The sequence below is a fragment of the Lemur catta genome, chromosome 6, assembly GCF_020740605.2.
Source record: "Lemur catta isolate mLemCat1 chromosome 6, mLemCat1.pri, whole genome shotgun sequence".
NCBI classification, from domain to species: Eukaryota; Metazoa; Chordata; class Mammalia; order Primates; family Lemuridae; genus Lemur; species Lemur catta.
The window spans coordinates 6,626,674-6,768,890 of NC_059133.1; the positions used below are offsets into that span (position 1 = coordinate 6,626,674).

At 45.0% G+C, this 142,217-nt stretch overlaps 6 protein-coding genes, 1 long non-coding RNA gene, 2 other non-coding genes and 1 pseudogene across 13 annotated transcripts in view; 3 read left to right on the forward strand and 7 right to left on the reverse strand.

The window, feature by feature from the left end:
* Window positions 1-316: 316 nt before the first annotated feature.
* On the reverse strand, window positions 317-19,254 carry CCDC134 (coiled-coil domain containing 134). 4 transcript variants are annotated; one of them, XM_045554799.1, is made up of 8 exons: window positions 19,108-19,254; window positions 16,450-16,536; window positions 12,548-12,660; window positions 11,392-11,513; window positions 11,102-11,186; window positions 8,744-8,925; window positions 8,367-8,438; window positions 317-920 (listed from the first exon to the last, which is right to left on the reverse strand). In XM_045554799.1, the coding sequence occupies exons 3-8, from the start codon at window positions 12,648-12,650 to the stop codon at window positions 795-797; spliced, it is 690 nt and encodes a 229-aa protein (XP_045410755.1). In that variant the 5' UTR covers window positions 12,651-12,660; window positions 16,450-16,536; window positions 19,108-19,254; the 3' UTR covers window positions 317-794. The 4 variants fall into 4 exon arrangements, with proteins under 4 accessions (XP_045410755.1, XP_045410754.1, XP_045410753.1 ...); XM_045554798.1 differs by having other exon boundaries at window positions 16,450-16,541; XM_045554797.1 differs by lacking the exon at window positions 16,450-16,536.
* Window positions 19,255-20,398: 1,144 nt separating this feature from the next.
* Window positions 20,399-79,354, reverse strand: MEI1 (meiotic double-stranded break formation protein 1). The gene is made up of 31 exons (XM_045554796.1): window positions 79,153-79,354; window positions 75,820-75,943; window positions 74,924-74,974; window positions 74,301-74,374; window positions 72,832-72,937; window positions 72,116-72,319; window positions 70,113-70,243; window positions 67,107-67,221; window positions 66,020-66,136; window positions 64,950-65,049; window positions 64,691-64,825; window positions 61,107-61,221; window positions 60,167-60,258; window positions 59,229-59,370; window positions 57,119-57,230; window positions 53,174-53,234; window positions 52,032-52,129; window positions 48,550-48,718; window positions 45,199-45,346; window positions 41,892-42,167; window positions 35,830-35,995; window positions 33,945-34,049; window positions 31,965-32,075; window positions 31,495-31,655; window positions 29,143-29,224; window positions 28,776-28,951; window positions 23,753-23,834; window positions 23,183-23,289; window positions 22,132-22,263; window positions 21,825-21,937; window positions 20,399-20,587 (listed from the first exon to the last, which is right to left on the reverse strand). Exons 1-31 carry the CDS (start codon window positions 79,318-79,320, stop codon window positions 20,542-20,544), a joined length of 3,819 nt encoding a protein of 1,272 aa, XP_045410752.1. The 5' UTR covers window positions 79,321-79,354; the 3' UTR covers window positions 20,399-20,541.
* Window positions 79,355-85,787: 6,433 nt separating this feature from the next.
* On the reverse strand, window positions 85,788-88,828 carry LOC123640504. The gene is given in 2 exon segments (XM_045555132.1): window positions 85,788-85,879; window positions 85,882-88,828. Coding segments are annotated over 2 exon segments (3,039 nt in total).
* A 3,682-nt stretch (window positions 88,829-92,510) lies between these two features.
* LOC123640821 lies at window positions 92,511-92,617 on the forward strand. Its single transcript, XR_006736065.1, has one exon. It is a non-coding gene; the product is annotated as a U6 spliceosomal RNA (small nuclear RNA).
* Window positions 92,618-95,677: 3,060 nt separating this feature from the next.
* Window positions 95,678-96,994, reverse strand: LOC123640297. The gene is made up of 2 exons (XR_006735937.1): window positions 96,804-96,994; window positions 95,678-96,228 (listed from the first exon to the last, which is right to left on the reverse strand). It is a non-coding gene; the product is annotated as an uncharacterized LOC123640297 (long non-coding RNA).
* Window positions 95,847-105,857, forward strand: SNU13 (small nuclear ribonucleoprotein 13). The gene is made up of 3 exons (XM_045554801.1): window positions 95,847-95,959; window positions 102,769-102,889; window positions 105,473-105,857. Exons 1-3 carry the CDS (start codon window positions 95,957-95,959, stop codon window positions 105,733-105,735), a joined length of 387 nt encoding a protein of 128 aa, XP_045410757.1. The 5' UTR covers window positions 95,847-95,956; the 3' UTR covers window positions 105,736-105,857.
* Window positions 105,858-109,937: 4,080 nt separating this feature from the next.
* Window positions 109,938-133,730, reverse strand: XRCC6 (X-ray repair cross complementing 6). 2 transcript variants are annotated; one of them, XM_045554802.1, is made up of 13 exons: window positions 133,547-133,730; window positions 132,855-132,945; window positions 129,802-129,914; window positions 126,710-126,848; window positions 126,195-126,449; window positions 125,090-125,273; window positions 123,371-123,557; window positions 121,750-121,918; window positions 120,353-120,514; window positions 118,098-118,227; window positions 115,913-116,013; window positions 111,744-111,857; window positions 109,938-110,356 (listed from the first exon to the last, which is right to left on the reverse strand). In XM_045554802.1, exons 2-13 carry the CDS (start codon window positions 132,928-132,930, stop codon window positions 110,163-110,165), a joined length of 1,824 nt encoding a protein of 607 aa, XP_045410758.1. In that variant the 5' UTR covers window positions 132,931-132,945; window positions 133,547-133,730; the 3' UTR covers window positions 109,938-110,162. The 2 variants fall into 2 exon arrangements, with proteins under 2 accessions (XP_045410758.1, XP_045410759.1); XM_045554803.1 differs by lacking the exons at window positions 129,802-129,914; window positions 132,855-132,945; window positions 133,547-133,730 and having other exon boundaries at window positions 126,195-126,319; window positions 126,710-126,780.
* Window positions 120,611-120,763, reverse strand: LOC123640965 (annotated as a pseudogene).
* Window positions 133,731-133,808: 78 nt separating the features above from the next.
* Window positions 133,809-142,217, forward strand: part of DESI1 (desumoylating isopeptidase 1) — a 23,786-nt gene continuing 15,377 nt past the window's right edge. The window contains exon 1 of the mRNA XM_045554804.1: window positions 133,809-134,146. Coding sequence (XP_045410760.1) covers window positions 134,059-134,146 — 88 coding nt within the window. The 5' untranslated portion in view covers window positions 133,809-134,058. The remainder of the gene's footprint in view (window positions 134,147-142,217) is intronic.
* On the reverse strand, window positions 141,360-141,466 carry LOC123640851. Its single transcript, XR_006736095.1, has one exon. It is a non-coding gene; the product is annotated as a U6 spliceosomal RNA (small nuclear RNA).

Sequence of the window (142,217 nt, forward strand, 5' to 3'; positions counted from 1 at the left end):
CTACCACTGCCAGAGAGGACAAGGTGACTCTTTCCTTTGCCTGCTCAATGACTGTCCCCAGATACCTGAGGACAGAGATCACGTTGCTCCAAGGTCTTCTTGGGCTAAACACCCTCCCAGGACACCTCCAAGTCCCTTCTCAACACTGATCGTTTGTCAAGGGCAGTGCTGAGGTAGGAACAGGAGGCCTAAGCCAAGCCCTGCTTCTCTGCCTTGCTGGGGCCTGAGGCTTCTCCTGATGAGGCAGAAACATCCTCTAAACTGGTTTCTGAGTCCCTAAGGGACCCTGGTCCCCTCAGTACCTCACCCAGCCTCGGTCAGTCCAAAGGGTTTGCTGGCTTTTATTGTGTCTCCATAGAGGGACTGGGACATGTGCTGGGCAGCTCAGTGACACAGTGGGGCCAGCAGCAGGGGTGGCACCTTCACCCATGGCTCAGAACCTGGTTCTGCTGCTTTCCCACAAAGGGTGGCAGCCAGCCAGCCAATGGTCCTAACCCACCAGAAAGGTTCAGGCCAGGACGTCCCCACCGCCCCCAGCAGTCTCCACAGGGCCGTGTCTGCAGCACAGTGTCCTCTGAAGGCCCCTAGGAAGAAATCCAGCTCTCTTAGGTTCAGTCCCTTCAGCTGGGGCTCAGACCTGGCTCCAGGGGGCTGAGAAAATATGGCCTCCATGTCTGGACGTGGCTGGTGCTCACCACCACAGCCGATGCTGCTACACCACGGCCACACCGCCACCTCCTCTTCCTCTTGACTGGCCTCCTCCTGGTGCCCTTGAGCCCTGAGCTGCTCCAAGGCTACAACTCAGACTGGGATCTCGAGATCCTCGGGCCTTTTCGGATCTCTTTCCGCCTCTCCTCTTTCTTCCGACGTTTCTCTTCTTCTCTCAGGGCCTTCTGGAAAGGGTCGGTGCTGGAGATGAACTGAGGGGAAGAAAAGAACAATCTGATTTGGTCTGCGAGCAGCAAAGAGTCTGTTCTGAGCTAGGCTGCTGGTGGAGTGTGGGGACACCAAGGTTGCTTGGACACAGGCATCTGAGAAATGACAGAGGCAGCCCTGCAGTTGGGAAGCACGGCCTCCTGCAGGGCTGCAGCCTGCCCGCTACAGGTCAAGCGTCCTCCAGACTCCTCCAGGGTGAGGGGGCAGAGGGGCTGAGACCATCACAGACCCCAGGAGCCCCACCTGCCACACCCTGTGTCGCAGTCTTGGGGGAGGCCAGGGACAGTCACAGACAATAGGCAGGCTGCCACTTGTGAACAATTCGCAGTCTCTAGGAGGAGCCCAGGCGGGCATAGGTGTATCAGAGGTCAAACTGGCAGGCCTGAGCAAGAGGAGGGACAAAAAGATGGGAACACAGGGTGAGCAGGGGTGGCGGGGGTGAGGATTCTGGGGGGGTGGCATTCTCCAGCTGCAGTCCCAGGCCTTTTGCTCTCCCAACCCATAGCTTGTTAGCCTATGTGGCCAGTTACCCCTCAAACTGGCACCTCCATATCTAAACAACTGACACCTCCTTTAGGATGTCCCAAATGCACCCCAAACGGCATGGTTCAATCTCCCCAAACCCCAGTTCCCCTCTGGAGTCTCCATCTTGAGCAGCGGTGCCCATACTCCTGTCTAGGCGAGAAGGGCAGAGGGAGGAGCCCCCAGCCCCAGCTGGCACGCCCTCTCCCTCCACATGGAGTCCGTCACCAAAGCCTGGCTCATTTCAAATCCTAAGTCTCTCTCAAATCCACCTACTTCTCTCTGTCTCTACCCCCATCACCACCTCTCCTCTCTGCTTGCATGACTCTAGGAGCCTCCCAAGGTCTCTCCACATCCACTTTGGTCCCTCTCAAGCCATTCTCCTTACTGCAGTTAAAACTTTTCAAAACGCAAATCTGGTCATGTCACCCTCCAGCTTCCAACCCTTCCATGGTTCTCCATGACTCTCAGGACAAAGTTCCACCCAATGCATCTGGAGGCCCACCCTGCCCACCTCTCCGTTCCTGCCTCGCACTCCCCACCTTTCTGCTTTTGGATTCCCAGTTCCCTCCCACTTCCAGGCCTTTGCACATGCTGTGGCCTAGGTCCAGAATGCACTTTCCAGCCCCGCCCCTCTGCCACACATTAGCTACGGCTCAGCTGTCACTGCTCTGACTCCCAGCCAGCCGGCTCCTCTGTGGGGGGCTCTCTCTCTCTCTCTCAACTTTGTGCTAATTCCTTCTCAGTGCTTCACCCTGTGATCACCCCCAAGACAGCACCTGTGACAGGAGGATCGTGTCATCAGGTGTTGCTCACCACAAGCCCTTAGCTTAGTCCACCTGACTTCTCAAGAGCACCCAATATGTTTTTATAAATGACTGAGTGAGCCATGTTAGAATATGAAATACAGTAGTACAGCAGGTCCTCCAACAACATCGCTTCATTCAAGGTCGTGTCACTGTCATGTTGATGAGAAAAAAAAAATCAATTCCTGGCTGCAGCCACTATCTGTGGGGAGTTTGCGCGTTCTCCGGTCTGTGCGGGTTTTCTCTGGGTGCTCTTGTTTCCTCCCATATCCCAAAGATGTGTTTATAGATTCACTGGCACGTCCACGCCGTCCCAGTCTGAGTGTCTGTGTGTGCGTGTGCGTGTGCTGTGTGAATGCGCCCTGCGATGGGATGGCGTCCTGTCCAGGGTTGGTTCCCACCTCGTGCTCTCAGCTGCTGGGAGAAGCTCTGGCCACTGGTGACCCTGAACTGGAATAATTTGGTAAATAATTATCTTAATTTGCTTTTATTAATCTTCTTAAATGGATGTACAGTTCACATTTATTTCAGTGTTTAATATTATACATGTTTTGGTTTTTATTTAGAAGTTTTTATGACCAGAAATTATGCTGTAGGAACTTAACTCTTGTTTACATCAATTAGCCTACAGAAAAATTGGTTTTATTATACATTGTTTTGCTTAAAGGCACAGTTTCCGAGAACCTGTGAACAACATTAAATTAGGACTTACTGTGCCCAAAACTCAGATAGTTATGTTGCAAACATGCTTTCATTTGTTCTTAGGGCAAATGTGACAAATGTTTGATCAAGGTAGACATTAAAAACAAACCAAGAGCTCCACCTTGTGGAGTAATCTACCTGCCAGGTTAGACTGAGTCATGCCTCTATAAGATGGGAGAAATCCCAGATGTGTGGCCCAGAGAGGGTCACACAGCATTAGACCCAACTAGGACCCCTGCCCCCAGGCCCCCCACTTCCCTGCCCAGTGCTTCCCCCACCACACTCTGCTCCTGTCTCCATGAGTAAATCCTGATCCACTGAAGAAGGGGAACTGGGAGACCCCTCAGGCCACAGAGGACACCACTCTCTGACGCTGGCTAGGGAAGGGCAGGTCAAGAGATCTCAGCCCCTCCAGCCTCAGCTGGCTCAGCGCAAACCTAGCTGGGTCAGAAGAGAAACATGCCCGTTATTTCCCTGCTCCCTTCCCCACTTAGGCCTGGCAACACCTATTCATCCCTCAAGTCTAGCTTAGATGTCTCCTCCAGGAAGTCTTCCCTGGCCATCTCCAATCGTACCTGACTGGCCTGGGTCAGGTCGTCATGCTGACGGTCAACACAGCACCGAGGTCAAGAGCATGGCTCAGGAGGCAGACCGCCTGCATTTGCATCCTGACTCCATCACTCACCAGCTCTGCTGTTGCCACCCTGGTTCAAGCCACCATCCACTCCCAAAGAGATGAGCACAGCAGCGTCCCCACCTGTGCCCCTGCTTCCACCCTGGCCCCACCATGCTCCTCATGGCAGCCAGGTGATCCTTTTAAAGTGCCAGACCAGAGCCCCTCATCCTGCTCTCCTGGTCTCTCACAGCAAACACCAAAGCCCTTGCAAAGACCTCTGAGGATCTCAGGATCTGGCCTACAACTCTGCCCTCTTCTTCTCACCACCCCCTCCACCCTGCGCCATTTGCGCCCAATTCAGAGCCTTTGTACTTGCTGCTCCTTCAGCCTCGAATGTTCTTCCCTGGGATACACAGCTAGCTCCCTCGTTTCCTTCAGATGTTTTCAGTAAGACTGTGTCTAAGCCACGTCAAGCAGCAACTGCACTCCCACCTTACTGGGCATTCCTTAACCACATTCTCTTGCTTTTTTTCTCCACAGCCCATGTCACCGCCTACCATACTGTTTTTTAATTGACCCTCTGTCTTCCCCAATTAGAATGCCACTCCCAGGAGAGCACGGCAAGACTGCTCCCCCAGGGGCTGGGATTCAACAGATGCTCACTAAATGCTGAGTAAACGCACGTGCTATGTATCTCAGCCTTTGCACAAGCTCATCCCTCTGCCTGAAAGGCCCTCCCTCTGCTAGTCCACCAGCGACTTACTCATCCCACAGCCTCCACCGCCTACCTGCAGGGGCCCCACAGCTCACTATGCTTCTCTCCTCCACTGGGACAGTGATCGCGCTGGATTGGGACTGTATTTTCCTGCTGCCTCCCCTATCAGACTGAGAGCATCTGAAAAGCAGGGACACAGGCCCCAGGACACAGCCTGATTACGAGTTGGCTCTTGTGGTGGCTCCTACAGAAGTAGGAGAGGACTCCCAGAACACTCACCAGCATGGACAGAGTGTATGAGGGGAGCTGAACAAACCTGGGGCCACTGCTACTAGACAGGTCCCCACTGGATATCAAAAAGTCACTAAATCTCAGAACTGGCCCCAGCCAATGAGAGGTAAAGAAAGTATACTGCTGCTATGAGTATGTCCAAGTAGAACATTATGATGAAACTAGATTCAATTTGTCCTGGCACCCATTCTCTCTGTGGCCCATGTTCTCAGCTTCCTCCTGTGTAAGTGAGGCATGCATGACCTGCAGGGTGAGAAGAGCCAGCATCAGAGAAAAAAAAACCTTCTCCATGGGCGACCCTTCTTGGGAAAGGCAACCTGCCATGGCCTTGAGTGTGCCCCATGTTGTCTTGCTGTGTATACCAAGAATGCAAGGCCTTGACTGTTCTTGACCTGGGTCATTTATTAGGGTTATGATTGAAGCAGGCAAACTTGAAGGATGTGTCATCTCAGTTCTGCATGAAGCGGTGGCAGCTACCCCAGTGGGAAAAACTATATCCCCCATTCAGCCACATAAAGCAAAGCCACTGGCTCAACATGGCCCTTGATTCAGAGGTTTCCCTAAATATTCAGGTCTGGACCACTGTAGTTTAGCTAAGTTAAAGCTAATGTTGTAGAGAAGAGTTAACATAGTCAGCCTACCAGCTATCCTTTGAAAGGCCAGCTTCCAAGGTTAGCCCTAGCCTGGTGTCTGGGAGCTTGCATTTCAGAAGGGCTCCCACCACCCTAACCAAGAAGAGTGGTTCACTGTGCCTAACTGTGCAAACAGTATGGTTATGCTGAATAGCTGCTTTCATTCTGCAAGTTTGCAGAATGAGGGTGAGAAGAGCCAGCATCAGAGAAAAAAAACCTTCTCCATGGGCGACCCTTCTTGGGAAAGGCAACCTGCCATGGCCTTGAGTGTGCCCCATGTTGTCTTGCTGTGTATACCAAGAATGCAAGGCCTTGACTGTTCTTGACCTGGGTCGTTTATCAGGGTTATGATTGAAGCAGGCAAACAGTATGGTTATGCTGAATAACTGCTTTCATTCTGCAAGTTTGCAATTTTGGTACAAGTTAGGTAGAAAGTGCCACGTGACCAGCTCCCAGTGAAATCCAGGGTATTAGGTCTCTAAAGAACTTGGCTGGTATACAACATTTTACATATGTTGTCTCAACTAGATCCTGGGGGGATTAAGCACACACCATGTGACTCTATTGGAGAGGACTCTAGAAGCTGTGCCTGGTTTCCCCAGACTTTGTCCTCTGCACCTTTTCCCTTGGCTGATTTTGCTTTGTATCCTTTCTCTGTAGTAAATCACAGCCACGAATGCGACTGTATACTGAGTCCTGTGAATCCTCCTAGTGAGACATGAAACCTGGCAGTGGTCTTGGGAACACAGGTATCTATGGGCAGCAGCAGCCATCCAGCCCCCGTGACAATGCTGGAAGACTAACTAACATAAAGGCCAGTTAGATAATGACCTGAATTAAACACCACCACACTCCTAACAACCAGGCATGTTATATTCCTCCTGCTCACTGTTGTCAGTGTCCTAGCTACCCGAAGACTACAAACCGGCAGATCAAAGACACCCAACCCTCTTTGGGGCCACAGACAGTGGAAACAAATTGTGGCTGCAAACCAGACAGTCCAGTCACTCATTTAGATGCCCGTAAGGCTCATTCTCTGATGAGACCGACTGGAATCAAAGTGCTGATCAAGCCTACGCCATCCGCATCACCGCCATTGCCACCTGAGTGTATCATTGCACTAGACATGGCAACACACCCACCACAGAGGGTATCATTGCACTAGACATGGCAACACACCCACCACCGAGGGCTGGCACAGAGCAGAGGACTCAGTACTTCTGGTTCCACTACCCGAGCCTCTGGGTGGAGTGGCATGGCCTGAGATCATGAGGATCGCAACCACTTGGTCGAGTATACTGCTGGTTGATCCCCTTGCAGTGGCCCGTGTGGGCAAAGACAGGAGACACAACAGGTCTCTATAAATCCATAAAAATGCCCTGGTCCCACTCACACTTGACACTTCTGAATGACAGGTCCAGGTGAGAGTAGGAAATGACTGGAGAAAAAGTGAAATTATTGGTAATGGGATGGAACACACAGATTTTGTAGCAATAATCCTGGCACCTGGACAGGGGAACGCCTTAGATCCCAGAAAGTGTGGAGAACAATTAGTGTTCTCTTTGTCCTTAGATCCAGCACCAACACTTGGCAAAATAATCCTGGGGTCTGCCTAAGCCTCACGGCAGCTGCGGCTATCAATGTGGCCAGCTGCTGGGTGTGTCAATCCCGTTCACATGATAGGAAAACTCACAAGGACGCGTCAGTAGTGAACTATTCTGCTGTGCCTAACAACATCAAAGGTGGTTCCCGACAGTGACCCTGTGCACACAGGCCAGCACAACTTGTTTCAATCTGACTGATATAAATTCATCAGCTTCTCCTGATGCCTGAGTAGCTTTGGATTATCCCATGTAGGGCAACGGAGGCTGAAGCTCAGGGCTCAGTGAAAAATTGTTAATTTGGTGACCTAAATCAAGCGCAACACGTGGGAGAGAATGGGCCACGGAATGTCTCCCTGTGGGGGATGAGGGCTGCTTGGGCCCATCTATTCCCTCCCATAATTAGTGACAATAACATCAAAGATCAGCAGGTCAATCAAAACTTTCTTATGTAGGCGGTAACAGATAACAGATTGGTAGTCAGATTAACCAGACTGAATAGCATATTCATGTGAAAATTTGAGTTAAACCAAGTAGACTGTTGGGGTAGGCAATCTGCCACGGCCCTGAGCATCCCTGCATGTTCTTGCTGGGTAAACCGAAAAGGCAAACCCCACTCTTTACCTGGGCCGTATCTCAGGACTGTGTTTATAGCAAGCCACCTTGAAGGCTGAGGTAATGTCTCCCCCCAAATAAAGGGCAAGTTTGCTTCTGTTCACTATAAAAATGGTGAATTTCCCAAGCTCAGTGGATTCCGGCTGTGATGCAGACAAACCCACTGCACGCATAGCATCCACCTGGGCCCCTCTGTGTTGCCCCCGTGGGACTCGGGCAGCAAGGTAAACCCACACAAGTGGCCAACAGTCTGGCTACCACTTTTGTTGTAATAAAGTCTGATGTGTCTGACCTGTGTCAGTGTCTATGAAACAGTAGCAGGATGGCTTGAGGGCCTGTAAGCATTGTAAAATCCTAGACCCCTCACAGACCAAACACTCCCCATTCCCCAACACACACACCAGGGGCCAGCCTGTGATTTGACAAGGCCAGTCCTCCAGCCACCATGCAGCCCTTTCTCCCTGCCCCACCACCTCTGATCCCTTCCTCCCTCTACTGTATGTGTCCCCATCTTTCGTCCCAAACTGCAGCCTCTAGCCCTCAGAACTCACTTCAGCCTCCTAGAATGACAGTGTATACAAGAGTGCAGGATAGAAGCCCAGAAGGTGCTCAGATGCTCAAAGGCAGGGAAGAGAGTGACTGACCTCCCCTGGCTGTCCTGATACTCCCTTGAAGTGGGGTGCCTATTCTGTGCTGGGATGGGTGTGTTCACAGCCTCGTGACTGCTGGGGTCTACACCCCTTGTATAGACAGGGAACCTGAGACTAAGTCAAGGAGCAGACTTGCCCCAAAGGCTCCAGTGAATAAGTGATGGTTTATGGACCCAGACACAGGCATGTCTGGCTCCAAGCCCAAAGCCACCCAAGGCCTCCAGCCTCCTATGGCCCAGCAGAGACAAAGCAGACACAGGCATAGGCTCCGGTAGCTCACCTCTGTGCGGTCTATTTTAAATGGGTTCTGGAAGTCGGAATCTTTCTCACTGATCCCCAGCTCCTGGGACATCTGTAGATGAGGAAAAGCTGGTCATCCCCTGCCTTCTCCTGCCTCCTGCTCACCAGAGAGCCACTCCCCCCATGCTGGGCCCCAGGCCCCAGGCTTGGGCAGATGTGGGCCAGCAGATGACCCCAAGGGACCCAGGACAGCACAGAGCCCCTTGAAATGGGGCCTCTATAGTCCAAGGTGCCCTGAAGCTCAACAAAGAAAACACAAGCAAGCACTGACGTTCAGGCCCAAATGAAGGCAGATGTGAGGCTCCCGGCCCACCACCAGACAGAGGGCTCCGGGACCTCCTATGCCCTGGTCCTTACCAGGCTGAGGATGGGCGAGTGGGGTCCCTGGTCGAAGACACCCGTCTGGTTGCAGAAGCTGATGCCCCAGCGGATAAGGAGGTTCCAGTTGGAGTTGTGGTCAAAGTAGTGGTGCACAATCCTCGGGAAGCGCAGCACCACGTCGCCGAAGAAGGCTGTGTTCTCCACCACGTGGGAGAAAGCTGGTGAGAGGACCCTGATGAGTGGCCAGGGCAGATGCCCGGCCCCTGGCCTCCTCCAGGGAATAGAGGCATCCCCCAAACCCACTAAACAGAAGGGAACAGCACCCACTGACCACAGGCTGCCGAGTGCAGCGTGAGCTAAGGGCCTGATGTCTGCCAGCTCACTGAATCCTCAAAACTACTTTTAGAGGCAGATGTGGCTGCTGTTCCCATTTCACAGATGGGAAACTGAGACTCCAGTGAGTGGCAAATCTGAGCTGCAAACCCAGGTCTGCCTGTCCAAAGGCACATTTTGCTACTGAGCTTCCTTTGCTGGGGGATCAGAGAGCTGCGTGTTGTTTTGCACCCGGATGCTGATGCATCACATGAGCCTTCGTTGGCCTCCCCAGACCTGGTATCCAAATGTGCAGACCGGGCTCAACACAGCCAGAGTGTCTGTCAGGGGTCAGGTCTGTTAGAAAACCAGGCTAGGGTTTTTCTTTGATATTTTTTCCATTTTATTTCATTTTAAGTGCTTCTTAAGTTCTTATTTTGAAATTATTTTATACCTACAGCATACAACACCAAATTCCTTGACTCAGCTTCCTCTAATGTTATCATTTTATACAACCAAACTGGGAAATTAACAGCAATATAATACTATTAACTAATCTACAGACCTTATTGGAACTTCTTCGATTTTCCCACTAATGTGTTTCTGCTGGTCAACAGGTCAGTGTAGACTGAGCTTTGTCGGTGTGTTGCAGGAAAGCAGCCTGTTGTATGGCAAGAGTGATGCCATCGAGAAGCAAAAACGCCATGATGACTAATGTCTGACCCCTGCATAACAAGGTATTCTGCAGCAAGGTCTTAAGACAATGCTTATAACATAGATAACGCCTCATAAAGATGTTCATCTAACCTTCCCAGTGGTCACAAGCTTCACAAGAAAGTCTGAGGTGTGACCAGCTACACATTTTACCACAAAAGCTTGCTATATAAAGGATATTTTCTGTAGAGTGGGTGTGGAGATCCACTGCTTTATGGCTGCCTGAGATATTGCTTCTGTTCATAAGTCCCTATTAAATATTTCTTTCTGAGAAACTAGATTTGTCAGCCTCTTTCTTTGGCCTCTCAGCTCCCTCAGACTTTGGGGGTAGGTTTGCAAATACCTGCTCACCATGGAACAGGTACCCATCATGGTAGCAAGTCCCCAAGACCCAGGTTAACACAAAGATGTAACTATACACACTAACTGTATACACAGCTCCAGAGACAGCCCCTACTGGAGCCAGCCCTTCAGATGGCCCAGGCAGCCCTCACCAGCACTGGCCAGGCCACCGAGAGAGATTAGCAGACTCCAGAGATATGTCAGGTTGGGTCTGAGACATGTCAGGAAGGGCCCCTGGGCTTCAGAATAATCTTGAACCTCAAAGAAATCAGGAGTCAGCTTGGTTCAGAAGGAAGAGCCAGGGCAAATCACTTGTCCTTTTTCATCTGGAAAATGGAGGAAACAGCGCCTTCCCCACAGTTGTAGTGGAGATTAGAGTTGATATGTATAAAGTATCCGCCATTCAATATATGAGAGCTGCTGCCATCCTCTCTCAGTGTAATCTAAGAAATGTTAATGTTAAAATGTAGCCAGGTAATGGGAGCAGGATTATCATCTCTGAAGAGAAATTCTTGGAAGAGAATGGAGAGACACAAAACATTCTTTCATATTATTTATATATGTTATTCCCACCTTGTCTAAAAAAGGACTTAAGACATTAGAACAGTAGCAAAGAGTGCCAGCAACTGCCCCACTGGTTCAACCACTCTGATAAGCCTCAGGTTTTTTTTTTTTCTTTACATGGGAACAACTCTTGCCTTCCCTACCAGAAGGGTCAGAGTGGTGACCAACTGACCCTGTCCCGGCCTCTGGAGTGGTAGTGCGCAGACGCTCCTCCTGGTTCCCCTGCCCCAAGCACAGGACAGCACAAGGGAACAACTGTGTCAGAGGCACAGAAACTGGATCTGACGCCCAGAAAAGCTTGGAGAACCACAGACTAAACGCCCATCCATCTGAGGGGACCACCTGGAAGGTGCCACAAGAGGGTACTTCCAGGGAGAAAAAAAGAGTGACAAAAACAGGAGAGAATGAGCAGCTAAAGATAAGGGTGGTGGAGGGGAGAAGATGGGGTGGGGAAGACCATACCATCCTTCAGCTTCTCATCCTGGGGGAAGGGCCCATCTGGGAGCACATTGGCAGCAATGAGCACTGTCCGGGAGTCCTCCAGCACCTGGGGGAACCCCACCTGGGCTGAGTGGCTTTGCGAAGCCCATCATAGACTGGTCCCAACCCCATTTACTTAAACCCCACTTCACCTCTTTTGTGCATGCAGCAACCCCTTCATTGAACACCATCCTCTTAGGGAACTCCTCCTCATCCATCAGTGCCCAGATCAAGGACTAGGACTGCTGTTAGCTGCCCCTGCCTGCACACACCTTAAAGAGCCCCTTGAGCATGACATCAAGGATCTTGTACTGCTGGTGGACATCATTCAGCTGTGCCAGGTTCTTCATTGCCAACAGCTGCTCCCGCCGCTTCACCGCAAACATCTTCTTATCTGGGCAGCGTTAAGTTAAGGGGCTGGCACCAATAGCCCCGCCTGGACAACCCAGTGGTCTTGATCAGCAAGAACCTGCAAGGGCCATGGATGCCCATGGCTGGGACCTCCCAGCAAAGGAACAAACTGTCTGAGAAGTATATTGCCCCTGCAAGGCATCATTCGTCCAGTTCACACAGAATGCCACACCTCCAGAACCTGGCTCCTGCCTTTCCTTTGCTGTGGTTTTCTGCCATCTCTCACAAACATTCACTGTTCCAGAACCTCCACCTGTCTGCTCACGCTGCACCCTCTGCCTGGTATGTCCCACACCTACTCCAGGAGTTTCTACTCTTTCAAGACCTGGTTCAAAATCCCCAGCACAGTGCTTCCCCCGACCCCTCCTGAGTCCATCAGAGCACTGATCAGAGTACAACCAGCATTTGTTTGGAGACTTTTCCCCCCAAGGCCTGTAGACTGCTCAAAGCCAGGGACTAGTCCTGACTCATTTTTGCATCCTCAAGGCCTGACCCAGAGGAGTTGGCCCAGTCCAACAGGTAGAGGTGAGCCAGTCATCCAGAATTCTTGAGTCTCTGTCCAGGGTCTTGGCCACAAGGTGCTGGCACATGTACAGTCCTCACCAAGCCTTTGCAGCCCTGGAGATGTGCCTTGCCAGCTCCATTTAACATATGGGGAAATTGAGGCTCAGGAGAACTGACATGTTCAAGGTCTGACTAGAAAACCTCACCTTTTCTCCCCTTTTCTCACCAGGTAGGCCAGCCCATCCCTGGAATCCCTCCAGGCACCAGGGACTGTTCTCATGGAAGACAATTTTTCCATGGACTGGTGAGGGAGAGGATGGTTTTGGGATGATTCAAGTGCATTACATTTATTGTGCACTTTATTTTTATTATTATTACATTGTAATTTATAATGAAATAACTATACAACTCACCATAGGTTGGGGACCCCTGCCTCAAGGGGTTTTGGGTATGGACAGACATCATTTATAGACCCCCTCAGAGAAAGCTCATTAACCCCAACCCAAAGGATACAGATCTCCAGGCTTGGGTCCAGGGAGGTCCTCAGGGTGCCTGTGGCTCCCGTCCCAGAGAGCAGCAGGACAAAGAGGAAGGCCAGGAAGTGAAGAAGGTCCATATCCAAGACCCTGGAGCAAAAGGAGTAACCCAAAGAAAAGGAGTGAGACCCAGAGGTTGGTGTGACATAAAATGGAGAGTGAAGGTGAACGGCAACTTCCCCTGGCACGGCAGTCTCCAAATACCAAGAACCCAGCTTTGGGAAGCCCTACAGCTCCAGCCCCTAGGCCAGGGCTGTGACCAGCAGGAATACAATAAAGACCCATGGGATGGTAGGAGGGAGGAAGGAAGATAAATGTTTGCAACACAGGGATGCTTAGAGCACAGGGGTCAGCATCCAGAACTCTGGGCTGAAACCCTGTCCCTGCCCCCGACTGTGGGACCTTGGGCAAATTGCTCAGTCTCTCTGAGCCTCAGCTTCCTCACCTATAAAACCAGGATAAGGAGGTCACCTCCCTGCTGCAAGGAGGGAGGTCTGGGTGAGGCACTGTGCCTGGGGAAGGAGGGGAACCCCCTATTCTGGCTTCCCAGGAAGGTATTCAGTCAAGGAAGCCCAAGCAGACAGAGGGGATGTGAAACTTCTGGAGTTTTCTCCTTCCTGACTTCTGTCATCAGAAAGGAAGAAGGGACGAAGGGTGGGAAGGGAAGCAGGGCCGTCTTGGGGTAGGAGGGATGCTACGCACTCACTTTGGAACCACAGGCACCACATGCAATACCTGTTCCTACTCAGGCAACACTGCACAATTATTTATTGGGTACTGTGAAAGTGCACTTTCCTGTATCTCTAAGCATGTGATTTGAAGGTCATACATCATTGCCTTCTACTCTTCCTCTTTCTCTCCTTGAGAACATACATTTTTTTTGCTTGGCTGGAGTATAATTCTTTTAATTTTTCCATCAGCTCCTGTAACATTTTCCCTCTGGTTTTAACTCTGCTGTTATAGCCTGACACTGAAATGTTCTGTCTTGAAGGCCTAGAAAAGCAATGCTTTCCTCTAGTGTAATTTGATTCTGCACTTTTTTTTTAATCTCTTTTTTGAGACAGGGTCTCACTCTGTTGCCTAGGTTGGAGTACAGTGGCATGATCATAGCTCACTGCAGCCTCGAATGCCTGGGCTCAAGTGATCCTCCTGCCTCAGCTTCCTGAGTAGCTGAAACTACAGGCATCCACCAGCACATACTCGGCTACATTTTTTATTTTTGTAGAGACAGGGTCTTGCTTTGTTGCACAGGCTGGTCTCGAACTCCCAACCTCAAGCAATCCTCCCTCCTCGGCCTCCTAAAATGCAAGGGACTACAGGTGTGAGACACCACCCTGGCTAACTTTCATTGATGTGTCTGAATTGTTCCATGTAACCAGGAAATTTCTCATGCTTTTACTAAGAGCCATGTATTCCCCTGCTCAAGATACTAGTTTTCTTGTTTATATTCCTCTATAATATAGTGTACACTCATAACCTTGGACATACTCTTCCTGTGTCTGATTAAATTCATGTACCTATTAATCAGGTTCAGCTTCCAGGTTATCTAAATGAGCTTCCCATAAAGGGAAGCAATCACACTGCAGGAGATTGCTTTGTTTGTTTGGTTGGTTTTTAACCTTTTTGGTAGGTGACTGGTCTAAGAAACAAAGATTTTACATTTTATCAAGATAATTTCCTGTGTTGTCATTATTAGGTTTTTTTGATTACTTAGGAGACCTGAGCTTTGAAAGGGTTAAATTTTTTTTTTTGTTTATTTTTTTAAAAATGGGGTCTTGTTGTCACCCAGGCTGCCCTCAAGGAATCCTCCCGAACCTTGGCATCCCAAGTAGCTGGGACACCTGGCTTTTTGGTTTTTTTTTTGTCATCCATGAAAACTCCTGTGTTGCTTTTGAAGTCTTTGATTATTACTCTGGCTAAATGAATGTTATTTCACAGTACCTGCAATTCTGTTTTGATCAACTGTTTTAAGTCTTTTGGCATCTTTGATGAGCTTCCCCAGTAATGAAATTCTAAATTAAGTTTTTTTGACCTAGAATTAACTTTGGGACTTTCCAGTCAGGTCACTGGAGAGACTCAAAGGCTATATCTCTCATACTGTAGAGATTAAATGATTAGGCTTATTTGGTACATTGTATGGGAAACATTATCAAATGAAAAGTGATGCAAGATCTTCTTTCAATTACATTTATGGGTATATTATTGATATAAATAGTCCAAAATTGTCATCAGTCATAATTCTTATGTTGTTAAAAATAACAAATTGATACATTTTCTTGTCAATTGCTGATTATAGTGAATTTCCATCAGGTTTTTAACCATGGCTATTCTAAGTCTCTGTCATCCACAGTTTGTTTGTTTGTTTTTTAGCCTCTAGAAGTATGGAGAAAATGTAATCCGCAGTTTTGATTCTTCTCTAAAAGCATTTGCAATCAGATTCATGAAAAAGACTCTAACAAGTAATGCTAAATGCAGGTTTCTAATAACTTTAAGATCAATGGACTATACTTGGTCTTAGCCAAAAGGCCAAGAAGTGATGGGATCAATGGACTAAATAAAATTTTTTCAGAACTCTAATGAAGAAACTGATGAATTTGTGAAACCTCTAATCTAGATCAAACAGAATAAAAATTAATTACATGAATTTGAACAACTGATAAAGATACTGTTTTTAAGGGCCAGGCGTGGTGGCTCACGCCTGTAATCCTAGCACTCTGGGAGGACGAAGTGGGAGGATTGATTGCTCGAGGTCAGGAGTTCGAGACCAGCCTGAGCAAGAGCGAGATCCCGTCTCTACTAAAAAATAGAAAGAAATGATTTGGATAGCTAAAATATATATATAGAAAAAATTAGCTGGGCATGGTGGCGGATGTCTGTAGTCCCAGCTACTCAGAAGGCTGAGGCAGGAGGATTGCTTCAGCCCAGGAGTTTGAGGTTGCTGTGAGCTAGGCTGACGCCACAGCACTCTAGCCCGGGCAACAGAGGGAAACTCTGTCTCAAAAAAAAAAAAAAAAAAGATACTGTTTTTATTTGAAATATGGTTCTTTACTTAAATGTTTTGTTTTCCACATTTAAGGAAACTTTTTAAGCTATCTATAGTTTACAGCAATTTGGTAAAATATACTTTTGTGAACAAAGGTGGAAACATTTACTTTTTCTTCCTACTTCATCTCTCCAAAATTGATGAGTATTCTTATGGCAATATAATTATTTGCATAAATTCAATAAGGATTTGCTCTCTCTTTATAACAGGATACAACTAGAAACATTGGTTGTATTACCGTGGCTTTGACTGATTGAATATGTATTTGAGAATGTGCATAGAAAGCCTGGCTTCAAGGGTTCCCAGCCTTACAGTGAGTAAAAATTGTCACTTCCTGGCAGACCCAGGAACCTTAAGATTACATAAGTAAAATCTAAAGTCTGCCTTCATTTTGCTTCCTAGCCTTAAGAGGTTTTTAAATCTGATATTCCTGTGATCAATGTAAAGAGAAAATATTACATTCCTAAAGAAAAGCTCTAATACACCTGTTATTAGATTGTAGCTCTGTGCACTGTTTTTGAGTTCTTATTATCTACCTGTAGACTGGAGTAGATCTTGAATTATTCTAGACTTCTCCAATCCAACTTTCTTCCATAGAATTATTAAAAATGGGAACTGCTCTGTTCCTGAAGCCCTATAAGCTGAAACTAGATTAATTTTGAGGGATAAGCCTAGAGTCTAACGTATGGGTCACACAGAAAGTTCACCAAACTTCCCAATTGCACAACCAGAGATATTCAAACTGCAAACCAGGAAAAGAAGTTGATGGCTTCTCACTGTAGACAGCTTTTTCCAAGATGTCAAAACAAGATTCCATATCATTATGAGACTCTTACCCCTCTCACTGCCTTTCTTCACTTGGCAGGATAATGGTGTAATTGAAATTTCACCATCAGTAGCTTCTGCTGGTAACTTGACAGAATCTGACCTAAGAAAAAGATCCTTTAGTCCACCTAGTGGGTGACTTTGGCAACATCCCTAATACCACTTGTGCTCACTCTGCTTTAATTCAACTCAGTCATGGGATACTAGATGATAAATTTGCTCTCTATTATCTATTGGTTAAATAAGGAAATGTCTGTGCTATTGCTATTATTATATGCTGTACCTGATTAAGTTCCTCTGAAAACGTTGGGACCCACATACATAAAATAAGGAAACAGACCTCAGGGTTACAACAGGTCTCACCTAATTCCCCATGGACATTTGATTTATTCAACTGGTTTCCTTTAAGTCTAGGTTTATGGCTCAAAACTATTATACAAACTGAGACTATCATATTACTACTAATTTTACTTCGTATTTTCCTTTTAAAATTTTGCATCTGTCACTTGTTAAATTTCTGCAGAAGTACAACTCCCAACAGAATAATGCCAACCTGGCACTTTGAGATGATAGTGAATGCCTATGGAACAGATAAAACTTGAACTTAACAGACTCGAGGTAGACTTAGCCTGAGAGCTATTCCTTCCAAACCTCCCTTGTTGCTCAAATGTGGCTAAATGATTTTTGACAATGACTCCTAGTCACCAATCACTTCCTCCAACATGGGACCAGACTGACAACCCAGCATAGGTTTATCCCAGTACCGAGGGACACTCAAAATCTAACTATAGGATGATAGCTCAGTGATGCTTTTGGAGAAAGATATTGACCAGAAGGGAGAAAGGGAGAAATGTGAAAGTTGTCAAGAGTCAAAACAGAGTCACTTGTGTTAAAACCCTGACAAATAAAGCCAGGGAAGGTTATGAAGGAGGGTTCTCATGCATAAATAAGAACTTATAAGAACTATAAGAATAGATAAGAACTATCACAAAAACTGCAAAAGCTACAACCACAAAGGCCACTGCAACCTTACAGTAAAAAAAAAAAAAAAATGCTTCTGCATGGACATCTTCCCAGTAACTGCCTGTCCAACCTTACATTGTACCACTCTTGTTATTGATCCGTGTAACTATCTCAAAATAATTATGTAATCCTCCTCACTTTTCCTTTTAAAATCTTTGTTTTCCTTTACCTCCCCAAATACATATGTAGCTTACTATGGCACACATATTCCCATTGCAATGTCTACTCCCCAAAAACGTTATATTCTTTTAGTGAGTCTGCCTCTCTGTTGGTTTAGGTTGACAGTGCCTATCTACCATGTTCTAGGCACTGCTCTAGAGGTGGGAATACAGCCATAAATAAGACAAACAAAAATCCCTGCACTCCTGGTACTTATGTCTGTAGTAGAGATAAGAGACAATCAATAAACTTGTAAAGCAAGCACAGAAGGATGCGAGGGAGTCGGTCAGGTGCAACATTACATAAAGCAGTCAGAGGAAGCCTCACACTCACATGACAGCTGATCAATTTTAACAACGTGGAAACTAAGGCACAGAAAAGTGAGGTGACTGCCCAAAGTCATACAGCTATTCCCAGGCTGAACCAAGAGTCTGGCTGTAAGTCCAGTACTCTGTCTCCTGTCTCCTTTTTTTTTAAAGACAGTGTCTCTCTCTGTTGCCCTGGCTAGAGTGCAGTGGCCTCATCATATCTCACTGCAACCTCAGACTCCTGGGCTCAAGCGACCCTCCTGTCTCAGCCTCCACTGCAGCTGGAACTACAGGCCTGCGCCACCACACCCAGATAATTTTTTCTATTTTTAGTAGAGATGTGGTCTCGATTTTGTTCAGGCTGGTCTCAAACTCCTGAATTCAAGCGATCCTCCCACCTCGGCCTCCCAGAGTTCTAGGATTACGAGTGAGCCACCGCGCCCGGCCCCCAGTCTCTTTCTAAATGTGCACAGGCTACCTCAGATCAGGGATGGCCTGATCTCTGTCCCAGGAGAGAGTTGCTCAGTTATAGACAGTTAGAGACTAGGACAGCTGTCCCAGGAGAGAGTTGCTCAGTTATAGACTATGACAGGACACAGAGGTCATCTGGAAAACGCTCCACTCCGCACAGATGAGACAACTGAAGCCTAGAGAAAAAGTAGTTCAAGTTCACCCAGAACTCCCCACTTTCCACCATCCTGCTCCAGACTCAAGGGAACCAGAACCTAGTGCAAAACTTGGGAGGCAAAGGAGAGTATCAGACAGCCAGCAATGAGTGCAGTAGGGAAGAAGTGGGAAACGAAAGCTGAAAAAGCAGACTTCGGGGTGGGGGTGGGTCCTGTTTTCTCTACTGTTAACACCCAGTTGTTCAGCCTCTCAATCCCGCTCCCGCCCTGCGCGTCCCCAGAGCTCTTCCGGCTCAGCATGAAACTCAGAACTTATTCTGCAAAGGTGACCTGGTGGTGACGGGCCCCAAGCCGGCTACCCCGAGTCGCAGGCCTAAGGTTGTTGCCCCGAGCCTTCGGGGCTCCAGGAAGAAGGAGCAAGTCTTTTCAAGGAAGAGAGGCGTTCACGTCCACGAAACTCCTCTCCACACACTGCAGCAGGCTGGAGACCCTCGGTCCCCGCACCTACCTCCCCAGGAGGGACCTGCAGCCCGGCACCTCCGCCACCACCTACCTGGCCCGGCAGTGCGGGAAAGCGTGGACCGGCGGGCCCTCTAGCACCGCGGCTCGAGGGTCGACCACCAGGCGAACAGCAAAGTCAGCGAACTCGGGAGCGCGGGACGGGCAGCAGCCTAGTGACTACCGAACGCCGCCCCGCCCACCGCGCGCTTCCGGCCAATGAGCGAGGGCCGCGACCACCGGGCTCATAGCTCATTTCCGGCCCCGCCCCACGGGGCCCAGGCGCGTGTCCCAGGAGCGGTCAGCGGAGCCTCACCCCGCCCGCTCTGCGCCGCGGCTAGCGCGGGTGCCGGGGGCGTGGCCCGCCACGCAGGTGGGGCTGGAGGAAGCTCAGCCTGCCCGCGGGGTCTGCGCCTCACTTCACTGGCGCGTCAGCCCACCGGGGCCCTAGCTCCTGCTGGCCGACCCGGCAACCTTCCACGCGCCCTCCCCGGAATTGTGTCGTCATCCATGACCGTGTTTTTAAAACTTAAGTTGGCAAGATCAGTTTAGTGGGTGGTAACTAGCACTTTTTCTTCTTCTTTAAGGACCTAGCAGAGCCTGCAGTGCGGAGTTCGGGCACCCCCTGCTCACCCCTCCGACCTACCAACTTCTAAACCAAGTTCGTCGGTTGGTTAGGACCGAGTTCAGCCCCAGTTTTGCGCAGGGTCAGGACAGCCCGACCCGAGGAGGCGGACGGCGTGTCCAGTTCGGGGCACGGGAACCCTGCCAGGCGGGAAGGGAGCTGGAGGCCCAGGCTGGGCTGAGCTCGGAACCCAGCAGGCACAGATGTGGAGCGCAGACTGCGTGCCAGGCGCCGAGCGGAGACGGACGTTAAATAAGAACTGCTCCCGTGGGCATTTAAATGCAGGCTCTGAGGAGGGCGGTGAGGGAAAGGAACAGAGGGGACCTACTGTAGCCTGGGAAGGGCTGAGGCCGGTTTCGCTCAGCCGAAAGGGCTGAGAAGAATTTGACCTTCCTTGCCTGGGACTATACCTCTCTCCACCTCCACGTGAGGTGAGGCAGCAGAAGTGCCTCCCAGAGCATTTGGATCATAGCGGCCCCCGCCGCGGGCCCTTTCTCTGCCCCTCCAGCCCTGAGGACGGCCTGACTGGTGTTCTCAGGTACAACTGAGGCACCCAGCTGGTACTCCTCCAGTGCTGCCAGAACAAACGCCTCCCCCTCTCTCCCTGAGGAGGCTGTCAATCCCTTGCTGAAACAATCCGTTATCCAACTGGCTGAGAAACCAGCGCGAGGGAGACAAGATGAATCCAGAGTGAAATGTTTTTGGAAAGCCCACGCTGGCATGTGAGTGTACCATTTTATTTCCTGATTGCATTTCAACAATGGAGAGTAAATGGCTCCAGATGAATGGCTTCAATTGTCATCCATTTCCCAACTTTGTCTCCACGTCTCAGTTCTCCATTTCTGGACTTTCAAGTTCTGAGGGTCAGTCTCTGATGTGGGACAGGGATACAGCCACCCCTCCCAGGCAGCTGGCAGCAAAATATGAGAGGAGAACAGCAGAGAGGTGGGGCCAACCTTGGGGGAATCACACTTCCAGAGCCCCAAAAAGGCAAGAATGATCAGACAAGCTCATTCTAAGTGTTCCTAAGAATAGTGGGATGAATTCTAAAGTGGCACCTGAACAACTGAGTTAGTTGATATACAATGGGGTACTGTCCCATAGAAGGGGCAAGGAGGAGAGCCAGGGAGGCAGCCCCCGTGGGTGGGGAGGAAGCACCCTATCCCACAAGCAGGCCTCTTGACTGCAATGACTCTGGAGCATCACAACAGCCCCCAAGGGGGCCTCTGAACACTGCTACAGCCTCACACACACCCCGTGTTGAGCTGAGGAACACTTGTGCCAACGGGGCTTGGTCAACTTTCTCCAAAGGTCTTGGGGAAGGACTAGCTCCTTCCTGAGTTTGGTGATGGGGCTTTGTAGACAGGCAAATCTGAGGTCAAATCCTGATGCTATCACTAGCTGTGTGATCCTGGGCATGCCGTTTAACCTCTCTGATCTAAATTTCCTTATGTAGGAAAGAGAATAGGAATAATAACAAACACTAATATAGCACTCATACCTCCCCAGGTGCTGTTTTCAGCACTTTACACATATTAATTCATTAAGCCCTGCAACAACCCTAGGAGTTAGGTACCAGTTGATTATCCCTTATCCAAAATGCTTGGGACCAGAAGTGTTTCAGATTTTTTCAGATTTTGTAATATTTGCATATACATAATGAGATATATTGGGGTTAGGACCCAAGTCTAGGTGTGAAATTCATTTGTTTCATATATACCTTATACACATAGCCTGAAGGTAATTTATACAATATTTTTTAAAAATTTGTGCATGAAACAAAGTTTGACTGTGACCCATCACATGAGGTCAGGTGTGAAATTTCGACTTGTCATGTCAGTGCTCAAAAAGTCTCAAATTTTGGAGCTTTTTGGATTAGGGATGCTCAACCTGTACTACAGCTACCTTAACGCTCCTAACTGCCATGAGGATTAAATACAATGCATATAATTTGCCTGGCCCTCTGTAGGAACTTAATAAACAGAAAAAGTCATTGTCACTAACACTGTTAATTCTTCTCACTGACCCCTGCTTACTTTAGAGGGCTGTAGACAGTGCACCTCTCTATCCTAAAGCATGATGCCACAGCCTTCCATGACCTGTGTGACCTTGCCCAGGCCAAGGCTCCCATATGCAAGAAAGGATACAGCATGTCCTGGAGGGGTGGCTGGCCCAAGGAGACACTAGGGGAAAGGCCCTCCAAGGACGCCTGCAGGGTCTGGGCCATGCTGTGGTCAGCCAGAAGGCCCATGCTCTGGACCTGAGGGGAGAAGAAGGCAGGGAAGGCAGGCTTTATCAGTGCCTCTTCCACACAGGCCCTCTCTAACTGCCTTCCACCCTCTGCACTCCCGACCTCCCATTGGCTGCTGTAGCCAGAGCTCCCACCCTTCACAGAGAAGACGGTCTTGAGGGTCTATCCTCACAGTGGCTGCATGGCATCCCCTTCCCACCCACCTGTAGGAAGAAGCTGCGCAGAGCCTGGATTGTGGTGTTTGAGAGGGTAGACAGGTCAGTCAAAGACACACCTTGCAGAACGTGACCCACCTCTTCATGAGACAGGATGCTGCTGCTCTGGTACCGTACAAACTGGCTCAGGAAGAGAAGCCCCAAATACCCAGTAATTTGGCATTTCCTTCATTCATAGACATCTCCTGTGCCCCTACTATGCGCAGCACTGCTCTCGGGACACTATTCTAAAGCCCACAGAACCCTACCTTCAAGGAGCTCAGAGTTGGTAGGAAAGGTGGGGTTGTGTCATGGGGAAGTAGGGCAATCAGGGAAACTGTGAGACCCTGAGAGAGTTGGCTCTACTGACCCCTTGGCCTTGTATCCCTCCGCTCCCAGCCTTGCACTGCACACTCATAGCCAAAATGAACTGTGTGGTTCCCCTAACACACCACCATGTGCCCTGTACCTGCTGTTCCCACCACACTACCTGGAATACCTTTCCTCCTCTCTATTAATCCTTCAAGCCTCAGCTAAAATATTACCTTCACTGCTGAGGAGCAATTACTCTTCTCTGTGATCCCCCATCAACCACTGATTTATTGTTGATCCCCTTCACTATCATTCATAGGCTCACTGCTTATTCAGTGGGCACTTACTGTGTGCCAGGCAGTTAGCATCTCCTCTACTCTACTGCTCCTAACATATTTTAACTATTAATTTACTTGCGTATCTCCTTCTTTAGACTGAGGGACCTATAGGCAGAGTATTTGGCTTATTGACATCCTCAGGACCTAGCAGATCTGGCATGTAGTGGGCAGGCCTTGGTCAACATTTCATGAGAGAAATAAGAGAAAAGGTGTCAGGGTCTCCTAAGGTGAGGATATGGGGGCATTTAGAGGAATCCTCTGAGCAGGCCTCTTGTAGGATGAAGGCCCATTCAGCCCCTCTACCTTCTTTGAGGATTAGGGTTACCTAAAGTAAGGTGTCCCTGGCCTCTTCAGCAACCACCCAGCTCATGACATTGTTCAGAGCACAAGATTATCCTTTCTGTACTTACCAGGGTCATAAGCCTCAAGATCTCGGGTCTAAGGAAGGAATTCTCTCCAGCATCCAAGAGGGTAAACAGCAAAAACCGATTCCAGGGCTGGGAGGCCACGTGGAGTGCTGCAGGAAATGCCAGTCACCCTGGGTTTTTAATGCTTTTCCAAAGGCCTTGAAACATTGCTAAAGAGGACCTTCTCCTCTTGGCTTAAAAAGGGGCTGCTCAGCTGGGGGCAGTGCACTGAACAAGCTGACCCCAGAAGGTTTCTTTCTTCCCTGGGCTTCTATCCACAATGCTGACTTGCTCAGTGAAACTATATACCCCATGATTGTGGGAGGCAGGCAGTAGGAAGGGCTCTGCCACTTAAGAGCATTGTGACCCTGGTTGGGCATATCTTTTGACCTCTCTGAACCTCAGTGCCCTCATCTGTATAATGGACATGACAGTACCCTTGCAATATTGTTAAAAGAATTAAACAAAATGAATATGCATCACACAACAGGATGGAAGCCTGGGGTAGGAGGGTGGCAGGAACTGGCTTCAACCTCCCCCATGGGAACATCAGAGAATGAGGAGAGTTTCTACCGATATCTGGGCTGCGGGCATGCAGGTAGTCAAGCAAGGCCTCCAGGCAGCCAACACAGGCATGGGACAATAGAGGGTCCTTCTGCAGAAAAAACAGAAATTCTGGTCAGGTTTTGCTAACAATGGGTTGTGGTGCCAACCAAGAAAAGACATTTGGTTTTCAGAGTTACTTGGATTTCAGAATTTCAGATTTGGGACTGTAGCCCTGTAGATAATCAAGAAATGTTTGTTGGCCTCATCTCTCACTCACATACAAAACACAGTGCTTATATTGGGTGGTTTACCTACATTCAAGAGTGTTTTGTTTCATCAAAGGAGATGGGCCCTGGGCCTCTCTAAATACTCATGGATTACAGACCCTAGAAGAGTCTCACAGTTTATCTGAGCCAGTGGGCTTCAACCTTTTCTTTTCTTTTCTGTTTTAGAAACACAGTCTCACTCTGTCACTTAGGCTGGAGTACCATGTCACAGTCATAGCTCACTGTAGCCTCCAACTCCTGGGCCCAAGCAATCCTTCCACCTCAGCCTCCCAAGTAGCTAGGATGAGAGGCACATGCCACCACACCCGGCCAGTTTTTAAATTTTTTGTAGAGTTGGAGTCTCGCTATGTTCCCCAGGCTGGTCTTGAACTCCTGGCCTCAAGCGATCCTCCCTCTTCAGCCTCTCAGTTCGCTGAGATTACAGGTGTGAACCACTGTACCTAGGCCCATTTCAACCTTCTTTTTAAAAGCAGCAGAACCGGCCAGGCGTGGTGGCTCATGCCTGTAATCCTAGCACTCTGGGAGGCCGAGGCGGGTGGATCCTTTGAGCTCAGGAGTTCAAGACCAGCCTGAGCAAGAGTGAGACCCCATCTCTACTAAAAAATAGAAAGAAATTAGCCGGACAACTAAAAATATATATATAAAAAAAAATTAGCCAGGCACAGTGGTGCATGCCTGTAGTCCCAGCTACTCGGGAGGTTGAGGCAGAAGGACTGCTTGAGCCTAGGAGTTTGAGGTTGCCGTGAGCTAGGCTGATGCCACGGCACTCTAGCCCAGGCAACAGAGCGAGACTCTGTCTCCAAAAAAAAAAAAAAAAAAAATTAAAAATGTAAAAACAAACTACCAAAAATCCTGTGCTTTCCTCATGTTATTCTTTGGAAAGCAGTGCAGCTGGTTAAGGGTATGGGGCAGACGTGGGTCTGAATCCTTGCTTAGTCATTTACTCTGTGTGACTCTGGGCAACTTACTTAACCTTGCTGAGTGGGGATAAAAAGATTACCTAGGTTACAGAGAGGGTCAGACCAGATGGATACTTAAATACTCTGTCCAGAGTATTTAACAGTGCTTGGCAGAAAGTAAACAAAAATGGTGAATATCCTAGTGAAATGCATAAAAGGAGAAACACTCTCCCCTCTTCAGCAACTCCCAAATCTCCCCCACAGAACTCCTAAGGCCTTCAAGGCACAGGGTTTGAAATGGTTGAGGTAATCCACCCATGTCATTTTACAGCTGAGAAAACTGAAGCCCAGAGAGAAAATACTTAACCTGAGGTTACCTGGCTGGCAGGACTAGAACCTATACTGAAGTCTCCTGATTCCTGGTCCAATGCCCTTTCTCTGTCTCTAATCTAAAATGAATTCTTAACCAGTGGGCACTTGCAGCCTCTTCCCAGGTACCCAAGACCAAACAGCCATGGGCCAGCTATACTACAGCTTCCCCACCTGGTGAGGAACTGTGGGGTCTACTGCCACTCTCTGGCCCTGTCTCCATATTACCCCATATACCAGCAAGGGCCCCCTGGATGGTGGGTGAGGAGCTGGGGCCATTGGGTCTCAGATAACAGTGGCTCCAGGAAGTTCACAGATGCACGCTGAAAGAACATGTATTTTGTAGCCAAAAAGACTGGGGTTTGAATCCTGACCTAAAAGCATGTGACCTTAGGCACATTACTTAACATCTCTAGGACTCTGTTTCCTTGTCTATAAACTGAGATGATAATTTCTACTTTAAGAGGAGAACATAATAACATGACTAAATAACATGTCAAGTGCTTTGCACATGGTAGGCACTCAGAAGGTTTTGTTTTCTCTTTCCTTCCTCCCCACCTACTCTCACAGAACCTTAACCTGACATCAATACCTACTCTTGTAAGAATGATCCTTGAAATCAAAGCCTCAAGTCTGTAAAACTAAGTAGCTACCTGATTTCCAATCTTATAACAACACATTCCACTCCCATCCCAATTAGAAAGCCAAGTCTGAGCACAAAGGATATCTGTCTCTTCCCTGCTAAGGCCCACCCTTTCCCTTCCCCAGGGGTCCTCAGGGATGTAGCAGCTGGGCTTGAAGCGGATAAGTAAGTCTGAAAGAGCAGCACCAAGACCATCTGTCCCTGGTGAGCAAATTATGGAAAGCAAAACCAACCAGCCCAGAAAGCCTCATTCTGAACCTCCAGGTGCGGGGCCAGATGAAGACATGTGACCATGCTCAGCAGGCTAATCCACTGTACTCCTTCAAACCTAAGGCTTGTCAACACCTGTTTAATGCATACTTACAGGTGTGGCTGAGCACTGGGGTAGGGGCGCAGAGGAAGCAGCTGGTGGAAGTACCCATCTCCCCTCACTCAGCACACTCCACTGGACCAGTCCAAAACCCTGCAATCCCACCCTTTCCACAGACAGGGGCCACCTGCTGTCACTCCAGAGCATCCCCTTGGACTCAATTTCCACAGGGAGCCCTCTCCAGAGTAACACCCACCTCTCCCCCATCAACTCCTCCCCATGGATGGAGGAGTGACTAGTCCAACTGATGACTTTGTGAGAAGACACACTCAGTTCAGGCTCTATAGCAGACTCACCTGAATCCACTTCTGCAGAGAGGACTGTTTGGGTCTACTCTTGGACAAAGGGTAGGCTCACCAGTACAGGCTCTGTGGGGTCAAGAGGTAGGGCAAGGAGTCCTGGGGTTGTCCATCTCTGCCTGTGACTGGGTGAATACATTTCATTCTGGGGTGAGGTTATGGGAAGGCCACTGTGGCCATATATAACAGCCATTTCTCCCATCAGCCTTACCAATAAAATGGAAGTTTAGACTTTTGTCTGGTTCCCGTGTCTACTATCAAATAGTTTCAAACTGGGAGGTGGTGGGATACGGGACAGGAGCACTCCTCATTGGCCTTCTAATCACAACCAGGGGTCTCACCTTCTGCCCCAAATAGTTTATCCAGTATTTCCTTCTAACCAAACATGATTCCTGGAGTTCTAGTCAGTACAATGTTTATTTTCATCATATCTTTAGGGCACAGACATGATGTTCAAAGGAAATGCTCGTTGGAGTACTTCGGATTTCAGACTTTCAGATTAGGAATGCTCAATTGCTAATCGGTCATTTTGGCATTAGTGGTAAATATTTGTATTTCCTACAATCTGTGAGTGCCTAAATGGCTGGAATCATGTCATATTAATATTTGTGTCCTCATTCATTCATTCAACAAACATTTCTGGATGCCAATTTTGTGCCAAACTCTACACTGAGTATTGCATATAAGGGAATCATTCCCCTGTTTCCTATGTTCTGAATGTTATTAATAAAACAGGAACTTCAGCTCTTTCAGAAACATTAGCGAAAAAGCATTTCTCTCACGGGCTCTCCTCACCCAAGGAGGGTTTTACCTAAGAAGCAAGACACTAGCTTAACATCTACTGTGCCACCAGGGCAGGATTAAGGTATTGGAGGTCATGCTCCTATAAGCTTAAGCTCTTAAGATCTTGGCCAGCTGGCTAAGTAGCCACAATGCAAACACAAATTTTCCCACCTGTGGGCCCCCTGGTCTGGCTGGGGGAAGAAGAGTTGTTAAAAAGCACATTTTGGATAGATATGATAAATAAAGTATGTTAAGTTTTTATTGGTAGAATCTAGGTGGTGAGTATGTGAGTATTCACTATAAAATTCTTTCATGTTTTCTGTATGTTTGAAAATTTTCAGACAAAAGCCCATTCTGACCCTAAGTCCCAGCTATATTCTACTACGGTGTTTATCAGCAATAAAGCTGATGTTTTGGTTCTCATGTGATTTCTGAATTCCCAACTAGTTTTGAACCCATAAAGGAGACACAAAAATTAACTAGACTCAGTCCCTGCCCTTAAGCCTTTAGAATCTTACAGTCTGGTAGGGAAGAGTGATACAAAAATGGAAACTTAAAACAGAGAGAGCTAAGTGCTATGATATGATAGATGTTTGATCACTAAAGAGCACAGAGCCTTGTGCACAGATACGCCACAGGACAAGACTTGGCAACCACCAACCTAGCATAGGAGCCACTCCTGGGGCATTCTCCTGAGGTCCTTGACACCCTTCGTAGGCCCTAACACCGAGCTGAGACTTAGTATGTAATGGCTAGATAAACAGTGATCTCTAAGAGTCTTCTATGCTATAAAACACAACCCCTCTGGGGTTCACATGTTTTTGCTTACCCCAGATTCATTCCTTCTTCTAGTAACAATTTTCCTTTGGGCACCAATCCCTCTCTTGGGTTCAGCCCATGTGGATTATGGAGAGCTGACAGTATGCTCCAGCCTCCAAGAGAAGGCACTGACCCAGCCCAAGCCAATCAGACCATCCCATGCCCAAGCAATGGTACTGGCATATTTCCCAAGCCAAGCTAATGAGACACAATTCTGTGAACTACTGGAAAAGAGAAATATTATTCTTGTTGGGAGGATATAAGCCAGGAGCTACTGTTGGTCATCCTACCATCCCATGAAAATAAAGCTGACAGTGAGGAACAGAGAGCCAAGAGATGGAGAGTCTAATGACATTGTCTGAGCCTCTGGGATCCAGCTGTGCCTGAAGGCAGTATTAACTCCTGGACGTCTCAGTTATGAGCCAATTTAAGTTTTTTTTGTGTCACTGTAACTTCAAAAGTTTCAACCAATCCACCCGCTAGGCCCTAGTAGGAATACCAAGCTCTTGACAGGCACCCACCCCTTCCTGCTGTTGTCCTGGGAGAAGCAGGCCTCACTGCTTCTTGGGCAAGAGCCTTACCTGCACCAGGAGGTTCTGCAGCCCAATAACCAGGGACAGTACTTGTGATGTTCCCAGTGGAGCTAGGACAGTGTCCTCAGGGGCTGGCAGTGGCTGGGCTCCTGAAGGAACCAGGGCTACCAGGGCAGAGGAAAAGCTCTGTTGCAGGGCTGTCCGCAGGAAGCATAAGATGGCAGCTGAAAGCAAGAGACTCATTAAACCCAGCTCCTGCCTCCTTCTCCACCTCCCGCCCTGCTCTGTCATAGGAAGGGGAAATGATGAAGATGAGCTAATTGTTCAGTGACCATAGGCTGATCTGGGTGGTGGTCCTATCTTAGAACCTAGGGAAAAGCTTTCCTTCTCCTGCTGGAGACTCCTGGGCCCATACCTGAGAGCAATGCAGTCTTTTTCTTTGGAAATCTGAGGGCCTTCAAAACTTGGTCCAATTCCACAGACAGTGTCTGGTGAACCTGGCAGGGGCAGTAAGAAAAGGGATAACATTCTGTGAACTTGGACAGAAATAACCTGCCACCATATCTCTTCTATCACCTCTTGCCACATACCTGCTGCATCAAGAGGGGACACTGGAGGCCGCACAGAGTCCTCTGAGCCTCACCAATCCTGGCTTCAGGAGCATGAGCAGGAGAGTCAAGTCCATACCTGGAGAACTCATCTCCCAAATATCCCCTGTTCTGAATGGCCTCCTCCACCAGAGAGCCTTCCCTGCCCTCATCTGAGGTTCAGTCTCTGGCTCTGCCCACCATCCACCTAACTCAGAAAATCTGGAGTCAGGCTGAATCAAAATCCTGGCTCTGCCACTTGCCAGCTGTGTGGCCTTGGGCAAGTCACTGCACCTCTCTCAGCATGCCTCAGTTCCCTCATCTATGAAATGGAGACAATGCCACCTGCTCTCACTCCCTCCAGAGCTATATTAAGGAACTGTGAAGCATCAGCATTGGTGAAAATGCACCTCAATGTCAAGTAATGTCCAAACTGAGGGGCTCTTTGGGGTGGCAGGTTCAAAGCTGCAAGTCTATTCTGCTGTCCTCAACTGGAACAGGAGCTGCCTGAGAGCAGGAACTACTTCTACTCTGCTTGGCTCTATCACAGTACGGCACAAAGCAGTTCCTTAAAAATCCCTGTTGGCTGTGAAAGCAGCAGGTTCTAGGCAAAAGAACCAACTTGTAAAAAGGTATAGAGATACCATGCTAATGTAAGATGTTGGTTAACAAAGAGGAAACTGTGTGCAGAGGTTATATGGGAACTCTTTACACTACCTGCACAATTTTTCTATAGATCTAAAATTGTCCTAAAAATAGTCTACCAATAATAAATAAATAAAAAGTAAAACAAATTTAAAAAAGGTATGGAGATGTGAAGGAGCACAGCTGATTGGGAGAAGAGCAAACACTCAGCCAGAGGACAGGGAAGGAGTGTGGCAATGGCAGAAAGTAAGGCTGCAGAGGACCAGGCCAAGAGGAGGACAAAAAGGCTACCAAAGGAGTCTGGGAAAAGAAGTGAGGACAGACAGTGGCTGCAGGATAGGACACGCAGAAGAAGGAGAAGGCTGGCAGCCGAGGGATGGTAAATAGGCCATATCAGTGGGGAAGATGAGTGATCAGGTCTGGGTTGGGCAGTGGAGTAGCTAGGAGTAGGTAACTGGCGAGGTGTGAGCTGAGGGCCTGGGCAGAGCCAAGGACGAGGTGCCAATTGGTGCCGATTTTCTCTTAGGCAGGTGACTGCAGAGAGATGGATGGGCCCAACAGCCTCACCCAGAAAAGCAGGGAAGGTTCCTGTCCGAAATCAACCATGGGAAACAATCTGCTGGATCTGTCACAGCATAGATTTGCCGCTGTTTGTTGCCACCCTAGAAGCCAAAGTTTAAAATTGATTTCACTTCTATATAAATGAGCTGTATGCCATGACTAGACTGGCACAGTACTGGGCACAGTGCAAGGACACTGTGGAGGATAGGACACAGTTTCTATCCAGGAGGAGCAGCCAGCCCTGGGGAGGAGACACCTGAATGTGAAGCAGCTCACAGAGGAGCTCACACAGGGGACTGTGATGACAAGGTCCTAAGAGAAGGAGGGGCTGAGAGGAAAGGGGGTGCTCTGTGGATATGCCCACAGCTTTTCTGTTCCCTGCATTACCTTTTCCCACAGTAACAATACAGTTAACCTAGTGTAGCACTGCACAGCTTGCCACACAGCACTTCAAGGTCATAGGCTGGCTTCTGCCTCCCTGTCTAGTCTGACTGGCTCCATTCACTGGCCACATTCTAGCCACACAGAGCACCTCATCACTCTCCAAATATACACACCATGTCTGAAATTTGTGCAGCTTCCTGCCTTTGCTTATATTGTTCTTTCTACCTGGAATGCCTTTCCCTAATATCTTTATGGGTATAATCTTACTTCCCTTTCGAAGCTTTGCTTAAAGACTACAAGTTCCCTAAGGGTAGGGCACATGCTGTGTTCATTTTTTATTCCTTTGTGCCAAGAATACAGCCTGGCGTGTCGGTAACCCATGTGTGTTAAATAGATTAATTTTATCCAACATGACAACAACCCTGGGATGTTTTTTCCCCATGGTATATGTAAGGAAACTGAAGCTCAGAGGGCTTAAATACCTTGCCAAGGTCACAGAGCCACAGAGCCAGGACCAGAAGTCAGGATCTTCAACACTCCTTTGAGGGCCATCCCATGCCCCAAAGCCCGCACAAGAGTCAGAGACTAACCTGCAAATTGCTGTTGTGCTGCTGAGCAGAGAAGGAGGCAGTGAGCAGCCAGGCGGAGCAGAGGAGTGCAGTCCTGGGAGAATCTGCCTCCGCCCAGGTAAGTGCCAGCACCTTCTCCAGAAGCTGTATCAGGGCCGTGCTGCTCAGGAGCACTGCAGCAGCTGCAGGGGGTAGGGCAGGGCAGGGGCCACATGAGTTACAGAGGAGCTCCAGCTCAGTGCCACCATGGAGCTTAGCACCCCATGGAGGCTGCACGTACACAAAAACAAACAATAGGATCAGCTTGAGCTCTAAAGGTCCCAGCTTCATTACAGAACCACAGGTTATCAGAACCAGAAAGCATCTTATGACCACTAGCCACATGCACACCCTATTTATTTTTTTAAGGTGGAAAAATTGAGGGTGGAGAGGGCCACAGATACTGCCCAGCACTCCTCTTCTTCACGGTCCTGGCCCGGGGGCCCCTGTACCTCTTTTCTGACTGCTGGGTGTGGTCTGATGAAGGCTCCAATACAGGAAGTTGAAGGAGGGCTGCAGGATGTCCATGTCAGTGGGGCTGCACTTCCCACACAGTGTGCTCACTGCAAGACAAGAGAGTCCCCAGGTGGCCTATTGCACAGCACTCCATGGCTTTAGTGCACACCAGCACTCACACTTCACACAGACGATGGCTAATTTCAGACGTCAGTCTTGGGGAGCAAGCACAAACTAAGTGTCCCTGACATTACAGCCAATGGAAAAAAACACAGTGACAAGCCTGAAGGCGCGTTTACACCCTCCATCTGGACAAACATCAGCTAAGCAGCCAACAGCTGCACATTAGCCAGAACAGATTGCAGGAGTTGAGGTGATCAAAGGCATCCTGTAATAGTGTGAATGCCATCACAGACTTTAGCCTGCCAGGCTCTGCAGAGGTCATCTAGGCCAACCTGCCACCCTTAGCAAGAGTCTTAGCTACTCCTTGAGGCAATTCAGCCTCTGAATTCTTCCAGCAACAAGGCACTTGCCAACTTCCCAGAGGAACTCTATAACAATCAGATCAGATCAGAGTGCAGTTCCCTGCATGTGACGTATCCTGTCTCTCACATCATCTTGTTTGGCTAACTCCTCAACTCCCAGTCAGCAATCAAGATTCAGCTCAATGTTCACTTTCCCCTTGAAGCCTTCCTTAACCTCTCAAGGCAAGATTAGATGCCAATTCTGCCTCCCCCATCCCTCCTCAGCGCAGTGCTACACTGTAGAGTAGACAGCTATAGAACATCTTCCTTTCCTCCTGGGAACTGCCACTCCCTGTCTCCCTACCCCCGTCCTAGCATGAAACCTACCTAAGTGTCCATTCCCTTTTTGGCAGGCACATCACACTCTGACTTCTAATCGGTTTGTGGTCCACCGGATGAGCATGTCTCCCCCTATTGACACCTCTGCCCGTAAAACTCGGTCCTCTTTTCTCAGTGCTCACAAATAGGAATACTCAAGGATTATACGGAAATGTCTATTACATTTCACGTATAGGTTTTAGCCTGTTATTCCTCCCTATCAGAAGCCCCTGTGAAGGCTGACTGTGTCACACACAGATCTCCCTTCCAGCTTAGTGTCAGCCTTGATCTGACAGACAGACAGGTGATGACTAGCACCAGGCTGAGGCAGGGTTTGCTGCCTGTCCCCAGTGGCCCTTTTTGAGTCTGACACTGATCTTCTCATGAGGAGGATTGAGCTCCAGGAGGGGAGAGCGCCCCATCCTCCCCTGTGGCCAGGGGACCTGAGAGCCCACAGACACTGAAGACGTGTCATTTTTCCTATTCATTTTAACCTTCCCTCAGCAAATCTTCCTGAGGGTGCTGCCTATGAAGTGATGACAACATTCATAAGCCATGAAAAGTCCCAGTGAGGTTTGGGATGTGGGGAGAAAAGATGCCTAGAGAACTGTGAACTGGATCATCAGATCTGAGTCAATTGTGGGATGAGCTGGAGAGTTGTCCCTGCAGGAAAAAGGAATCTACACAGATAGTATCTGTTGAAGGCCTACTGTGAGCCAAGCACTGTGTGGCATTCTCCATCTACTAGGTAAGTATTACTTGTCTCAACCCTAGATCAGGGAAGTGCTATTATTTTACCTATGCAGAGCCTAAGGCTCATAGGTGATTGCCCAATGTCACACGGCCAATGACAAAGCTGAGATTCAAACCCAGACCTTCCTGACTCTAGATCCTGAGGCTATCACACACTGATTTGATTTTTTTTTTTTTTTTTTGTCTCCCAAACACTACCAGGGAACAAGCAGAGGAAGCCCTGACAGGTCCCTTAGCAAGAAGTCCCCAGGGGCAGACTGACCTACCAGCTTCTTTCAAAGGGATGAAAGGAGAGAAGTAAAAACATTAGTACTACCAGGTGATCACCCACTGCACACCCAGCCTTGGGCTCCTGGGCAGTGTCCCCAGTGGCCAAGTCACCTTGGTGAAGGAGCTTCATGGCCATGCTGTCCAGTTCTTGCTCTGACTCATTCCTCAGCTGCACTAGGGAGAGGAGGCTCAGCAGCAGTGGCAGGTTCCTTGAGGCTGTGAAGACCAAGGAGGGCTGGTCAGGGAACCTGAGGCGCAGATCACCCAAAGGTCAGACATCCCGCCTGGACATCCCTTAATAGAGGGCACTTGAGTTCTCTATTTCCACAGGGGTCAGGTGTTTTTTTGGGATTCACCCCTACTTCCTTCTTCACTGGGAACAAGGTAACTGACATACTGAGTGTCAGATACGGATTGGTACCAGGAATTCATTATTTCACTTATTCCACTAAAAAATATGTGAAGCAGGTATTGTTATTCCTATTTTGCACTTAAGAAATTGAAGCTCAGAGAGGCTGAGTGACTTCTCCAAAGTCCCACAGCCAGCATGTGGCAGGGAACTATGGTCTGAATGTTTGTATCCCTCTAAAAGTCATATGTTGAAATCTTAACCCCCAATGTGATGGTATTAGGAAGTGGGGCCTTTGGAAGGGGATTGGGTCATGGGGGCCCTCATGAATGGGATTAATGCCCTTAAAAAAGAGACTCCAGAGAGCTCTCTCCCTTTTCCTTTCTGCCATGTGAGAACACAGTAAGAAGACAGCCACCTATGAACCAGGAAGTGAGCTCTCATCAGATACTGAATCTGCTGACACCTTGATTTTGGATTTCCTAGCCCCAAGAACTGTGAGAAGTAAAATTCTATTGTTTATAAGTCACCAAGTCTATGGTTTTCTGTTATAACAGCCCAAACAGAATAAAACACAAGGCCAGAGCTTAAACCCAAATCTGAATCCAATGCCCATGGCCTCCCCACTGTGTGTTTCCACTAAATGTTATGGTTCTTATACAGTATTATCAGTTAACATGTCTTGTCCTTCCCTGCAAAGAAAGAACTCTTCTCCTTTAGACACACTTAAATCTACTTCTTAACCCTCTCAGTCCTCAGTCCCCTCAGGGCCCAGGATGACAGTGTTACAAAAGCCAGGTAAATCTCTCTCACTTAGCACTCATCAGGTACCAAAGTCTCTGCTAGGTACACTGACCCTCACAACCATCCTGTAGCATAGGTCCATTCTGTTAAGTCCATCCCAAACAAGAGGGAACAGAGGCTCGAAGAGATTACATGACTTAATCTCTTAACCCCCTCGATCCCCCTTAGTCCTCAGTCAGGGCTGGACCATGTGAGCCACAGATCTCCTCCCACTTTCTCTTGATTGCTTAGAAATTTATTAATAATTTAAAAATTCAGCCTCACTAAAAATAGGAAAAACAAACCCACCCCAATTTTCAGTCTCTTCATGCTATACCAAACATCAAGCTTCTCTGACCCAGGGAGTCCATTCCAGATTTGGAATCTATTCTCCTGAATCTCACTGGGAGCTTCCAACACATCACAGATCCACCTCCCTCCCCGGCCCCTGCTGGTTGCTGCCACCTCCCAGCCTCCCCCAGAGTTCCCACTTTCTTCTTCCCACTGGGACCTGTCATTCTGTGACAAATGACTCTGAGCACATGCTGCATAGGGTGGGGACATGCACACATATATCAAACACACCCAGTCACATTAAACACACTCACACCACACACACACACACACACACACACACACACACACACACACACACACGACACCACACCAAAGCAAACATATTGTGCACCCACTCTCCAGTGAGAGAAACAAGGGGGAGGTTTCGCTTGATGCCACAGTGGCCTGACTTTTCTTTGGCAGAGAAAACCCCAATTCTCTCTCCTGGAGCAGACCTCACCAGGGCAGAGATGTCCACTCCTCACTGGCCTTCATGCCAAACTGTGCCCACAGCACCTGCAGACTGACCTCCTGAGGGGGAGGCCCCATGTTCCACCAGCAGATGCTGCAGGATCAGCAGGAAGTGGCCTTGGATGAGACCACCCACTTGGACATCTTCGTTCCTCCTCAGGAAGGTCCTCAGGGTGATCAGTACCTTGCGAGCTGTGTCCACTGGGCTGGAATAGATAAGGTCCTGACCAGGAAAGAAGAAAGCCAGAGCTCAGAGGGCATCACACATAGGGACAGGTAACAGTGAATAGAGGGGCAGGGAAGGGGCCCAGGATGATAGTGTTACAAAAGCCAGGTAATCTCTCTCTCACTTAGCACTCATCATGTACCAAAGGCTCTGCTAGGTACGCTGACCCCTCACAACCATCCTGTAGCATGAGTCCATTCTGTTAAGTCCATCCCAAATAGGAGGGAACAGAGGCTCAAAGAGATCATATGACTTGCCAAAGGTCACATAAGCCAGGAAGTGGTACAGACAGAATTGAACGCAGGTCCCCTAACTCTAAGCCCAAAGCTCTTCCTACTTTCCAGGATGCCTCCCTCTTGCAAATGAAAGTATTAGGATCAAGATGTTGTTTTCAGGACAGGGAACCTGAGCGTACATTAAGGGAGAAGAGAAGGAGAGAGGGAGGGAGATGTCACAGGGCAGGGAGAGGATGGACTAGGACAGATTCAGGGCACAGGAAGGGAAGTGAGGACCAGGTCAGGCCCTTTCTCTGCTATGCCATCTGGCTATTTCTGTCCCAAGCTGTAAAGGCCACAGGTTTGGAAGATAGGAAAGAACATTGTTTTTTATTTTGTTTTAGAGTTATTTTATGAGTATATGTTAAAGACAAAACCAGTCAGAAACTGCACCAGAGGCTATCTCACTGATAGCTTCTGGCACCTACCAGCTCAAATAAGCCAATTCCTTGGACAGGCTAACGTGCTGGGCCAGTTAGGACTGGGTGCTACGAATCCAAGGTCACAGACAGCCTCCCTCTCCAGGGTGGACATCTTCTGACACACAGAGAGACATGGCAACAGGGCACTTGTCCAGACAGATACAGATGTGCTGATCACGGGACAGAGAGGGATGGGGGCACAGAGGCATCTGGGCTCTTCACAGACCTCCACAGTTGCTAGAGAAACAACTATAATAACAATAACAGGCCAGGTGCAGTAGTGCATGCCTGTAATCCTAGTACTTTGGGAGACTGAGGCAGGAGGATTGCTTGAGGTCAGGAGTTCAAGACCATCCTGGCAATAGTGAGATTCTGTCTCTACAAACAATTTTTAAAAAATTAGCTGGGCCTGGTGGTGCATGCCTGTAGTCCCAGCTACTCGGGAGGCTGAGGCAGGAGGATCGCTTGAGCCCAGCAAATGAGGCTGCAGTGAGCTATGATGACACCACTGCACTCCCGCCTGGGCAACAGAGTGAGACCCTGTCTCAAAAAAAAAACCAAAAAAACCCTGCTCAGTTAGGGCCTAGTAATGTCAGGTACTATGCTGTGTTTATACAGTAGCTGTATATTTGTTTATAACATTATTTATATCTTCACAATAACTCTGCCAGGTATGTGTCACTTCAATTTTTTAAATGAGAAATCTGGGGCAGATGAATCAGGCTACCTATTAAGAAAGTATGGAGTTGTAAATTCTACTACACTGTGAGTTAATGAAGGGGAGGGATGAGGCCTGCCCTTTCTTACCTTGTAGGGACCAGAAAACATGTCTGGAAAGAAAGGACAGCAGAATGGGAGAGCTACAGAGAATCTAGATCATTTTGTTCAGCTCTTTTACCTTACAGAGTAAGAAGCTAAAGCCCAGAGAGGAGGTACGATTTGTCCAAGGTCACAGAACCCAAGGCCAAACCAGTTTCCTGGTCTCTTTCCTTTACCAACACATCACTGCCCCACTGCCACAGTGCTGGTCCCTCAGAAATCTAGGTTAATGGGCCAGGCATGGTAGCTCATGTCTGTAATCCTAGCACTTGGGGAGGCCAAGGCAGGAGAATCACTTGAGGTTAGGAGTTTGAGACTAGCCTGAGCAACACAGCAAGACCCCATCTCTACAAAAAAAAAAAAAAAAAAAAACAACCCAACACCAAAACCAGAAAAGTTAGTTGCTGTGGTGGTGCACACCTATAGTCCCAGCTACTCAGGAAGCTGAGGTGGGAGAATTGTTTGAGCCCAGGAGTTTGAGGCTGCAGTGAGCTACGATGATGCCACTACACTCTAGCCCAGGCAAGAGAGCAAGACCCTGTCTCAAAAACAAAAACAAACAAAAAAACAAACAAATCTAGGTTAATGAATTTTAAAGGTCTGAAAGGAAAGGGCTAGTCAGCTTTTGGTGGCCATGGTGAATGCTGGGGGAAGGTGTGCACCCTGCCATGTAGATCAGTGAAAAGGCTCTGGGCAGACCCATGGCCCAGTCTGTAGTCCTTGCTGCCCAGAGCTGTCCAGAACTGTCTGGGAATGGACCGACCAGGATGAGTTGGCCAAGCAGGGAACAAACAGAGCTTTTGTGACATCATTGTTTTTCACATTTAAACAACCTACGTGAAAGACCACCCATTGATAAGAGTGGCAATTAACAGCTTTGTTTTCAGCTGTTAATTACCCATATCAAAACCAGAAATTGGTACCAACACATATTTTTAGACTCTTTTCCCCTCCTGTGGCTAGATGCTAGGGAGAAATGCATGAATTATATATTTGAACAGACAGTAAAGTTGTCCCTTGTGTTCTTTTTTACCATTGAAATGTCTCTAGGATCTAATTTAGTGAAACACTTATTAACTCTGGGTTCAGTCATGGCCATGACCTTTATTAGCCATATGACCTTGGGTAATTCAAACATCCTCTCTGAGATGAACTTTCTTTATCTAGTTCAGAGTAAGAGTCAACGATTAGTGAATGATAGCCTACTGTGTGCAGCATACCAAGAGTGTTCCTACATACCATCTCATCTACCCTCATGTTATCACCATTTTACAGGTGAGGAAACTGAAGTTCAGAGAAGCCTCTATCTCCCTAGACCTCTATGCAGCATCCAGTCCTGAAGGCAGCTCCTTCCTGTTAAGCTCTAGGCCAGATGAAGCACAAAACTCCTCTCTACACAACCCCACCTGCTCTAGAAAGGAGACATGAAGAGGATGGTGCATATTCAAGGACAAGGACTGGGTCACTAGGATAAAGGATAAGGCACCCACTCCATCTTCCCTGGGACATGGACTCTCCAAGGATTTGGTCTCCTGAGATTTACTTTCTCATTGGTTTGCTTCTTTTAAGTACTTATGTTCTTTGAAGCTAGTGGCCTAGTACAGCCTTCAGCTAGGGAGAGACCTTCACCCTAGGAAGACCCAGACTGAGAAACGGAACTTGGGAGAGGAGATAATGAGCTCCATTTTAAACAGAAATGTAAAACAGATGGTTGGCTTCATGAACTCAGGAGAGAGGTCAGGGGTGGCAGTAGAGAGTCATCAACATATGGGCAGGAGGCAACCAAAGCCATGGGTATGAATGAGATAACCCAGGGAAAATAGACTGAGGGAAAAGACGGCCTAGGACAGAACTCTCTCATTCGATGGAACACTGAATCAGGGTTGGTTTCTCTCTTGTTCTGAGAGTCAGCTTGGTTTATAGAAAGAACATTAGATAGAAAGTCAAAATCTGGGTTTTAATCCCAACTCTTGTGACCACGGTCAATCTCTCTAAACCTATATTTTGTCTGTTTAAAAAGAAAAAAATAGGGTGGGTACAGTGGCTTATGCCTGTAATCCCAAGGAGGGAGGATTGCTTGAGGTCAGGAGCTTGAGACCAGCCTCAGCAACATAGCAAGACCCCGTCTCTACAAAAATAGAAACATTAGCCAGGTGTGGTAGTGAGTGCATGTAGTCCCAGCTACTCGGGAGGCTGAGGCAGGGGGATCACTTGAGTCCAGGAGTATGATGATGCCACTGCACTCTAGCCTGGGCAACATAGTGAGACCTTGTCTCCAAAAAAAAAAAAAAAAAGAAAGAAAGAAAGAAAGAAAAAGAAAAAAATAAGATATAGTTTATATACCACATAACATTTTGGTCAACAATAGACTGCATATATGACAGCAGTCCCATAAGATTATAATACTATGGGTTGTTTTTTTTTTTTTACAGACAGGGCCTTACTATGTTGTCCAGGCTACAGTGCAGTGGCTATTCACAGGCATGATCATAGCTCACTGCAGCCTCAAACTCCTGGCTTCAAGTGATCCTCCCACCTCAACCTCTCCCATAGCTGGGACTACAGGCACACACCACCACAACTGGCTCTATAATACCATATTTTTACCATACCTTTTCTATGTTTAAATATATTTAGATACACAAATACTTACCATTGTGTTACATTTGCCTACAATATTTAATACAGTAACACGTTGTACAGGTTTGTAGCTGGGGAGCACTAGACCATACCATCTAGCCTAGGTGTGTAGGAGGCTATACCATCTAGGTGTGTCTAAGTACCCTCTATGATATGTTCACATAATGACAAAGTCACCTAATGACTCATTTCTCAAAATGTAACCCCATCATTAAGTAATGCATGACAGTACTATCATTAGTATCTCTTTCAGAAGATCTGAATTCTTTTTTTTTTTTTTTGAGAGAGAGAGAGATTTAGATCTGTCCAGACTGCTAATTCAATGGGTCAGAAATATTTAAAAGTTCCTACTCTATGTGAAGCACTGACCCTGAATACTTCATCTGGCAAAGCAAACCTAATATCTTGAACTCCTGACCTCAAGAGATCCTTCTGCCTCGGCCTCCCATAGTGCTAAGATTACAGGCATGAGCCACCAAGCCTGACCAACAAACCTAATATCTTAGTTCTGTCCACTGCTACACTCCTTGGCATCTCATCTTGCCTTCTTTTCCTATGCACGAATATTTTATTTTTGACCCATTCCTTCTTCTTTCTTCTTCCAAGGAAGTATTTGATCTAAAGTATGAACACAGCCTCCATCAAGACAACATATGTGTGATCTCACAAGACAACAGATCTCAGATGGGAAGTGAAGAGTGGGGATCATGTGCATGCATGTGTTTGTGTGAATGTGTGTGTGTGCTAGCATGTGTGAATGTGGGCAGATATAGATACCAAAGGATGTGTGACATACAACATGCAGGTGTTCTTGTCACCATAGTCACACCAATAAAGTTAGAAAATCATGTTTGTTTATGACAAGAGCATCAAAGGATCTTCACTCTTCTCTAATGGCCTGTGTTGTCCTCCTTGGACTGGGAGTGCTGAGTGGTAAACTGGCATTGAAGGTAGTGATTCTAAATCAAGTGTCTCCAGCTGGTGTTTTGCAATCAATTTAGTACCTGCTATTAATAATCTCTGACCAAATACAAAGTGTCCAATGGTCAAATAATTTTCTTTTAAAAAATACATAAATTATAGCAGTTACTTCTAGATTACCTCACTCTCACTCATTTGTTTTTCAATGTGATTTCCTGAGTGGAAGGGAAAAAAGGGGTGGAGTTAAAGCCAGTGTGTTAGAAATCGCAGACAATAGGCAGTTTACCTCACCTAACTGATGTAAATTAGTAAATTGATAGGAATTATAGTAATGTCTTACTTCATAAAAAAGTATTGAGGTTTCTGACAATTCTAGGTATGCCTGAGGAAGAGTGTTGCACATGTAATATTACCATGTGAGTCATGGCAGAAAAAAGGCAGAGTCCCTCTGCAGACATCTCCATCTATGTGCCCCAGGGGTCTCTTTGACATTAAACCTTTGTTAGCAAATCTGCTTGAGAGACGACAGGGAGGTGAGAACGAATAGTGACTGAGATCCACATTTTATAGTTACATCCTCTGAGGGGAAGAGAGGCACATATCTGTCAGTGGGTAGACCTCCATCAGACTTAGGAAAGGGTACAGCTAGAAACTAGGCAGCTACAAGCAGAAAAAACCTCCCACTCACACGGCAACAGTGATAAGTGCAGAGGCAGGCAGAAGCAGCTGGGGCTGCCTCCTGACCTCAGTACACCAGCTCCCAGAGAGAGAAGGCCCACCATCTCTGAATGCAGAAATGAATGAGTGGACACCTACTAGCAAAATGAGCAGGATACTGGGGCTGCTTCTGAGCATCTGGAACAGGGCTGCTAAGCTGGTAGGAAGGGTGGGCTGCCCAGCAGAGGGGGCATCATCCAGTTCCTCATAGCTGCAGTCTTCCCAGGAGAACCAAAGTTCCAGGACATGGTGTCCAAACCTACTCATTAGTTCTGGATATGACAGGAAGAACCTGAGCAGAAGTGGGTGGTGAGTATAAACTAGGCGCAGGTCCGGGATGCCCTCTAGGAATTTTCTGATTGCATTGACCACAGCCTGGAGGCAAAAGAAAGAAAGGAGATAAACACATCTTGCAGAGGACCCAAGAAAATGCAACATAGCCAAGTCATAACTGGGAAAGATGTACTGACATCTCAGTATCCCAAGGCACTCTGGTGAGAAAACCCCCCTGTGCTTACCTTGTAACAGTAGTTCTCAACTGGAGGTGATTTTTCATTTTTGTGTATGGTATGAGGTAAGAGTCCAACTTTATTCTTTTACATGTGGATATTCAATTGTCCCTGCAAATTTGTTGAAAACACTATTCTTCCCCCATTGAATTGTTTTGGCATCCTTATCAAAAAATTAATTGGCTATAAATGTATGGGTTTATTTCTAGACTGTCTATGCCATTGATCTATATATCTACGCTTATGCCAGTACCACACTATCTTGATTACTCTAGCTTTTTAGTAAGTTTTGAAATCAAGAAGCATGCATCCTCCAACTTTGTTATTTTTCAAGATTGTTTTGGCTATTTTGAGCACCTTGCATTTTATGTGAGTTTTAGGATCAGCTTGTTTATTTCTGCAAAAAAGCACAGCTGGGGTTTTGATACAGATTGCATTGAAACTATAGATACATTAGGAGAGCACTGCCATTTTAAACTATTAAGTCTTCCAATTCATGAACACAGATGTGTTTATTTAGATCTTTAATTTTCAAAAAATTAAACAAAAACAGTGATTTAAAAAAATTTTTTTGAGACAGAGTCTCACTCTGTCACTCCGGGTAGGTGGTGTCATCATAGCTGACTGCAACATCAAACTCCTGGGCTCAAGCAATCCTCCTGCCTCAGCCTCTCGAGTAGCTGGGACTACAGGTGCACACCACCAAGCCCGGCTAATTTTTCTATTTTTAGTAGAGACAGGTCTCACTCTTGCTCAGTCTGGTCTCGAACTCCTGAGCTCAATCAATCCTCTCACTTCCACCTCCTGAGTGCTAGGATTACAGGCATGAGACACTGTGCCCGGCCAGTGATGCTTGAAATTTTCACTGTATAAGTCCTCATGCTTTTCTCTTAACTTTATTCCTAAGTGTTTAATTTCTTGATGCTATTGTAAATGGAGTTGTTTTTTAAATTTCATTTTCAAGCATGTTATTGAAGACTTAAGTCTACCTTTTCAGCTTCTCCCCACTCTATCTCCCATATGACTTAGCTAAGCATATTAAACTAGGCTTCCTTCCTTTAATGGATAGACTGGGCAACTTCCAACTTCCATATCTTAAATCATGCTCTACTGTCAGCTTCAAAGTTCTCCCTTCGTCCTCCATCTCCTCCATGAAGACTCTCCTGATGCCAGAATCAGATGCCATCTCTCTCTCCATGTGCTTTGGTAGCTCTTGGCCAGTCCTCCAGCTCCAGAAAAGCACTCATTGCTGTAGTTGCCTACCTTATAGGAGACCTTTTTGTCTCTCCTGACAAACTGGTGCTCTCTGAGGGCGGGGAATTTGTTTGATTCATTCCAAACCTGACGTGGCCCCACATGGCACCTAGCTCTCATCAAGTGGTCAGTTCATGTTGGTTGAGTCGCTAAAATGTTGAGAAGCAAATAAAAAAATCACATGCATTGAGTAGTGTTCAAGGCTTAGGAAATGCTGATCAAACTGGAGTGAAGTTGCTGAAAAGGAAGAGCTTCCAGGGGTAGGCAGGGCCTAACACTCTGAAATGTCATCCCTACAGACACGCCCACACTCTAGCTGTTGGAGGTCCTCAGACACACCCCCTGACACACACCAGCCCATCTTCTCAACTGTTTCCCACAAAGGCTCAAAGACTGAGCGTCAAAAGAGATCTCAGAGATGACTCTGGCCTAACCTGTTAACTTTTGGATGACATGGCCAAGGCCCAGAAAAGGAAGGAGACCTCCTCAAGGATGCCCAGAACATTAGTGGCAGAACCAGAATGTGAACCCAGGAGTCCTGCCTTTCAGGACATGCATGCACAATGCATGTTTTCAAGGTCACTCTGCTTCTACACAAAGAGCATTCACAGATAGCATCAAGGCAGGAAGGTAGCTGTTTTGGCAGGGGTCAAAGGTCCTCCGTTCTTCCCAGAACCAGATTCTAAGGACTCAGATAAGCCAGCCTCACAGAGAAAAGACAAAAAAGAACACCGCAACAGCTTCACTGCTGCTTCTCTTATCTGTCTGCTAAAGGGGGGGGGGGGGGAAGCACTTTTACCCTTTAAAACTCCAAGCAGCTTTTTCTCAGGGCCCAGCATTTTTACTCCTTCATTCGTGTGCTGTGGCCACTCACTCCCTCTCTCTCTTTCGCTCTATCTCTCTCTTTCTTTCTCAGAAAATAAACAAACTTTTACTTCTATATATCCTAAACTCTGTGTGAAAAATCTTTCTCCACCTGTGTACGAATTTCACACCCTTTCACTTCCCTCCAGAAATCTTCTATGAAATAGGTGAGAGGTTCGGTGATGAATGAGATCCCCAAGAGTTTATAAAGAAACTGTAGAGAGAAAACGTGTGCACATACAACCACTATCAAAGAGATCCAAGATCAGCCTGATTAACAATTATCGGGGTCCCAGCAATCCACTTTGTTTGATAAACTGTTAGCAGAAGGAGATACAATACCTCACAGCTCTCTCCTCCTGCACAAACCAAAGGTGGTACCAAGGAATGAGCCCTGGGAGTCAGTCAAATCTGAGCTGGAATCCTGACTCCCCCATCAATTAACTGTGTGACCTAGAGAAAGTTACTTTAACCTCAGTCTCAATTTTCTTATTTGTAAAATTTAAATAATAATCTTTCCCTGACCATGCCAAGGAGAAAAATAAATCAATTAAAAAAAATAATAAAAATAATCTCCATCTCCTAGGACTGTAGAGAATTAGCTAAACCATATAGGCTCTGTTTGTGCCAGCACTCTACTCTCCCTGCTCCCCTATCACCCACTCTATCTCTCTCTTCCACTCCCCACCCATTGTCTATACATATATCATCATGGTCTCCCAAGGAACATTAATGTAAAAAGGTGCAGGAGGAGGAGCCCCAGGCATTGTGGTCCATACCTCATCTAGTGCACTATCTTTGTCCTGGCAGATTGCAAGAAGATAGATGGAGGCTCTGAAGACCACCACCGGGGGGCGCTCGCCCTGGTCCTGCAGAGACAGGAGGAAGCTTTGCACCGCCACAGATAACTCTGCCTCTGAGACAAACCTGTCAACCAAGGATAGCCTGAGTCAGAAAGGTAGAGTTGACAGGCCAACAGGCTCTTCTGTCCTGCCTGGCCACTGCCCTAGCATGCCCACAGCCTAAAGACACCTTGCACAAATAGTGTGCAAGTAATATATACTTACAAAGCATTGTCACATATATACATCAAATGGTTCTATGCCTTGTGGAAGGCACTGTTAGGAACCAAAGACTCCTCATTCACACTCGGGAGGTGAGGTATCTGTCTGTTGGACCAACACTGTTAAAGAAAAGGGTGCTACTTCTGGCACAGCTTGTCCACCCCTCTCTTCTTATATTTACTATTAAACAGTGGCATGTTCAATGGGCTACTTTCTGTGTTGGGTGGGTAGTAAATGCTTATACATGCAAGGAAGATGGGGAGGGAAGGAGACTGATTTTTCACTGTATACCCTTTTATACCTTTTGAATTTTCTACTATGGGTATTTCTTGCCTATTAGAGTAAGTATGGAAAAAAATTAAACATTTCACAATGGATAATACTAAATGCAATATGGTATCCTAGATTGTGTCCTTGAATAGAAAAGGAACAGTAGAGGAAAAACTGGTGAAATCTGTATAAAGTTTAGTTACTAATGATGTACTAATCTTAGTTTCTTATTTTTTGATTAAGTGTGCCATGGTTATAATAGTATCGGGGGAAAATGGGTGAGGGGTATAAAAGAACTCCCTTTGCAACTTTTCTGTAACTCTAAAATTACTCCAAAATAAAATGGTTAAATAGACATTTTAAATAAAATATTTAAATAACATTTTAAACATTTAATATAAAAATAAAACAGATAATAGTCATACTATAAATATTATGCAGCTACCAAAAGAATAAGGCAAATCTATTAATATATGAACCAACACAGAAGGCTATCCAAGATAAATTGTTAAGTCAAAACAGTTAGATAAAAGGTATAAGCTCTATTGTTTGGCAATGAGTAAAGCAACTATACTTAACTATGATGTACTGTATATTTCAAAGTAACTAGCACAGAGGATTTGAACTGCTCCCAACTCATGAAAATAATAAATACTCAAAAATGATGGATATCCTGACTTGATCATTACACATTCTATGCATGTAACAAAATATCACATGTTCCTCATAAGTATGTAAAATATTATGTATCAAGTTTTAAAAAGTTAAAAGAATAAAATAAATGGTGCTGGGAAAACTGGATGTTCAATATCCCATTGTTTATATTAAAAACAAGAAGTATATATCTGTTTGTATGTGCACAGATAAGTTCACATAGGACAAGTTAACTCTGGTAGGTGTATTTTTATTTTAACTTTATACCCAACCATTTCACTTAATTTTTACAATAACTACTATTTGTTAAATAAGAAAACATCTTTTAAAAACATCACATTAGTCAAGTGATTTTCAACAAGTGTGCTAAGACAATTCAATGGGGGAAAGAATCATCTTTTCAATAAATGATGCTGGAACAACTGTATAGCCACATGCAAAAGGATGAAGTTAGACCCCTATCTTGCACCATACACAAAAATGAACTTAAAATCAATCATAAACCTAAATGTAAGAGCCAATATTATAAAAGAAAAGAGCTGTAAATGAAAATACAGGAGTAAATATTCATGGTTAGAAAATACTTTTCTTAGATACAACACCAAAAGCACAAATGACAAAACAAAAAATAGATAAATTAGAGTTCATCAAAATTAAAAACTTTTGTGCTTCAAAGGACATCACAAAGAAAGTGAAAAGACAACGAATGCAGCTGGACGTGTTGGTGCGCCTGTAGTCCCAGCTACTCAGGAGGCTGAGGCAGGAGGGTAGCTTGAGCCCAGGAGTTCAAGGGTATAGTAAACTATGATCAGGCCAGTGCACTCCAGCCTGGGTGACAGAGCAAGGTCCTGTCTCAAAAAACAAACAAACAGAACCACACCAGAATGGGAGAAAATATTTGCAAATCATAATCTGATAAGGGACTTGTATCCAGAACATACAAAGAACTCTTACAATTCAACAATAACAAAACAACCCAGTAAAAAAACGGTCAAAAAATCTGAATAGACATTTCACCACAATGCAGAAGCCACTTCATACCCACTATGATGGCTGTAATAAAAAAGACCGGCAATAATAAGTGTTAGCAAGAGTGTGGAGAAACCTCAAACATTGCTGGTGGGATAGTAAAATGGTGAAGCCACTTTGGAAAACTGTTGGGAAGTTCTTCAAAAAGTTAAATAGTTACCATATGACCCCTCAAGTCTACTACTAGGTATATACCCAAAAAGAATTGAAAACAGTACTCAAACAAATACATGTGCACATATATTCATAGCAGCACTATTCACAATAGCAAAAAGATGGAAAGAGCCCAAATGTCCATCAATAGATGAATGAATTAAACAAATTATGGCATATACATATGATATATTATTCAGCCATAAAAAAAATGAAGCATGTTGCAAACATATGCTAACTGGATGAGTGACACCTTGCATAAATAATATGTGATATATTATACATATAACATTATAAAACATTATACTAAGTGGAAGAAGCCAGATATAAAAGGTCACATAATGCATGATTCCATCTATATGAAGTGTTCAGAATAGATAAATCCATAGAGACAACACACAGATTGTTGGTTGCCAGGCGCTGGGGGGTGGGGGAGAGGAGGAATGGGAGTGACTGCTTAATGGGTAAGGGGTTTTACCTTGGAGCGATGGAAATGATTTGGAACTAGATGAAGGTGGTAATTGCACAACACTGTGATTGTACTGAATGCCACTGAATTGTTTCACCTTAAGACAGTTAATTTTGTGTTATGCAAATTTCACCTCAATTAATTATTTTTTAAAAGTTTAAGAAAGTTCTTTGATTTTAACATTTTAATAAATTATATTTAAAACCAAAATAAACCACTGAACTTTCTCTTCTGTGAACAAAAAATACCCTGAAGAATACTAAAGAACACTCATTAGTATTCCAGGCCTGTCTCTCAGCACTGTGTCTGCCTACCTGTTTTATTCCCCTTCCAAGATATGAGCCTCCCAGGAATACTACCTATTTCTGACTTATCCCTGTGTCCCCATACCCAGCACCAGGCTTGGAGAGGATGCCTCTGTGAATCCTCTGAACTGGGCTGCAGATGAGGGTCCCAGGACCTACCACCAGCCTCCAGCTCTAAGCACTGACCTGTCCTCATGGATGTAGGCCAGGTAGAAGAGGAGCAGGATGCAGCACTGTCTCTGGCGAGCAGCTCCCTCCATATATTGGCGATCAGACAGGAAGGCAAGGCTTTCAGGGCTCCTGCTGGTTATCTGGGGCAGGCCATGCTGCAGAAGCTCAGACACTTCAGAGAGTTCTAGGGAGGGAACAAGTAGGGGAAAGCCACACAGAGGACACAGTGGCAGGTAATAAACACATGAGTACCTACTACATGCAGAGTACTGCATAGGGCAGTAAGGGTACATGCAGTATAGAAGGAAATCAAAGGCCGGGTGCAATGGCTCATGCCTGTAAATCCTAGCACTCTGGGAGGCCGAGGTGGGAGGATCACTTGAGCTCAGGAGTTCGAGACCAGCCTCAGCAAGAGCAAGACCCCATCTCTACTAAAAATAGAAAAATTAGCCAGGCGTGGTGGCCCACGACTAGAGTCCCAGCTACTCAAGAGGCTGAGGCAGGAGGATCGCTTGAGGCCAGGAGTTTGAGGTTGCTGTGAGCTAGGCTGCCGCCACAGCACTCTAGCCCAGGCAACAGAGTGAGACTCTGTCTCAAAAAAAAAGAAAGACATCAAAGGCTCTTCTTATTTATACAGCGTTCAGCCTACTAGGAGAGACTAAAGTTAACATGTGGAATAACATACATACATCCCAAAAAACGCTATATCCATTTGTTCATTCATTCATTTGATATGTGTTCACTGAGTGGCTACTCTTAGGACAGGCCGTGAGATCCAGGCCCTGCCTCCAGGAACTGGCAGCTGGTGGGAAGAGACAGATAATTGCAGGACATGTGGTCAGTGTCATGCAGAGGAAGGAGTGCCTCAGGCTGCCTAGGGAGGGCAAGCTCAAAGAGGAAAGAACTGTGGAGGGTAAGCAGAAAACAGGCAGAGAAGGGAGGGAAGAGAATCCAAGGGACAGGAAACAAGGTGTTCAGAGGCCCAGAGGCATGAGAGGACATTCCATGTCTCTGTTCAGTACAACTGGATGGTCATTAAATAGATGTAGGGTGTCAGAAGCTGTGGAAATGTGTGATGTAATTTACAGCTAGACTGTGAAAGACCTTGAATGCCGTTTAAAGAATTTAGATTTTTATCCTGAGGGCAGAGATTCCTAGATTTCTTACGAAACCTCTGTTTCATAAAAGAAGGGGTATTTTAATACCAAAACAGTAGGAAAGAAAAGGATCTCAGAACTTAAAATTTGAATAAAGTCAACCTTATGGAAAATTCACTATGCTACCCCTGTGTTCCACATTTTACCATAGACCAGAGAAAACTCCATCATTGCCTGACATTGCTTCACAGACTGATGTGTGGGGACCATGGCTGAAGGCCAGGAGAGTTAAGATGTTAAGACATGGTTTTCAGATAATCCTTCCAGCAGTGAGTAGAGATTGTTTAGAGGTTAAGAGACTGAAAGCAGGGACCTAAGTTGAAGGTCAACTGAAAGGGTCCATCCTGCTGAAGCAGTGGACCCAGGGCCAAGTCTTGGGCAAGTGGAAGTAAGTCATCTGCTCCCAGCCAAGTAAGGATGGGAAATGTCCCATGGCAATTTGGCAGCAGAGGCAGGCCAGCTCTCCTAATTCCAAATTCAGTGCTTTTTCTATATCAAAGCACACTATGATCAATATGCTAATAATGAAACAAATATCCTCGAGCCTCATGCATCTCCCTGCCCTTTCTCCTGATAGATAAAAGAAAGAAACAGTTTGGATATAAGTGAGGGGTGCTGTGCTTCTGAGAATTGACAAAATCTCAGACTCTAAAGGGGCAGATATGTGGGGCTCCTCTTGTTCTGACAAGTGTGGGAGGCACCAGCAGCAGTGGAGCTGGCATGTGTGAGCACAAGAGGTGGTTGTGATGTGGCCGCCAATATAGTCTTTGGCTACCATGGCAGAAGTCACCGTGCTACTCTTTCTGCATAGCATAGAGGAGGGATTGACTGCAGGCCAGACCATGCCGAAACAGGCAGGTTGCTGGACACCACACAGAGAGGAGTGGCCAGTGTAATGAGAGAACCAGGAGCCAAGCCACATAAAAAGTAATGGAAATGCTCACTTGAGCTTCTGTCTCTCTCAGTACAATGTCTGAGAAAGAAAAAAGAGAGAAAGTTGGGGAGTGGGGGAGATGACACAGGGTTTTCATAATTATAAAAAGAAGAAACACAACTATCACCAAGTTTTACCCACAAAGAAGGTATATTTTTTGAATGAATGAATGAAACAATGATTAAATTGTTTCATGTTACACCAAGAGAGAGGTCTGGGATGGAGGAACTCCTTAGGGCAGAGAACATATTGTAATCATTGTTGCATCCACAGCAGTACCTAGGCCTCTCCTGGCATACAGCAGAAGGTCAGTGAATATTCAAGGAAAGGAAAAACTGTTAGCTCTCGGCCCCACAGCTGCTGTTCCTCCTGCCTAGATTCTGTACGGCCTCCTTACTTCACTCAGGCCTCTGCTCCCATGCCACCTCCTCACAGTACCTGCCCTGACTACCCTATCTAACTTGTACCTCCTCCCTCCATCACCCTCTATGCCTTTGCCTAGTTTTATTTTTCCATAGCACCTATCCATCCTTGACATTGTTTCCATTTGTTTATTGCCTGCCTTTCTGACTCCATTAGAGTAGGGTTTTGTATCCCTGGCTCTTTCACCAGCACCTGGAATAGAGTCCGGCACACAGTAGGTGCTCAAAAAATATTTCTTGGCCAGGCGCAGTGGCTCAAGCCTGTAATCCTAGTACTTTGAGAGGCCAAGCCAGGAAGATTGCTTAAGGTCAGGAGTTCGGGGCCAGCCTGAGTAACATAGTGAAACTCCATTTCTACAGAAATAGAGAAACTAGCTGGGTGTGGTGGCACATTCTGTAGTCCCAGCTACTCGGGAGACTGAGGCAGGAGGATCACTTAAGCCCAGCAGTTTGAGGTTGCAGTGAGCTATGATGACACCACTGCACTCAAGCCCAGGTGAGAGAGTGAGATCCTATCTCAAAAAAAAAAAAGAAAGAAAGAAAGAAAGAAAGAAAAGAAAAGAAAAGAAAAAAGAAAAAGAACTATTTCTTGAATGAATGAATGAACAAAGAAATAGAACAGGTTATTTAAGCTATGGTGAACACTGCATTCTAGAGCTGAGCAAGCAGAGAGTAATCAGCCTGGTGCAGGGTGCGGCAGAGCAGATGGGAGGGAGAAAAGGAGAGATTGGACTTGATAAGCTGTAGGAACCTTCTCAACTCTTAGTCCACGGTGCAGGCACCTTGCATTCCACCATTTTTGGATTCTATTATTTCATCTCCCTAGGAATCAGCCTATAATTCTATCAATCCATGATGCCTCTGGGCAGCCTATAGCAAAGAAATCTTATTACCATACTGACTCACTATCTAGCCAATTGGTAAGGCATCCAGACTCTAAACACCACCATGGACCTCATGAGTGGCCAAACTGTAGCATCTTACCTTCTTGGGAGGGTGGTTCTGTCTTCCCTGGAACCGAGAGGAGGTTGAGGCATATGTAGAAGAGGAAACTGGAACACACCTGGTTTAGGGTTGAGTGACTTAGAGGGAGAAGAGAGAACAAAAGAGATGACATTGCTACTTTGGCTCAAATAGCATTATCCCTGCCATGTCTGGACTGGCCACTGCTTTGTGCCAGAGCCCAGTGCAATTCTAGCCATGCCATGGTAGAGGAGGTCCTAACGTACATATGAAAAGTAAATATGGAAGCTGCTGCCCTCAGCTGTAACTTAGGCACCTGGCCCATCTAGGCATTCAGTAAAAATTTACTGATAAAATAAATCAAGCAGGGCCACTATACTCCAATTTAACAAAATATACAAACAAAAACATACCCCTGGGCCAGGAAAAGGCCAGGGAAGTACTAAAAAAAGAAGGAGCTGTTCAGCCCAACACAGAAAACAAAATGGTCTTAGGCTACCATGGCAGAAGTTTTCGTGCTACTCCTTTGGAAGGAGTACTACAAACTTCCAAAACTTTGACTTTGAATCCAGATGGATCCCTGTATTCTCTCTTGAATGTTGGATGTTCTATTCAGAGATATAAAAGGAGAGCTAGACACTGCACTTTAGTCACCTGTGGGCTGTGGGCAGTAACAAATGGACCTTCCTAGTACATACAGAGACAGGTGACAAATCTAAAGTAAGAAGATGCAAAGTGTGCTCTGGAAACTCAATGAGACAGAAACTGAGGCAGTAACATCTCTACTTTGAACAAGACAGTTCCTCCTCAAGAATTGCTGGTCTGGCAGCAACCAGAACTTGATGGACTTGGCATCCCTTCCCCTCTGAGGGCCTGAGTTTCCCCATTTAAATGAGGAATTAGACAAATGATCTCTGAGGGTCCTTCCAGTTTTCCTGTGACAGGTGCCCATCCAAGTATCACCTGGAATGAAAGCCTTACCATACCAGTTTAAATACAACCCACAGAAGCAAATCCAGCTCATATCACCAGTTGCTGAGCAATGTTGACATGATGTCAACTCCACCACGGTCCTAGGACCAAAACACACCGGCCAAAAATTCCCACTTCTCCATCCAAGACTGGCCCTTTGCCTGCACAGTCTTGCCTGGGACCATACATACCTCAGGCCACTGCAGAACCTGGCCTTCAGCTCCAGGGTCAGTTGTATGAAGGAGGAGGCAGCTTAGGAGAAATGGGAATAAAGCAGAGAACAGTTTAAACCAGACTTGTTACGGAGATTCCCAAGTCTGGGTGGTGTCAAAGAGCACTGGCTTCAGAGTTATATAGACCTGGTTCAAAATGTGCTCCACCACTATCTAGTAGTGTGACTCTGGAAAAGTTATTGAATTTCTCTGAGACTCAGTTTTGATTTTTTTTAAGAGATAGGGTCTCACTATGTTGGCCTTGAACTCCTGGGCTCAAGCAATCCTCCTGCCTCAGCCTCCTGAGTAGCTGGGACTACAGACGCATGTCACCATGCCCAACTCTGAGACTGGTTTCAATATGTGTACCTCACAGGTTGTTGTAAAGCTAAGTAAGATAAATGTATGTAGAACATCTAACAAGGACTTGGCTCAGAGTAAGCGCTGAATAAATATTCATTTTCTTCCTTTCTGAATTATCTTCCATTATAATTTGCTATATTTAACAAGGAACTAGGAAGGACATGTTTGCTCTTTCTATCACTTCTCCCAGTTTTGTAGAAATTAATCCAGTTTCAGGTTCAGGAAGAATAGGAGTCGTCACTGCTTTATCTCCATCTCTAAATTGCTGTGGGAAGAGATTAGTTCGCAGATCGGGGGTCCCATACCAGCATTAGCTGTGTTACTGGTGACCCTGCCAAGGCCCCTGCACTGCCTGGCTCCTCCCAGTCTCTGTAGTAAGGCTCTTTGCAGCGCTAACATCTGTTCTGCCTGTCATGTAACAGCAAACTCCTAGACAAGGAAGACATCAGGAGCCCCCACTTTACCAGCTCCAGGTTTGGTGATAATCTGTATTTTATGCTGCAGCTAAAGCATCTGGCAGGGAATTAATCCCTCAAGGTTTCACAGCAACTCTCTGGGACAACAATTTAACCCATGACTCTCTCAGGGAGAGGGTGCCCAGCTTGCCTTCTGAGACCTAGTCCAGGTCTCTGCCCTCTACTAGTTGGCAGTGGCTGCTTCCCTCTTCCCTCTTGCAGGTTGGGCCTCTGACCCTGTTCCACCTGGCTTTGTGCTGCACAGATCTCCCTGTAGGTCCCAGAGCCTTCTTCCATATCCCCTACTCCATCACTGTCCCCAAGAGATCTACATTTGCATCCCATCAGTACCCCAAGACTGGATCCTGAAGTATGGCAGGCAGGAAGAATATTGGAAGGAAGGTAATAAGTATTTAATATATGTCAGTTGTCACAATAGCTGAGGGGTACAGTCATTCAGGAAATATATATACCTTTCTTGCTTAATTCTCATTATTATCACCATGCTCTAGCTGAGGATGTTGGAAATAAGAAAATTAATTTGCCCAATGTCTATAAACAAGTAAGGGAGGGGGCAAGGATTCCAACTCACATGTGCTAAGAACAACAGTGTCTCTACTGCTCCTTCCTATCAGCAGCTAATTAGATAAGTGTTTCCAGTCTTAAGAGATAACTTCCTAACTCCATGTTCCTCTCCGGCATTTCTTACCTTTCCCTCCCACCAAGCTTATCAAAAGAGTTGTCTCTAACACCTGTCTCTAAGGCCTCACTTAGCACTCATTCTTTAACCCACTGTGGTCTGGCTTCCAACTCAACCACTTCACTGAAACTGTTCTGGAGCTGGCGCTGTGGCTCATGCTCGTAAGCCCAGTTTGGGAGTTTGAGCAGGAGGATCATTTGAGCCCAGGATCACTTGATCCTCTGATCACCATAAAAAAAAAAGAAAGAAAGAAAGAAACTGCTCTGGCCAAGGTAGCCTGTTTTCTTTTCTCTTCTCTTCTCTTCTTTTCTTTTTTCTTTTTTTTGAGACAAGGTCTCAGTATGCTTCCCAGGCTGGTCTTGAACTCCTGGGCTCAAGTGATCCTCCTACCTCAGCCTTCCAAGTAGCTGGGACTATAAGCACACACCACTGCATCCAGCTTTCCAATGGACAATTTTCAATCTTTCTCTTACTTGATGTCTGGGATGCACTTGACACTCCTGGCTACTCCCTAATCCACAAAAATCTCTTCAGTTGGCTTCCCTAATGTCATACTCTACCAGTTTCCTTCCTACCTCTTCTCCTCCTCCTGACCATTCAATGTTGCTCTTGGTTTTGTCTTGGCCCCTTTCATCATCCCATTTTATACACACACCCTTGAGGAATCTCACCTGCTCCCTACTAGAGGATCAGCCCCACAAGGAGAGTAGTCTTTCTTTTTCACTGCTATATCCTCAGACCTAGGATGATGTTTTGCATGTAGTAGGTGCCCAATAAATATTTGTTGAATAAATGAAAGGCTGGATACTAAAGACTTCTATACTTTTATCTAAAAATCAGATCTCTCCCCTGCCTTCAGACACAGTCAATTACCCACCTAACATCTTCACTGGGACATCTCACATTCACCCTGACCCAAATTGACCACATCCTCTGCTGCTTCCCCAAATCAGATCCTCCCCCAGTGATTGAAAACAACACCACCCGTGTAGATGGCAGCCAGAAGCCAAGGCATCACCCTAAACTGTGCCCTCTCCCTCATGCCCTACAGGCAACTGTTCCATCCCCTCAACACTACCTTCATTCCCACCACCAACCTGAGTTAATGCATGAGCCTGAACTACTTGCCTCCACTCTGCCTCCCTCTAACTCATGGACCATGCTGCTCCAAGAAAGATATTTCTAAACAGAAATCTGAGCATGTCACTCCCCTTCTTTAAGACTTAACAAAGCTCCTAGGATAAAGCCCCCTCACATGGCAGACAAGGCCCTGCATGACTCAGTCCTGGCTACCTCTCCACGGTAGACTTGTCAAACATTTTCCACTGCATGCTATGTGACAAGAATAAGAGAAAAGATATTAAATGATAATTATAAGAGGCAAGCATAGAGATTAAGAAAGCAGGCCCTAGAGTCAGATACCCTGGGTTTGAATTCTGGGCATACCACTTGCAGTGTGACCTTGGGCAAGTTACTTAACCTCCTGAGATGATTCAGTTTGTTCATCAGTAGAATGAGGATAATCATAGTACACAATTCCCAGGGTTTTTCTGTGGACTAAATGAATCAATACACGTAAAGCACTTAAAGTAGAGTCTCACACAGAGTAAGCTTTGATAAATATTAGTTATTATTAATAACTTGTTACTAATATTAATGGCTATTAATGACCAGGTATTAATATTATAGTTATTAATAACTAGTTATTAATTATTACTACTGTTCTCTTTCCTCCCTCTTCAGTTTTTGGCTATTCCCCTTCCCATTCTCACCACTGGAAGATAAAGGAGACTCTGACCCTGAACTCCTGGGCTTATTCTGCAGATCAAGGTATGTTTAGGGTAAAAATTGGAGAAGAGAGAGTAAAAATGACTAGTGAGAAAAGGAAATAAAAAGATCCAAGAGGCCTGGAGAAGGCTGAAGGAATCAGAAGCTACTTGGGCTCAATTTTAGGAAGCAACTTCAGTGTACAGTTAGACAGTAGCTTTCACACTGAGTGCTACTAGAAGGCACTTGAAGTATGTGGGGACGTTTTTCAGTTGTTACAGTGATTGGGGGACTCTGGCACTTAGAGCTCAGGAGTCAGAGATGATAAACATCTTGTGAGGTCTGAGGAACTTATAGTATGAGAGGAATGGGGAAGGGAGTGTGGTGTAGGTGCTAAACTAGGGCCTCCTGGACTTCTCCTGGACACAGAAGTATCCACAAACTTGAGAACTGCCAAAAATCAAATGATTTTTGATTGCTGCATCATATTTCCTTCCACTCAACATGGGGCAGAGAATGGATATAGATTCCGAACGAACACATAAACGTCCCCCCATGCTTATGCTCTCTTTGAGTACTCTGAGCAGCCGCCTATGGTGCCTGCCTCCCTCTTAACTTCCACACTTGCCTACTGCCTACCGAGCTTCTTGGAGAACTTCTCCTTCATGTGGGGAACGATGACAAAGAGGCTGTGCAGAATTGAGAGGAAAACTTCCATCAAAGCTGGGTGGGTGGCCTGTTCCAAGTGCCTCTGCAAAGAACCAGAAGGGAGAACACAGTCCACCAGGACTGAGCCTCTGAAGAATAAAAAGAATCAGTAAAAACTGGCATCAAATCTAGCAACAGTAGACTAACGCCTTTCATTTGAAAGGCATAAGAAAAGGTACGGAACCTGAAATCACAAACCTTTGTCTAAGGCTTGGATCTGCTACTTAATAGATTGTACCAAGTACTTTCCCTCTCTGGGCCTCTGTTCCCAAGAGTAAAATGGGAATAACAAGATCTACCTTCCAGAAACAAATGTAGTCTGATGTGTAAAAAGTACTTTCTAAACCATAATGTAGAGTGACACTTTTGTTTCTATTACTACAGTAATAAGAGTAATAATAATATAGTTTACAAACTGCCTTCACATTTATTATTATTATTGTTTTTTAAGGCTAGTGAAATGAAGCAGTGGGAGTGGAGAAGCAACAGAGAAATCTGTAACTGGTTGTGACCAATTAGTCGTAAAGACCGCTGCACTCAGATCAGCCTTCATGTAATTCTTGAACAGAGTCATGAGGCAGCCTGATGTAGCAGACATATCTGAATTAAGAATAAAGAAACTGGGCTCTAGTTCAAGCTCTGCACATAGCCACCACAATGTACCCTTGGGCAGTCACCTCTTCCCTTCTCTGGGTCTCACTCCCTAGCCATAAACAACTGGGGTCTCAGAGGCATTGTTCTTGTAGATAATTTTCCTTTGGTTTTTAAACCAAGTATGTTTTTTTTAAATTATAAAAGTAATATTTGCTGATTAAAGAAAATGTGTAAAATATGGAAAAGTAGAAAGAAGGAATAATACGATAATTCTGTGATCTGCTTCTAGATCTATCTCTAACACTTTATAAACCTAGGAGGAAGGCAGAGCAGAAGGGGAAACCGACACAAGTCACCCAAGTCTTACTGTTAGTGCATCTGGGTCAGGGCCACAGTACAGGACTCCTGACCACTACCCGCCTGCAGACTCCAGTTCAATGGCCTCTTCAAGGAAAAGAGGCTCTCTCTGGCAGAGCCAGGGGACACCTCCCTGCTGCCACCTACTGTTCCCAATAGGTGGTTAGGAGGTGCCCTTTCCCAACTAACAGGGACTTCTCACAGGCTCACAGGATGCCCAATCCTCAAGCAGGAAAAGACTCACTCAAGGGCACCCGGAGAGTGAACAGCACTGGGCCCTGTTCTTCCTACCATCTCAATATCAGTTTAGCTCAAAATGAAGCTCTTCCTAGTATGGTCAACATAGCAAGACCCCATCTCTACAAAAAATTTAAAAAATTAGCCAGGTGTGGTGACACACACCTGTAATCCTAGCTACACTGGAGGATGAAGAGGGAAGATCACTTGAACCCAGGGGTTTGAGGATGCAGTGAGCTATGATCACACCACTGCACTCCAGCCTGGGTGACAGAGCAAAACGCTATCTCAAAAAAATTTAAAAATGAAGCTCTTCAGGACCAAGTCTCTCTTCAGAGTGGTCATCTCACATTTTACAGAACACACATATGTGTTCCTTATTAATGCTTGCATAACATATATTCTCGATGCTCATTACTAAACAGAAAGACACAAGGAAAACTAGGGAAACTGAAGTCAGAGGTTCAATCTCAGCACCATCATGCACTTGCTTTATAACTGCAGGAGTATGACAACCTCATCCGTAAATTAGGGAAAGTTATGGCATCCATCTCACAGGGTCATTTGGAGGACTAAATTAGGTAATGATATAAGGTATTAACTACTCCATAAACATTACCCATTTATTATTTATCACTGCTTTCTAATTTTTCTTGAGAGCTATTTATTAGTTTTATAATAAAACACTACACTTTATTTTTAAAACCAAAGGAAAGATGCTATAAGAATAACATCACTGAGGCCCTGAGAAGGTTCAGTTAGGTGGTCACTGCCTTGAGCCCCTTAGCTGGGCTCGCCCTCACAGTCTTCTCCTCCCCGAGCCTCATGCTGCATGTGGCTCAGGAGAACCCACCATCACCATGGGGATACACAAGGAGTCACAGGCACTGAGAAGAAATTCTGAGAAGGCCTCCAAGGTGTCTTCCTTCTCGGCACTGGGAGCTGTGAATGGATTCTCCTGGGCCGAAGGCTCACTCTGGAATTCCACAGCCAACCTATGAAATCAGTGTGTGAGTATGTCCACTAACACCTAAGCAACATGAAGTTTAGAAGCACCCTCCTAGCGGCTACCTGGGCTCAGGATCCAGGGTAAGTATCTCTTATCTGGAGAAAATTCAAGAGCCATCAATAAGGAGAAGACCTGCTTCTTGGCTAAGTCTCCATCTTCCTTCTCCCCATCCCCTCCCTCATCCTACGTGACTCTTCTACCCCATTGTGTGTACTTCCCTGACCAGAACATGCTATTTGCTATTTCCTGTCTCTTTGCCTTTACATATGTTGCTATCTCTACCTAGAATATCTTCCTTGGATTCTTGACAACCTAAAAAATTCCACATATATATACACAAAACTGCCTCCCCAAGAGACGGTGAGCTCCTTGTGGGCAGCTGCCACTCTGAATTCTCTTTCTAACCCCACAGTCTAGCATCAGGCCTGGCACACAGTAGATACAACAAACATTTGTTAAGGTAAATGGAATTAAGTTAACAAGCACTCAGTGACTAGGCTAGTGCTAGGCTAGTCAGGTAGCGGAGACAAAGGTAAATGAGACACAACCTCATGGCACAGTAGCAAAAACTTCGTGAGGAGGGATTCTTTAGAAATGTCCTCCCCCTAGCTACTGTCCTCAAACTTCCTACACTCCCCCAAACCCTGCCCCAGCCAAAATCCTCTTAGCTATGCAGCACAGCATCAAAAATCAAATGTTGCTTCTAGAACTTCATCCTTTGCCTGAATCCCTTCCACCCCTACCTTCAGTGCTATTACCTCAGATGACAGAAGGCCCCTCACCTGCAGGCATTTCTAAATCCCTCCAGAGTGCTCAGGAGAAACTTTCCCCTTCGAAGAATGGCTTTCTCTGAATCTCTACTGGAGGCATGGCCCTGCAGTGAGAAGGACAGAGAGGAACCTATTGATCAAGTACATTCTCTGTGTCTCCATCAATGCTTGGATGACCACAGACCTCTTCCTCTCACACTACAGTCTGAAATTCCCATATACCTAACTTTCCAGGGATCTTGGTTATATCCTTGAAAATCTAATAGGTCCTTTAAAAAATGGAAAAGGGGAAACCTTAACCACCAGTCTCCCTGTGAACCACAGGACTGGTTCTTGGTCTATTATATGCAGAAAGCTGTCATTAGCCTCATTGACTGTAATGTCCATATTAGTTGCTTCAAAAGGAAATCACTACCCCATTAGGTGTAAAGAGCTTAATTTCTAAGGTTAATCCTGAAAAACATAATTCACATTCATACTGACAGTATCTTTCCTGCTATCTTAAGTCCACAGACCATTAAAAGCCAACAATTACAACACATTGCACATTGGTCAGATTCTTTCTAAGATTCTAGTGAATCTAGGCTTAAATAATTTTGTGAGCATGTTTACCATACCTGTGTAGATGCTATAAAGGGGTGAAATGTGTAATAGGCTTGGTTACAAACACCCTGGGATTTACTATCCAGGCTTAGGTGCTTGCAAGTTTTGGATCTTAGAGAAAAATTATTTCACCCTGTGGTTTCAGTTTCCTCATATGTAAAAATGGGGACAACAATCCTTAAACCTCATGATTCTGCAGTTAGGGAAAAAAAATGACATCTCATTGTAGGTGCGTGTGCATGAGCAAAAGCCATAAAATGGCATGCAGTGGAAAGGCAATATACTAATTATCCTTCTGAAAACTTATTATATCATGCTGTCGGGAAGAAGCAGGCTGCAGTGCACTGACCAGGGGCCTCCTGTTCAGCAGCATCTGGGAAAACTCTGCACACCGGCTCAGCACGGCTTCAAGCAAGGCCCGCAGTTCCCTGTACTGCACAGGTGGAGTGCTCTGATGGTCCTTCCTGCATCCAGAGAGACAAGAGAAGGCTCAGGGTGAAGCAAGGGTACTCCCAAGACACCCCCAGGCTCTCAGGCAATGGAAGGCAGTGTGGTTGGATCAGAACACAGGGTTTGATCTGATAAAAATCCTTACTCCAACACTTACCTAGTTGCACAACTTTGTGCACATTCCTCACCATCAGTTTCCTCATCTATTAAATGAGGGTTAATAGTACTCTCCTCATAGAATTATTCTGAGGATCAAAAAGGATAATATATGCCAAGCACTTAGCATGATGCGTAATACATAGCAAATGTCAGCTATGACTATTATTATTGTTATTAAGGACACGAAGTTTTCTCACTGAGAAGGGCCCCTTGGTGAAGGAAGCGCTACCTAGAACCGAGAACTCAAGATGCATCGAGAGATGTAATGGTCACTGTTCTCAAATAAGTGACAAGCTCTCCTGAGGAAGAGATCAAACTTTACCTCAATGAGGAAAACCAGGATCAATAGGTAAATGTTATCAGGACCCAGATTTTATTTCAGCACATGGAAGAACCTTCTAAGGGTCAAAACTCTATAAAGGTAGAGGTGACTATCTAGGGAGAAGTGAGTTCCCCATTCTGGGAGATTATAAGCAGAGATTGGAAAACTACTTTTGGAGATTCAGTCATCATGAGTGTGGGGTAAATGTGGACAGGTAACATTTAGGGTCCATCTGAACCCTCATATTCTGTAGACTCAGAAGAGGTAAGAGTCATTGACTAGTTTAATTGTGAGCTCCAAGACGCCAGGAACCAGTTCTATATTTTCACTTTACCTAAGCAGAGATAGATGCATTGTAAATTGATGCTAAATACAAAAAGATGTTAAATGGGCCAGGTGTGGTGGCTCACACCTGTAATACCAGTGCGTCAGGAGGCCAAGGCAGGATGATCACTTGAGGCCAGGAGTTTGAGACCAGCCTGGGCAACATAGTAAGACACCATGTTTACAAAAAAAATAAAAAAGAAAAATTAGCCAGGCATGGTGGCACATGCCTGTAGTCCTAGCTCCTTGGGAGGCTGAGGTGGGAGGATCGCTTCAGCCCAGTAGTTCAAGGCTACAGTGAGCTATGATCGTACCACTGCACTCCAGCTTGAGTGTTAAATGAAATTAATGAATGAATATTTGACAGGATATTGGTTTCCTAGGGCTGCTATAATAAATTACCACAAATTGGTTGGCTTAAAACAACAGAAGTTTATCCTCTCACAGTTCTGGAGGCTAGAAATATGAAATGAAAGTGTGTCAGCTGGGCCATGCTTTCTCTAAAAGGGTCTTGGGAAGAATCCTTCCTTGCCTCTTCTTAGCTTCTGGTGGTTGCCAGCAATCCTTGACATTCCTTGGCTTGTAGCTGCACCACTCTAATTTCTGTCTTCACATGGCGATCTTCCTTCTGTGTGTGTCTGTGTCACTGTATGTCCAAATCCCCCTCTCCTTATAGAGACCAGTCATTGGACTTAGAGTCCATGCCATATGACATTACCTTAACCTGATTATATCTACAAAGGCACAAAGGCCTTATTTCCAAATAAGGCTCATTCACAGGTTCTGGGTAGACATGAATATTGGTGGACACTATTCAACCCAGCATAGTAATTAAGAAAAAAACTTGTTAATCCTCATCCCTGGGTCTTTTTGAACACTGAGTATCATCTGTTGGGCCTTCTAATAGATTCTTAGTCACTTATATATAGTTAAGGCTTAATTTCCCCTTTTTTTCTTCATTTCTGGAAGCTCTAAGTTTAATGATCCTCATGGTTTCACCATCTTTAAATTCTTTTCAGCAGTTCTTACTCCTCATTGTTCCTCTAGTTGTGCTTCCCAGAGACTCTCTGAGCCACTCCACCTCAGTAAAGGTTCTGGGAAGTTAAAGTCAAAAACAAAAATTATCCAGGGATTAATAACCTACCCCCTACCCATCTCTCTCTACAATTCTAACCCAACCTGCATTCCTGCTTCTTTGAGCATCACCCCCTTCACATACCCTGCTACCAAACTGACTACTGTACCCTCAGCAATCCTTACACTTTCCCACCCACATGTTTTTGCTAACCCTGGTCCTCCCACAAATCTAAATCTCTCTCATCCCTCATAGCACAACTCAAATACCACCTCCTGCCTGAAAGGTGCTACTGGTCCCCCATAGCACTGGCCTCCTGGGAGACTTCCAGCTCTGCATGGGTGCCTCTGATGAACACAGCTCTTACTCTCTGCCTTTGTGACCCTGCTGGTTACTCATCTCATCCAAACTGGGATTCATGCTCCATATTTAGAGAATCAAATCCAGGGAAGGACAAAGGGGGAGGGGAGACAGACTGAAGCCATTGTAATGTAAATGCTATTTTTTGTTTCAATTTTAATAACCAACCTAGAGTCAAATCACAAAGACTTACACATGGTTCCAGAAGAGATTATAAATATTAACAACTTTTACAATGTAAAATTACAGGTACAGCTGAATAACCTTGAGAAGTAGAAAGTAGGCAAGAGATGGGAAAGGAAGAGTTGGGATGCTGCTAACCAAGCAGGAAGTCAGGAGATACTGCTTGAGTTGAGGGAATATCAATACCAGTTTTAGGTATGTTATTTAAAGGTTCAAAATCATAAAATATTAAATACCAAAAACGCCAAGGAGATATAGGGAAGACAAAACATGTGAACTAGTTAAATCTTTTTTTGTTGTTGTAGAAATGGGGTCTCATTATTGCCCAGGCTGGTCAACAGGTAAAGTGAACAGATACAGTGACCTCTGCTACTCCTTACCAAAATGAAAGTAAAGGGATTTTTTTTCCAAGATATAAATCCAAACCAACAAAGAAAATATGATAACCTAACACTTTGGAAGTACAGTCAGACCTCTAGACCTGTGGGTTCAACATCTGTGGATTCAACCAATCATGGATCAAAAATATTTTTTAAAAAATAATAATACAACAATAAAAAATAATACAAATTTTTAAAATACAGTGTAACAACTATTTACATAGCATCTACTTTGTATAGTCATCCCTTGGTATCCTGAAGGATTGGTTCCAGGACCTCCATGGATGCCAAAATCCATGGATGCTCAAGTCCCTGATATAAAATGGCCTGGTATTTGCATATAACCTATGCACATCCTGCAGTATACTTTAAATCATCTCTTGGTTACTTATAATGCCTAATACAGTGTAAATGTTATATGAATAGTTGTTATACTGTATTATTTGGAGAATAATGACAAGAAAAAAAAGTCTGTACATGTTCAGTACAGATGCAACCATCCATTTTTTTTTAAATATTTCCATGGTTGGTTGAATCCAAGGATGTGAAACCATGGATACTGAGGGATAACTGCATTACTGTAAGTAATCTAGAAATACTTAAAATTATCAGCTGCCCTGGCCTCAGAGGCCCTCAGGTACATGCAGAGGTGGAAAGTTCAGCCTGCCTCGATCTCTCACCTCAGAAAAGCAGAAGTGGCCTTCACTGCCTCAGCAGCCACCTCCAGCACAGGGCTGCTAACTGCTTCTTGGAGAGCACGGCCAGCATCTCTGCAAATGGCTGAGCTCGTGAAGAGCTTGATCTCCTCCGGCTGCCTGAGAAATGGTAGATGAGAAACGAGTGAGTGAACTCTTATCACTGATCCCACCAGGAATAAGAGCTCACTTTTCCTTCTCCATCCTGGCCCCTACAGGCCTGATGTTCCACCACTTTGCTTACCGAGTCAGGATCTCAGCAAAGAGCAGCAGGCCCTGCTTGTGCAGCTCCGTGTTGTTCATCTTGAGGCTCCCCTGTAGGCTCCTCACCACTGCCTCGATCCCTACCTCAGGATGACATGACAGAGGCGAGGCATCAGTACCCTGTAGTTCCTTCACTGCCCACCAGGAAAGGTGAAAGGCTCCGGATAGCACATATTGGCTGGCAGACTCTTGTGGAGGGACCCTGACAAGGTTGAGCTAATGGGACTGGACTGTGAGATCCTTGGGGGCAGGCCCTTATCTGATTCATCTCTGTTTCCCCAACACCCAGCTCAAGTCATTGCACAGGCCTTGGCACTCAAGGTATTCAGTGAATGCCTATAGACCAAGCCACATCTCCACTTGGCACATTCCTATTCCTCCTTGAAGAATCAGGTCGAAACTGCACTCCTCCAGGAAGCCTTCCCTGATCCACTCAGGCAGAGCTGTGAACCTCCCCAGAGATTCCGCAGCTCCTGTGCTTCCCTAGCAGAGCTCTAATCAACTCATATTGAAATCACCTGTTTATGTCTCTCCCTTTCCTGACGGCAAGGACTATGTTACTTGCTATCTCTAAATCTTCAGGTCCCAGCCAAGTGCCTTACATAGACTAAGAGCACAGAATATAAAGTGAATGATTATAAAAAAATCCCAGACAAGGAAGGGACAGTTTCTTTGAAAGGATAAATCAGCAAAACTTAGGGACTACCTGGATGGGCAGATCTCTGGAGCATGGGAAAGGACTAAATCCAAGGCTGAGTAACATTGTTTAGAGTTGTTGTTAACATGCAACAGGAATTCATTTAGTGGTTAACTGGAGTGTCCTTCCTTGCTGAAGAGTCTAAACATACATACTTCTGCTAATCAGGGAACAGCAGAACCATTTGGATATCAATGCTTGCACATGGAATCGGGTAGTGACTATGCTGATGGAAATGCACAGACTCCAGCACTCCCCTCTGAGGTGGAGGTAGCCCCCATCACTGCTGCTCCTACCCAACTTCGAACTGCTATCCACTCAACCCAGAGCTAGTACAGGACCCCACTACCAACCGTATACTGTGTGGCACTTGGAAAAAAATAGTGGCTCTTCTGCCAGGAGTATCAAGCAGCTGTAGCTGGACCAGATGAGCACTTCACTGGAAGAGGAAAGATGCTCAAAGAGGAACTCTGGCAGGGGAAAGGATGAGAAGACAATAAACGATCCCTTAACTAATGCTAGGGCCTTGGATTTATGCAGCATCTTACTCCTGTTACTTCATCTGTTCACACATCCTCTCCACAAGACATGATCATTAAATCACAGATAAACCTGGAAAGTGCCTTCAAGATTATGGTCTAATCTCTCCTTTTTAACAGATGGGAAAACTGAGGCCTAGAGAAGAGGCACTGTTAGTGGCAAATGTGGGACTGAAATTTAGGTCTCCTAATTCTCAGGATAGGCAGCAGCATGATGCAGAAAAAAAGAGTTTTTAGAGCCAGAGACTTTTTCTTAAGAGACAAGGTCTCTGTTGCCCAAGCTAGGACTGGAGGGCAGTGGCATAATCATAGCTCACTGCAGCCTCCAACTCCCAGGCTCAAGCAATCCTCCTGCCTCAGCCTCCCAAAGTGCTGGGATTTGAGGCCCCATGTCCAGCAAGACTTGATTTTACATCCCATCTCTGCCAATGACTAGGCTTGTCAGTTTGAACTAGTTGTTTCTCTTCCCTGAGCCTCAATTTTCTTATTCATAAAATAGCGAAGGTGAGGACCTAAATGTAGTAACATTTGCAGTGTACCTCAGGGCATATTGCCCAGCTCAGAATAGGCCCTTAAGAAACATTAGTTCCCTTTGCCCACCTGGTCCACAGGTCATTCCACCACACTATACTAGGTTTTTATTCCTAGATGGTCAAATAAATGACAAAAATCAGTAACAAATTGTTCAAGGTCATACAAGAAATCTGTAGCAAAAGGATTCAGATGTTACAAGGCCCACTTTCTAGAGCCTGTCATGTACAACCAAACCTTTTACCACCCCATCCCTCTAGTATATATTATCAAAGATCCTCTGACAGGGCTACTGCCACTGCTGTGACCCCCAGGTGCCTACTTAGAATTCTGGGGTCCTCAAAGGAAAAAGTTAGAAGGGCTTCCCTACCTGGGATATCAGCATGGATGAAGGCCGGGGCATGCTTCCCTGGGGAGTGGACCAGCACTGCAGCTATACAGTGGGCACTGGCCACCTGCAGGGTCTCATCTCTAGAGAGGAGAAGCTGGAGAAACAAGCAGCAGAAAGTATCCCAGTCACACTACCGGCAGGACCAGAAGAACTGGCCTGAGTGCCTCAGGGAAGGAGCCTAATTCCTCTCTGAACCCTCCTGCACCACAAGGCACCAGCCACAAGGATATGGAAAGGCATCTCTGTAAACAATGCAGAAATATTAATATAATGAAAGAACACAATGTAAAATCCACAAGCGGCATCAAAGAGCACTAAAACTGTCAACAAGAAGTGCTCAGGTCTTCATTGACAAAAGTACTTTCATAGCCCTCATTTGTTTTGCTATACGCTGAGCCCCGTGAGTCCTCCTAGTCAATCATTGAACCTGGGGGGTGGGTGGTCTGGGGGACCTTCAGCAAGGTTAAGTTACTTACTCTAGGCTACATAGCTGTTAAGTGGCAAAGCTAAGGCAGTAACCCAGGTCAGTCAAGTCCAAATCTAGGAGTCTTCCAACAACTGACATGCTTCCCTCACCAATATTTTAGATTGGGTTACTCTTCTACTTAAAACATCTCAATGAATTTCCATTGTACTCTGAATAATATTCAAACTCCTACTAGACACCCTAGCCATTAGGAGTGCCTATAACACTTTCAGAAATCAAGAAAAGAGTTAACTGCAACCACAGTTAACTCTGTGTAACCACAGATTTTAAGTGTAGTAGAAACTGATCTTTTAGGGGAAAATGCCCAACAGAACATGCATCACCAGAAAAAGGAAAGTGTACCCAGTTTTAGAGCTTGAAAAGGACCAAGTCACACTCACGTCTGGGAAAGATGCATCTAAAGACTGCAAATTTAAACTGCTGTCTGGACTTACAAATGGACACATAAACAGCCTTTCTGATAGTATGTAAGGGAGTTTAGACATTAATCTCTATCATGTTCTCTTTTATAAAAGAAATGATATATTGTTTTTTATCTTAAATCACCATTGATGTAAGACAAACCATCATTTTATGTACCACAAAGAAAGAAAAGTGCTACCAATCAAACTATGATGCATCATTGATGATAAAATGTCTCCCACTTTCAGAGCTGTTAAAATGTGAAAAAAATATATATCTTAGAATCAAAGAATTATGATATTTATCCATTAAGGTAACCAAAAATTCTTCATTTAAAAATGCATATTCCTTATCATGAAAAAACACTCCAACCCTATTTTTCCATCATAAACAAAATTAACTATCTATCTTTTAAAAATCCTAATTACGTACCACGACCTACCAGGGCTTGCATGACTTGCCCCTGCTTAATTTCTAGCCTTATCTTGGGCCACTTTCCCTCACCTCCCACCCTCCATCCCATCTCACTGGCCTCCATCTTTTTCTAGAACTTATCGAGCCCTTCCCTTCCTCCAGCCTTTATTTGCTATTCCTTCTGCCTTAAATGCTTTTCTGTCCACTCTTCACATCGTTTCATACTAATTCTTCAAGTGTCAGTTTGAATGTCAGCCCTTCAGAGATGCCCTGCCCAACCACTTCACCTGTAAGTGGCTTTCTCTGCTAATATCTCATCTCCTCTTTATTTCCTTCACAGCACTTATCACAATCTACAATTACTTTGCTTGTTCATTTGTTTATTATCTGCCTTCCCCACTAGACTGTAAGCTGTGTAAGGGCAAGAAATTTGTCTTTTCACATGCAATGATATTCCCAGGGCCTAACAGTGACTGACACATCACATTAGTGCTCAGTGGGTATTTGAGCAAATGAATGAATCAACATTGCAACAGTAGGAACATGTACATTGACAACACATTCCCAGGGATCTGAATTTTGGGAGAACAGGTTGATAATCAGCCAAAAGCAGGAAAGAATAGCATTAGACTCTGGCAATTTCAAAAATGTCTGAATGGAGGACATACGCCAATATTGTCTTTATTTTAAATTTTTATATTTTACTCATCATTAATTTTTTGCATTAATTTTAATTTTTTTTTTCTGAGATAGAGTCTTGCTCTGTCACCCTGGGTAGAGTGCAGAGGCGTCATCATAGCTCACTGCAATCTCAAACTCCTGGGCTCCAAAGATCCTCCTGCCTCAGCCTCCCAAATAGCTGGGACTACAGGTGCATGCCATGATGCCCGGATAATTTTTCTATGTTTAGAGTAGGCTCAGAGATACGACCTAGCATGTGCAAGACCAGGGAGAAGTTGCAAATGGCTGGAGCACTGGGTTATGGGGTAGAAGAGACAGGAAATTGAGGCTGAAGGGATGAGCAGGGTCCAGATAAAGAGGGTTTTGAGTATCAAGCTGAGAAATTTATCCCTAAAACAACTGAGGTGGCTTTGTTTCTGTTGCTGGATGTATTCTCCATTTTCAGGAAGCCCAGTTGTGAAGGGGAAAACGCAGAGACAAGAATTTACAACTGAGGCCAGTCATGGTGGCTCACGCCTGTAATCCTAGCACTCTGGGAGGCCGAGGCGGGAGGACCATTGAGGACAGGAGTTTGAGACCAGCCTGAGCAAGAGTAAGACCCCGTCTCTACTAAAAATAAAAAGAAATTAGCCAGACAACTAAAAATAGAAAAAAAATTAGCCGGGCATGGGTGCATGCCTGTAGTCCCAGCTACCTGGGAGGCTTAGGCAGGAGGATTGCTCCAGCCCTGGAGTTTGAGGTTGCTGTGAGCTAGGCTGATGCCACTGTACTCTAGCCCAAGCAACAGAGCAAGACTCTGTCTCAAAAAATTAAATAAATAATTTACAACTGAAAAGAAACCTACATTGAGTCTTCTAACAGCATATTTTGTTTTGGCCAGTATGAAAACAGTTTTGGAGATCCTAGGTAGAAGGAGTGGTGGATGAAGACAGGGCCCAGGAAGCACTTGAGTTCCCTTGTTATTGAACCTTGAGACCAGGAATCACAAGACAACTAACTACCTTTTTGAGCACCAAAGGCAGTGAGGTCTCTCCTGGTGGTCCTGCAGTACTCTCAGCACTTTCTGCCAGTGCAGACTTGTTCATGATCACGGACACAAAGAGATCATACTTCAGCAGCTGCCTCAGCAAACCTAGGAAACAAAGGGATTAGGAAGTAAGAGGAGAGGAACACAGGCACCCAAGATAGCTCCTCAGACATCTCCAGAGAAACCTCTTCATGTCTCCATAGAGATGAAGAATGGTTAGAATCCTTAAGCACCAATTTGCTTTCTGCAGCCCAGCTCTCTTCCACAAGGATCTAGTGAGAACCTACTATAGTGCTAGGCCTAAGGGTCTAGGGATTCAATAGTAAGCTAGGCAAACACAGCCCTGATTACCACACTGGACTATAAGTTTCATGAGGGCAGGAATAATGTCATTTGCACCATATCATCCATCACCTGGCACAGTTCCTGACACATAGCAGGGATTCAATAAAGATATGTAACAGAATATAAGATCTACAGCACTTGAAGAGTCCAAAGGATGTGACCACACACCTGGCTGGAGGAAAGACGGGGAAGGAAAGGCTCCGGAGAAGAGGCCATTTAAAATGGGAATTCCCAGTACCATCAGCTGGGATTTCCCTCTGCTGCGCCCTGTTCCAAGTTACCACAGACACAGGCTGCTTCATGGCTTGTGGTTTGGTCCATGCTTCTGCTTTCCTCCTTTCCCTCTCTCCAATCCCTACTCACACTTCAGGACTCAGTCCAGGCATCCTTTCCTTCTGGAAGCCTCTCCTATCTCCTGCTCCCACCCTCTGCTGTGCACCTGCGTGACAGCACTCACTGCACTGCACTCTAATTGTCCATGTCTGTCTTCCACACTGGCCTGTGAGCCCCCCAGGCTAGAGCTTGAGTCTGATCATTTCTGTGACCCCAGAGCCCAGCACAGGGCCTAGTACAGAAGGAAGGTTGATTATGTGTGGCTGGATCGTTCAAAACAGAGCTCTTGGCCCAAACTGTGAAAAGACGCTGATGTCACCCATAGTCTATGCTTTCCTCCATAGCTTCTGCTCCATAACAGGCCCTCACCTGGTCACCAATCATAGTGCCCATCTGTTCTGTCCAAAATATGAAAGCTCCCTGCTCAGAAGCACTTGATAGACCTTATGTATTTATGTAAGGAAATAGCAGGAGAAGAGGCTAAAAGAGTATACTGAGGCTCCTAAAGGGCCTCAAGCAGAGAAACCCAGTACCATGGTTTGAATGTGTCCTCCTCCAAAGTTCATGTGTTGGAAATTTGGTCCCTGATGTAGCAGTGGTGAGAGGTGGGGCCTGTGGGAGGTGTTTTGATTGTGGGTTTGGGTGTTTGGGTTTGGGCTCTCATGAATGAATTAATGCTGTTATCACTGGAGTGGGATTTTTATCATGGGAGTGGGTTCCTCATAAAAGGACAAGTTTGGCTTCCTCTCACTCTTTCTCTTGCCCTCTCTGCCCCATGACACAGCAAGGAGGCTTTTGCAAGATGATGGCCCCTTGATCTTGGACTTCCTAGCCTCTACAACCATGAACCAATAAATTTCTGCTCCTTATAAATTACCCAGTCTATGGTACTCTGTTACAGCAACACAAAATAGATAAAGACACCTGGACTTTACCCTGGAGGACAGAAGAAGCCAAGAAGATTTTCTGATTAGGAAAGTGACAGGATATGAGCTCTACAGCATGAAGATTAACTTAGCAGCAAGTACAGGATGCACCAGGGCAGGGAGTAAAGACTGGAGACAGAAAAATTGCTGTGCCAATTTCCTTCCTTTTTTCTTTCCAAAGGCAATGTTCTTAAGATGCCACACCAAGTCTAGACATCTTTCACACAGTCTGTGCATCTCTTCTCCCAAAATCATGGCTTCTACCCTTTGCAAACCAGAATATTTCCCCACTACTAAAGAGGCCAATATATCTAGTCTTCTAGAAAAGCCTCAAAAACTTACTCTCCCTTTTCTCTTGAGCCCCATGTCTTACCCAAGCAGTTGATCTGTAGCTCCTTTGTCTGGGCACCATCCAGAGTGGAAAGGAAGAGGGAACAAAGCTTCTCTCGGAAATGTCCTGAAAGAATCTCAGCTGCTTTTGGTGAGGAGTATAGCTTCCCATAAAGGTAACAGACAGAAGCTTGCACTCCCTCGTTGGGGTATACTAACCCTCTCAACAGATGTTCCATCAGGTTGCCTGTCCAGAAAACAACCAAGGAGCCAAGGGAAGTCTCACAATGTCAACTGCTATATGAAACTCCAAACTATTATCCCCAATGGGGTAGTAATGGTAATTCTCTGTAATCCCCTGCAATAAATGTTTTCTGGATGCTTAATCAAAAGAGAAAGCCAAGCTTAGAGAAGTTAAGTGATTTACCCTTGGATAAATCCTCTGTGAGATATTTATTTGCCTTTCCTGGATAGTAAAAAGTACTTCTATATTCCAAAATTAATTCCTCCTTCCATCCAAAAGGAAGGTTCACAGTAGATGTTTACTTAATTTGTTTTAAAGAATGAATGGAAATAGCCCAAGACTAGCGTCAAGAAACTGACCTTTTTCAAATTGACCTACACAGAGCACATTTTGCAGATGAGGAAACTGAAGGCTAGAACAAGAAAATAATGACTTCCCAGTGAATGAGCCACCCAGTGGCAGTGTGATCAAAACAGGTAAAAGGGTAGTGGCAGCTCTTCCCACAGGTTACTCACCATGCTCCATTACAAGTTCATCTGCCAAAGCAGGGATGGCGTCCACCAACTTGCCAAGAAGGGTCAGGGTGGCCAAGCTGCCTCGCATAGAGGGCATGTTACACAGCTACAGAAAGTGAACATATTTCACTCCATCAGTTGGGATCAGGATAGATCTCCCACCAAAATTGATCTTGCCAACACCAACCCATATTGTTCATATATCTCACCACAATAAGCAATCAGCTTCTTTAGCGAAGTGTCCAACTCCCCCATTTTACTGGGAACTCCCGGGAGAAAAGGACTGAGTCAAATTCCTCTCAGAGTCCTCAGTAACTAGCTCAGTATATATTTGTTAAACTGAATTAAAATTAGCATATTTTGTGTCCTATAGAACCAGAAACTAGAGGGTGAAAATTGGAAATGTCATAAAAACAGAATGCTGACTCAATGCAAAAAACTCTATTATTATCATCATTATTACAGCTGTGTGCCAGGCACTATGCTGGATGCTTTACAGGGAGAGGTCAGTAGTACATATTTCACCTTTTCTACTGACTAGCTGTACCACTTTGGGCAAGGCTCTTAACTCCTCTGGTGGGAAATAATAATTGTACCAGCCTTACAGGGCTGTTGATAAGACTGAATGAGATATTGTCTATAAAGCACCTAACACAATAGTACCTAGCATATAGAAAGTGCTCAATAAATGTTAAGTGGCATCATCATAATGATAAGCATTGACATATATAATTATAAATTCAATCTGATTTATTAATCACATGCAAAATAATGATGATATAATTTAAACATAATTTATAATTAAACATTGCTTTTGATGGCATTAAGATTTGTCTTTCTTCTGTAAAATAAATAAAAAGTGATTCTGATATTATTCCTCAATCTTAAACACAATACAGAAGCTACTGTTTGATATTTTTATACATTGAAGATAGCAGGTTAAACAAACCCAATCAATGTTTACCTCACTGCTGGTAAGAGCAAATGCCTGCCTATGAAAGACTTAGTGGAAAAAATGAAAAGAAAAAAAGCAGGATAAAAACAGAATAATGAAAAAAAAAAGAGCAAATGCCTTCAGTGCAAAGTAATGTATACAATTCAAAATTAAATGAAATCACCAAAGCAAGACATAGTGAACATATTTCCTTGACAAATTCCTCACAGAAAACTGTATTGTATTTAGAAAGTCACAGAGAATGGACCATGGGACGATTATATCAGAAAGATGGGACTTCAGCATGTGGACGTAGCATCTAGGAGATTGAACGGGGAAGGAAGGAAGCTGCAAAGAGCACTGGAGCAGGATCAGTAGACCCAGGCCCTAGCTCTGGCTCTGCCACCAACTCAGTGGCCTCAGGCAAGTTTCGTTTCCTCTCTGGATTCAATCTCCCCATCTACTCAGAGCTACTGGCTCAGCTCTGACATCTGAGGATTCTGAGGGATCTCAAGAATCCACAGGCATTACTTACCTCTTTGTAGCACTCATCCAGAAGGCAATGGATGGTCCGCTCTAGCTTCAGCTGCGTGGTGAGGTGGACAAGAACTGAGCAGATGAAATAGCATTACATAGTGGGTGAATCGTTTGAGCTCAGGAGCTCGAGACCAGCCTGGATCCTAACTGGTACAGTTCTCATTCTCGTTCTGTCTGCAAGAATCCTCCCATCCCAGTGCTCTTGCTTTCTTTCTCTACAAGCCCTTTGTGAGTAAACCTATGCACTTCAACAGCTTTAACCACCACTTGTGTGCACACAACTTTCAATGAACCAATATGAAATGTAATAAAAAGCAGAGTTTTATATATGCCTTTGTAATAGCACTCATTAATTTTATTTACTAGTCAGTCAGTCTCTTCTCCAGATTATAAATTCTTAGAGGGCAGGGACTATGTCTTATCCATCTATGTGTTCCTGTACAGTATCTAGCACAGAATAGATGCCCAAGAAAGAAATGTAGAATTAATTATTGACAACTAATTGAGTTCTGATTATCTGTCTCTAAATGGACAATTTCACCAAGGCCTCAAGTAACCAGAGCTGTAATTCCAGATAATACTCCCAGCTCCAAATGCTAGATACATATGGTTTCACTTTACCTTCAATACAAAGGTCTGTTACACTCCCATCTTCCACACTGCATGACAGTTCTTGGAGCAAGAAAGGTAAGAAAGGGGTGGTTAAGTTTTTCTTCTAAGAGAAATAGACACACAAAGGCACAGTGGGGATTCTAAGACAAATAGCAGCTTTAAGCAGTATCTCAGCTAAATTCTACCCTCAGCATCAAACACCTAGACTTTCAATGACCCACCCTGGCTTTAAAAAGGTAAGGATTGTCAATGTGATACAGCAGAAAAACCACGTGCTCTGGAGTCTGTGATAGACCTGGGGTGCAATTCTGGCTCTGCCATTTGTTAGCTATGACCTCCCTGAGCCTTGGCAATCATCCTATCTCCCATAAAGGACTATTTTAGCAGTTAAAAGCCTAAGAAGTCTCTGGCACAGAAAAGCACCCACTACAAGTTAGCTGCCCTCCTCCCAAAAATGGCTCCTTCCATTAGGAATTATAGTCAAATTAAAAGGGACCTCAGATAAAACTTAATCTATTACACTTCACACATGAAGAAACTAAGGCCCAGGAGAGGGAAAGTAACTTGATCAGGGTAACACCCAAGTCAGCAGCCTCCATTCTGGACCTTCTAATCCTGTGCAAAGACCATATAGACCTGACTCTTGAAGGATCGTGCTTTCCCATATTCATCTTCACAACTTTACTAACCTTTTAGCTCTAGGAAAGCTAGTTACCATAAAATGGATCACGTGTCTTACAAAAGGAGCCATTTCTACATCATCATGACAAAATAATTTGCTAATAAATTAAACTGTTACAATAAAAAAGTCTAAATCATCTTTCTAAGACCATTTCTCCAAGACCCCAAAAGCAAATATACATCCTATACATGCAAAACTCATATCGTTTCCCTTTTAATCTCACCAAAAAGCATGTTTATGAAGTGGTTGCAGACTCTCTGGTCCTGAGCCACCAGCTGTGTGACCAGGGAGGTATGCCCCACAAGGGCATCTCGGAAGCAGGACAACACGTGCTTCTTGCGTACTACCTGGAAACAAATGAAGAAAAATATTCAGTAGCAACCAAGTCTTAACCATTCTGAACCCAAACAATTATAACTTCAAAATACAATTACATGATGGTACTAGAAAGATCATTTCAACTATGGTGAGATCAAGTATGGAAAAGGGCATCATTTACACAAGGGAATCCATGTGTTCATACAGAGGATTATACATAAGCTAAGGTTCCTAATGCCCTGTACCTATATAGCACTGTACTGTTCACAAATCACTTGTGTCCACCAGCTCACTTAAGCCCAACAAGTTGGTGAAGCAAGCAAAAATAGATATTATTATCACCATTTTGGAGATGAGACAACTGAGGCTCGGAGACTTTTCCAATGATTCAAATCTAAGTCTCCAGGCCGGGCGCGGTGGCTCACGCCTGTAATCCTAGCTCTGGGAGGCCGAGGCGGGTGGATCGCTCGAGGTCAGGAGTTCGAGACCAGCCTGAGCAAGAGTGAGACCCTGTCTCTACTAAAAATAGAAAGAAATTATCTGGCCAACTAAAAATATATATACAAAAAAAATTAGCCGGGCATGGTGGCTCATGCCTGTAGTCCCAGCTACTCGGGAGGCTGAGGCAGTAGGATCGCTTAAGCCCAGGAGTCTGAGGTTGCTGTGAGCTAGGCTGATGCCACGGCACTCACTCTAGCCCGGGCAACAAAGTGAGACTCTGTCTCAAAAAAAAAAAAAAAAAAGAACAAATCTAAGTCTCCAACCACATCTTGTCTAAGGTCCATGCTCTTTCCACTTCAATAGTCTGGGGAAGTGATACTGGGGTTTCGTAATGACAGAGGTAAGTAGAGAAAACACATTCTTCTATTCAATGTAGGCACAAATTCTCACACTTCCCTATACAGAGAACTGGGTAGTAGCTGTGCAAAGTGCCCAGGACAGTGGGAAAATTAGGTCAAAAAAGGGTGAGCACTGAGGATAGGACTGGAACATGGGTACAACTGACTACATCACCTCTTCAATTGGTAAGAGCTAAGGTTAAAAAAAGTGTGTTCAATAAAAGGCAAAATTGCCTCTTACTGCCTCTAACCTGTGGTATTGTAAGTCTTGTTTTTCCTTTGCTGATTCATCCTACATAACACATTAAGTTAACGATCTAAATAAGCTAGTCAAAAAATCTCAATAACTCCCCTTCAATTGACAGCTTAGGTTCAAACTCCTTACCTTGGATTCATACTCTTCAAGGAAGTGACCTCAACCTGTCTCTCCAATTTCATCTCCTTCAATTTCCCCTCACTCTGATTATCCTCCAAACTCATCCCCCTAATACCTACCTCCTGGGATAAGCCTCCCATCTCCTCTAGTCCAAATCTCATCCATCTTCTTAAACATAATTCAAATGCTTCCTCCTCTAAGAAACTTTTCCTAATTTCCCTCCTTACCCTGCATAGCACTTGACCACAAACATGTCCATTCTTCTAAATTCCCAGTAATGTGCTCCCTTGTTTTCTCCTGTAATACACTGTCTTATTCATCTCTGATTCATTGTCCAAGCACAGCAGCCCCAGAACTTCTGGCCTCAGTGAAATCTCAGAGGTTATTAGCTAGTTCAGTGGTACTCAGAGTGTGGTCTGGGGGCCTTTGGGGTTGCCCAAAACCTTTTCTGGAGGTGCACAAGATCAAAATTATTTTCATATATTAAAATGTTCTTGGCCTTTTACAGTCTTATTCTTTCACACGTGTACAGTGGAGTTTTTTCAAAGACTACATGGCATATGATATTGCAACAGATTGAATGCAGAAATACAGCTGCCTTCTTTTAAGCCAGACATTAAAGCAACTTACAAAAATGTATAACAAAGCCATTCCTTTCACTGTCTTTTTTGTTTTGGGAAAATATAGTTATTTTTAAAATTACTTATGTGCTACAGAACTGTACATTTAAAAAGAGCTAAAATGGTAAATTGTATGCTGTGTATATTTTACACAATAAAAAACTTCTTATATTAATATGTAATGGTTTACTATTATTTTAAATGAATTAATAAATCTTTAAATTTTGTTTTTACCTCTAATACAGTATATATCAGTGGATATAACCCACATAAACAACCTTTGGGGGTTAACTTTTTTTTTTTCTTTGAGACAGGGTCTTGCTCTGTTGCCTGGGCTAGAGTGAGGTGGTCATCACAGCTCACAGCAACCTCAAACTCCTGGGCTCAAGCGATCCTCCTGGCTCAGCCTCCCGAGTAGGTGGGACTACAGACGTGTGCCATAATAGTCTGCTAAGTTTTCTATTTTTTGTAGAGACAGAGTCTGCTATGTTGCTCAGCCTGGTCTCAAACTCCTGACCTCAAGCGATCTTCCCGCCTTGGCCTCCCAAAGTGCTAGGATTACAAGCGTGAGCCACCCTGCCTGGCCTGGAGTTAACAATTTTTAAAAGTGTAAAGGCATCCCGAGATCAAAAAATTTGAGAACTGCTGACCTAGCCCGTGCCCCGCCAAGATATGCATTTCCCTCACATGAATTTGAGAGACAATTGATTTCCCAAACTCTATACTTGGATGCCTCCCTCCATGGACAAAAAACTCACTGCAAAGGTGGGTAGGCATTGGGGGAACAGGCAGCTCTGCCTACTAGAAAGGTCTTCCCATTCACCCTGGTTCTGTGTGGCTGCAACCGCCACCTGTCATTCCTGCCATCACAGACAGTAGGCAGCCCCACGACCACATTTACATCCCCAGACAGCTGAAGGGGATGAGAAATGCCCACCGCGCGTGTGCCAGCCCACCGCGTGAGTGGGGACTAAAATGGGAGGGTGCTTGAGCTAAGGCTGAATCCTGGAGACAGCAAAAGGCAGGGCGGGTAGAGGGAAGGGGACAAGACGGGAAGGCGCGCAGGTGAGACTTGGTGAGATCCAGGTTTAGCGTGGACAGGGAGAGGCCCACTGGAGGCGCAGAGCCAGGAGGCAAGGCCGATTTGGGAAGGGGCTACCTGGGCTCAGAGCGGGGAGGCTTGCAGGAAGGACTGGGGCTGAGGTGGGACATCAAAGGCCACCTTGGCCGGGTGAAGGGGCAGGGCCGATGGAGGGAGGAAATTAAATAAGGTGGTGGGCCCGGTTTAGCTTCGGGGAAGGTGGTGCGTCGGGTTCACGGGAGCTGGTCTGGCGCGGGCCCAGCCCGGTTTGGTGAGGGAAATACCCGAGCCCAGGCCTTCAGGGTAAGGGTTCCGCCCGCACCGACACGCCGGGCCCCGGCAGCAGCTCCAGCGCGCAGGCCAGGCAGAGGCGTGGGGACACCTGCAGCAGCCAGCGCGGATCGTGCCGGTAATGAGCCCTCTCCAAGAGCAGCACCGCCTCTTCGCGCCTCCCGGGCCGGGGAGGGTCCGCTGCGGGTCTCACAGCCATCTTCTCGCTCGTGCTCGGCTGAGGCGACCTCGTTTCCCGCGCAGCTTGTGCGCAAGCGCACTTGGAGAGAAACGCGCGCCTGAGTGCAGTGCGCCCGCGCGGGCCGAGTGCTTGGCAATCTTTGGTGAGTGGCGACCCCTGAGGCCAGCGGTGGGCGCGAGGACTCTGGAGCATGTCGTACTTAAACCTAAAGCGGTTTGTTCTTAGAGCCCGCAGTAATTAGTCTTCACCACCCGGAAACCTGGTAAGCATTTATAAAGTAGCTGTCATTAGCCTTGGAAAAGGAAGGAAAGGAAGCAATCTATTTCTACTATTTTTTACAAAGTAAAATAAATGATCTCAGGAATTTTTTATCTAAAAGCAATCAGAATTATTTTATTTATTTATTTTATGATTATTTTTCTTTAGAGACGGGGTCTTGCTCTGTCGCTCAGACTGGAATGCGGTGGCAGAATCACAGCTTACTGCAGCCTCTAATTCCTGGACTCAAGCGATCCTCCCACTTCAACCGCAGGAGTAGCTGTAGGCCACCATTCCTGGCTAGAATTATTATTTTCCCTTCTCTCAAGAATCTAAGACACTCCCTTTAAAATATGCTTTCACAGAGGGCTGCATGGCTCCTGGCACTTTGTAAGTGCACAAGGAATACTGAAAAAGAAAAAATATGTCTTCGTGTATTAAGAATAAATGTTCATATATTGTATTTACCATAAAATATATTAACAATGACAATCCATCAAGCAACAGGGGTTAATTTAGCACCAACAAGCCCAGCAACTGGTTAATGTTGACGGAGGTAAGTTCAAGAGGTGTGTTCACACTTCGAGGCACTGTGACTGAGTGGAAAAAAATGCCCTCCATGGCAGAATACTTTGGAAAACAACAGTTCCATATTCAATGGAATATTATGAAATAGCATTTGGGAAAAGTAGATATTAATGCAGAAAAATGCCCATTAAAATGCTAAATGTACAAAAGATGCAAGATTATATATATATAATTATATAAAATAAATAAATAAACTTAACATTTATTTCAACATCTCTTAAATATAGATAGCATTAATACCTGTCCAAGAAAATAAAAAAACAATATATGTTCTAGTCTTTCACCATACACTTTTACAACAGCAATGTACAAAGTTTTGTAAACTGCTTTCTTTCAGAGAAAAATATATCATGTACACCTTCCACATTATTACTTTCTTTTTTTCTTTTTTTAAGAGACAGGGTCTCGCTGGCACCCAGGCTGGAGTGCAATGGAACAATCACTGCGCTGCAGCCTTGAACTCCTGGGCTCAACCAATCCTCTCACTTCAGCCTCCCTAGTAGCTGGGACTTACAGGTACAAGCCACTGCACCCGCACTAAATATTATTCTATATATTAATACTTTTGAACTGTTGACAAAGTATTATTCTGTTTGACAAAAAAGAGCCAGAAACTGTGCTAGGAGCTAGGGGATTCACAAGTAAGCAAGAGGAGATAGTCCTTGCCCTCAAGGAACTGAAATCCAGTTAAGGAGACAGACAAGCAAACTATTACAATGGAGTACTATATATATATTAGTTATCTATTGCTATATAACAAATTATCCCATGTAGTGGGTTGAATGGTGACCCTCAAAAAGATACATCCACATCTGCTATAGACTGAATTTGTCCCCCCAGAATACATATGTTGAACCCCCAATGTGATTATATTTGGAGGTGGGGCCTTTAGGAGGTAATTAAAGTTAAATGAGTTCATAAGGGTTGGGCCCTAATCCAAAAAGATTGGTGGCCTTATAAGAAAAGAGATATCTCTCTTCTTCTCTCTTTCTCCCTCTCTCTCTCTCCCTCTCTCTTTCTCTCTCTGCACACACATCCAGGAAAGACCATGTCAGAACATAGGAGATGGTGGCCATCTGCAAGCCAAAAAGAAAGCCCTTACTAGACACCAAATTGGTTAGCATCTTGATCATGGACTTCTAGTCTTCAGAACCGTGAGAGAATAGATTTCTGTTGTTTTAAGCCACCAAGTTTGTATCAATTAGTTACAGTAGCCATAGGCAACTAATACACCCCAAAATTTAGCACCTTAAAACAGTAAACATTTATTATATCATAGTTCTGTGGATCAGGAATCTAGGCACAGCTTAGCTAGGTGACTCTTGCTCAAGGTCTCTCAGGAGGTTGTAGACAAGCTGTGTCAGCTGAGGCTTCAGTCATCTCAAGACTCACCAGGGCTTAAGCTGAAGGATCTGCGTCTAAGCTCACTCACATGATTGGTGGCAGGATGCAGTTCCTCGCAGGCTGTTGGACTGACAGCCTCAGTTTCTTGATGGCTGTTGTCCAGTGGCCTCTTCAGTTCCTTGCCACGTGTGACTTTCCATAAGGCAGTTCACAATGTGGAGGGTGGTTTCCCTCAGGGAGCAAGTGAGAGTGCAAGACAGGTGCCCAAGATGGAAGCTACAGTCTTTGTAACCTAATCTTTGACATGACACTCCATCATTTCTGCTTAGTCCCATTTGTTAGAGGTGAGTCGCTAGATCTAGTCCACACTCAAGAAGAGGAGATTACACAAGCGCATAAAAACCAGGAGGTAGGGATCATTGGGAACCATCTTAGAGGCTGCCTGTCACAATATAAGTGCCATAGTAAAATAAAACAGGAAAAAAATACATTAAAACATTAACTGGGTGATACGATTAAGGGTTAATTTTTCTTTTCTGAATGTTCTAAAATCATGTTTTTTTTGAGACAGACTCTCACTCTGTTGCCCAGGTTGGAGTGCAGTGGCCTCATCATAGCTCACTGCAACTTCAAACTCCTTGGCTCAAGTGATCCTCCTACCTCAGCATCCCAAGTAACTAAAGATACAGGTGCATGCCACCATGCCTGACTAATATTTCTATTTTTTTGTAGAGATAAGGTCTTGCTCTTGCTCAGGCTGGTCTTGAACTCCTGGCCTCGGCCTCCCAAAGTGCTAGGAGTACAGGTATGAGTCACCACACCTGGCCTTCTAAACTCTCTTTAATGTGCATGTATGACTTTTACTTATTATTTTTATTTTTTTAGAGACTCTGTTGCCCAGGCTGGAGTGCAGTGGCACGATTATAGCTCTGCAGTGTCAAACTTCTGGCCTCAAGGGATCCTCCCATCTTGGCCTCCCAAAGTGGTGGGATTACTGGCATGAGCCTCCATGACTGGCTGACATGTATAATTAAAAAATAGGAAAGATAAGGCAACAAAAGGAAAAAACAGATAAATTTAACTTCATGAAAATTTAAATATTTTGTGCATCAAAAGGCAGTATCAGCTGGGCATGGTGGCATGTACGTGTAGTCCCAGCTACTCAGGAGGCTGAGATGGGAGGATCACTTGAGCCCAGGAATTCAGTCTGGGCAACATGGCAAGATCCCATTTCAGGGGAGAAAAAGGCAATATAAACAGAGTAAAAAGTCAACCCATGGAATCGGAGAAAATATTTGCAAATCACATAACTGAGAAGGCATTGATATCTAGAATATATAAAGAACTCCTAAAATTCAAAGCAACCTGCTTCAAAAATGGGCACAGGACTTGAATAGACATTTCTCTAAAGAAGATATACAAATGGCCAATAAGCACATGTAAAGTGCTCAACATCATTAATCAATAGAGAAATGCAAATCAAAACTACAATGAGATACCATCTCCCACCACCTCCCACCCATTAGGATAGCTACTATCATAAAAACAGAATATAACAAGTGTGGTGAAGATGTGGAGACACTGGAACCCTTGTGTACTGTTAGTGGGAATATAAAATGGTATAAAACAGTATGACAGCTGCTCAAAAAATTAGAATAGAACTACCATATAATCCAGCAATTCCACTTCTGGGTATATACCCATAAGAATTGAAAGCACAGGCCGGGCATGGTGGCTCACGCCTGTAATCCTAGCACTCTGGGAGGCCAAGGTGGGAGGATCGCTCAAGGTCAGGAGTTCAAGACCAGCCTGAGCAAGAGCAAGACCCCATCTCTACTAAAAATAGAAAGAAATTAGCTGGACAACTAAAAATATATATAGAAAAAAAAATTAGCTGGGCATGGTGGTGCATGCCTGTAGTCCCAGCTACTTGGGAGGCTGAGGCAGAAGAATTGCTTAAGCCCAGGAGTCTGAGGTTGCTGTGAGCTAGGCTGACACCACGGCACTGTAGCCCAGGAAACAGAGCAAGACTCTGTCTCCAAAAAAAAAAAAAAAAAATAGAATGAATAGATAAGCAAAATATGGTATGAATATATACACAATGGAATATTATTCATCCTTAAAAAGGAAAGAAATTCTGACATATGTTACAACATGGTTGAACCTTGAGGATATTATGAAATAAGCCAGTCACAAAAAGACAAATACTATATGATTACACTTACATTAATATGAGATACATAGAGTAATCAAAGTCATAAAGCAGATCGTAGAATGGTGGTTACCATTCTACTGGGACTGGGGGAGGAGGGAATGAGAAGTTATTGTTTAATGGGCACAGAGTTTGTTTTACAAGAGAAAGAGTTATGGAGACGGATGCTAGTGATGGTTGTACAACATTATGAATGTGTTTAATACCACTAAACTATACTCTTAAAAACAGTTAAAATGGTAAATTTTATGTTATGTGTATTTTATCACAATACAAAAATAATTATTTACTAGGTTTTTTTAAAGACAGGGTCTTGCTGTGTTGCCCAGGCTGCAGTGCAGTGGCATGATCATAGCTCACTGCAGCCTTGAATTCCTGGGCTCAAGTGATCCTCCTACCTCAGCCCCTGAGTTGCTAGGACTACAGGTACGCACCACCACGCCCAGCTAATTCTTTTTTGTAAAGACAAGGTCTTTCTATATTGCCCAGACTGATCTCAAACTCCTGGGCTCAAGTGATCTTCCCACCTCAGCCTCCAGTGAAAGGAAAGAATGGAAGAGAGAAGGGAAAAAAGGGGGAGAAGGAGAGAGGAGAAAGGAGGAAGGAGAAAACCTGAATTAAATTTCCAGCCCCAGTACTCACTGATTTAGGCTCTATGATCCCGTTTCTACCAGCTTAAGTGGTCTACAGAATTATCACAAAACATAATACTCATTGGCTCAGAAGTTTCAGACTTGACTAAAGCAAATGATTAGCTCTACAATATCCCACAGTGGACCAGGCAAAGCAACAAATAATTATGGTTGGCAGTATGTGAGAATTGAAGAGGTGGGGATGTTTTTTCTATGAAGTCTGCTCTTGGGCAGCAGAACCCCAGCAGGACAGCTGCACAGTGATCATCTCCCTTCCTTGTACCCAAAAGGACCTGAATAATAGTGTCCCATGCAGATCACCACCCTCCCTAAAAGCGGCTGAGGCTGTTTGAATATCTTGTTGCAATCAGGATGAGCTTGGGACTAGGGCAGCACAGAACCATGATAGCAATCTCAGTGGACCTCACTGTGAGGAGCGGAGAGAGGAGGTGTTTAGGAGGTGACCTTGAGCTGACCACATTCCCTAAACCTTCAAAACCACAGGATGGCAGTGGCTTATACCCTACCCACAAAATATCCCAAATCCCAAAAGGCTCAGATTGGGGCCTTACTGCTGGGGCTTGGCCAACTGTGGGGACCAGAAAAGATGTGCCAGAGAAATCAGAACCCCACAGGGCCCAAATAAGCAATTTTATTAGAGGCTTTTGGGGGAGCAGGACACTCTCAAGCCTTCTCTGATGTGTCCTGAGGACTCTGGGCCTGAGGCCTATTTTTTAAAGCCACAGTGGAAGAGAGAAAACCTCAAATGCTTCATAAAACCAAACTTTTTGAAGGCTGGTAGATTCTGTCGGACCCCATGTGAATTCCCAGGAGCCATCTGACCTTGGGGGCTCTTTGTCTTGGGAAAAGTGGCACCAGCACAGCGGTGACCTGGTGGCTGAAGGTCCCTCTCCAAAGCAGTATGGTCTCCAATGCTGTCCTCCTCTGCTTGTAGGTCACCCAATTTGGGAAGCAGGGTAGGATCAGGTTCCCTCAGGCTTAAGTGGGTGTCTGAGTGATGGGGCTTGGCCAGCTGTGGGGACCAGGACATCTTTTTCAGAAGGGTCATGTCCAGCCTTGCTGCAGCAGAGTGGAAACTCCCTTGGACGCTGACAGTTTCTGTGGAATCAGAGGAAGGCTGCTGCCCAGGCTCTCTGCCTTCGGCAGGTTCCAAGCTTCCTCTTCTCCAGTATGTGGGCTGCTGACATTTGGGCCTAGGAGGCTGAGAGGCCTCCCAAGATATACACTCCTTCCTGCAGGGGTCATGGCCTGCCCTGGAGGATGAGGTCCTCACTCTGCTGGGAGGCCTCTCTGCCATCTGGGAGACGCCCGGCCTGACCATTTTCCTGCCCCTTCTGTTCTCGCTGGAAGGCTCTCCGAAGCTTTCTCGGCCACACCACCTCCTGGACTCTGCTGCGGGCCTGGGGTTCCTGGGAGCAGGGAGCTTGGCCCTAAGAGCAGCTTCCTGGATCTCCTGTGGGTCTCTGGCGCCCCCTGGCGGCCTGACTCTCCTGGGCTTTTCTGGCGGGGTGGAAATATTCCTGGGCTCTGACCTGTCTGGTCTATACTTCTCTAGAGCTCTGGCCTGTGTAGGAAGTGTTGAGCTTTTTCCGCCAGGGGGCTGAACCCTCTGGGACTTCTCTGGGGACTTAGGGCTTGGCATGGAGTCCTGGGACTCACAATGCCTTTCCTGCTGCCCTTGGGGCTCCTGGCCTGTGTATAATCCAGGGAACCTCACCCCAGCAAGGGGCAATGAACAAGATCCCAAGAAATGAAACAACAAATATGACTCCAGGATCCGCCGGGGAAGGCCCCACTTCAGGTGTGCAATCCTCCGCTTCATGAGGGACTCCAGGAGCAGGTGTTTGCTCTTCTTCAGGGCTGGCCACTTGGGTGGGACAGTGAAAGCAGTGAGAGCACCTACCAGAGCTGTGGCAGCTTCAGGGGCTTGGGCACACAGAAGAGGGGGGCAGGCAGAGGGCACGCGGCTCCAAGGCTGCCCAGTGGGGCTGGAAGCCTTCTCTGCAACCACCCTTTTGTCCCTTTGTCTTCTTCTCTGAGACTCAGGTCGGGCCTGAATCCCCTGCTGGGAGGCTGGACTGACCCCCACTCTTTTCTGCCTGGCAGGGGCTGTGGCCTGGCTGGTCAGAGGCTTCATCTCAGGACAGGGAGCAGGGACTACACTGTTCACAGCCACTGTCTGTTCCAGTTCCGTGGCCCCATATCCAGAACCAGTGAAGGCTAGAGGCCGTGCTGGGCTGTGCTTCCTGCCTGTGGGCCACTCACTCCCAGAATAGTCAACCTGGAGACTGGCCCTGGCAGTATCCTTTCCTCTCACCTGATCCTTGCTTCCTCCCCTTGGTGCTCGAGGCTCTCCAGCATCCTCAGCTCTGCATTTTCTCTGGCGCCCTACATCCTGGAGTTCTGCAGCATCCTCATCTCCACTCTCTTTCTGGTATCCTTGTCCTCCTGCCTGGATCTCTCCATCAATTTCACTTCTTAACTGTCCCTGGTCCTCTCTCCCAAGAGCCTGGGTCTCTGTACCATCATCACCTGTGGTTCCTCTCAGGTTTCTCTTCCCTTGTATTTGACTTTCTTCATCATTCCCACCTCCAGTCTGTTCCTGGTTCTTCCACTCTAATGAACAGCTCTCTCTGTTAACTTTACTTTTTAACAGTCTCTGGTTCTTTTCCCTAAGTCTATGGATCTTTCTACCATCCTCACTTCCAACCTTTCTCTGGTTTCTCTTCTCTGATGCCTGATTTTCTGCAACATTCTTCCCTCCAGTCTGCTCCCAGTTCCTCCTCCCTGGTGAATGGCTCCCTCCAGTTTCACTACTCAACTGTTCCCGGTTCTTGCTCTCTGGGCTCTGGGTCTTTACATCATCCTCACCTCCAGGTTCTCTCTGGTTTCTCTTCTCTGGGGCCTGAGTTTCTGTTCCAGTCTCACCTCCCATCTGCTCCTGGTTCTTCCACTCTGATAAAACCATCTTTCTATCAAGGTTTTCTTTCCCAGGTGCCCATATCTCTGCAACATCCTTACCTCTAACTTCACTCAGGTTTCTCTTCCCTTGTATTTGAATTTCTGCACCATTCTCACCTCCAATCTGCTCCTCTTTCTTCCATCCTGCTGAATGGGTTTCTCCATCAATTTTACCTGTTAATTCACCCCAGTTCTCTGCCTCAGATGTCTGGGTATTTGTACCATCCTCGCCTTTAAAATGTTCCTGATTCTTCCACTTTGGTATGTGAACCTTTCCATTAAATTCATTTCCTAACTGACCCTGATCTTCTTCCCCATGTTCCTGGGTCTCTTTATCATCCTCACCTTTAACCCCTCTCAGGTTTCTCAGGCCTAGTGCCTGAATGTCTGTACCACTGTCATCTCCAAACTGCTCCTGGTTCTTCCTCCCTGCTGGGTGGGTCTCTGTATCAGTTTCACCTCTTAATTGTTCCTGGTTCTTGGCCTCGGGTGCCAGAGTATTTGTACCATCCTCATCTCCATCCTTTCTCTGGTCTGTCTTCTCTGCTGCCTGAATTTCTGCTCTATGCTCTCCTCCAATCTCGTTCTGATTCCCCCAACATGGTATTTCGAATTGTCCATGAATTTCACTTGCCACCAGTGTCTGGTTTCCCCAACATAGTGCCTGGATCACCACCCAATCCTCCTCTCTTATTTCCTTGAGCTTCTTCCTCCTCATTATCTGGGTTTCCTCAGCATTCTTGTCTCTTCCCAGGCCTTGGTTTTCCCACCCCAATTGAATTTCATGTTTTAATAGTTTCTGGTTCTCTCCCCTAGATGTTTGGGTCTTCCAAGCTTTCTCACTTCCACCCTGATCCTGCTTCTCCCACCCTGGTGTCTGGATCTCTGTAACCTCCTCACTTCCAATGTATTCCTGTTTCCCCCACTCCAGGGCCTGGGTCTCTACACCATCCTCTTTTTTCACTTTTCCCAAGTTTTCCTTCCTGAATGATGGTGTTTGCACAGCATCCTCACCTCCAACCTGGTCCTTGTTTCTTCCCTCTTCTGTCTGAATTCCTGCACCAGTATCAGCTCCAATCTGGTCTTGTTTCCCCCACTCTTGCATCTGGGTCTCCCCACTAGTCTCACCTCCAGTCTGGCCCTGCTTCCCCAATCCTTGGGCCTGGATCTCTCCCTCATCCTCCCCTCTGGCCTGTTTCTTGTTTTTCCTCTCCACAGCATCCTCATCTCCATTCTTACCCTGGTTCTCCCACTCTGGTGTTTGGGTCTCTGCATCAGTTTTACATTTTAAGTGTTCTTGGTTTTCTCCCATATGCGCCTGGGTTTCAGGAGGATTCTTACTTCCAGATTCCCTTGGGTTTCTCTTCCCAAGTTCCTGAATTTTGGCTCTATCTTCAACTCCCATCTGGTCCTGCTTCTCCCACCCTGCTGTCAGGATCTCGCCATCAGTTTCACTTACTAGTCTCTGGTTTTCATACCCCAGGACCTTAGTCTCTGCATCATCCTCCATTCCAAAGACTATGGGAAGTTGCCTCCCAGATGCCTGCATTTCCCAAGCATCCTCGCCTCTGCTCTCTCCCTGGCTTACCCACTCTGGAGCCTGGATCTCTCTACTATCCCCACTGCCTATGGTCTGGTTTTCACCCCCTGGTGCCCAGGCCTCTTGTGGGCAGTCCCAGGACTTCCAGGTGCGCATTCTGAGTAGCTGGTTGGAAGGATCAGGCAGGAACTCTCTGGGGCAGAACTGTAGCCTCTGAGCTGAAGGGAGGTTTGGAAGAGAGGTGGCTAAGGTCAGGGAGGTGGGGCAGGACCTCATACTGATGACAGGTTCCTTTGGCACCAACTTTCCCTGGGTGCAAACCACCAGATGCTCCATGTTTTGGTACATGTCCAAGGCAGGGTGAGTCTGGCCATCACTGAGACACCAGGGTACCTGACGTGCTTTCCAGGAACTGCCCTGAGGGAGCAGACAGGTGCTTGAAAAGGAGGTGGTACAAAAGATGGGCTCAGAGTGGGTGTGGGCACCCCAAGGTAGGCCCTGAGACAGGTGCTGTGAAGAGAGCGAGTACTGGGCCCACGACTCCTGGAGCCTCCTCTGGTATCCCCATCTCTCCTTTTGTGTCCACTGTTGGACATGAGCATCCAGGCCCCTGAAATTGCCAGGACTGAAGAAGAATTCAGGAGTCGGCCTGAAGAAAGTTTCATGTCTCATGGAGGGCACTGCCCACTTCTGTGGTGGCACCTGTAGGTAAGAACCGAGAAGCAAAATCCTTACATGCATATTAGCTCGTATAATCCATACAGATGAGGATTCCAATCCCCACTATCCAGATGAGGATGGTTGGGCTAAGGAAAGGGGCAGTCACTTAAGTCACCCTTACAGCAAATGATATTCATTCATTCAAGAACGAGTAAGAGTTTTCCTCTGGGCCAGGCACTGTCTATGTGCTGACGGTACCAACATGAACAAGATACTAATAAAAGACCCCACTAGGAGCTATATTCTAGAAATAGAAGAAAGACAATATAACATAATTTTTGGCATCAAAAAGTATTCTCATGGAAATAAAAGCAGAGTGGGGAGTGGGGTTATCGCCTTCAGACAGAATGGTCAGGGAAGGCCTCTTGGAGGAGGTGATGTGTGACTGAAGATCAGAATGAAGTGAAGGGAAAACCAAGTGACATCTGAGGAAAGGACACTGTAAGCAGAGGAGACATTAAGTGCAAAGGCCTGAGGATGGAACAAGATCATGTGTACAAGAAGAGCAAGGAAGCCCAACCAGCCATAATGGAATCAGTAACAAGGAGAGCTCTGGGAGATGAGGTCAGGGACAAACACAGGATAGATTTTTTTTTCTTTTTTCTTTTTTTTCCTTTTTTCATTAGCTCTCTATTTCTTCTTACACAGGATAGATTTTATCAGGCCTTGGAGTTGCAGTTAGGAGTTTGGATTTTTTTCTGAGTTTGACTGGGAGTGCAACCACAGGAGCCATTCATTGCAGGTTTTAAGCAGTGAAGTACTATGATCTGTTGTTCTGGGTCGGGCGCGGTGGCTCACCCCTGTAATCCTAGCACTCTGGGAGGCCAAGGCAGGTGGATTGCTCGAGGTCAGGAGTTTGAGACCAGCCTCAGCAAGAGTGAGACCCCATCTCTACTAACAATAGAAAGAAATTATCTGGCCAAGTAAAATATAAATAGAAAAAATTAGCTGGGCATGGTGGCGCATGCCTGTAGTCCCAGCTACTCGGGAGGCTGAGGCAGTAGGATCGCTTGAGCCCAGGAGTTTGAGGTTGCTGTGAGCTAGGCTGACGCCACGGCACTCACTCTAGCCAGGGCAACAAAGCAACACTCTGTCTCAAAAAAAAAAAAAAAAGTTTGTTCTGGCTCACAGCATAACGCTGGACTTAAACCAGGCACAAAAGAATGCTTGACATACAGTTCCACACAGACAAAGCTGGTCTATGCTATTAGAATTCAGCAGACTTGTGACTGCAAACTTCTGGGCTGCTGGTAATTGTTTGTTTCTTAATCTGAGTGCTATAAGTGAATGTGTTCAATTTGTGAAAATTTATTGATCTATACACCTATAATTTGTGTGTGCATATTATCCTTGAAATAAAAAAAAATTTTTTTTGAGAGACAGGGTCTCACTCTGTCGCCCAGGCTAGAGTGCAGTGAGTGGCACCATCATAGCTCACTGAACCTCAAACTCCTGCGATCAAGTGATCCTCCTGCCTCAGCTTCCCAAGTAACTGGGACTATAGGCACATACCACCAGGCCCAGCTAACTTTTCTATTTTTTTGTAGAGACAGGGTCACGCTATGTTGCTCAGGCTGATCTTGAACTCTCGGCCTCAAGCAATTCTCCCGCCTCAGCCTCCCAAAGTACTAGGATTATAGGTGTAAGCTACAGCCAGCCTTAAAATTATGTTTTAAAGAGAGAAAGAAGGTCATTCTGGCGACTATGTGGAGGACCAACTGTGGTTGCACGAGGGAAGCGGCAGGAACTAGGCAGAGACTGTTACTCTGATGCAGGTGAGACATGGTGGCAGCTCTGCCCAGCATGGTTTGGTGAGTTTGGGAGAAGTGATCAGATTTGAGATATGATTTGCAAGTAAAGCCCACAAGACTTGCAGATGGACTGAACTTGTAGGGTGAAAGAAAGAGAGGAGTCCAGGGCAACTCCTGGGTTTGGAGCGGGGCCTGAACCATGCTCTCCCTTGCCAGCCTGAGTCTCCCTCTGATTCATCTTTGGTACAAAGGGCATAGGACAAGGTCCTCATAACAAGTGACTGAGACAGTCATGGTGCTGAGGGAAGGAGAGTGAATGTGTGTGAGGCTCCCTCACCTTAATGACATTCCTTCTGCTGGGGCGGGTCCTGATGACCTGGCGCCAATAATGCTGCACCTGCCAGATCAGAAAAAGACAGAGGACAAGCAGGTTGCCTCGGCACCGAGGGTCCCTGCAGCTGCGATCCTGGGGCAGCAGGGCCTGCACTGGTTCCCACTCTGGGCCCTGGAATGGCCCTAGCACGGCACAGGCACCCAGCAGTGGCAGCAACATGGCAAAGCTGAGCTCAGGTAGATGGTGTTAGGAAGCTGGAGGGAAGGACTGGCACAGCTGATGCAGCCAGTTTAGGGTGGGGTAGCCCCTGCCTCATAGTGTCCCTGTCACTGATGCCACCTCACAAAGGAGTCTGATGCCCCACCCTCAGCTCCAGCCACTGACACTGGTGCTAGGGCTGGCTAGCACACCCTTGGTGCAGGTAAGGACAGTGCCGGAGAACTACTCAAAAGGAATTAAGAGGAAAAAGAATTTGTCTTAAACATACCTGTCCTCTGGAATGAAGACATTAAGTTCCCCATATGTATGATGGGGTGCTGTAACCTGCAGTCTGCTTGACTTCTTTCTTTCTGCTAGATACTTGCATCCTTTTGTCCTTCTGTCTGTCCCTTATCAAATATTAATGAACACGCTATTGAACTTATGTATTCTTATTTGACCACTCATTATCCCTTCCTCTTCACTCACAGTATCCTGATTTCCTGTTGGAGAATTACTTTTCCCATCTCAAGATCGGTGTTGGTGGGAGAATAATTGCCACTGTGAAGACTTCACTCAAAGGTTGTGTTCAAAATATTAAATAGCTGAACAGGCAGGGACGTCAGCCAATTAGAATGAACCAGGCCTTGTGCTTGCTTCGGCAGCACATATACTAAAATTGGAATGATACAGAGAAGATTAGCATGGCCCCTGCACAAGGATGACACGCAAATTCGTGAAGCCTTCCATTTTTTCAAAAAAATAAAATTTAAAAAATTTAAAAAAGAATGAGCCAGGCCTTAACCCTTCAGTGGCTAGATTCTAAGTGGTCCCTGGAGTATCACCTATTTTACCAACCAGTTAGGAAGCATCTTTCTATTTTAAGAACCCAATATTCCACACAATGTATCCTGATCAAATGTCACCCCAGCTTGTACCTGATACCCTCTCACAGACCCAGGACAGCGAAGGAGTGGAGGTGGGATCTAAGTTTGGCCAACCTGGCTCTCTCTGCCAGGGCTCTAAATCTCAGGAAGAGAGATTCAAGGTAGAAATAGGAGGCTGGTGAGAAAAATAAAAGCAGCCCATGGCACCTAGGAACTGGCCTGGCTCTGTCAGTGATGCCTTGCTGCTGCTAGGATCTGCCCTGACACTCACAGCGTGGCCATGGTGTTCTCCTGTTAAACATTAATTTCACAGAACATCAACAACAGACAAGGCCACTCTAACTGTGATAATCCAAGCAAAAACAATACCACTCCTTAATCCTGTCTGAACACAGAAAACAACTTGAACATTGTCCAAACCACAGAAATGACCAAACATTCCCTTATCCAGGATAATATGAGTGACTACTACTACTTTACCAATTATAGCTTCAGCCTTGCTTAATTCCTCCCACCTTGTAGGTAAGATTTATTAAGATGTCCAATCATAGAACTATCCATGCTTCCTGACAGCATCTAATCCAGAGCAAACCCCACTTCCCTGAACCCTTCCCAAAAGGACATAACAGAAGCCCAAATCCTATAAAAATCCCTTCTAATACCATCTTATTGAGAAGCCCACAGTTCCCCATGGTGTGTGTTCTCCCTTGTTGCAACAAGTAACAACACAACAGGTGTGTTCCTATTGGTCTTTGGCTGGAAGACACTGACAATAGAGTGGGACTGTAGGGATGGTCCTGATCTCACATCCAGTTCCCCTTGAATTCTAAGCTCTACCACAGAGTCTTCCCCTAAATTCCTTTTTAGTAGCTTGCCACTAAAAATCCTTAAGTGAAACAAACATTTCCTCTGGGCCAGGTGTGGTGCAAGAAGATAGGTATCCAAAGTGTCCAAGGCAGCTGCAGGTCCTGCTCCCATGGAGCTTCCAATGTGGTTTGGAAGGCGGACACTAAATAACAAGGTTGACAAGTGCTACAAAGAGCATGTGTAGAGGTCTGTGGCTCCATCCAGCAGGGGCAATTATCTGGTCTGGGTGATCAGGGAGGCTTCACTGAAGAGGTGTTGAATGGGAGTTAGTTAAAGTCAGTAAAGCAAATCACTCCCAACAGAGGGAGATAGATGGGGTTGGAGAGACTGGGGTGTGCTCAGAAAAGCAAAAGAAGGTGGGTGGGGATGGAACACGGAGTTAGAAGGGAGGAAAATACTGGTGGAGAGGGGCTTAGTAAGCCATGGCAAGGATTTAGGCTTTTTTTGTTCTTTGTTTTTTTGAGACCGAGTCTCACTCTCTCATCCGGGCTAGAGTGCAGTAGTGTCATCATAGCTCATTCCAACCTCAAGCTCCTGGGCTCAAGTGACCCTTTTGCCTCAGCCTTCTGAGTAGCTGGGAGTACTGGCATGCACCACCATGCCCAGCTAATTTTTCTATTTTTTGTAGAGACAGGGTCTCACTCTTGCTCAAGCTGGTCTCATACTCCTGGCCTCCCATAGTTCTAGGAATACAGGCATGAGCCACTGTGGCTGGCCTGGATTTAGGGTTTTAAACTCATGGAATGTGGTAAGATTTTAAAACAAATTAATCCTGAGCACATTAAACATTTATTAGTTAACTAGTAAGGGAAATAGCAAGATACAAAAAGATGGACTGATTCTGAAAGAACATGGAAATTATTATATAGTTAGGAAACAGAATTAATTAGACAAGTGGGTAAAGTGTACTGTCTCGTTTCTCATGGTCATAAAAACATCACGTCCCCATCAGTCATTACCAAGGAGGTCTGGGATATGATGGTACAAGATGTCAGGTAGGCCAAATAATAATCATAAATTGGTATAAAGGACATCTAAGAAGCAAACCATAAGTACACATCTATGACTGTAAATTGGAATAATAAGCTTTCATTTCCTAACAGTGGTGACTGATAGGATCAATTAATATGGGGATATGAAACAGAATCCAACAGAGATGAAAAACAGTCCACGTGACAGGTTCTACTGGACTTGGAGTGGAGCCATCAGTGCATATTTCTTAGTTTGGAGACAATTTTTCTTTCTCTGACAAGTCGTATTAGATGCACATGAGGTAAAGTTTGATGGGGGGATCTCTGATGTAACAAATGTTCAATCTTGGAGCCAGTGCAAACTTTTCCTGTTGCCCAGTGCCCCAACATATCTCAGGCACAGCAACTAGATGTAGTGGAAATAACCCAGGTAGGTAGCCAAAAATTCGAGGGTCTGGTTCTGGCTCTGCCACTCTCTCATTCTGTGACCATGGGCAAGCAGCTTCCCTTCTCTGGACCTCAGTTTTCTTATCTGTAAAATTAAGGGGTTGTGTTATATGATTCCTAAGAGTCCTCCCAGGTTTCAACTTCTGGTTTCCAAAGGAATTAACTGGAACTAGACCTCAAATGGTCTAGTTTTGGCTAGATCCAAATGGTCCCAAGATGTACATGGCATCATGTTGGAGACAGATAAAGAAGGGCCATGAGGATCAAGAAGCTCTTGGAGGTGATAAGGCATGAGTTTAACCATAAATAGTGGAGATTTGGAGTAGCACTGAGAAAAGAGCAGAATGCTGGCCGGAAGAAAGTGGGCGTCCTAAGATACCTCCAACGTCAACCTGACAGAAGCTCAACTCCCACACCCCTAAACCTGCTCTCCCTTCTGAATTCCCTACTCAGTGGATTCTAACTCCATTCTCCACCAGAAACTGTGACAAAGGATATCCGAAGATGCAGGAAAACATTTAGAATTACCTATAATTATCTTACCAGTGTGGGGTCAGAAAGACGATTTTGAAAGCACACGAATATGCTCAAAATTGAACTGGCAATGAAATGGGGACACCATTGAAACTCTTTGTTTTGGTAGGTTACTTTTAAAATGTAATTTATTGTTTCTGCCAACAATTTATAGTAGAAAACTAGTAAGGACAGCAAAATAACGTTCCCAGGCCGACTGCCGCTGCTGCTTCTTCAGTGGCCCCTAGGTGGCGAGGTCCGCCCACTCACATGACGTCACTTCCGCTTCCTGCCGCGCAGGGCCGTCATTTCCGCTCCTTCTTCTGTGTGGCTCTTTGCCCGTGCCGAGCGAACTCTCCCTCACCTCGGCTGCGCTCCTTGAGGAGTAGCGAGCCTGCGGAACCGCAGCCATGGTGAGTGCATGCGCCGGGCCGAAGGACTGGAAGCGGGAGGCTCAGGGTTCTGTTCACTCGGTAGCTTGGTGGAGGCTAGAACCCGCGCCATCTCTTCCGCTGGCGCTGGGTCTTAACCAACCGCCCGGCCCTGAGTTAGAAGTTGGGCAGCTGCAGGGTCCCAACACCCTGGCGGGAAGTTAGAACTCAGGAAGCATCAGGGTCCCAGCTGCTGTGGTCGGAGGTACTTTGCAGCAGTCTGTTTGCGTGGCCGAAGGCCTCCGGTGAGCCTAAGAGAAACAGACCAACCCACGTGGGAAAGAGTAAAAAGTTGAGTGAAAAACCCTGGCACCATCCTTTTTTTTCCTGTTTCCTTTTCTACGATATCTAGAGGATGTCGTGAAGCCCTGGGATTTGGGCTCTCCTCAGTCCACCCTCATTGCTAGGATTCGAGAAGACATCTCCCTGGGTCTACGCCTAGTACCTTCCGCGAGTTACACGTGCCAGGGGCTTAAAGGAGCCTTTGGCGTTTGAGGGTTGTAGGGATGGGAAGTGACCCCAGCCCTTGGCCTGGAGCGCAGGAAACGCTTCTCCTGCGAGGTGGTGGCCTCAAAAATCAGAAGTCTCGGTAGCACCACGTGCGGCTTCTCTAAAGGTTCTTGGTGGACTCCGACTTTTAATCATCTACGAAGAGTTCCAAATCGTGTGGCCTGGTGTAGCTAGTTTTGGTTGGCACTTGGTAAGGAGGGAAGAGTTTGTAAAGCACTTTAACTTCCATAGTGAGGTTTAATCCTTCCAACAGAGCTTGGATTCTGGCGGGAATACCTTCCCTCTGTCATTCACCCTCAACCCTCACCCGCCACACCTTTTAAAGCTAGTATGTGGCTGAGCCTAGAATTTGAAGTTTCTAAACCGGTGCTCGTCTTAACGCAGTTGCGTAGAACCTTTGGAATCGGATGGACTCAGATTAAACTTCGCAGCGGTTTTCTTCAACTGTAAAATGGAAATAATAATGCATGTTAAACACTTAGTCCTAATGCCTGATATGGATAAGTGAGCACGCTGTATTTGTTGTTGTTCTTTTTTTATTTTTTTGGAGACAGAGCCTCACTCTGTTGCCGGAGATAGAGTGCCGTGGCGTCAGCCTAGCTCACAGCAACCTCAAAGTCCTGGGCTTAAGCAATCTTTCTGCCTCAGCCTCCCAAGCAGCTGGGACTACAGGCATGTGCCACCATGCCCGGCTAATTTTTTCTATGTATTTTTAGTTGTCCACCTAATTTCTTTTTTTTTAGTAGAGACGGGGTCTCGCTCTTACTCAGGCTGGTGTCGAACTCCTGATCTCAAGTGATCCTCCCACCTCGGCCTCCCAGAGTGCTAGGATTACAGGCCTGAGCCACCACGCCGGGCCTGTATTTGCTGTTAAGTCAAAACCTTGCAAGTTTTGGTTCTTTGGTGTACACGAAAACCAAACTAATCAAGCGAGGGATTTAAGTTGGCTGGCAGTGTGATTTTATTCATTCATTTAATTAACCCTTGAAGAAATTGAAAGGTGAATAGATAAACCCTAAGCAAGCAAGTTTCAGTAGTGTTTATAAGCTAGTAGTTTGGTTTTAGAATTGAGTCTAACTTTTTAGTTAACTAATATTAAAACAATAAGGTGACTCCTCTTTGATGGTTGTTTGGGCACCTGAAGTCTTCCCTTTTTATGCATTTGATGTTTATTGAGAGTTCAGAATCCTTGTTTCCAAATAGGTTGTTGGAAACAATGGAAATACCTGGCATTTTTAAAAGTTTTTTTAATTGATATATCATAATAGTATATATTTTGGGGCTGCAGGTGATATTTTGATTACATGTATATAATGTGTAGTGATCAAATTAGGGCAATTGTGATATCCATCATCTCAAACATTTATCTTTTGTTTGTGTTGGGAACATTGTATTTCTTCTCTTCTAGCTATTTTGAAATATATAATAAATTGTTAACTATAACTTCCCTACTGTAGTATTAAATAAAAAATATTTTTATGAGGAGTGATTGGAATTAAAGTGTTGTTGGGTTGTTTGGGAGGGTGCCAGTATTGATGAGCATTAGATTTTTTTTTTAATTTATTTTATTTTTGATAAAGGGTCTTGCTCTGTTGCCCCAGCTGGAGTGCAGTGGTGTGATCATAGCTCACTGCCACCTCAAACTCCTGGGTTCAAGTGATCTTCTTGCCTCAGCCTCCCAAGGTGTTAGGATTACAGGCATTAGCCACTGTGCCTGGCCAGGTGAGCATTAGATTTTGATAAATTAGGGACACCTGTTATGATTCCTCAGGTAGCCACCAAAAGAATAAAGATATGAGAATATAAAGATAAAAGAATAAACTCCAAACCAATAGAGGGGGAAATAGTGAGAAAGTAATAATAAATCCAAAGAAAAGAAAGAAACAAAAAGAAACAGAACAAGTAGGACAAAAGAAGGAAGATTTGAACCCATTATATCAATAATTAAATAATATAAAGGGACCAAGTGCTCCAATTAAATGACAGATTGAAGTTTTTAAAAATGGAAAAGGTATGCTAATTAAAAAGGTATAGTGTGGCCTATAGAAACATCAGAAAGATAGAAGGTGGCTAAACAATTAAGTACGAATAAAATGAAAATGGCATAATTACAAGAAGGAATAGACAATTATGCAATTATATGCTATATAGAGGTTTTTAAAGATATATAATTGATAGATCATGAAACCAAAACATCACTGTGGAAATAGAGGGGAAAAGATTGATAATAATATTACAGGCTAGGCGAGGTGGCTCACACCTATAATCCTAGCACTCTGGAAGGCCGAGGCGGGAGGATCACTTGAGATCAGGAGTTTGAGACCAGCCTCAGCAAGAGCGAGGACCCCATCTCTACTAAAAATAGAAAAAATTAGCCAGGCATGGTGGTGAGCGCCTGTAGTCCCAGCTACTCGGAAGGTAGAGGTAGGAGGATCACTTGAACCCAGGACTTTGAGGTTGCTGTGAGCAAGGCACCCTAGCCTGACCAATAGAGCAAGACTCTGTCTCAAAAAATAATATTACAGACCATTTTCTCCCAACCAAAATGCAAATAAGTTAAAAATTGGTAATAAAGCATTTTGAAATGAAAATGTAAATAACTCAGTAGGTCAGTTTTTTGGCTTTTTGTTTTGTTTTGAGACAGTCTTGCTCTGTTGCCCAGGCTAGAGTACAGTGGAGTCATCATACATATCTCACAGCAACCTCAAACTCCTGGGCTCAAGAGATCCTCCTGCCTCAGCCTCCCAAGTAGCTGGGACTACAGGTGTGCACCACTGCACCTGGCTATTTATTAAAAATATTTTTGTAGAAATGGAGTCTTGCTATGTTGCCCATGCTGATCTCAAACTCCTGACCTCAAGCAGTCTTCCCACCTCAGCCTCCCAGAGAGCTAGGATTACAGGCATGAGCCACCATGCCCAGCTGGGTCAGATTTTAAAATTATAGAAATTCTAAAATAGAACTGAACAATAATGAAAATACCACATGCAAGAGCATGTAGGATACAGCAAAAGCATTACTTGGAGCCTAAAATGCTTATGCTCAGGGAAAGGAGGCTAAGAAGGTAGGAAAAAAGCACAAGGACAAAATAACCCCAAAGAAAGTAAAAGAAAGGGGGGGGGAAGCAAAAATTACTGAAATAGAAAATAGGTCCCACTATTATAGTATGGACAAAATCAGAAGATGACGCTCTTCTTTGAAAAGACCCCTCCAATAAGATTAAAAAAGAAATAGAAAATATGTAAGGAGTAACAGACATGAAGGAGATGTAATCAGTACAGATTAAAAAGAAAGGATAGGCCGGGCGCGGTGGTTGACGCCTGTAATCCTAGCACTCGGGGGGGCCGAGGCCGGCAGATCCTTTCAGCTCAGGAGTTCGAGACCAGCCTGAGCAAGAGCGAGACCCCGTCTCTACTAAAAATAGAAAGAAAGTATCTGGCCAACTAAAAAATATATATAGAAAAAATTAGCCGGGCATGGTGGCGCATGCCTGTAGTCCCAGCTACTCGGGAGGCTGAGGCAGTAGGATCGCTTAAGCCCAGGAGTTTGAGGTTGCTGTGAGCTAGGCTGACACCACGGCACTCACTCTAGCCCGGGCAACAGAGCAAGACTCTGTCTCAAAAAAAAAGGATATTATGAACAATTTATACCTATAAATATAGAAACTTAGATGAAATGAACAAATGCCTGAAAAATATAATGTATCAAAACCAAGTAGATATAGAAAAACTGAATGAAGAAATTATTTAAAAATAGCTTTACTGAAATACTTTCCACACTATAAAATTCATCTATTTAAAGTGTTTAACTCTGGTTTTTCATCTATTTATATAGTTGTGCAACCATCGCTGTCTCTAATTTTAGTGGATTTTTTCAATCCCCAAAAGAAACCTTATGCCCATTAGCTAACAGAAAAAAATAAAAAAAGAAAATTTAAATTGGTTTTATCTTAGGAATGCAAAACTGGTTTCACATTAGAAAAGCTGTAAAAAAAAAAAAATTGGCCAGGAGTTTGTGACCAGCCTGGACAACATAGCATGACCTCATCTCTACAAAAAAGAAAAAAAAAAATTAGCCGGGTATATGGTGCCGCGCACCTGTAGTCCCAGCTCCTCCAGAAGGTGAGGGAGAGGGTTGCTTGAGCCTAGAAGTTCGAGGTTGCAGTGAGCTATGAGCGCGCCACTGCACTCCAGCCTGGGCGACAGAACAAAGCCCTGTCTATGAACCAGTCCCTACACGCTTTTTTGTGGACCTTGAGAAGCTGATTCTAACACATAGAGGGAAAAGCAAACAAATAATATGGAGGCCTTTCTTCCCCTACTTCTTCAAGGAACTCCTCCAGCTTTCATCTCATTCCTCCCAATCATCCAGCGACTATGACAGGTTCACCTAGTATGTGTTAGGGAGAACACAGGGAATCCTAGCGCAAGCTAGCCCTTGACGTCACTTCACTTCCGGTGTCTGCACACTGCGTCACTTCCTGCTCCTTGGGGGTGGAGCATTTCTGTATAACTGCGGTGTGGCGCGGCAGACCGTCCACAGGCATGCGCGCTCAGTTCTCGTGGTGTCCGGCGAGAGACCGCGGAGACAGATGCTATGGTTAGTGTCCGCTGGGCCGTCGCTCGTGACCACTGAGAACCACCATCCCGCGTGTGTTGTCCAGCCTCTGAACCCAGCGTTAGGCCGGGACAGCGCCGGCGAACCGCTCGTGATTCCTTTGGTGAACGCGGTGGCAACATGGAGGCTGCGCCGGGATCATAATAGAAATATATTCTTATATATAAATACGTGTTTGCTTAAAAACACAGGAAAAACAAACGAGACATTAATGAAAATGGTTAACTGGAAAGGTGGGAATGAGGTGGAAGGAATGGAATGGGACAGCCCACCCACTCAATTCGCTCCCTACCTGGATCGTTTCATGCAGTTATATATTGGAATCAAAGCCTTAGTCAGATTTTTTTTTCTTTGATAACTTTTGAACGTAGTATTCTGACTAGATGGCTTTGGTGAGATATACCTAAGTATTAATACAAAAAGAAATTTTGACCTCAGTGAGTTTATTGGTAGAGATAGTATTAGTATAGCAATTCTGGAACCATTTTGTGTGTATTGTAGGGTAGAGTAAGTGAGGAAATATTGTGATGTGTTGGAAACCAGGGGTCTCACTGAGGACAGAAGGAGATTTACATGGGGAATGGAGAGAGAACTTGTGCTACATTTACTGTAAATTATACCTTAATTTTGACTCAGTGAATTTGGAGTGGAATATGGATGTCCAAATTTAAAGATTACCCCATGTGACTCAAATGGATGCTGAGCCATGGGAGCTCATTTGCAACACATTTGCTGTAATATTATCCAACATTAGGCTAAAGAGAGACAGAAGTACATAAGCTTTAGTATACATTACTGGACTATATAATTGCTAACTTTCTTTTTTAGTGGTAATAGTGTATTTCCATTTTTCTAAGCTGGGAGTGGACAAGGCCATTGTTAGTTACACTGTGTTGAGTGCATTGGGGGTGGGGCAGCAGAGAAACTGTCCTCTGTGTCTTAGTTTTGTTTTGTTTTTTTTCTAAGTGTTGTTTTTTCTTTTTTTTTTTTTCTTTTTTTTAATTTCAGCATGTTATGGGGGTACAAAAATTTAGGTTACTTATGTTGCCCCCCCCCCCCCAGTCAGAGCTTCAGGCGTATCCATCCCCTAGACTGCGCATCGCATTCATTATGTATGTATACACCCATTCCCTCCCCCCACCACTTCTGCCGGACACCCAATTAATGTTATTCCTAAATGTGCTCTTAGGTAATGATCAGTGAAACCAATTTGATGGTGAAGTTTTTTTGTTTGTTTGTTTTTTGTTTTGTTTTGTTTTTTTGAGACACAGTCCCACTCTGTCATCCTGTCTAGAGTGCCGTGGCATCAGCCTAGCTCACAGCAACCTCAAACTCCTGGGCTCAAGTGATCCTCTTGCCTCAGCCTCCCGAGTAGCTGGGACTACAGGCACGCGCCACCATGCCCGGCTAATTTTTTCTATATATGTTTAGTTGCCCAGCTAATTTATTTCTATTTTTAGTAGAGATGGGGTCTCCATCTTGCTCAGGCTGGTCTCAAACTTCTGAGCTCAAACGATCCTCCCACCTCGGCCTCCCAGAGTGCTAGGATTACAGGCGTGAGCCACTACACCCAGCCTGTGTCTCAGTTGTTGACAGTATTTTTTTTAACATGTCTAGGACAACTTCTGGTTCAGTTTGACTGATGCTTTTATTTCCCCCTACAGACTGAGGCTGATGTAAATCCAAAGGCCTATCCCCTTGCTGATGCCCACCTCACCAAGAAACTATTGGACCTTATTCAACAGTCATGTAACTACAAGCAGCTTCGGAAAGGAGCCAATGAGGGTAAGGCAGCCACACAGGGTGCTGGGGGGAGGAGCATTAAAGGCACTCTCTTTCTTGGGCCTCTGGTCTATGCTTCCAATTTGGATGGAGAGCTAAGATACTCTTGACTGCGACTAATGGGAGGGCCTAAGAGCAGCATTTTGACAGTAGATGCTAAAGGCTAATGAGATAAGAATTTTTTTAGGCCGGGTGCGGTGGCTCACGCCTGTAATCCTAGCAGTCTGGGAGGCCAAGGCGGGAGGATAGCTCGAGGTCAGGAGTTTGAGACCACCCTGAGCAAGAGTGAGACCCCGTCTCTACTGAAAAAATAGAAAGAAATTAGCTGGACAACTAAAAATATATAGAAAAAATTAGCCAGGCATGGTGGCACATGCCTGTAGTCCCAGCTACTCGGGAGGCTGAGGCAGTAGGATTGCTTAAGCCCAGGAGTTTGAGGTTGCTGTGAGCTAGGCTGACGCCACAGCATTCTAGCCAGGGCAAAAGAGCGAGACATTGTCTCAAAAAAAAAAAAAAGAATTTTTTTAGACCACTCAATTGTTAACATTTTACCATATTTACTTCTTTCTTTCTGTATACATAAGTGCATTTCATTTATTTTTGCTGAGCCATTTGAAAGCAATTGAAGAGACTTTATGTATTAGCTTTGTGACCTCCCTAGAACTATCAGAAGGAAAAGAGATATTAATGCTTTTTCATATCTCTGATACCATGGATACTTAACATTCATGAATTTCATTTGGTTTCCAGAAACATTCCTCTTGGTTTTTTTTAAACAACCACTTTTGTGGTAGAACAAAATTATATATGCTGTGATACTTCTGCCCAGTGATAATATAGAATACTCTGTTAACAGATACCAGGTAGTTTGCCGTGGGAGAGTTGTTTTGTCTTTGAAGATATTAATAGAAGCATTAGGGATTTTGTTAACTTTGAGATTTAGGGGAGCCATTAGAATCACTTCTGCCTGTGTTGCTGAAGGAAGATAAAGCATAGTCTCTACGTGTCTCTGTCATTTTGGTGCTCTTTTCAGCCCTGCTCTTCACACTACAGTGACTGTAGGGCCTGGCATGGCAGTGGCCAGTAGGGGAAGGGCCCACCAGCTCTCCTGGGAGGTCTCCTCTCATTTGACACATTCACATCAACTTGGATGGGGAGGGACGTGAGTTCTTGTTTCTCAGGTAGATGAAGACTCACGGAGACAAGACCATTGTATTTTCTCTTGCTATACCTTGCACAGTGTTAGGCTCAGAGGTGTCCAGGATAGACAGTTCCTTGAATGGAGATGTTCAATCTCATCTACTTCAGAATTTGCTTACTAGGAGTTCAGGGAGGGAGAGGCTTCAATTTTCTTTGCCTTTGCCTCGGTTTCAAGTATTCTTCCCATCTTTATTAATAGCCTGCTGTGTGGCAGGTACATGTCTATATGTTGGTGATGCATTGGTGAACAAAACTAAATCTCTGCCTTCTTGGAGCTTCCTTTCTAGTGGAAAAGGATGTAGTTTATATGTCCGGTGGTAAAGAATGCTGTAAAGGAAAATAAAGAGGGAAAGGGGGTGGGATCTTACTGGATGGAGTATTCAGAGAAGGTCTTTCTGAAGAGTTGAAGTTAGAGCAAGGAACTGAGTAGATAGGGTGTTTGAGGGAAGCATCTTTTAGACATGGTGCAAAGGCATGCTTGACTTGCTTGAGGGTTCCCAAGGAGGCCACTGTGTGGCTAGAACCAATTAGGGGATGAGAGGTAACTGAAAGCTTAAAAGAATCACTCCATGACTTTTAACATACTTTGCATTTTCTGTGTGCCAGGCATTATTCTTATTAACTCATTTAATCCTTTCAGGAATCCTATTAGGTGGAATTATTGTACTGTGTTATTTTATTATAGATGATACAAATGAGGGAAGTTAAACACCTTGCCCAAGTTCACGTGTCTAGTAAGAGTGAATGCAAGGGTTTGAACTCGGGCAGTGTAGCTCAAGAGTCTGTGGTCTTGTCCAGACCCCAGCATTAATTCAGAATGTGATCCACACAGACTAGCACTGGGCTACAGAGACCAGCAACCAGGAGTAAGCAAGCATTTGAAACAATGCTGTAGGGTATTATTGAACGTGCATGGTGGGTCACATGCGGTGTGAACTTTCCACAAGTATTGACCATGACAGATTAGGATAGTGAAACCCTGATCCTTGATCACAGATAGCTTGCGAAGCGCTACACTGCACTACTTCATGCTCACGGGAGCTTGTATGGAAGCTGTTGCAGTTGACTGGGCAAGAAATGATGGTGACTTGGACAAGTGTAGCAGAGGGGAGAGGAAAGAACTGGTCAGATTCAGGATGTGTTTTGAAGACAGAAATGATGGGTTTAATGTAGAGTTTGAGAAAGGGACATCGCTGATCGCTGATAACTAGTTGGTATTTGAATCCCCTATCATGTCCCAGGGCCGCTCCAGGACAGAGAATTGGTTGTGCCTGAGTGTTTTACCCAGTTTTCTTTCGCCTCTTAGTCTCTTCCCTAGAAATTGCTTTGTGGCTGCCCTACCCATGCCCAACATTACCTGTTGGCCTTGTGTCCTTGTCTCCACAGCCACCAAAACCCTCAACAGGGGCATCTCAGAGTTCATTGTGATGGCTGCAGATGCTGAGCCGCTGGAGATCATTCTGCACCTCCCACTGCTGTGTGAAGACAAGAATGTGCCCTACGTGTTTGTGCGCTCCAAGCAGGCCCTGGGGCGGGCCTGTGGGGTCTCCAGGCCTGTCATTGCCTGTTCTGTCACTATCAAAGAAGGCTCACAGCTGAAGCAGCAGATCCAGTCCATTCAGCAGTCCATCGAAAGGCTCTTAGTCTAAACCTGTGGCCTCTGCCACATTCTCCCTGTTGACTCCTCCCCCTGAGGTTGTGTATCATATTGTCTGTGTTAGCATGTAGTATTTTCAGCTACTTTGTATTGTTATAAAATATTGTAGTACTACATTTGGTTTCTGGAGTTTTGTATTATTTTTGTTCTGTTTTATGGGGTTGTTTTCCCCCTTCTAAGCCCTTCTACATTCCCTCTGCCATCCTTCATCCTTTTATCCTCTCTTTTGAAAAATGAACTGATGCTCAGAACAGATGGAAGCAGAGTGGTAGAACTATTCAAAGGCAGGAAGAGCCAGGAAAAACCTGATGGAGCCAGGATAGAGATATGGCTCCAGCTCTCATCTGCTGACTTCCTACTGTGTGCAGGATATGATTCAAGTAAACACCATCCATTTTGTATCCCTTGTGCCTGACATACAGAATCACTGATGTGTGTTAAAATGATCAAGGGGTTTTCTTTGCTCTCGGCGGGGATTATGTGTCATTTGAAGAGGAAGCATGTGTTCTGTGAGGTTAGGCTTATGTCCAAGTGTCATTTATAAATGTACCCGTTATTTGCTTTTGGTAATAATGATGTTTTGTCCTTTCCCTTCCTGACCCCCAGCTGTACCCCTGAGGGTGGCAGCACAGCAGCATACCAGAGAGATGTGCTGCAGGATTGTAGAGGTGGCCTCGGTAAGACATGGGGCGCTTGACCTGTGTCTTGAAAGAGTCAGAAGTGTCAAGGGCAGAGAGAGCATCATCTGATGCTGGAACCAAGGATTCTGGGAAGATCATGGAGACCTGGCTGGTAGCTATAACAGAGATAATGGGGTCTAAGGAAACTTCTCTTTGGGGAATGGGGATTTCTTCAGTGGACACTTGGCCCAGCTCTGAGAGCCCTTATCCCTGTTGCCTGCCACAGTTGGGTCAGATATATTCTTTATCACGTGAGAAGAGTGCTACTATGTCCTTCATTCTTGTGAACATCCTAATAAAGAAATATATTCATATTCCAATCTAATAAAAGAGTGTGGCAGTGCCTGATTCTTTTTTTTTTTTTTTTCTTTTCTTTTTTTTTGAGAGAGTCTCACTGTGTTGCTCGGGCTAGAGTGCTGTGGTGTGAAGCTCACAGCAACCTCAAACTCCTAGGCTTAAGCAATCCTCCTGCCTCAGCCTCCCAAGTAGCTGGGACTACAGGCATGCGCCACCATGCCTGGCTAATTTTTTTTCTATATATATTTTTAGCTGTCCAGATCATTTCTTTCTATTTTTAGTAGAGACGGGGTCTCGCTCTTGCTCAGGCTGGTCTCAAACTCCTGAGCTCAAAGGATCCGCCTGCCTTGGCCTCCCAGAGTGCTAGGATTACAGGCGTGAGCCACCGTGCCCGGCCGTGCCTGATTCTTAATGGATATTAAGCTAATATTTAGCTTAGTGGATATTCTTAGCTGATATTTGAATGAAGAAATGATTAGTATTACTAGCGTGGTTATAGCTTCTTAAACTTTTTCACCAAGACGCTGTGGAAAAGCCATCACCTCCTACCAAGTAGTTTCTGGTTTGGCAGTTTACAATGTCTTGTACAGACTCAATCACTGGAGTGTTGCTATCACTTTAGGACAGGCTTTCTCAACCTTGGCACTATTGACATTTTGGGCTGGTTAATTTGTACGGGGCTGCCCTGTGTACTGTAGGATTTTTAGCAGTCTCTACTCACTAGGTGGCAGTAGCAGTGCACCCCCAAATGTTCCCTGGAGGTAAAATCACCCCAGTTGAGAGCTGCTATTGCAGAATTAGGGTTCCTGGTAGCCCTTGGCACATGCAGGATTGGTACTGTGACTGAGGCCACTGCCGCCTCACCTACCTCTTTTACTTTTTATATCTAAGGCTAAGTCCCATGAGAGCCTAATAGCTCAGCTTGAGAAATCTTCCAAGGTGCAAATAACTGGGCAAAGAATGAGCAAATTAGGATAGATTTCATCGTGGCCAGCTTGGGCCAAGGTACCCCTCGTTCCAGCAGGAAGCAACTTGGGGGAACCTGGGAACCAATCAGTTCTATGCCTACTGGGCTAGTCATTTCTCTGCCTCACTCCGGTGTTGAAATCACCACCACCCCTAAAGTAATTTCATATTTATTTTTGGAGGTGGAGTTTCAGGTAATGCTTGCTTTCTACTTCATACAGTCACATGTTCATAAACATTTCAGTCAGCAACGGATCGTGTATATTATGGTCCTATGGTGTTTTTACTGTAGCATTTTTATGTTTAGATATACAATTACAGTGGCCTACAATATTCAGTCAGTAACATGCTGTATAGGTTTGTAGCCGAGGAGCAATAGGCTATACCATGTAGCCTGGGTGTGTGGTAGGCTAAACTATTTAGGTACCCTGTGTGATGTTCACATGATGGCAGAATGCCTAGCAGCACATTTTTCAGGATGTATCCCTGTTTAGTGACATATGACTGCACTTTATTTCTTGTGTATGTATTTTTATAATTATAATCCAAAAGACTGAAATAATTTAGGAGAAAGGGGAGCTCCAGAAATCCAACCTCCATCTAAATGGAAACTAGGGCCTGGAAGTTCCATTTTTGCTGAGTGTTCCATATTTTGTTTCTTTAACACTCCAAGACCCCCTTCCTTCTCAAATCCTTGGCATTCGGCCATGCTTTGATTATACTGGCTTTCTCTTCATTCTAGTCTTAATTCAAAAACCACTTTAGGATGTTTCCTTTTCCCCCTAGCTCTGTAACAGTCTTTTTTTTTTTTTTTAACTTGAACATAACTAATATCTGAGATTGTTTTCCAATTATTATTGGGGTAGCAGGAATTTGTGTGGTGCCCTACCGAGTAGATGCTCCAAAAGTGTAGAATGCATAACCTGAGCCCAGACATGCAAGCAAGGAGGAAATCTAGTCATTCCTATCCAGCTACCTAAGCAGTTGGTTGCAAAATTTTATATAAATGATTTATTTGGGGCCAGGCACAGTGGCACATGCTAGCACTTTGGGACGCAAAGGTGGGAGGACCACTTGATGCTAGGAGTTCAAGACCAGCCCGGGCAATATAGCGAGCCCTGTTTCTATAGAAAATTTAAAAATTAGCTGGGCGTGGTGGTGCACACCTTTAGTCCCAGCTATTGAAGAGGCTGGGATGGATCACTTGAGCCCAGGAGTTCAAGGTTACAGTGAGCTATGACTGTGCCATTGCACTCCAACCTGGGCAACAAGGAGACCTTGTCTCTAAAACAAACAAACAGGCCGGGCCTGGTGGCTCACGCCTGTAATCCTAGCACTCTGGGAGGCCGAGGTGGGAGGATCGCTCGAGGTCAGGAGTTCAACACCAGTCTGAGCAAGAGTGAGACCCTGTCTCTACTAAAAACAGAAAGAAATGATCTGGACAGCTAAAAATATATAGAGGAAAAAAATTAGCCAGGCATGGTGGCATATGCCTATAGTCCCAGCTACTCAGGAGGCTGAGGCAGAAGGATTGCTTGAGCCCAGGAGTTTGAGGTTCCTGTGAGCTAGGCTGACGCCACGGCACTCTAGCCCGGGCAACAGAGCAAGACTCTGTCTCAAAAAAACAAACAAAAAAACACACAATTAAACAAAATTTTATTTTGGAGAATCTTATTGCTTCTGAAATCTTATTTTTAGACCTTAACATGACACGTTTAAAGGAAAGTAGGTAGGAGGCCAGAGGATAGGGAGAATCCTACTAGGCTTGTTATTCCTAAAGTTATATTCACCTGGCCTTAATTGTCACACTCTGGCCCACCCCTACTGTTACGTTTTGTTTCCATTGTGATGGTGTGGGTTCCCAATGAGAAGATTATGCTAATAGCCAATGGTCAATGAGCTTTGGATGCAAGGCAGACAAACCCTTCTCCTTCACACTAAAGAATAATGTATAGAACCAGGTGCAGTGGCTCACGTCTATAATCCTAGCACTCTGGCAGGCCAAGGGAGGAGGGTTGCCTGAGGTCAGGAGTTCAAGACCAGACTGAGCAAGAACTTGAGACCTACTAAAAATGGAAAAATTAGCCGGGAGTCATGGTATGCACCTGTAGTCTCAGCTACTCGGGAGGCTGAGGCAGGAGGATCGCTTGAACTCAGGACTTTGAGGTTGCTATGAGCTAGGCTGATGCCACGGCACTCTAGCCCAGGCAACAGAGTGAGACTCTGTCTCAAAAAAAAAATAAAAAAAATGTATGGTAGAAAGTTAGGGCTTTTTATTTGGCAGTAACATAAGGCACAGCAAAGTGGGAGGACTACATGGCCTCCATGGCTACAGAAAGTCTCATAAATGTAAAGTCCCTTGGCTTCTGTCAGGGAGACTCCTTCTAGCTCAGGAGAAACATTTTTTAACTTGCTAAGAACAAAACCAGGCAGCCTGGCTGCAGTGTGGAAGGATGGCTGGATGTATGGTCTCTGGTCAGTTCTGGAAGTGCTTGGTGAGTACATCCAGCAGCTCCTGCTTCTTCACCCCGCCCTTCAGCCCGTACACCCTGCAGGCCTCCCTCAGCACAGACACGGTCAACTTGCCCAGCGTGCCCTTGCTGACGTGGGCCTTCAGCTCCTCTTCAGAAAACTCCACCTTGGGCCTTTTGCTTCCAGAACCTTCACCGTCTGGGGGAAAAGGTCAGGAGGAAGTGATTGGAAATGCTACCAGTGGCATCCCAGCAACACAGCATGGGGGCCCTCATATGATCGGATGATCTGGGCTGCAGTTAACCATTTTCCATAAAGCTGTGATGCCTACCTAGAATAACACGGCAAAGACAGCTTGAAATAGGCAGCTTCATTTAAGTGTAGAGTGTGCAGAGGTCTTAGAGCAGTTTGCCAGGGCACTACAGCCATCCCTTCTGATGCAGCAAGGAGAAAGCAACTTGGCCGCCAACCTAACCTCTCACAGCAACGTTTCCTTAGCACGGCCCAAATGTGGCTTTACATGACCAAACCCAGCCAGAAAGATTTCAGCCAAAGCCAAAATTGTTCTAAAATGGTAAGCGCGCGCACGTGCTATCCTGAAATGTAAGCGTAATGGTAAAGAACTTGGCGTCCATCGGTAAGAGAAAGGACAGTCCAATAGGAAAAAATGGTTAAGGCTAGTAACAGGTAGTGCACAGAAAAAAAAATGTCCAGTAAAACTACGTCTCACTCATAACTGAAGAATTGCAAATCAAAACAGGACATAAGTTTCCCTATGTCATTTTTGTGGAAATTTTAAAAAACAGTATATAAAACCCAGGCCTACAATCTTCAGTACAGTAACATGCTGTACAGATTTGTACAGGTTTACATTTATCCCCTTCTTGGATAGGGGGTAAATGTATCACTATTTTGGGAGGCAATTCTTACCAGAATTGTAAATGTCTACACCTTGACCCAGCAACTCCCATTCCCTCCACAGGGAATTTACCCTGTAGATCAACAATGGTTGCTCATGCTCCCTGTAGCACAGCCATCGGTGCAGGTCTGGTCAAATAAACTGGGGTACATCTCTCTAGTGAAGTGCTCTGCAGTCTTTTTAAAATGAGGTAGATACTTAAATTGATATAAATAATTGTCCATATATAGCTCAATAACAAAATAGCAAACTAGAATGAATACTGTTCCATTTATGTTGAGATAATATATGTTGGTATATGTAAATATATATGTTTGAATAGATATTTCTGAAAGGACATTATCCTTTGTGATAAGACCATAAAGACAACTTTTAAAAATAACCCACTGATGGGAGGATCGCTTGAGGCCAGGAGTTTGAGACCAGCCTGGGCAATATCGAGAGACCCCATCTCTACAAAAAAATTTTTAAAAGTTAGCTGGGCATGGTGGCACACACCTGTAGACCCAGCTATTCAAGAGATGAGGCTGGAGGATTGCTTGAGCCCAGAAATTCGAGGCCGCTGTGAGCTATGATAGTGCCGCTGCACTCCAGCCTAGGTGACAGAGAGAGACCTTGTCTCTTAAAATAAAATAATCCACTGAACATCCACACTCAGCTTCTCACCTTGTTTTTGCTTGGTAACTTTCCTCTCAGGATTGTAATCTGGTGGGTAGACAAGTTCCTTAAACTCATCCACCAGGGAGCCCAGTCTTTTATTCATTGCTTCAACCTTGGGCACTAGAAAATCAAAACACAGAAGAGTGGCCTGGTGAGTCACGAATTTACTGTAGTCACACTTCCTACAGCCAGGCACTGTTCTAAATGCTTTAAACTTATTTTTATTTAATCCTTCGTAGGCAAATTTGTCTCCCCATTTTACAAAGGAGGAAAGCAAAGAGGTCAAACAGCTGGGAAGTGGCAGAGTGGAGATACTGGGCTAGATTCTGGAATTCAAACAGAATCTGTGACCACAGTGGGCTTACAGAGCAAGGAGGTGAGCAAAACCAAGCCATGAAAGAAGGGACTATACAGGGCACACTAGAACACGGGTGGGGTCGGGAAAGACTGTGCAGCAGAGTCTGGAAAGATGAGAAGCAAGAGAGGGCATGTGGGAGAAACAGCAGGTAACATGAAGGTGGGGTGCGTGGAGGGCAGGGCACAGGAGGCCGGAAAGGCAGGTGTGGCAAGTCACGGAAGCTTGGATGTCTTCTAAGGAATTAGGCCTTATGCTAAGAACAGTGGGAAAACTGAAGGGCTCTGAACAGGGGAGCAACAAATCAATTTGCATTCAGAAATATCCCCTGACAGCTGTGTAGAGTATGAACTTAAGATACGACAATACCCTGCTGAAGATGGGGAGGGGGACCCCATAAACATGACAAGTGACAGAACTGGCATGGAATGTGAGGGGGCAGGGAGATAACTGGTTGGGATGGCAGAGCATTCCCCAAGACAAACACAACAGGGTAAGGAGGCTACAGAGGAAACATAATATTTCAGTTTCCTTCTTTGTTAGCTTCCAACTCTACAGTTTGTAGAGCTTTTGATGTAAGCCACATCACGGCCAAGGGTGACAGAATGGGTCTCTCATGAACACATTTGCAAACCGCTGAGGGGAGATCCTGCCCCCTGGTCTACCTAGACAAGGCAATGTGAGAAGCCCCATGTCCCAGACTGCAGGAGCCTTCTGCTAGAGCACTGGCTTACAACCTGGGAATCACCGGGGGAGTAAGGACCAAAGCCCAAATCCCACCTCTAGAGATTTAATTTGTCTGGAGTGAGGCCTGAATGGCCAGATTTTTTAAAGCCCCCAGATGATTCTGTTTTGTAGCCAAAGTTGAGAACCAATGTGCAAAAGGTAGTGGCAGGCCAGGCACGGTGGCTCACACCTGTAATCCTAGCACTCCGGGAGGCCGAGGCGGGAGGATCGTTTGAGCTCAAGAGTTTGAGACCAGCCTGAGCAAGAGTGAGACCCCCGTCTCTACTAAAAAAAAATAGAAAGAAATTATCCGGAAAACTAAAAATATATAGAAAAAATTAGCCGGACATGGTGGCGCATGCCTGTAGTCCCAGCTACTCAGGAGGCTGAGGCAGAAGGATGGCTTGAGCCCAAGAGTTTGAGGTTGCTGTGAGCTAGCCTGACGCCACAGTATTCTAGCCCGGGCAGCAGAGTGAGACTCTATCTCTAAATAAATAAATAAATAAATAAATAAATAAATAAATAAAGGTAGTGGCAAATCTCAGAATCACCTGGAAGGCTTGTTAAAACACAAGTAGCTGGGCCCCAATCTGAGCTTCAAATTCAATCAGCTTGGGACAGGGCTCAAGAATTTGCACTTGTTAACAAGTGCCCAGGTGACATCAAGACTGCCAGTCCAGGGACTACACTTTGAGAACCATAATGTAACCTGATGAGAGGGCACCCAGGGAGCAGGGAAATGCCAGAGAAAGATGGGCTCAGGGTCCCCCAGAGCACCCCTGTGTTTAGCAGAGGGGAAAAGGAAAGAGATCCAGAAAAGGTATCTCAGAGTTACGCTGGCATAGGAGAAAACCAAGAAAGACACTATGGTGTCGCAAACCTAGAAGAAGAAAGTGGGAAAAGAATTTCTAGTCTTCAATAAGTATTTGTTAAAAGAAAACCATATCATTGTGTTAGAGGGAAACAGGCATTTGATTAGAAGAGAGTGAGGGATGTAAAAGAGGAAAAAGTCAAAGGGTCAGATGTCTGAGCAGTAGGACACCCAGGTCCTATGGTAGATGCCAACCAGGCGGCTAGAAGAAAGGACAGGGCAGGAGATGCAGGCTTGGGGGTCGTGGCCATGAGATGGTGACGGAGGCTGTGGGAGTGAAGGGGAAAACCAGCGGAAAGGCAGAGAAGAGAGGGCTGAGGATGGAAACCTGGTTGTTTAGGGTTATAGGAAATACTAGGGCAGCCAAAAGCTGTTTTGAAAATAGAGATAGTAAGAGAAAACAGGACTTTCCATAAAATTACAAGGCCAGGAAGCCAGACTGTAAGAGGCTGAGGCCCTGGAAGTGGAAAGTAGCTGTGGACTGAGAACAACTGTGCTCTGAGCACTTCCTGAGTGTCAGGGCCTCCATTGTCTTAACACCTTGTAAGAACAATATCACCATTCCCATTTTACCAAAAAGGAACCAAGTCTCAGAAAGATTAGGTAATATTCCCCAAGTCACTGGATTTAGTAAGTAGCAGAGCTGAGATTTCAAACACATCAGTCATTTCCAAAACCTGTGTCCTTAACCACCTTGCTAGGCACTAGACAACTGACTTATTAATTTGCCTGAAGTCCATAGAGGAGACAGGCTGCTTAACACAAGGGTTTCTCTTCTTCCAGGCCCAGCTAGACAGAGTAACACTGGTCCAATAACTCTTATGCTTTTAATACTGGGGCTATTTTGTCTAATATGAAAGAGATCATAAGCAAAGCACGGTGGCTCACTCCTATAATTCTAGCACCTTGGGAGCCAAGGTGGGAGGATCACTTGAAGTCAGGAGTTCAAACCAGCCTGAGCCAAGAGCAAGACCCCATCTCTACAAAAAATAGAAAAAGGCCGGGCGTGGTGGCTCACGCCTGTAATCCTAGCACTCTGGGAGGCCGAGGCGGGTGGATCATTTGTGCTCAGGAGTTCGAGACCAGCCTGAGCAAGAGTGAGACCCTGTCTCTACTAAAAAGATAAAAAGAAATTAGCCAAACAACTAAAAATCTATAGAAAAAATTAGCCGGGCATGGTGGTGCATGCCTGTAGTCCCAGCTACTTGGGAGGCTGAGGCAGTAGGATTGCTTGAGCCCAGGAGTTTGAGGTTGCTGCCGAGGCTGAAGCCACGGCACTCTAGCCCAGGCAACAGAGTGAGATCTGTCTCAAAAAAAAAAAAAAAAGAAAAAAGAAAAAGATTAGCAGAGCATGGTGGCATGTGCCTGTAGTCCCAGCTACTCAGGAGGCTAAGGCAAGAGGATCACTTGAACCCAGGAGTTTGAGGTTGCTGTGAGCTATGATGATGCCACTGCACTCTACCGGAGCAACAGAGTGAGACTGTCTCAACCAAAAAAAAAAAGAAAGAGATATCATTAATAACTTGGAAGCTAAGCAGGTAAAACTAATTGTTCTGATCTTTTTAGCCTCTATCAAGAATCTTCATTAAATCTAATCTGTTTCCCAGTGGATATTTACTTCTATCACTAAACTTCCCGTGTTCTTCTTCTGAAATACTTAAGAGAATAACAATCAAGAGGGGGTCTAACAGCAAGATCAAAGAACCCAGGCTGGGAGGCCAAACAAAGCTCTTTGATGCTGGGTAACAAGGTAGCTTTTCTCAGGCAGAGCATGCAGAGTCTGACGGAGAGGCAGTAAGAACAGTGGTTCAGAGCAAGGGCCCTAGGTGGGATTCAGTGAGTTCCAACATAGATCCACCACTTACTATTTAGGGCAAATCACTCAGGGCAACCTTCTCTATAAAATTGGGACAATTACAGCCCTTCCCTCCTAGTTAATGTTGTACATTATTTTTTGAACTTTCACCAACATGTCATAGGGTAGCCTAATTCAGGGCCAGTCTCAAGAGCCTGGCACTTTCTCCTCCTCTCACTGCAGAACCAGCCAAATGTGTTCCTGGCTGTTTAAGCTGGTCTAGAAACTCTCTCAAACGGAGATGGTCTGGACAAAAAGGTTAAGTCTTTAGAGAGAGCTAGGAAATACATCACATACTGCTTCAGAGTAAAATCAATGAGAAGGCCCCTCATGAAAAGAACTTCTCAACTCAGTCACAACTTTCTTACGTGTCAGATCGACGGCTTGTTCAGGCTCCATCAGATCCAAAGCCAAGGCCTCCAGGTTCCTGAAGTGCTGCTGTAGCACTGGGTTCTCAAAGCTGTCACTTCTGTTGAAATAGTAATAATAACATAAAATTAAACATACAAACTTAAACATGTAAAAAATAAGTCCAGCTGAGATGCCCCAAGTTTAGCTGAGGAAAACACCCCAAGTAAAACAGTTGGGAATCTTGTCTCAAATCAATTTTTCTCTCTTCAGTTTTCAGTTTATTATCTGATACTAGAGATCCACGTCCATTTAAAAGCAAACCTGCCCATCTGTCTGTCACTGGAAGCTGTGGACAGAGACAGAAATAGAGGAGGTCGGGTCATGCCGGTACGGAGGAAAGACAAAGGCGGGTGGGGGGATAGGGTGATGCTGAACCCCCAGTGTGCTCTCCTCTTCCCGCACGCAGCAGCAGCATCGCATATGTAAAGAGTATGAATCTAGGGTGAGACAGCTGTGGATTTTAATCCTGGCTCCATCTCCTCTAAGCCTGAGTTTCCTCATCTGTAAGACAGGCTCAAAACCTAGCTTTCAGAGTCGTTATGAAGAATAAATGAGATAATGTTGGAATTGTATCTGGAATAGTGTCTGGCACATGGTAGACTCTTGCTTCCGTTTGTGTGGTAAAGGAGTGTACCAGGAGGTTATATTTGAGGGAGAAAGGTATCATTTTGCCCAGAGGCAGAGCACTGGCCTAGAGACAAAAGATGGAATGTGAAAAACCCCTACAACTCAATGGCAAAAAAGTTAATAACCCTATTTTAAAATGGGCTAAGGGCTGGGCATGGTGGCTTGTTCCTATAGTCCCAGCTACTTGGGAGGATCGCTTGAGCCCAGTAGTTAGTTCATGGCCAGCCTGGGCAATATAGTGAGACCTCATCTCTAAAAACTCTAATAAAGGGAGCTGAGTACAGTGGCTCATGCCTGTAATTCCAGCTATTTGGGAGGCTGAGGTGGGAGGACAGCTTAAGGCCAGAAGTTTGAGGCTGCAGGGAGCTATGATCACACCACTGCACTCCAGCCTGGGCAACAGATTTTCTTTCTTTTTTTTTCTTTTACTCTTTTTGTGAAGAAGTGGAGAAGTATGGGCAACAGATTTTGAGACCTTTTCTCTAAAAAAAATAAAATAAATTTTAAAAAATTTTATTTTAAATGGGATAAGCTGGACATGGTAGCATGCACCTGTAGTCCCAGCTACTAGGGAGACTAAGGCAGAAGTATTGCTTGAGCCCAGGAGTTTGAGGTTGCTATGAGCTATCATAAGGCCACTGCACTCCAGCCTAGGTGACTGAAAGAGACACTGTCTCAAAAAAGTAAATAAAAAGATAGTTTTTGAAAAAAATTATGTTGGGCATCACATTATGCAGGCTCTGAGAGATGGTATATGAGAAGGAATGACTTGAATTATTTAATCATTCTTTTAAGCTTCTAACAATTTACATTAGATTCTTTTTTTCTTGAGACAGGGTCTCACTCTGTCACCCAGGCTGGAATACAGTGGTGTCATCATAGCTCACTGCAGCCTCAAACTCTCAGCCTCAAGCAATCCTCCTGCCTCAGCCTCTGGAGCAGTGGGGACTATAGGTATGGACACCACGCCTGGCTAGTTTTTTTTTTTCTATTTTATGTAGAGACAGAGTCTTGTTCTTGCTCAGGCTTGAGCCACCATGCCCAGCCTATATTAGGTTTTTTTTTCTTTTGAGATGGATTTCACTACATCATCCAGGCTGGTCTCAAACTCCTGGGCTCAAGCAATCCTCCTGCCTCAGCCTCCTGAGTGGCTGGAACTATAGGGATAAGCAACTGTATCTGGCTTACATTAGATTTATTTGCTTTCTGTTATCATGTGACAACACACATAACCAACGAGACTAAGAATTTTCCCCTTAATGTTACTTTCTTGAACTTGTTCAATCAACTAATCTGCTTTCTAAGCACAACACAACAGGTCCACCAGCACAATCCCAGAGTCTCCAATATAATAAGAGCTTCCATTCTCTATATAGCTTTTAAAAAGCTCTCAATAACAAGTAATAATCTATCAGCTGACTGATTAAAGTCATGTTCTCTTGGTCTACGCCTAACTCGAATTTCCAGTAAGACCGTCAGCTCGGGAGAAAGCCTGAGACTGACCCCAGTACTCACCTGTACTTGAAGCGGAGCTTCTGAACAATCGCCTTCATCTTGTCCACCTGCTCTGGGTTTGCTATGACTTTTTCAGTAAAGGGCACCTTCCGTTTATCATCAGCATAGGGCAAGAAGACAAGCTGGAAGCCTGAAGGGAGATAAATTTTCTGAGATTTGACTTAAAGTGTTGCAGTCATTTGTTTCTCAGCTCTAAATTCACCCTCCTATGTCCTGTGACACTGGTGCTGGGGCCCTGTAAACCCCGTTTCTCCTTTACCAGCTGATTCCTGTTAGTGTCTGCCTAACTGACTCCCCCTGGAGTCTCTGGAGGATTGCAAGGCAGGAGGGGTGCTCTTCCTGTACACGTAGACCCCCTTATCCTTGGGGGATAGTTCAAGATCCCCAGTGGATGCCTGTAACCCCAGATAGTACTGAGCCTGCTTGCTGTCAATCGGAACACGTTTCCATGTCTTCCGCCCACAAGGTAATGCGTTGCCATCTTAACTAAGGACTTATCACACACCGTAGCAATAACTTTTGTAGTTTGAGGTACAACAGCAAAACCGGCATGAATTTCTTTTTCCTTCTGCACAATTTCATGGATAGAAGATTCATTCTTGCTGTAGATCTTAGCCACCTCAGCATACGATATTTTTTCTTCCTTGTCAAGAATTTTCACCTTTTCACTTAAAGGAAGCACTTTCTGGCTTCTCTTTGGAGTATTCAAATTACTAACATCAGTACTCTTGTGCTTTGGGCCATTAGGAAGTAAAATAAGGGTGACTTGAACACAAGCACTGGGATACCGATACCACAACAGTCGATCTGATAACCAAGACCGCTACTAAGTGACTAATGGGTGGGTAGCGTTTATAGCATGGAGCCACTGAACAAAGCAATGATTCATGCATGTCACGGGCAGGACAGCACTTACAAATTATTTATTTCTGGAATTTTCCATTTAATATTTTTGGACCACTGTTGACTGCAGGTAACTGAAACCATGGAAAGCAAAACCACAGATAAGGGGAGACCACTCTATTTACAGTTCCTATCTTTACACCCCAGCAAGGACCCTTCACCTGGCTGCGGCAGGTGGTTCCAGTCTCCAGCTTTTCTTATACATCCAGGGCCAGCTGCACAGTCCGGTGCCCTCTCTCTAGAGGGCTAAGTGCCAGCTCCATCGGGCCCTCCTCTGAGCTCTCTCCTTTTTTCCTCTACCCTCTACCATGTGCTAAAAGGAAACAGCTACAGGTTATCAGGCTGATCGTGGTTTAATTACTGATGGGCTCTAGAAGGACTAAAAAATCTAGACACTGCAACCAAGTGCTGCTACCAGGTGAAGGGCCCTTGCTGGCAACGCTGACAACAGCACTGAGCAAACAGGAAGGAGCAAGTCCCTCACTTCTCCCCTGCCCTCCGGCCTCCTCTAGCGCCGCCACTGACACAGCCTGTTTGAGAGCCAGCTGCAAAAGGAGAAGATGGGCTTGAAGCATCTCAGCCTCAGCAGCACAGAGCATACAAAAGGGTGAATTGGGGCTGAGAGACAACAGCTTAATAACTTAGTGTTCCTGAGCATTCTAACGACCAAAGTTAAAACTATAATACATTCAAAGAGTTACTTTATCAAGTTAACTTTTGTGAGCATGGCTAGGGAAGGAAGATTATCATCAGCTGACGACTTTGTGCTAAGAACCTGTATATTTACTAATTTATCTCAAATGTAAAACAACCTTGAGGGAAAGGTGTTTTAGAATCCCCATCTTTGTAAATAAGGAATATAAATAGAAAGGTTAAATTATTTGACCAAGTTGGCCAGCTAACAAGATGGGCGTGAATCAAAAGCAAGCAAGCTTTTAGACACATAAACGTAAGATGAAATCAAGTCTGACTTCAAAATCCATGGTCTTTCCACTATACCCCACTGCCTCGACAAACCCCATGGTTTGGTTTATAAGGAGATAAACCAAACATGTGCCAAACAATGGCTTTTAATAAAGAAAGGTGTCAGCAGCAAGGGCCTCGTGTCAATAACTTGCAAATGGTCCCTAAGCAGATAATTCTTAACCCTGGCTGCAGATCTGCCTTGTAGGGCTGTGCATGCTGTGCACTGCACCACCATATTTGGTGGCCTTATGGGGCTGTGCATCAAATTCACCCAAGAAACTTTAAAAATACACATTTCCCAGCCCCCATTTCTGGAGACTATGGTTTAGCAGGTCCCATGAATGATTCCAGAGCATAGGCAAGCTTCAGAAGCCTTGGAAATGTACCTGGAGGAGTCACTTGAATTTTCTGGTCATCCAACTCCTCTTCCTGTGGCACCAAAGCCACAAAACAAGGGGGGATGTTCTTGCGGGGTGTATATCTGCACACTGCTAGGACCTCCTTCTCCAGACACTTGATGAGTAGAGCACTGAACAGGGTTGAGCTCCCTAGAAAACAAAAGTCCCAACAGCCTACATCCCAAAGAGGTCTCCTCCTTTCTTCCCTCTTAGCCCTATAATTTCTCTTCCATTTTTTTTTTTCTTCAGGGGAGAGTGTGAACGCAGTCCCCCACTACACAAATTATGCAGTCAAGTTTCCCACCGTTGGGGAAATTGCAGGGGTCAGCGCATGTGGAGTGCAACGGGTAAGCTCACCCTGGGAAACCACCTTCGTGATCATGGTATGTCTTCCATTTTTTCAAAGGGTTTATGAAGCCTCAACAGGTGAGGGGTGAGAAACCCAGAGCTGAGGGGAAAGTGGGGGCAGTAGAAGTGTAGAAAGAAGAGAAAGGAAAGGAATAAGAGGTCTGGAAGCCCCATATACTCCTTAGAATGTGGACTACTAATGTCAGTTCACTTTTACTGACAGAGTAAAAACATGAGCTCCAGGTGTTAATGAAAACCAATCAAGTCAAATCTGGGGGGCTCATGAGCTGCAGCACAGAAGACAGGTCTGGGCAGCACAAATAAACACAAGAGCAGAGTTTACGTCTTTAATTGACAACACTAGAGAAAAAGCTGTGGGTTTGTTTGGTTTTTGTATGTTGTTCTCTATCTGATGTGTCAAAGAAAGAAGTATATAGGAAATAAGGATTCCTCCCACCCCCCACCACCAGTTTCTCCTGAGAAAAGGAAATAAGTGTTTAAATGCTAAATTCCATAGTCCCTCCTGGATATTCACAATGCATATCAGTATATTAGAGGTCCTAAAGAAATCTCTTTAACTTTTGTTTAGTTCCACATTTCCAAAATTTGAGAAGGAAACACTTTTAAAATACTCCATTAGGACAGGCATGGTGGTTCACACCTGTAATCCCAACATATAGGGAGGCTGAAGCGGGAAGATCACTTGAGGCCAGGAGTTCAAGACCAGCCTGGGCAACATAGCGAGACCTTGCCTGTACAAAAAATTAAAATTAGCCAGGCATGGTGGCACATGTCTGTAGTCCCAACTACTCAGGAGGAGGAGGCTGAGCTCAGGAGTTCAAGGCTGCAGTGAGCTATGATCGCACCACTGTACTCCAGCCTGAGCAACAGAGTGAGACCCTGCCTCAAAAAAAAAAAAAAAAATACCCCATTAACATCTCCTATACGGTGTCTAAGCAACACCCATTCAGGAACCGCTGCCCCATAAACAGTGTTCTGTGTTAGTCACCCACTCATCCTTGGTCTGTGCCACTTACCGTTCACCAGGGACTCCTCAGGGTACACGAACAGGGAGGGCCTCAGGTGGTGGTGCATCTTCAGCATTACTAAGGGCTTGAAACCAATGAGAATCAAACCTGGTTCATCAAACCGTTTCAGCTCTTCTGTTTCCTCTTTCTCTAGCACAATCTGACGACTCCCATAGATCTAAGGAGGGAAACAGAGAGAGGCTATGCAAAACGGCTGCTGCATGACTCTAGCAGGTTAAAATCAGATCAGGAGCAGGAAGAGGGCTCAGCAGGGCATCCTCCTCCTATAACAGGCAATTAACATTTACTGAGTGACTACCAGGTACTTTACATTTGTCATCTAATTTTTCTTCTGTAACAGTCCTAGGAGGTAGGTGTTAAAAACTGTTTTAAAGATGAGTGAACTGAGGCTCAGTTGTTGCGTAGTTTGCTCCAGTTTGTACAAATGAATTGGCCTTTAAACCCAGATCTTTCTGGTGCCAAAGGCCTTACTCTTCAGGTATTTATTCCTTCTCCCATTTAACACGTAGTGAGCTCTAAGCACTATCCCTGACACACAAAGGATGCTTAAACCATACCTATTTACTGAATGAGAGGACCTATGTCAGGTACTGTGCTAGGTCTCAGGGTGGGAAGCAGACACAACATACATATATAAGTATTACTTCCAGATTAATATTTGCATTTTGATCCTGGATATGTGATAACAGCACTTAATAGCACAAATTTGTGTTTTATGAACAAAAAAAGAGCCCTCAATGTTTTTTTCAGGCATAATGGAGATAGAACAAAACTCAGTAACCAGAAGAACTATTGCCTATGAATAAAACCCATAGGAAAAACCAGTTACTTCCAAAATGGAAGAGAAAATTTCTTTTCTTTGTCTTCACAAAGTAGGGCAAAATACTCCAGCTTGAAATTTGTGCTCCAAAAAACATTTCATGATTTGAATCAAAATAATATTTTAGTCATCCTTCTAGGTCCTGAGCTTATATAAAACCTCAGATTCTCTCCCACATTTTTCATAATTGAAAAGGATGATTCATTCCATTTTAATTTTCAATGTCAAATCCTTTTTGAGATTTAACAAAGGTAAGAGAACAAAGAAAGATAATGTTCTGCATTCTAAGTCTGTCTTTCAGGTTCAGAAAAACAGATGTGTGTCACTCCAAAGCAAAGGAAAAAATTTTGTTAATTAAACAAAAAGAAATTCTCTCCCTAAGAAAAAGAGGCCACAGGCTGGGCATGGTGGCAAAGTATGTTTGTTCTTTAACCACAATGGAACTATGTTCACACTTAGCTCCTCATCTCCCTAATCAACTACAAAGCATTTTCTGCTATTGTACCTGAGTAAGGAATTAAACTGTTAGACACAGAGCAGTGTGTGCTGAGTGATCGAGGGCTGAAGTTTTTACTGACATTTGTTTCAAACATTGGCTCTGTTTAACTTTCTAGCTCTCAAGATATCACTCATCCAGACACCATAGTTCCAAAAAGACTCTGTGTTTTAACAGCTTGGAAAGAAAGATGCACACATGAAAGTTATTTAACTGGTTAACCTGATTGATGTCTCCCCTCGCTGTTAACTCTTCAATGGCAAAAAATTCAGTAAGAAGGCATATCTACCTACCTGAGACCTCTTGGTGTCGCTAGGCAGAAGCAAACTGCCTGTATTTACATTAAATGTCCTGGTCTTGGTTTTCACTGGTTCATTTGTTTCCCGATAGAGCCTTATTGGAGAAGGCTTGAAAGCTTTCTGGACCAGATTATAGACCCCCAAAGTGAGCGCTGTATCTTTGTTGAGCTTAAGCTTTAACCTGAGGGAGGGAAAATGAAAAAGCGTTGACTGAAAGACTGTACTTTCCTATCTAAAATTCCTTCATGGCACCCAAGCTTCAGTTTGTTTTATTCTCTCCAATAATCCTAAGCAAGCTCTTAGAATGTAATGCATGTTAATAGTATGACAGGATTTGCTATAATACACCTCAGAGTCTAAACCACACATATTAGTTTCAGGATATATTAACTACGAAAAATAATGATAAAGAATGTACTACAACCTGAGCATCCCTTATCCGAAATGCTTGGGACCAGAAGTGTTTCGCAGTTCTGATTTTTTTGAATTTTGGAATATTTGCATTATACAGGACTTACTGGTTGAGCATCCCTAATCTGAAAATTTGAAATTCAAAATGCTCCAATGAGCATTTCCTTTGAGCATCATGTTGGCACTGAAAAAGTTCTGGATTTTTGAGCATTTTGGATTTCAGATTTTCAGATTAGGGAGGCTCAACCTGTATAATAAAAATAATGATAGTTTTCCCGGAGCCCAGCACTATACCAATCAATTTATAGCTATGCTCTCATTTAATAGTCATAATAACCTTGTAAGTACTGTATCAATTATCTGTTGTTTCTGTTTTTCTAATATCCTTTCCTCTTCCTTTTAAGAATGAAACCCCAATTTTTCTTTCTCTTTTTTTTTTCCTTTGGAGACAGAGTCTCACTCTGTTGCCCAGGCTAGAGTGACGTGACATCAGCCTCACTCACAGCAACCTCAAACTCCTGGGCTCAAGCAATCCTCCTGCCTCAGCTTCCCGAGTAGCTGGGACTACAGGCATGCGCCACCATGCCCGGCTAATTTCTTCTCTATATATTTTTAGTTGGCTGGATAATTTCTTTCTATTTTTAGTAGAGACAGGGTCTTGCTCTTGCTCAGGCTGGTCTTGAACTCCTGAGCTCAAACGATCCACCCGCCTCAGCCTCCCAGAGTGCTAGGATTACAAGCGTGAGCCACCGTGCCCGGCCTATACCATATTTTTATTGTACCTTTTTTATGTTTAGACATGTTTAGGTATACAAATACTTACCATTGTGTTACAGCTGCCTACAATATTCAGTATAGTACCATGTTGTTGTGCAGGTTTACAGCCTAGTAGCAAATGACTATACTATATAGCCTAGGTGTATAGTAGGCTACACTTAGGTTTGTGTGAGCACACTCTATGTTGTTTGTATTATAAAACTGCCTAACAGTGAGTTTCTCAGAATGTATCTCCATTGTTAAGCAACACAAAACTGTGTAAGTGAGCACACCTGAGGATACTTTTAGACCAGAACTGGTTATTCCAAGGAAATGGAGGACTGTATTATTTTGGAGAAATACCAGCTCTTGCCATAGAAAGAGAAGTCAATACCTTGTGCTGTCCTGAAATAAAGCAAGTGTTCTAGAGGAACACAGTAAGGCAGAAGCACAGTCCAGAGTTAAGTAGCCAAGGAGATCAAAGCAATGCATTGCTTATGATTTGTTAAGGGACTTGTGCCCAGCTAACCCAGGCTTAGTGCACACCTGCAGAGCACTCGCTTCCTGGACTCCTTGGCGCGAACCTTCCTCAACAGGTCTTCTAGCTTGCTCGATTCTTCAAAGTGAATTCCAAGGTCCTCATCTTCTGCAACGCTGATGATATCTCTGTAGAACAAGGATATGTCAAAGCCCCCATGTTTCTTCAGGTGCATCAAGTCAAGGAAGATACCTGGTACAAGGATAAACAAAAATGAGGGTAAAAAAACAATTTTCAGCAAGTGAGAAGTTTTCCCAGTTAAACTCAAATATGCCTTTAAAAGTTCCTAAAAAACCAGACTGATTATTAACATTTTCAGGACTTAGAAAAAATGTCTAAGGAAATAATCTACTGCTATAATGACTTCAGAAAGCTTAGTCAAATAACCATCATTCATGGTAACATTAAAGTCAAGACAACCTTGTTCTGGTAGAGTTTCTTGGACAGCTAATGGCATGGCCATTTGCAGTGTTAATGTTAAACAGGTGTCTTCCACTAGCTTCACTTTATTTTTTCATTTTACTCTGTTGAAAAGCAAATGGTTGACATCAGCCTTAAGGAAAGCAATAAAATTGTGCCAGGTGTGGTGGTGCAGACCAGTACCAGTCCATGGCCTTTTGGAAACCACTCCCCATCACTGCCATCACTGCATAAGCTCCGCCTCCTGTCAGATCGGCGGTGGCATTAGAGTCTCACAGAAGCACCCACCAACCCTACTGTGAACTGCGCACGTGAGGGATCTAAGTTGTGTGCTCCTTATGAGAACCTAACGCCTGATGATCTGAGGTGGAGCTGAGGCAGTGATGTTAGCGCTGGGGAGCAGCTGCGAATACAGATTATCACTGGCAGAGGTTTGACTGCACAATAAATGTAATGGGCTTGAACCATCCCCAAACCATCCCCCTGCCAATCCTCAGTCCACGGAAAAATTGTCTTCCATGAAACCAGTCCTTAGTGCCAGAATGGTTGGGGACCACTGCCTTAAGCCCAGGAGATTGAGACTGCAGTGAGCTATGATCGTTTCACTGCACTCCAGCCTGGGTGACAGAGGGAAAAGACCCTGTCTCGAATAAATAAAATAAAAGTAAATAAAAGAAAAGGGAAAATGCCCACCTGTATCACGGAGATCACCAGCTTTGGTCCTGGCGCGGCTGGCTTTGGCACTGTCATTGCCATGGGGATTGTCTTCATTGGTGAACAGCATGATCCTCTTGTGACTCATCTTGAACTGGACATCACTAAAGAGGTTGGCACAGACCCACAGCACTTCACTTAATGAATACTCAGATCCATGGCCTATCAGGTCTTGGAAATGTTTTTTTCCCTGCTGCCCCTTAAATTGGTCAAGTTCTAGAATTCGTTTAGCACCTGATCAGAGGTAGGGAGTCAAATGGGCAGAAAAATAAAAAAGAGTGTCAGTGGCTGCCTTTACTACAAAGCTAACAGAAGAACCTGGGTCCCTTTCTCACCCCAGAGCTGTTTAACCCCTGTAGCAGAAGTCCACATCCCAACAAGTACCCCTTCTGCAGGGACGCATACTCCTAGCCAAGATGTAACCTGCTTCCTTCTCCACAGCCCTCTCACATTCTCACATGTAAGGAAAAAGATGATCTTAGATTATTACTGACCTGGATTATCCAACTCCTGTAAGACGTAAATATTTTTAAAATTCACTGAATTTTTGTCTTCCTTGGTACCATAGAATACCACTGCCAAGAGATCTCGATCACTGCTTATGATCTTATTGATGTACACACTTTGGATACACTGAAAAAGTTAAAATTCAATTAAGTTTTACTTACCATTAAACTTAAGTTCTGTAAGTACCTAACACATAGTAGGTGCTCAATATATACTTGCTGAATGGCACTAAAATAAGACACGACCCCTACCTTCAAAGGTAATGAATCAGTGAGAATGATGGTCGTAAATATCAAGTTGTAACAAAAAGGGGACTGTGGCAGGCATTTAACAGAAGCATAAGCAGTCCCTGCCATAAGGAGTAAGAGGATGAGCCAGGGGCAGTGGCTCACACCTGTAATCCCAGCACTTTGGGAGGCTGAGGCAGGAAGATTGCTTAAGAACAGGAATTTGAGGCTAAACAGGGCTACTGCACTCCAGCCTGGGTGACAGAGTAAGACCCTGTCTCAAAAAAAAAAGAAAAAAGAAAAAAAGAAAACAAAAAAGATATCAGAAAATTTAAAAAAAACATGTATATTCTCAGAAAGGAAATTGCTATGGCAGAAAAAAAGCCTAGCACTAGAATCAGAAAACCTGGAGTCGAGTTCCACTGATGTCACTCACTTAATTGGCTGAGTTTGGACAGGGCACTTGATCTCATCCTCAAGTATCCTGATACCAAGAAACAGAGGTTTGTTTTTTTTTTTTAAGACAGAGTCTCACTCTGTTGCCTGGGCTAGAGTGCCGTGGCATCAGCCTAGCTCACAGCAACCTCAGACTCTTCGGCTTAAGCGATCCTACTGCCTCAGCCTCCCAAGTAGCTGGGACTACAGGCATGCGCCACTATGCCCAACTGATTTTTTCTATATGGATTTTTAGTTGGCCATATAATTTCTTTCTATTTTTAGTAGAGACGGGGTCTCGCTCTTGCTCAGGCTGGTCTCGAACTCCTGACCCCGAGCAATCCACCCGCCTCAGCCTCCCAGAGTGCTAGGATTACAGGCATGAGCCACTGCACCTGGCCAGTAAGGGTTGTTTTTATTAATTATTTTTTTTAGATGCAAGATATTCTGGTTTACCAACTGCAAGAACTCTTTGTACGTAAACTAGAACATGAGAAGTTTCTGTTCAGTTCCAAACTCCAGAATTATGAGACATGGGATATATAATAAATCTTTGAAAATTCTTCTCTATGAAGCACACAAAAGAAATAGTAATCGGGCCGGGCGCGGTGACTCACACCTGTAATCCTAGCACTCTGGGAGGCCGAGGCAGGTGGATCATCTGAGCTCGGGAGTTCGAGACCAGCCTGAGCAAGAGCGAGACCCCATCTCTACTAAAAAATAGAAAGAAATTAACTGGACAACTAAAAATATATAGAAAAAATTAGCCGGGCATGGTGGTACGTTCCTGTAGTCCCAGCGAGTTGGGAGGCTGGGGCAGAAGGATTACTTGAGCCCAGGAGTTTGAGGTTGCTGTAAGCCAGGCTGACGCCACGGCCCTCTAGCCAGCATGACAGAGTGGGACTCTGCCTCAAAAAAAAAAAAAAAAAAAGAAAAGAAATAGTGATCGTTTTAATTAAGGTAAAATTTATGTTACAAAATTATGTTAGGATTACAGGCATGAGCCACCATGCCCAGCCAACAAAATTAATGGTTTTTAAAGAGAACAATTAAGTAGTATTTAGTACATTCACAATGTTGTACAACTACCACCTCTATCTAGTTACAAAACACTTTCATTACCCCAAAAGCAAACCCCATCCCCATTAAGCACTTGCTCCCCATTCCTCCTGCCCCTCTGCCTCAGGTACCCACCAGTCTGCATTCTCTATGGACTTACCTAGTCTGCACATTTCATGTAAATGAAATCTTACAATATGTGACTTTTTGTATCTGGCTTCTTTCACTTAGCATATGTTTTCAAGATTCAACCACCTTGTAGCATGGTATCAGCTCTTCACTCCTTTTTTAGGGCTCAGTGATATTCCATTTTATGTTTTGGAATAAGATAGCGGTGGATGTTGCACAAAATTGTGAATATACTAAATACCACTGAATTGTATACTTTAAAATGGTTGATTTTAATTATGTGAATTACACTTCAATTTAAAGTAACATTCTGCATAAGGATGGGCTCAGTAAAAAATAAAACCAACAAAAACATTTAATCCTCACAACAACCTGATTCTATTATTTTACACATGAAGAAAGAGATACCAAAGGGGTCAGCAACTTTTCTATTAGTAACATCTACAATTTATTTGTATACCTATTTTTTATTGTATTGGCTATGCACATAGGAGTGGAGTTAAGTGGGTCACATGGTAATTGTATGTTTAAGTCTTTGAGGAACTGCCAAACTTTTCCACAGCCACTGTGCCATTTCACATTCCTACCAACAAAGTATAAGGATTCCAATTTCTCCACGGCCTCACCAACACTTCTTATTTTCTGCTGTTGTTTTTCGTTATAGTTTTTTTTTTTTTACACAATGGGTGTGAAGTGGTACCTCATTGTGGTTTTAATTTGCATTTTTCTAGTGACTAAAGATATTGAGCATCTTTTCATGTATTTTTTAGCCATTTGTGTATCTTTGGAGACATGTCTATTTAAGGCTTGTGCCCATTTTCAAATAGGGCTTGTTTGTCTTTTTATTATAGTGATCTTTTTCAACCATGGGTAGTATTCAACTCCCAAATCCCACTTACAAGAGGACTCTTCTCCACACCATAACTGCCAGAATTTGTCTTTTTCCTTTATACTTCCATCTCTGTAGAAGGAGGAGCCCACTTCTACTATCAAGGCTAACACAGAAGGTAGGGACAATGTATTCCTAGAGTCCTACGTTGAAACTCAGAATAAAATGGGACTGTTCTTCAAAACTGCTACCATTTTCAGCTGCAAATATAGGTAGCCATCCTGGGAGGCCAACCACCATTGATCATTCACAAACTTTTCAAAGAGTCCAAATTTTTAAAAGTGGTATTAAGGCTTTTTTAACATTTATCCTTTTGAATTAAGTAAAAAGGTAGTCTTACCTGGATGCTCATGTCAAAAGGAGTGAATTCATCTTCACCCTGAGATTCAAACATGGCCCTGGAGGCATCGACCAAAAAAATCAAACTGTCTCTTCCTGAATATTTATATTCTCCTATGGGGAAAAAAAATGGAAGGAAATGTTTGCCCTTGTATTCATATTTATCATGTTTATCATTCACATAACACAAATAGAAAAAAGCCCATAAAACAAAAGTGTAACCTAATGAATTATTATTATTATTTTTTTTTTTTTGAGACAGTCTCACTTTGTTGCCCGGGCTACAGTACCGTGGCATCAGCCTAGCTCACAGCAACCTCAAACTCCTGGGCTCAAGCAATCCTTCTGCCTCTGCCTCCCGAGTAGGTGGAACTACAGGCATGCGCCACCATGCCCGGCTAATTTTTTCCATATATTTCTAGTTGTCCAGCTAATTTCTTTCTATTTTTTAGTAGAGACGGGGTCTCGCTCTTGCTCAGGCTGGTCTCGAACTCCCGAGCTCAAATGATCCACCCGCCTCGGCCTCCCAGAGTGCTAGGATTACAGGTGTGAGCCACCATGCCCGGCCCTAATGAATTATTGTAAGGTGGACAACCTTAAAACCTCCACCTATGTCAGTAAATTGAGTCTTTTTTTTTTTTTTTTTTTTTGAGACAGAGTCTCACTCTGTTGCCCGGGCTAGAGTGCCCTGGCATCAGCCTTGCTCATAGCAACCTCAAATTCCTGGGCTCAAGCAATCCTCCTGCCTCAGCCTCCCGAGTAGCTGGGACTACAGGCATGCGCCAACATGCCCGGCTAATTTTTTCTATATATTTTTAGTTGTCAGGTTAATTTCTTTCTAATTTTTAGTAGAGATGGGGGTCTCACTCTTGCTCAGGCTGGTCTTGAACTACTGACCTCAAGCGATCCTCCCACCTCGGCCTCCCAGAGTGCTAGGATTACAGGCATGAGCCACCGCGCCCAGCCAGTAAATTTAGTCTTGCCAGCCACCTCAGAAGTCCTTCCTATATTCCCTCCCAATTACAACACCTACCTCCCCGCAAAAGTAATCACTACACTGACTTTTGATAATCACTTCCTTACTTTTCTTTATAAATTTATCACCAAGTGTACATTCCTGAACATTAGTTTTGACTTTAAAAAAAAAAATGTTTTTGGCTGGCACGGGAGGATTGATCGTTTGAGCAAGAGCGAGTCCCCATCACTACTAAAAATAGAAAAAATTAACTGGGTGTGGTGGTGCACTCCAGCCCCAGCAACAGAGCAAGACTCTGTCAATCAATCAATCAATGTTTTTGAAGCCTCTTTATTTATACCTCCCTCTGTCTTTTTTCTCTTGTAATTTATTTGCTAAAGAACCAGAATGCTTTTTTTTTTTTTTTTTTTTTTTGAGACAGAGTCTCGCTCTGTTACCCGGCTAGAGTGAGTGCCGTGGCATCAGCCTAGCTCACAGCAACCTCAAACTCCTGGGCTTAAGTGATCCTACTGCCTCAGCCTCCCGAGTAGCTGGGACTACAGGCATGCGCCACCATGCCTGGCTAATTTTTTCTATATATATTTTTAGTTGGCCAGATAATTTCTTTCTATTTTTAGTAGAGACAGGGGTCTCACTCTTCCTGAGGCTGGTCTTGAACTCCTGACCTCGAGCAATCCACCCACCTGGGCCTCCCAGAGTACTAGGATTACAGGCGTGAGCCACTGCGCCTGGCCCAGAATGCTTTGTTGTGTAAACTCGTCCACATTCTGGATTTTGTTGATTGCATGCTTTGAGTGTAGATTAACATAGTCCTCTGTCCTTCCTACTAAGGACCCAGAGAGGCTTAATCAGATTCAGGTTTCCTTTTTCTTTTTCTGGCATGACTATATCATAGACGATATTGTATTTTTCATAAAAAGACATATAATGTCCAGTTGTCTCCCTTTTTGACACTGCTGTTTCTTAATACAATAAATTTAATTAACCACCCTTTGGAGAACAATATGGCAATATGTGTCAAGAGCCTTACATAAAAATCTACTTTGATCCAGTGAATTCTACCTCTTAACAATCTATCTTAATAAGATAAGGAAAAACCCTTATGCAAAATTTACCACAATGCTGTTTATTAAAGAAATTGAAAATAACCAAAATGTTCAACAGATGAGTTATAAAGATTATATATATGTAGTTACTGGAAAGATATATCTATGATATAACAATAAGGAAAAAAGGCAGAATACAAAATTATGTATATATGTTTAAATTTATTTTTGGAAGATGGGTATAAATAAATGAAAAAATGTATATGCACTATGATTACAATATTATAAAATCAGATTTAAAAAATTAGATATAGTTAAGAAATAAAGATTGAAAGATATATCATAAAGAAAATATGCAAAAGGCCAAAATGCTGGTAGTGGTTATGTTAAGGTGGTAGATTATACAGATTATAATAAATTTTCTCCTTTTTTACATTTCCTACATGTTTCTCACTTTTAATGAAAGCACTTTAAAAATTTCTACCCAGGAGTTAAAAAATAGGCCAGTATGTAGATTACATATATCCCTTATTTCTCTTCCTTTACCCTATGTGTTACTGTGTTGCTTGAGTATACACTACCAAACCTGGAAGCTACAGTGAGGAAACTGATCGCTTTCCTGTAGCTGTGTTGCTAATATTTACTCTTTGGTTGCTGCAGTTACTGGAGGGTTAAGGCATTTTTACACTGAGGTCCTGGAATGAGTAAAACTACTTTCCTGCGTGAGGAAGAGTCTCACCTGAGCCATTTAAGGTGACAAAAGACATCCATGGTCATTTACTGGGGCTCAATAGATGTCAACCTACCAGTGCCTCGCAAAAATTTAAGGCTAGAAATGTCCCGCAGACTAGAGTAGGACCTGAATAAAAGAGCCTAGGGTAACCGCAAAACTCAAAAGGAAAAAAGTATTTCAGATTATCTGGGGAGAGAAGGGTGAGCCATCAGACAGCAAAGTCCACCTAGCAGAGACAGGCAGAGAAGGTCTTCTTTTCCACACACAGAACGGTACTACTACACGATAAAGTCACTTACCACCCGCTTCAAAGCTCTCTTGTTCTTCTTCTTCATCATCGCCCTCAGTTTTGTAATAAGACTCCCACCCTGACATGTTGGTTACTGTTCACTAGGTGAAAGAAGATCAGAACAAGCACATTTAAGCCGAAAAAATATCGACCTCTAGGCTCTAGTGAGATCTGTTCTAAAGGCTTGGGGTTACTAGTAAGGAATATGGATAATGGATACTGCTGCCTCAAGAGCTCAGTGCACTTGTTTACCTGAGTGCACAGGTAAATGGACTTGGGGATCCCTCCAGCATCAGCCAGTGGCAGCCCGGCGTGGTCGCTGTGATCGGTGTGCTCGGGTAGCCTGACCCTGGAGGTCCTGTCCCGCCTCCGGCGCCATTTGGACTGTAAGGGATTCCCGCTCCGGGACAGTCTGCTCTTTAGCAGACCCACTCGCCCGCATCCCGCCCAAAAACCTCCCGCAACTACCCAGGCAGTCACGCCCAATGAGGTCTCAGACGCAGGCGGGCCTCAAACGCCAGGTGCAGCATGCACCGGGAGGAAGGCACGGATCTAGATTCTGTCTCTACTCCTCGGATTCGCACACTTCAGGCTGGCGCTGCCCCCCAGAAAGGCTAGGGGGGGGTGCGAGACTAAGTGGGCGAAGCGGAACGAGGCCAGCCCTGCCTGGCGAGCAACACACACCGGGTACAGCCAGCCTACCTTTGGAGCAAGGAACAGACGAACTTGGACAGAAGATGGGGCACCACGCATGCGCGAGCTCCTGCGTTCTCTCTCCCAATCAACGCCCCTTTACGTCATCACGCATAGTGCGCACTGCCTCCCGTCAGGCTGACACGCCCACTCTCAACCGGCTTCTACACGCGTCCCTCGCTAAAGCCAACCCCGTCAGCGAAAGCCCCGCCCCCTTCAGCCAAGTTCCGCCTTCGCCACCCGGCAGGGCGGTGTGCACATGCGCAAAAGTGCGTTGCCGCCCCCGCCCTCTCTTCTGTGCGGACCCTCCCTGTCCCCTCTCTGTCACCTCACAGTAGTCTTTCCCGGTAGCAGGTGCGGGGGCGCGAGCAGCGCAGGGCGGCCTCTTCCCCGCCCCTCAGGCCAGGCCCGGGCTCGGTCCCCCCCGCTCCCTCCGTTCCCCACCCCTGGCGGGTACGGGAAGGTCCCAGCCGCTGCCGGGTGCCAGAGGGCCGTCGTGGCCGCCGCCGCCACGAGTCCCAATGGAGCCGCCGAACCTCTATCCGGTGAAACTCTACGTGTACGACCTGTCCAAGGGCCTGGCCCGGCGGCTCAGCCCCATCATGCTGGGTGAGGGGGAAGGGGTCGGATGGGAAGGAGGGCGGGAGCCAAGCAAGGGGTGCCGAGGTGGGGGACTTGGGCCACCAGTCAGGGAGAGACACGGCCCAGAGGATGGGAGAAAAGCCCGAGTGGAGAAGAGAGCGGACTGAGGTTTGGGACCCCTTTCCTCTCTTCACATTTGAATCCAGGGAGAAGGGATGAAGGAGTCACGCCCTCCCCTTGCCAGGGTCTCAGGCAGAGCGAGCCCTCCAGAGCCCCTTCAGCTGGGATGGGGGTGGTGAACAGCTCTGGATCCTGGAGGGTTCCCTGCCTCGCTTGGGGAGCTCGGTACACTACTCCTCTTGGTGCGGTGCAGGGGAGGTGAGGATGTCTGCACCGCGGTGCCCCTCGTGGTGAAAGAGACACTGCCAGAGGAGATTCTCGGAGGAGATTATGGGTGGCCTTCGGAGAACCTTCCCCTTGCCAAAAAGAAACTCCTTCTGCTGTCCCGAGGATAGGTGGAGAGGTAGAGGTGGAGCTGCACAGGGGCCCAGCCTTCGTCCCCAGGTGGCAAGTCAGGTAAACAGGAGCCGGAACTCCAGAATTCACCAAGTTGGGCCTGACAATGCTTCTTTCAACAGTTTCTAAGTTAATTGCTTTTGCCCAGATGGTAAGAAAGCAATTCTGGGGGAGGGTTGGATGCTGTTGTGTCAGTGAGGATTAGTAAGGGAAGTATTTCAGTTGTGCTCCGTTAAACTACTTAACTACCAGGAGAGAAAAATCAGCCCTCATTCAGTAAAGAGGGCTCACTGCAACCCAAATACTTGTGTAACGCAGGAATTGTCAGGTTTGTGATTTCTGGTAATAATGGACAGGAAAGGATTCCATGAATAGAAAACTGAACAGCTTTGACAACATCCATTTGGCTGGCTAGTTTTTACTGGCTTCTGTGGAGATATTGGAAAATGATTTAGTTCATCTCAGTGAGACAAGGAGGCAGAGGTGAAATAGCAAGACTACTTTTGAGGGCATCTTTTCAATGTCATTGAGTTTCTAACATGCATAGTGAATTGAACGTAATCTTTCAGCTCTGGCCAATGAGTGATTTCTATTTTTGGCTTCACATCAGAGTCATCTAGGGTGCTTGTTAAAAATACGGATACCTTCATTTCCAACATATCAATTGTTAAATGGGATTAGAAAAAACAAGGTTAAAAGTTCTTTAAGTATGAAAGTATGTGTTTAAACAAGGGATATTATGTGTTTGCTTTGGCAAATAATTATCTGGAAGGATACACAAGAAATTGGTAACAATGGTAGCCTGTGGAAAGGGGAACTTGATTCCAGGAGGACAAGAGTAGAAGACAAACTTTGCTGTAAAATTCTTACTTTCTGAACTGCATATTACATACACATATTATCTATTCAAAATAAGAGAAGTTTTAGTTAAATGGATTCTAGAGCCTTACTTTACAAATACTAAATCAGTCAAATGTTTATAGCAGCACAATTCACAATTGCAAAGATGTGGAAACAACCCAAGTGCCCATCAGTACATAAGTGGATTAATAAAATGTGGTATACGTACACCATGGAATACTTACTCAGCCATAAAAAATGGTGAACTAATACCTCTTGTATTAACCTGGATGGAACTAGAGTGAAGTATCACAAGAATGGAAAAACAAACACCACATGTACTCACCGTTAAATTGGAACTCATCAATCAACACTTATGTTCACATATGGAAATAACATTCATAGAGTGTCAAGCAGGTGGGAGGGGGGAGGAGGGGATGGGTAGATTCACACCTAGTGGGTACAATGCATGGTGTCTGGGGGATGGGCACACTTATAACTTTGACTCGAATGGTACAAAAGCAACTGATGTAACCAAAACTTTTGTACCCCTGTAATATTCTGAATTACCAGAAGAAAGAAGAAAAATATATATAAAAAAATAAAAAAGAGGCTGGGCACGGTGGTTCACGCCTGTAATCCTAGCACTCTGGGAGGCCGAGTTGGGAGGATCACTCAAGGTCAGGAGTTTGAGACCAGCCTGAGCAAGAGCGAGACCCTGTGTCTACTAAAAATAGAAAGAAATTATCAGGACAACTAAAAATCTATATAGAAGAAATTAGCCAGGCGTGGTGGCACATGCCTGTAGTCCCAGCTACTCGGGGGGCTGAAGCAGAAGGATTGCTTGAGCCCAGGAGTTGGAGGTTGCTGTGAGCTGGGCTGATGCCACCGCACTCTAGCCCAGGCAACAGAGCTACACTCTGTCTCAAAAATAAATAAATAAATAAAATAAAAAACAAATGCTAAATCAGGATCTCCTGGAGTTTTGGTCCAAAAAATATGTATTTTTAATAAGCTCAGATAATTCTTATGTGGCCAACCTATTATTGGACAGAAGTTTGGGCCTAGTTGTTAAAATGAGTAAGGCAAATCTGAAAGCAAAACTTACAAAGTCATTGACAAAGGGGTTACTCATTAATAGGTTACATCAGTCAAGTTCTAACTAAACTTCTTGGAATGGAGCCATTTGATTTGCTTGATCATGGTGAGGAGTCACTTAGATATTTCCTAAGTAAAAGCCTCCCCCTTTATACTGGGTATTTTTGTTCTATTACCTAATAACTACTATTTGGAACTGAAAGTGGACTTAAGGATCATTGCTTCATTCATTCAGCAGATATTGTCTATAATGTGCTAGTCGGTGTGAAGCTGAGGATGATATAATGAATAAAGATGTTCTTTGCCATCATAGAGCTATTTAATGGGGGAGACATTAAATATAAATAAATACATCAGCAAATAAAATGGTTAGAAATCATATTAGTGCCCTACTGTGCAGGAAGCAAACTGGGTGCTGAGATAGAAAATAATAAGAGAAACCTACTTTAAATAAGGGTGACTTTTAAGCTGGGATTTTGGATGAGGAAGAAGTAGCCACAGGAGGGTAATGAGGGAGTTACAGTGTTCCTGGTAGCAGAGGGATCAACCTGCCAAGGCCCTGAGGCAGGAAAGAGCCCTGCCTGGTACTGAAACTGAAAGAAGGCCTTTGTGGCCTATAGTGGGTGAAATGGAAAGTGCCATAACTGAAGGTGAAGTCGTAGACCTGCCTCCTCCCCTCCCCACCCCGCTTTTAAGTAGATGTGAAACCCTAGAAGGGCTCAGCTGAACATGGGAACATCACCCATTTGACGTATTAGATTGGAATGGTGTTTCCAAGGACATCACCTTGTCTGCTAATCTACTTCTCTCTTATTTACCTCTTTATCCTATATTGCTTTTATACCTTTTACAAAAATAATGAAGACAGTTAGCAAAGTGAGTTATTACTTTCTAGAGTTGAAAATTTATGGAAAACAAGCATTGCCTTACTGGTTCATCCATTCAGACACCCCTAACCTTAAAGTTGGGTATGTCCCAGTTGTGTTAGTAGCCATATGTTGATTGATTGCCCATTCCTAAATATATTTGAACCCTTAAAAAATCAATTTGTTTCCTGATTTTTATAATGAATTCTAGAGGTATATTAATAGCCAGCATTTGAGAGCTTACCATGTGCCAGACCCTTTTTTTTGCTGAGTATATCACATGTGTTATAATCCTCACCACAACTTTGTGAGATAGGTCCTATTATTACCTCCATTTCTCAGCTGAGGAACCTGAGACACAGGGTGTTCAGAATTTGCCCCAGGTACACAGATAGTAGTAGGTGGTAGAGCTGGCTTATGAACACAGGCAGTCTGACTTCCAGCACTTGTGCCCTCAGTCATTTGGTGATACCACCTCTACTGTGTAAAATGTTGCCTTATAACTGGCATAACGTAGGTACTTTGCTGAAGTGTGTGAAGGTATTCTTAGCCAAATGTTTTGAGTTTGGATGAGAAAAAAAATCTGGGTTCAATGTGTGTGTGCCCTTCATAATCTTCCAGATTTATGATCACCCTCTTGGCTTTCATTTTCCTAAACTAAATTTGTGCGACTTCGTTAGCAATATCCTCTCCTGCTTCCATTATGTCAGTTCTCCATTGTGAGGCCTCATCTAGTTCTGTTGCAGATCAGGATTGGACTAGATAAAGCCCAAGATAATTCCTCTTTCCCCCAAAATGATGTAGACTCCACAGTTTTGCCCTGTCATGTTTTCAGTCTCCTAGAGTTGCCTCTCGTGAAGGTGTTCCTGTTCTACAATTCTCCACTCACCATGAAAATGGTCCCAAAATTATCCTTAGCATTCTTTTTTTTTTTTTTAAGACAGAGTCTTACTCTGTTGTCTGGGCTAGAGTGCCGTGGCACAGAGTCTTACTCTGTTGCCCAGGCTAGAGTGCCGTGGCATCAGCCTAGCTCACAGCAACCTCAAACTCCTGGGCTCAAGCAATCCTCCTGCCTCAGCCTCCCGAGCAGCTGGGACTACAGGCATGCGCCACCATGCCTGGCTAATTTTTTCTATATATATTTTTAGTTGTCCATATAATTACTTTCTATTTTTAGTACAGACGGGGTCTCGCTCTTGCTCAGGCTGGTTTCGAACTCCTGAGCTCAAACGATCCGCCCGCCTCAGCCTCCCAGAGTGCTAGGATTCTAATTGAGCAAACAGCCTGACTGCACCTTTTTTCCCATAGTCACCATTTGCCCAAGATAATTAGCTATTATAATTGTCCTTCAGTTCCTCCTCTTAATAATTTTGGCTGCTCTTTAAATTTCTTGACCTCTTTTTGTGCCAAAGTACATAGAGGTAAATGCAGAGGTGTGTGGGTTTTTAAATTGTGGTATGAGGTACTTTGTTATTTGTTGATCTTGTTATTTTCTGATCTTAAGTTTTATGTGCATGCATCATATTTTTTTTACAAGCTCATTTCAAAACTGTTCTCAGGTTTAAAGATTTGGGGACATAGAACACATTTCTTGGCAGAATGAGCTCTACAGAATATTTGAGATTTTACTCTATACTCACTTCTGTGCTTAATTCTGTAGTTCAAATGATAATGAAATAAAAGACATGAACTATGTCCTTCAGGAGTTTACCTAAGAATGTTATTTCCCTTAAAATAATGTATGTACATATATAACACTAGATAACAGTATAAAAGATATCATGATTAGATGTCACAATGAGTGAGTGGTGCAGCAAGTGTTTTAGGCCCTGAAATGAGAGGCCATGGTGAGCTGGACATGTCAGAGAGGCTCCAGGAAGAGTCCAAAGGGCTCCTGGATTGAGGGAGGGGCTCTGTCTCATGCCCCTGTGTGTCCCCAGTGGGCAGTTGGAGAAAGTGCTCAGTAAGTGTTGATTAATGGAATGATTGAGACTTGAACTCAAGCTCAAAGATTAAGCAGAATTTATTCATATCTGAGTGAGGGTTCTTTTTTTAATGTTTTAATGCCATCTATTGTGCTTTAAATTTTTATTGTTCATTTTGTGAACAGTTTTATACCCATGGAATGAATTAGTTTAGTAATCATGCAATTTCTTTATGGCAAAATGAAAAGGAATGTGGCTTCCAAGACCGTGCGTGATCCTGTTCCTGCTGATTCTCTCCAACCTCACCTGTCTCCACCTCAAGCTTAACACACCAGCCCTTCTCCACCAGGTTTGACAAGAGAATTAAGCCCTGTGGAAAATGATTTGAGTGACTGTTTGCTCAGTTATCCTAACAGGTACCTTAGGGCATTAGGGCTTAATTCCCTTGCAGACACGCAGTGGAGAAGGGCTGGCTTGCACCCGAACAGGATGCAAGGCCTTCAGTCCTCTCTTTTAGGTCTAGGCTTAGCATCTGCTGTGCCCCCTGCTGGGAATACTGTCTCTCCCCATCTCTTGGCCTGGCTAACTTCTGCTCATCCTTGAGGTCACAACTAAAATGTCACTTCCTCAAAGAAGCTTTCCCAGATCCCCACCCCCAAAATCTTGGTCACATGTTCCTAATATGTGCTGATAAAATCCTGTACTCACCTTTAATAGTATTCATCATTCTATTTTATAATTGCTGTTTTATCATCTGTGTCCACAAACACCCCACCCCCAAGGGGACTGGGAGCTCCATGAGGGCAAGAATTCTTGGTTGTTCCATTGTATCCCCACAGTTTATTTATTTATTTATTTATTTATTTATTTTGAGACAGAGTCTTGCTCTGCTGCCTGAACTAGAGTGCCATGGTGTCAGCCTAGCTCACAGCAACCTCAAACTCCCAGGAGTTATACTCAAGGTCTCCTCCTGCCTCAGCCTCCCAAGTAGCTGGGACTACAGGCACATGCCACCACACCCAGCTAATTTTTTCTATTTTTAGTAGAAACGGGGTCTCAAGAGGAGTCTTACTCTTTCTCAGGCTGGTCTGGAACTCGTGATCTCAAGCAATCCTCCCACCTCAGCTTCCCAGGGTGCTAGGATTATAGGTGTGAGCCACCACGCCCAGCCTCAATAGGCACTTATACAGTATTGGCTACAGGGATCCACTATTTTTTTTTTTTTTTTTTTTTTTTTGAGACAGAGTCTCACTTTGTTGCCCAGGCTAGAGTGAGTGCCGTGGCATCAGCCTAGCTCACAGCAACCTCAGACTCCCGGGCTTAAGCGATCCTACTGCCTCAGCCTCCCGAGTAGCTGGGACTACAGGCATGAGCCACCATGCCCGGCTAATTTTTTTGTATATATATTTTTAGTTGTCCAGATAATTTCTTTCTATTTTTGGTAGAGACGGGGTCTCACTCTTGCTCAGGCTGGTCTCGAACTCCTGACCTCGAGCGATCCACCCGCCTCGGCCTCCCAGAGCTAGGATTACAGGCGTGAGCCACCGCGCCCGGCCTGGATCCACTATTTTATACAGATGTTTCCTTTTACCTTTTCCCACCCAGATTCAAAGTTTATCCAGTGGTCCCAGAAAAGAATAGCTGATTTTTTTAAGTTAAGCCTTTCATATTGCTGGTAAACTGCCAATTAAAAACACTTCATCAGTAAGGGAGGGGGAGGAATCTGTGAGGTGAGCTGGGGCTACATTTGATTTATACCAATAAGCTAATACATTTCATTTCCTTCCATGTCGTCTGAGACAAAATGCTGCCTGCAGAGGCCCCTGCCTGTGGAACTCCATCACCATCATCCACTTTATGCTTATTAATAGTTATTTATTTAGCACCAGCAGTATACCAGATGCTGATCTTGAGCACATCCTATGACTAGCATGTATGTCTATATACACAAGCTCCGTCTGTCTTAATTGATATGATAGATGGAATGTTTTCTCCTTGGCTTCTTTTAATTATTTTTCTTTTTGTGTCATCCTTGTGCAGGGGCCATGCTAATCTTCTCTGTATCATTCCAATTTTAGTATATGTGCTGCTGAAGCAAGCACTCTCCTTGGCTTCTATATACTCACTTTATTCTTACATTCAGTGGAAGGCTGACTAATGCAGACCTCACTCTACAATCTCTGTAATTCATGATAAAAACAGGACTGATATTCATGTCTTCCATTTATTTTCCATGTTCATACTTCATAAGCCACAAAATGAATGCATTAGATGTGCCAACAAGCTTAGAGACATGCAGTCATCTGACCCACCCACTCTCCAGCTTGCTGAGGAAGTCCCAGTGGGAAAATAATCTGCTTCTATAGTGTGCTAATATCCATTGAGCCTAATTCATGTCCCAAAATGCCCTTGTGCCCTAATTCAGTCTCAGACTACCACCTTCTGCTCCCATCCTTGGCTGGCCAAAAAAATTTAAAAATCAGTCCAGTCCCACTTTCCAATGCCTGTCATTAAAACTGTGGCCATTGTTCCTTTCCTCCTTACAATGCAGCAAACCTTACATTTCCACCTAAGCTTCTCCAACAAGTTCATCTTCATATCTTGCTTTGTCTTATTTTCATACTGGACAAACTGTGCATCTTTGCATAGTTATTTACCTGTTTATAAAATTATGTTAATAAATATTTGCCCTACCCTACCACTTAAAGATGTTGTGAGCATAAGGATAACTACGGGCTGGGTGTGGTGGTGCACACCTGTAGTCTCAGCTGCTTGGGATGCTGAGGCAGGAGGATCGCTTGGGCCCAGGAGTTTGAGGTTGCAGTGAGCTATGATGACGCCACTGCACTCTAG

Excerpts from the sequence above, each read along its gene's own strand:
- CCDC134 (XM_045554797.1), bottom strand. The coding sequence starts at position 12,650 with ATGGACCTTCTTCACTTCCTGGCCTTCCTCTTTGTCCTGCTGCTCTCT. Across the intron at positions 11,187-11,391 it reads TGCTCAAGGGGCTCTTTAAG|GTGCTGGAGGACTCCCGGAC; the intron begins GTGTGTGCAGGC and ends GGGTTCCCCCAG. Across the intron at positions 8,926-11,101 it reads GGATGAGAAGCTGAAGGATG|CTTTCTCCCACGTGGTGGAG; the intron begins GTATGGTCTTCC and ends TCCTCTCACCAG.
- MEI1 (XM_045554796.1), bottom strand. The coding sequence starts at position 79,320 with ATGGCTGTGAGACCCGCAGCGGACCCTCCCCGGCCCGGGAGGCGCGAA. Across the intron at positions 59,371-60,166 it reads GGATTTAGAAATGCCTGCAG|GTTGGCTGTGGAATTCCAGA; the intron begins GTGAGGGGCCTT and ends CTGATTTCATAG. Across the intron at positions 57,231-59,228 it reads TGTGTATCCCCATGGTGATG|AGGCACTTGGAACAGGCCAC; the intron begins GTGGGTTCTCCT and ends GGTTCTTTGCAG.
- SNU13 (XM_045554801.1), top strand. Across the intron at positions 102,890-105,472 it reads TCGGAAAGGAGCCAATGAGG|CCACCAAAACCCTCAACAGG; the intron begins GTAAGGCAGCCA and ends TTGTCTCCACAG.
- XRCC6 (XM_045554802.1), bottom strand. The coding sequence starts at position 132,930 with ATGTCAGGGTGGGAGTCTTATTACAAAACTGAGGGCGATGATGAAGAA. Across the intron at positions 126,849-129,801 it reads CTTTTGACATGAGCATCCAG|TGTATCCAAAGTGTGTACAT; the intron begins GTAAGACTACCT and ends TAACTTTTTCAG. Across the intron at positions 110,357-111,743 it reads AGTTACCAAGCAAAAACAAG|ACGGTGAAGGTTCTGGAAGC; the intron begins GTGAGAAGCTGA and ends CTTTTCCCCCAG.